This window comes from Gopherus evgoodei, chromosome 15, assembly GCF_007399415.2.
Source record: "Gopherus evgoodei ecotype Sinaloan lineage chromosome 15, rGopEvg1_v1.p, whole genome shotgun sequence".
Classification (NCBI taxonomy): Eukaryota; Metazoa; Chordata; order Testudines; family Testudinidae; genus Gopherus; species Gopherus evgoodei.
The window spans coordinates 2,305,286-2,421,526 of NC_044336.1; the positions used below are offsets into that span (position 1 = coordinate 2,305,286).

At 46.6% G+C, this 116,241-nt stretch overlaps 1 protein-coding gene across 9 annotated transcripts; it reads left to right on the forward strand.

The window, feature by feature from the left end:
* The first annotated feature begins 46,318 nt into the window (after positions 1-46,318).
* Positions 46,319-113,773, forward strand: LOC115635673 (butyrophilin subfamily 1 member A1-like). 9 transcript variants are annotated; one of them, XM_030534779.1, is made up of 12 exons: positions 46,319-46,376; positions 70,547-70,640; positions 71,648-71,758; positions 79,010-79,357; positions 92,434-92,715; positions 93,595-93,711; positions 96,444-96,464; positions 102,395-102,415; positions 104,116-104,136; positions 104,249-104,275; positions 109,657-109,754; positions 112,903-112,995. In XM_030534779.1, exons 3-12 carry the CDS (start codon positions 71,659-71,661, stop codon positions 112,909-112,911), a joined length of 1,044 nt encoding a protein of 347 aa, XP_030390639.1. In that variant the 5' UTR covers positions 46,319-46,376; positions 70,547-70,640; positions 71,648-71,658; the 3' UTR covers positions 112,912-112,995. The 9 variants fall into 9 exon arrangements, with proteins under 9 accessions (XP_030390639.1, XP_030390631.1, XP_030390640.1 ...); XM_030534771.1 differs by lacking the exon at positions 109,657-109,754 and having other exon boundaries at positions 112,903-113,773; XM_030534780.1 differs by lacking the exon at positions 104,116-104,136.
* Positions 113,774-116,241: the final 2,468 nt, after the last annotated feature.

A 116,241-nucleotide genomic window follows, 5' to 3' on the forward strand; every position in this document is an offset into this window, starting at 1 on the left:
ACAGTCCTCAGTACACCACCACTACCTCAGCTTTGGAAAAGTCACCGAGTGCAAAAGGAAAAAGTGATGGGAAAAACCGAGCCCTGGAAATTATTAATTGTATTGCACTGTGTTGTATTGTTATCCAGTGATTCTCAGGAGAGTTAAAATCCACACTGCACAGTGCCCTGAGGCTTAGAGATCCTGAGCGTTGGCTCAGGTTCTGCTGCTCACTTTCCCGTGGGCGAAGGGGAATTCAGCAGATACTTGCGGCATGCAGGGATGCAGATCAGAGGTGGAAAAGGAGGCCCCGATTCTGGTGGATCTAACTAGTAAATACCATGAGAAAACTTCAGATAATCTTCTACCTAACACTAGGGATGTGACCCCATCACCCTGCCATTCCCACACCCTGCTCAACTCCCACTGAGCCTCACTGCAGGGGCTGGATCCACAAACAAACTGGACCACAATTCTCAGAACCCATTTTTCTCCCCATGCACCCAACTTGCCGCAGCAGCAAGGACCGCTGAATTGGGGACAGGGCCTGCTTAATGACAGGTGCTCAGCTCTGGAACCTCCTTACTCCCCCACCCCACACAATAGCCTTGGAGAATGTGCACAGACCTAACCATTGTCAGAGCAAACTGCCTGGCCCAGCTCTGCACAGCAGCTCCCCACAGCGACCCCTGAAGGAAAGGGCAGGCTGTGTGCACTAGTGGATAGGACACAAACCTGACAATCAGGTGGTCCTGGGCTCTATTCCCAGCCCTGGCTCTGACAGGTGCTGTGACTTTGGGTAAGTCACTATCCCTCCATCTGCTCCCATATGGAAATTGGGGCTACAGCACCTACCACAGTGGGGTGCTGGTCTGTGGGTGCTACTGTAATACAGTAATAATGGAGGAGAGGGAGGGGGAGGTTAGTGCTCACACTTGTCAGCATGTGATGGGACAAGGGGACAGACTGAGCTATTGCTTTGTAACGTCAGTCGAGATACTGCAGTGATGGGCACTGGGTTCTGTAGCTAGACAGACACAGGAGGTGTGTGCAGGGATAGCCAGATGCGTGGGAGATGTAATGCTAACATACACAATTGTTCCCTGTATAGCATCTTCGCTGAGACTGGCTGGAGCTGAGGAGAGACCAAGCTGCAGGAACTGGCTGACATGAGGATGGCCATGGCTCCTTGTCACAATGACTATTCCCAACTCACCTGCAGCAGGAGGCAGTTGGCAGCAGGGAAATGCCCGGTTGCTGTTAGGGCAGCACTTTTATGGGAACAAGAAAATGAAATTAAACCTGTCATTCCTGGTTCACAATGGGGCAAGCAGGAGAATCAGGCCAAGCGAACGTGAGGAAGCTGCCAATTGGCCTGTGTGATCTGACAAGTCTGCACAGCAGCTGCCCCGTGCAGAGCGGTGGGGGGGGGGAGAGGACACACCCTGGCAGGGCCGAGCTGTTGTGGTGGAGGGTGGTTCTCTCCCTAGGCCCAGTGGTCGGTGATGTCTGTGGGTGGAGAGGACACAGGGCTGCTCACTCCAGAGCGGCACCGAGATTGAGGGAAGCACAGGGGGCCTGGTAGTCCCCAGAGATAGACAGAGCTGGGAAGACATTGAGTCCAGAGACAGATGGTAAGTACTGACTGGCCCCATCCCCACCATCTCTTCATTTGGGCCCTGGGGTGTCTGCACAGAGGGACTGGAGACCTCCCCTCCCATCCCCCATCACATTGCCTGAGGAGCCAGGTAGAGCTGGGAACCTCCCTCCCCACTTCATTCCGCTCCTTCCCTTTTAAGTCTCCATCTCGCCTTGTCCTTCCTTCCCCCTCTCCCCTCCCCTCGGGCTGGGAGACTCAGTCCCTGGCCCACCCCTGGGCCTTTGCTCTCCCAGAGCTGGATCGGCTCCTGCAGGTACTCGGGAGCAGGGCCGGGGGGGCAGGGAGGGCAGCAGCTCTGGGACTTGCAGACCCCCAAGAGCAGAGGTGGGGTGAGGAGGGGCCGTTTCTGCAGAGTCACTTTCCTGGGGGCTCCGGCTCAGGAAGGTCTGTAGGGATCCAGGGATCTTCCTGTGCCTGAAACACCAGGAGCAGGAACAGCAAAGCCTAGACCACACATGTCAAATGTACAGTGATAGATGTTGTAGGAGCAGCAGTGATCTGTATGCTCTGTATGACAGTGCTCTGTATAACCTGTAAGTTCTAAAGGTCTGGTACACCTTCCCCTTCTCCCCCGTTTTGTCTCCTCTTCCTCTTTGAATTCCTGTGAAGTGACTTTCCCCCTCCATCCTGGAATGCTTGTGGGATAAATGAGCTGCTTGAGCAGCTGGAAGATCAGAAGAGCTCCCAGGTAGACAAAGTGTCTGGGACTCTGATTAGGCAGTGATCATATGCCCAATGCATGGACACTGCCTGAGGTGGAGTGTGACCAACCAGACGCGGCCAGGTCATCTCTAGTCTCAGGCCATGAGGAGCAGGTCCTTAAAAGAGGAAGGGGCCATGTGCTCAGGAGTGTACTCACAAGATGGTACATCCCGTGCAGGCTCTTCACCCGGACTGCCTGGCCAGTGGTTCACCACGCTGCATTTCATCGTGCCTCAGGAAGACTTACCTCCAGTGCACCATCCATCACTGCAGTGTGGGACACTTACCTTGAAGTGTCCCACTTACTTTTGGGGGGAGTGATAGCTCAGTGGTTTGAGTAGTGGCTTGCTAAACCTAGGGTTGTAAGTTCAATCCTTGAGGGAGCCATTTAGGGAACTGTAGCTAAAATCTGTCTGGGGATTGGCCCTGCTTTAAGCAGGGGATTGGACTAGATGACTACCTGAGGTTCCTTCCAACCCTGGTAGTCTATGATTCTAAGGATCCTGACATCCCCAGTGTTGTGCCTGTCATGCAAGTGAGAACCTCACCTCCTCTTTTGAGCTTAGCTATCAGCATAGTAAACATGCTGCTTTCTGCCAAACTCTGGTGGGTCATTAGTCCTCCCTAGGCTTACTAGCTGGCCCAGTTTCAGGTAACATTACACACATGTCACAGCAGGGACAGGAAAACACACAGGACTTGTGTAAATCAGGAGTTAGTCACTGGGGCTGATTCCCCAGATTGCAGAGGCAGCAGTCCAGGATTCTCTCCCTCCTTCCCAGGAGCCAGTGATCGGGGATGCAGCCCCAGGCACTCAAAGAGTGGGGCCAGGGTTAGTGCCAGCCCAAGGAGAGACAGATGCTCTCAAATGGCACTGGGTTCAGCAGAACTCTATTAAGGGTCAGGCTACAGATAAGTGATACTCAGAAAAGTTATGATTTTTTGTTGAAGTTGGTTTTCCTGGGACTGGCCCATTGTGAGTAAAGCTGAATGGATTCAGAGTGACCAGCCTGAGTCTTCAGATGTGGGGAGGAGTTCACAACCCCCTTTTCTGTCCCAGCACCTCAGAGGTGAAGAGAGGCCCCAGCTCCCATTGAAACCAAGGTGAACTGCAGGTTCTTGTCCCAGGGGTGATGGAAGTTCCTTAAAAGTGGGGGGACCCTCAGCACCCAAATGTGGCTCCACTCCCCACTGCCCATTCCCATCAAGGCCCTGCCCCTGCATCATCCCTTCTCCATGATCCCCCACCCTCATGCTGCCGATTCCCCCCAAAGCCCTGCCCCTAGGGGTTACAGTGGACAAGAAGCTGGATATGAGTAGACAGTTTGCCCTTGTTGCCAAGAAGGCTAATGACATTTTGGGCTGTATAAGTAGGGGCATTGCCAGCAGATCGAGGGATGTGATCATTTCCCTCTATTCAACATTGGTGAGGCCTCATCTGGAGTACTGTGTCCAGTTTTGGGCCCTACACTACAAGAAGGACGTGGAAAAATTGGAAAGAGTTCAGGAGATGGCAAGAAAAATGATTAGGGGGCTGGAGCACATGACTTATGAGGAAAGGCTGAGGGCAGGAGTGGCGCCAAGGTTTCTGGCGCCCTAGGCAGAATTCGGGGGGCAGCATTTTGTGTGCTCTACACGGGGCGCATTGGAGCTTCTGGTTCCACTCCCATTGCGCCGCCGAAGAAAGACCCTCCGCCGAAATGCCGCAGGTGACAGCGGCAGTCATTGAGCTGCTCAATTGCCTGTTGCTGTTTTCCGTGGCACGTCGGCAGAAGGTCCTTCTTCGGCGGCATGATGGGAGCAGAAGCAGAAGCTCCCATGCGCCCCATGGGGAGCAGGGGGCAGCATTTGTGCTCTACACGGGGCGCACAGGAGCTTCCGGTTACACTCCCATCGTGCTGCCGAAGAAAGACCCTCTGCCGAAATGCCGCAGGCGACAGTGGCAGTCATTGAGCTGCTCAATTGCCTGTTGCTGTTTTCCGTGGCACGTCGGCAGAAGGTCCTTCTTCGGCGGCATGACGGGAGCAGAAGCAGAAGCTCCCATGCGCCCCATGGGGAGCACACAAAATGCTGCCTCCCGAATCCTGGTGCCCTAGGCAACCGCGTAGGGTCGCCTAATGGAAGCGCCTGCCCTTGCTGAGGGAAATGGGATTGTTTAGTCTGGAGAAGAGATGAGTGAGGGGAGATTTGATAGCAGCCTTCAACTACCTGTCGGAGAAAAACTCAGTTCTCGCTTTTTGTTTGGGTGCAGCAGAGTCAGATACTTTATTCTGTTTAGCAGCTACAACAGGGAGAGAGTGCACTAGGACACAGGGTCTCCCCTTCCTAGACAGGTCTCTCAACAGGTAAACAATTACAGCAAGCATTTATACTTTTGTTATAGACAATAATAAGCAACAGCTGCATTTGTTTATACATAGGTCATCCTGATATCTTGTTTTTCTCACTTAAGAGACACCAAGTCTACATGTTGTATTATCTACACAAGGTTGAAAAACAACTTCTCACACAGTTCTTTTCCACTCGCCTCACACAATCCTTGCTTTTACAAATCTCAGGTTATTAGGGTTACAGCTAGCTTAACTCTGGCTAACAGAGACTGTCATGCATTAAGATTCCCTACAAATCCATGTCAGTTCTTTCTGTACTTCCACATGGGACGTGACGGGAGTGGACACAGAAGCTCCGATGCGCCCCGTGGGGAGCACACAAAATGCTGCCTCCCGAATCCTGGCACCCTAGGCGACTGCCTAGGGTCGCCTAATGGAAGCGCCGGCCCTGGCTGAGGGAACTGGGATTGTTTAGTCTGGAGAAGAGAAGAGTGAGGGGAGATTTGATAGCAGCCTTCAACTACCTGAAATGGGGTTCCAAAGAGGATGGAGCTCGGCTGTTCTCAGTGGTGGCAGATGACAAAACAAGGAGTAATGGTCTCAAGTTGCAGTGGGGGAGGTTTAGGTTGGATATTAGGACAAACTTTTTCACTAGGAGGGTGGTGAAACGCTGAACACTTACCTATGAAGTGTTTGAGAAATTCCATTTGAGATAACAGGATTTGTGCTTTATCATTTTCTAGTAATAAAAGGATGGACTTTATATTTGCATGTATTGTCCAGGAGAGAGCTGGGCAATCCAAGACTCAAATTTCTGGGGAAAGTCTGGGACTGGGTGTTTGCTGGTGTTACTCTGCAGTGTAATTCAAGGGTGGCTGTCTATAGCACTGATATAATACAGCTGGGAGTAGTTTACATGCTGGAGGCTGTGTGTGAGCAGACCAGGAGTGGTGGCTGTCACATCAAAACAGTGTAAAAGGCACCCCAGGTTGGAGAACTGAGGGGACACAGCTGTTCATCAGTCCATATTGTACCTTGGGTAATGTCACAATTTCCATTTAAGAATATTATATGATGTGAGGTGATGAGGAATATCTGTGGAATTATATATTGACATGGATGGCCACAATGGATACTGATAAATGAAGATCCTGAATTCATTAATGAGGTAATTGTTTACATTTGATATTCCTTTCACTATTTGTTCAACTACATAGTCATGTTGTAGATATCTGAAAATGAACATCATCTCCATTGTCTTCATGAAATTTAATACAGTATATTATTAGTGACTTGCAACGTATTCACATGGCAAAATGTCTTTACCTATTTATCACAATATTTTTAATGTATGGATACAATAAGATTGAACAACAAATCATAACAAGTACACATAATTTTAATAAGAAATAGGAAAAGAAACAATAAATACATTTTTAATGAAACATTATGGAAAAAAATCTATTTTCAGTTTGGCCATCCCCTGTATCATGCACTGAAGATAAATTGTAGTTTCATCACTTTACACCATCAGCAAAACATGGGATTGGATGGCACCCCCTATTCCCTCACTTCCCACACAAATCCACTAAAAAGTAATTTTAGCAACAATTTCAAATATTCAAGCTAAGTGGAGGACAGTATGTGAATAAACATCCAACTTTAAAACATGAAGTAGTTATAGGAATGCAATGTCATGTGCTTCCCTTCATACTTAGCAGAGTCTAGCCTACAGAAATGATCTCACTCAAGATCACGTTTAACAAATCCTTATTTGTTTACAGAGCATTAATGGAACTGGTGAATAATAAGCAGGATGATTTTGATAGTGATAAATTTATTAAAAGAACTTTATTTCCTTCATCATCTAAATCTGACACAATGACAAAAATATCAGCCTTCACCAGACATATGGCTGTGAAGCAAGGGTGCCAGATGAACTTTCACCAGAGAAAATTTTAGCAAATGACAAGCCTCTCTCCTTGATATTCTGTACACATCTCACAGGGTGAAGGGTGAGAGAATTCAGAAGTGAGCTGAGCACTAGGGGGTTAAGCTGAAGAGGGTTTACCCCAAGTTACTGGTTATATGGTGGGAACTGGGTAACCCTACACTGGACCCAGTTAAATGCCTGATATATGATTGGGGTTCAGCAGATAGTGCTCCTCATTGAGGTGAAACGGTTACTTGCCTTGTCTGCATTATGTTTTACAAAGAACAAGAGAGAGAAAACCTGCCTCCTCTTGTAGACAAACCCTCAGAGAGAGTCTCTTGGAGCAGGTCCCATCCCATGAACACTCCTGTACCTACCACAGCAATTGCTGATGGGCAGAATAAATGTGAACAACAAATTTCATGTGTTTGTAGTGTTGTACAGACAAAACTACACAGGATTGTTTACTAGCAAATACCTTAATACTTATACACATACACTCACACACACACACACACACATCCCCCAAATGTTCTGCAGCTGCTGGATAGTTACCAGTCCCCATTGTAGCTTGAGTTCATGGCTTGAGTTTGCAGCTGGGGATCGTAGCTCATGGCAGCTAGCTGGCCAGGAAAGCTGAGCACGAGAAGGAGCCGGGTCTCTGTTGTGTGCTCACCGATACCCCTTGATGTTGATAGCAGAACGCTACTCAAAGTCTCTCATATCTCCCATCTTTTTTATAGGCTTTTAGTTTGGATTCAAAGTCTATAGGTCTTGCTGCGTCATGCTGCCTCCGGGTTTGGATTGATCACCAGTCAACTGCAGGCGTGACTTTCAGCCTTGAACCTGGCTTTGATCTTCCTTCTGTTGTTTCTTTTGTCCTTTTCTTTTTAGGGTGGATGCTTCTTACTTTGTTTAGGGCTGTTGTCTGCCTCTTCAGCCATTGGTATTTGAATTTTATCTCATCACGACAGGCTGGCACTGGAGATTGATTCTATCACCCATACATACCTCATTCACACATCTCAACTAAACTAATAAATTTACAGCATGGCTCGCAAAAATGAAAGCTGCAGCACAAGCCTTCCACAAAATGGAGTAAGCATTTTAAAATGGGTTTTGAATTACAATAGTGAACAGAAGTTACTATGTAGGCAAAATGGCAAGTGTAATGAAATGGTGAACAGGAGTTACATTGTAAGTAAAATGGCAAGTGTAATGAAATGGTGAACAGAAGTTATAATGATAGAGTGAATTACTAAAAACAATTTAATTCACATCAGTTCTACAGTAGCCACCTTTAAATATACTTCAGAGCACCTGGTGCATTCACCCAAGAGTTCTGAAAGAACTCAAATGTGAAGTTGCGGAACTATTAACTAAGGTTTGTAACCTGTCCTTTAAATCGGCTTCGATACCCAATGACTGGAAAATAGCTAATGTAAGTCCAATATTTAAAAAGGGCTCTAGAGGTGATCCCAGCAATTACAGACCAGTAAGTCTAACGTCGGTACCAGGCAAATTAGTGGAAACAATAGTTAAGAATAAAATTGTCAGACACATAGAAAAACATAAGCTATTGAGCAATAGTCAACATGGTTTCTGTAAAGGGAAATCGTGTCTTACTAATCTGTTAGAGTTCTTTGAAGGGGTCAACAAACATATGGACAAGGGGGATCCAGTGGACATAGTGTATTTAGATTTCCAGAAAGCTTTTGACAAGGTCCCTCACCAAAGGCACTAACGTAAATTAAGCTGTCATGGGATAAAAGGGAAGGTCCTTTCATGGATTGAGAACTGGCTAAAAGACAGGGAACAAAGGGTAGGAATTAATGGTAAATTCTCAGAATGGAGAGGGGTAACTAGTGGTGTTCCCCAAGGGTCAGTTCTAGGACCGATCCTATTCAATTTATTCATAAATGATCTGGAGAAAGGGGTAAACAGTGAGGTGGCAAAGTTTGCAGATGATACTAAACTACTCAAGATAGTTAAGACCAAAGCAGATTGTGAAGAACTTCAAAAAGATCTCACAAAACTAAGTGATTGGGCAACAAAATGGCAAATGAAATTTAATGCGGATAAATGTAAAGTAATGCACATTGGAAAAAATAACCCCAACTATACATACAATGTGATGGGGGCTAATTTAGCTACAGCGAGTCAGGAAAAAGATCTTGGTGTCATCATGGATAGTTCTCTGAAGATGTCCACGCAGTGTGCAGAGGTGGTCAAAAAAGCAAACAGGATGTTAGGAATCATTAAAAAGGAGATAAATAATAAGACTGAGAATATATTATTGCCCTTATATAAATCCATGGTATGCCCACATCTCAAATACTGTGTATAGATGTGGTCTCCTCACCTCAAAAAAGATATTCTAGCACTAGAAAAGGTTCAGAAAAGGGCAACTAAAATGATTAGGGGTTTGGAGAGGATCCCATAAGAGGAAAGATTAAAGAGGCTAGGTCTCTTCAGCTTGGAAAAGAGGAGACTAAGAGGGGATATGATAGAGGTATATAAAATCATGAGTGATGTGGAGAAAGTGGATAAGGAAAAGTTATTTACTTATTCCCATAATACAAGAACTAGGGGTCACCAAATGAAATTAATAGGTAGCAGGTTTAAAACAAATAAAAGGAAGTTCTTCTTCACACAGCGCACAGTCAACTTGTGGAACTCCTTATGTAAGGAGGTTGTGAAGGCTGGGACTATCACAATGTTTAAAAGGGAACTGGATAAATTCATGGTGGTGAAGTCCATAAATGGCTATTAGCCAGGAAAGGTCAAGACTGGTGTCCCTAGCCTCTGTTCATCAGAGGATGGAGATGGATGAAGGCGAGAGTTCACTTGATCATTGCCTGTTAGCTTCACTCCCTCTGGGGCACCTGGTGTTGGCCACTGTCGGTAGACTGATACTGGGCTAGATGGACTTTTGGTCTGACCCAGTATGGCCGTTCTTATGTTCTTATGCTCTTAAACAACAAGGAGAGTCAGCACTCTGTGACCAACCACTCTATACAGAGCACAGCTGAGAAATTCCTGATTTACATGGTTATATAAAACACAAGAGACAGAGCTCAGGCTGCATATCACAACATATGGAAAATAAATCCACAGATTTTGACAAGAGTTTTCTTAATGGCACTATCAACGATCACCAATGTCCAGAAACCAGAATATGGAATTAATGTTACATTTTCACTTTCGGTAACATTTTATAATCTCTCTCTCGGATCTTCCCTTTTCTTCCATTCTGTCACTTTTACTCAGCCTTCTTTTCTAGCACTCATTTCCAATTCTTGTTTATTTATTTGTCTCCCCCACTTTCCACTACTCCCTGTCACAGAACATTGCCCTCAGATTCTCCACTTTCCCCTGAGTTTACCCCTTCCTTTCCCTCTTGCTGCCCCTTCACTGTTTCCCCACTCAGGACTGTTTTCCTGTCATTATTTTCATTTCTATTTTTCACTCTTTTCCCAGGATTCTCCATTTCTTCTTGATTTACTTTCATTCATCTTTTCTTCTTGCTTATTTAATTCCTCTGGTTATATTCACCCTGCCTTTGCCATGCCCAGTAGACAACCTCAAAAATAAAAATGTCAGATCCCCACAAAATCATGAGTTTAAAATATATAAACACAACTGATTTTTGAAACACTCCCCCCGCCCATCCCCTGGATGTGTGACTATTACAGTGTTGCTGGCTCGCCCATGACCTCTATTAAGGGAAGTGACTTTGGCCCTTGCAGCAAGAGCTCTGGCAGAAAGACCACAATGAGATTTAATGACACAGACTTGTACAAAACACGCCCTACTGCTGCGGAGATTCCAGCTTCTCCCCAAACCTTAAATAATTGATTCTGCGTCCCTGCCGCCCCCACATCTGCCTGTCCCCAGCCTGTCTGTTAATTCTACCTCCTGCCCATCCCACACATCTGCCCCTCAGGGACCCTCTGCTCCTGTTGCCAGGACCTGCTTTAGCCAGTGCGGGGCCCGATTCGTGGGGCATGTACTCTCCAGGCTGCACTTCGGATTTACGTGCTCAGGCAGTGGTAGCTGGGCTGTGTGGTAGCAGGGCTCCGGCTGCTGGAGCAGGGCAGTCGCACTTGCCAGTCTCAGGCCAGGGGACCAGGACCGTGGGGTTGTGGGGCTCCGGCTGAAGGAGTGGGGATGTGGGGTTACGGGGCTCCGGCCTCGGTAGCGGGGCCATGGGACTTGCCGCGCTTGGCCGGGGAAGTGGGACAGCGGGGTTATGGGGCTCCGGCTGGGAGAGTGGAACTGTGGGGTTGTGGGGATCCAGCTGGGAAAGCAGAATCGCGGAGTTGCAGGGCTCAGGCCAGGGGAGTGGGGTTATGGGGCTCCGGTCACGATAGCGGGGCCACGGGACTTGCCGTGCTCGGCCGGGGGAGCAGGACTGTGGGGCTCTAGCCAGGGGAGCTGGGCCACGTGGCTCCTGCCAAAAGATCGGGGAGGCGGAGTTATGGGGCTAAGGCTGCGGTAGAGGGCCACAGGACTTGCTGGACTTGGCTGGGGGAGCGAGACCGTGGGATTGCGGGGCTCCAGCCGAGGGAGTGGGATCGCAGGGTTGCGGGGCTCTGGCCAGGAGAGCGGGGCCAAAAGGCAAAAGCTGACATTAACATTGTTTCAGTCTGTGTGTTACCTGACCGTGTATTCAGTGTCACCATAGAAGGGAAGGGCTCTGCATAGATGGAAATTTGCCTGGGCATAAGTAGAAAAAGTTCAGTAAAATTTATTTTAAAAATTAAGCGTGCGGCTTTGTCATCTTGTGTCATCATTTTTATTTCTTAGCTTTCAGCTATTTAAGTAAACTCTGAAACTTTCATACTGACTGTTTACTATCAGACGTATCTCTCTAATCTCCTTCATAATCATCATTGACTTTTTTCCATTTTAATACAATCCCATAGTATCAGGGCTTGGCTACACTGGAGAGTTGCAGCGCTGGTGGTGGCTTTACGGCACTGCAACTAACTCACCGTCCACACTTGCAAGGCACATCCAGCGCTGTATCTCCCTGGATACAGCACTGGCTGTACTTTACCTCTGTCCGGGGAATAACAACTGCCGCGCTGGTGATGCAGCGCTGCTCTGCCAGTGTGGCCGCCAAAAGCACTGTTATTGGCCTCCAGAGGTATTCGGAAGAATCCCAGAATGCCTGTTCAGCCACTCTGCTCATCAGTTCAAACTCTACTGCCCTGGCCTCTGGTGACCCACCCTTTAAATGCCCCGGGAATTTTAAAAATCCCCTTCCTGTTTGCTCAGCCAGGTGTGGAGTGCAATCAGTGAATCTTTCCAGGTGACCATGCCTCCACATGCCAAACAAGCCCCAGCTTGGAGCGATGGCGAGTTGCTGGACCTCATTGGTGTTTCGGGGGAGGAAGCTGTGCAGTCCCAGCTGCGCTCCAGCTGTAGGAATTATGATATCTATGGGCAGATATCAAGGGATATGATGGAAAGGGGCCATGACTGGGACGCGCTGTAGTGCAGGGTTAAAGTGAAGGAGCTGCGGAGTGCCTATTGCAAAGCCCGTGAGGGAAACCGCCGCTCTGGTACTGCTCCCACAACCTGCCTTTTTTACAAAGAGCTGGACGCAATACTTGGAGGTGACTCCACCACCAATCCGAGGACCACGATGGACACTTCAGAGCGGGGAGTGGGGGGGAAGGCAGAGGAGGAGGGGGAGGAGGAAACTGAGATTGAGGGTACTGGGATGCGGGGAGACACCCCGGAGTCCCAGGAAGAATGCAGCCAGGAGCTCTTCTCAAGCCAGGAGGAAGGTAGCCAGTCACAGCAGCTGGTACTTGGTGAAGGACAAGCAGAGGAGCAGGTTCCTGGTAAGCAGCTTGTATTTTCAGGATGGAAATGTTTTGGGAGAGGAGGGAGGGTTAGGGCTGCATGCATGCATGCCTAGATGTGGAATAGCCCATTGATGTGGTCTATCACATCGCAGTAATCGGCGTCGGTAATCTCTTCAAAAGTTTCTGCCAGAGCGTGGGCAATGCGCTTGCGCAAGTTTATTGAGAGAGCCACTGTGGACCTAGTCCCAGTCAGGATAACGTTTCCACGCCACTGTGTCGTGAGGGGTGGGAGGACCATTGCTGCACACAGGCAAGCTGCATAGGGGCCAGGGTGGAATCCGCATTGCTATAGAAGACCCTCCCACTCTTCCCAGGTGACCCGCAGCAGTGAGATATCTTGCAGGATCAACTCCTGTGGAAAATGTTGGGAGACAGTTCAGTGTAGGTGCCCTCTGCAGCTTTTTGCTTTCCCCAATGCACAAAAACCCCAGTACAGCCCAGAAGCAAGCAATCAGTCCCCCCTTACTCACCATTTCGGGGCTCCTGTGGGTTATGTGCGCTCTCTTTGGCATGGGAAAATTATGCTATTGTGAAGACGGTAAACTCTTTCACTGTGTGGGAATAACTGTCTGAGATATAAACAATGATGCCTCTGTTAACTGCTGCCATTTTTGTCTTTCTACAAGCAACCTTGACTTCTTGGATGCCCGTGTTATCAACAGCTGAAAGACTCCAAAACCTCCGGAAGAAGCCGCGAAAAAGCAAAGATTACCTGCTGCAAGCAGTTATGGATCACTCTGCCAGAGAGAATCAAAAACTGCAGGACTGGAAGAAAAAGGAAAGCAGGATCCACCAGAGAAACGCAGCGGCCAGGAAGAAAAGCGCAAAGCAGCTGATAAGCATCCTGGCACGGCAAGTGGACTCTATCCAGGTGCTCGTAGACATTCAGGCAGACCACTACCGTGCCACCGCCCCCTCTCCCCCCGTGCCAAAGCTCTTTCACTTGTGCCCCAATGTCAGCTCAAAACCCCCTTCCCCAGCATCCAGGTTCTTACCACCACCACCAGCTGCCTCCAACACCTGTACATTCACCAACCAGCCCTGAGAATTACGACCCTTACCCTCTGCACTCAGCCCCCATCACCATGCAGTATAGGCATCCTGAAGTGCAGCAGTCATTGCACAGCACTCCAGACAGGACATATTCAAACCTGTGACTGTACAGTTCCCCACCGCACCCCCCTGCCCTTTCTGATTCCAAAAAAGCTGTGTGTCTGTCAATAAAGTTATTTTCTTTTCAATAAATGAATTCTTGGCTTTGAAAACAGTCTTTATTATTGCAGAAAGTAAAAAGATACCTTAGCCCAGGAAAGAAACAGGCACTGCAAATCAGCTTAGGAAAAACAGATTCCTGCTAACATTGTAACCACTGCACTTCACTCCCATGCAAGGCACCAAACATTACTATTGGTTTTCAGCCTCAAATTCCTCCCTCAAGACATCCCTAATCCTTGAAGCTCTGTGCTGGGCATCTCTAGTAGCCCTGCTTTCTGGCTTGCAAATTCAGCCTCCAGGCGTTGAACCTCAAAGGTCCATGCCTGACTGAATGTTTCACCTTTCTCTTCACAAGTATTATGGAGGTACAGCACGTGGATATAACTGCAGGGATGCTGCTTTCCCCCAAGTCTATCTTCCCATACAGAGATCTCCAGCGCCCTTTTAAACAGCCAAAAGCACACTCCAAAGTCCCTGCCTGCAGCTTCCTGAATTGGCCCGTGTTCCAAAAGATGCGTGCATCATGCACCCTTCCAGGCTAGCCTGTGTTAATGTCAATGATACGCCCACAGTGATCCACAAGCACCTGGAGAACCATAGAGAAATACCCCTTCCGATTAACGCACTCGGATGCTAGGTGGGGTGGTGCCAGAATAGGAATATGCGTCCTATCTATCGCCCCTCCACAGTTAGGGAAACCCATTTGTGCAAAGCCATCCACAATGTCCTGCACATTCCCCAGAGTCATGGTTCTTCTTAGCAGGATGCGATTAATGGCCCTGCAAACTTGTATTAAAACGATCCCAGGGGTCGACTTTCCCACTCCAAACTGGTTCCTGACTGATCGGTAGCTGTCTGGCGTTGCCAGCTTCCAGATTGCAATAGCTACCTGCTTCTCCACCAGCAGGGCAGCTCTCAATCTCGTGTCCTTGAGCCGCAGGGTGGGGGCGAGCTCAGCACACAGTCCCATGAAAGTGGCTTTTTTCATTCGAAAGTTCTGCAGCCATTGTTCATCATCCCAGACTTCCATGACAATGTGATCCCACCACTCAGTGCTTGTTTCCCAAGCCCAAAAGCAACGTTCCACGGTGCTGAGCATTTCCATGAATGCCACAAGCAATTTTGTGTCGTACGCGTCAGGCGACTCACTATCATCATTGGACTCCTCATTACTTTGGATCATAAGAAATAGCTCAACTGCTAAATGTGATGTGCTGGTGAGACTCATCAGCATACTACTCAGCAGTTTGGGCTCCATTTCCCACAGAAATCACGCTGCACAGAAACCGTTGAGAGAATCAAGATGGTGCCAAACGTGGATGGAAAAACAGGGATTACTGGGATGTGAAGCGATGCATCACGGGGCGTTGGGACAGGAAGCAGAATGACCCACACCCTCCGCCCCCTTCCCACAACCCACCGCGCCAAAATGGGATGAGGTGCTCTGTGGGATAGCTGCCCATAATGCACCACTCCCAACAGCGCTGCAAATGCTGCAAATGTGGTCACACTGCAGCGCTGGTAGCTGTCAGTGTGGCCACACTGCAGTGCTTTCCCTACACAGCTGTATGAAGACAGCTGTAACTCCCAGCACTGCACACCTGCAAGTGTAGCCAAGCCCTCAGAGACAGTGAGAAAAATAGCAAATAAAGGTACATGACTATCTCTCTATCTCTATAGAGAATGATAGATATACATGCAACCATCTCACATAGAGAGAAATGATGTATTCCCTGCTGTTGCGGCTCCAGGGGTTCTTCACTCTCCTTCTGCCCCCCATCCCTGGAGAGGGAAGAGATTCTAGAAGTCATAGAGGACTGGTCTACACTACGCGTTTAAACCGATTTTAGCAGCGTTAAACTGATTTAATGCTGCACCAGTCCACACAACGAGGCCCTTTATATCAATATAAAGGGCTCTTTAAACAGATTTCTGTACTCCTTCCCGATGAGAGGAGTAGCGCTGAAATCGGTATTACCATATCGGATTAGGGTTAGTGTGGTCACAAATCGACGGTATTGGCCTCTGGGTGGTATCCCACAGTGCACCATTGTGACTGTTCTGGAGAGCAATCCGAACTCGGATGCACTGACCAGGTAGACAGGAAAAGCCCCACGAACTTTTGAATTTCATTTCCCGTTTGCCTAGGATGGAGCTCTGATCATCACGGGTGGCGATGCAGTCCCAAATCCAAAAAGAGCTCCAGCATGGGCCGTACGGGAGATACTGGATCTGATCGCTGTATGGGGAGACAAATCTGTTCTATCATAGCTCCATTACAGAAGACGAAATGAGAAAGCATTTGAAAAAATCTCCAGGCTATGATAGACAGATACCACAGCACAGTGCTGTGTGACAAGTGTAACGGAAAGCCAAAGAATCAAATGGTTGCTCATGGAGGGAGGGAGGGGGTACTGAGGACTCCAGCTATCCCACAGTCCCCGCAGTCTCTGAAAAGTATTTGCATTCTTGGCTGAGCTCCCAATGCCTGTAGGGTCAAACACATTGTCTGGGGTGTTTCAGAGTATATGTTGTCAATTTACCTCCTCTCCCCCCCATGAAAGAAAAGGGAAAAAATCATTTCTTGACTTTTTTATATGTCACCCTATGTCTACTGCATGCTGCTGGTAGATGCAGTGCTGCGGCAATGAATAGCAGTATCCTCTCTCCTCCCTGGTGGTAGATGGTACAATATGATTGCTATCCATTGTCATCATCAGCCTGTGAGTACTCTTGGCTGGCTTCAGGTGAGGTCAGCAGGGGGCGCCTGGGTAAAAATAGAAATGACTCCTGGTCATTCCTGGTAGACAGTACAGAACGGTGGGTAACCGTCCTCATAATAGCAAGTGGGGCCTGAGTTCCATCAGCTCCCCTCCCCCTTTCATGTCTAAAGAAAAGATTCTGTACTGCTTGGACTATCATAGCAGCGGGATGCTGAGCTCCTCTCCTCCCCACCTTTTAATGTCCTGCCTGGACTATCATATCAGCTGGAGACTGCTTCCCCCTCATTTTATCTCACTAAAAAGTCAGTATTTCTTATTCCTGCATTCTTTATTACTTCATCACACAAATGGGGGACACTGCCATGGTAGCCCAGAAGGGTTGGGGGAGAAGGGAATTAATGGGTGGGGTTGTGGCAGGGGCACCCCCCGTGAATGGCATGCAGCTTATCATTTCTGTGGGATCTGACATGGCTGTGCTCTCTGGTTCTCTGATACACTGGTTCTCTAGTACACTTGAACCATATTCTAGGCAGGACTGACTCTATTTTTAGATAAACCAAAAGGGAGGGATTGACTCAGGGAGTCATTCCCATTTTTTTCTTTGCGCCTCCGGCCAACCTCAGCTAAGGCCAGCCAGGAGCACTCATGACAGCAGCAGGCAGTACAAAGTGACTGATAGCCGTCATTTCATTGCTAATTTACAATGGCACAGCAGATAATACAGAGCAACTGGTAACCATCTCTGCTACCTTGCAATAGTAAATGAATGCTGCTGTGTAGCACTGCAGTACCGTCTCTGTCAGCGGCATCCAGTACACATACGGTGACAGTGACAAAAGGCAAAACGGGCTGCATGGTTGCCATGCTATGGCGTCTGCCAGGGCAATCCAGGGAAAAAGGGTGTGAAATGATTATCTGCCATTGCTTTCACGGAGGAAGGAATGAGTGACAACATTTACCCAGAATCACCCATGACACTGTTTTTGCACCATCATGCATTGGGATCTCAACCCAGAATTCCAATGGGTGGGGGAGACTGCGGGAACTATGGGATAGCTACGGGATAGCTACCCACAGTGCAACGCTCCGGAAATTGACGCTAGCCTCGGTACATGGACGCACACCTCCGAATTAATGTACTTAGTGTGGCCACGTGCACTCAACTTAATACAATCTGTTATACAAAACCGGTTTATGTAAAATCGGAATAATCCCGTAGTGTAGACATGCCCAGAGATAAGGAACTAGAAGGTTGGTAGATGGGAGCAGTTCAGAGTCGCAGAGATTAGGAAGTTTGCAGCTAAAGAAGTGCTTTTTTTTTTTTTTTTTTTAATTCCCAGGAGGCTATTCCTGCCACATCTCAATGACACTTCCTGAGCTGGGATCCCCGAGTTCCCCTGGACAAACAGGCTATAAAATCCTTGGGACAATGAGATTGGCTACTCTACCTCAATCATTCCCTGCTGTCTATGGTTTGAGAGTCCAGAGAATGCAAAATACATCCAGGGTCATAGAGACTGCAGGGTATAGTCTTTAAGATGGCAGCAGTCATCCAGGGTGGTAGAGACAAGGGTGTCTGAGACTTCAGAGGCTGATTCCAGGGTCCCCAGTGGTATAGTCTCCCCACCCCATGCCTGAGGGACACAGTCTGAGCTGAGCTTCTGCCCCTACCCAGAGCTAGGGGTGGATTCTTTCACCAAGGACTGAGGCCGAAGGGAAAGTGAAGATCGGGGCCTCGTTACCAGCATCAAAAAATGTCACCTGCCCCCTTTTACAGTCCAGACAAACTTGAATCCTTTTGAGCTCCCGGCTCAGGGGCAGGGGGGTCACAGGGGAGGTGAGAGCCCAGAACTGACCCCACCAATACCACTCCACAGCCCAGATCAACCCCTCAGGATTAAGGCTGATCCATCCCTTCCTCCTCACAGACTCTCTGGCTACCCCCACAGACCAGGATCCCCTATCCCCCACCTCCACTTCCCAGCAATGTCTCCCCAAGGTGAAGCCCTCACAGCCCAGCTCACAGAGCTCAGTGTCAAATCTCTCAGGGTTGTTGAGCAGATCCTTCCGTGCATGTCCATATCTCACACTTTTCCGATCCTCTGACAGGACGAGGTTGGGATGAGCCGTGTCTGGATCCAGAGTCACATTTGCTGAGGAGAGAGAGAGAGACTCAGTGAGTTAGGGGCAGAGCTCAGCCCTGAGAGAGGCTGGGACGATTTCTCACACTACCCAGCAGCCCTGTTCTAGTTGGGATGCTCCAGGATTCCAGGGATTTGCCTTTGTCTTGGGCACCTGAGACTCAGCAGAGAGGTCTCTGCAGTTTCGCAGCCTGTTTAATGTGAACAACTTTATTAGCTTCTTATTTGCTTGCATAGGCTTCTGCTTCCTGCTCCCCCTGCTGGGGTTGGTCCATTCCCAGCTGCAGAGAAACAGCAAGGAAGTAAGCAGAAACTTACTGAGGAGGGAGCAGAAGAGGCAGGTAATAGCTTTAAATCCTTGAGGAAAGCTCCTTCTGCTAAATGCATCCACCACTCCCAGGCCAGGAAACAGAGAGGAAGATAGAGCACAGGAGAAAAGCTACTTAAGACCAGAGAGCAGGAGGTGGCATTCAGTGGGGTAGCTCCATTGGTAGAGAATGGAGGATGTGCCAGCATGAGAGGGAGAGCATCTCCCCAGTCAGTGAGCAGCTCTAATGAGAGAGCCCTGTCCTGCCCAAATGAAAGCTAAGAAGCTGGAGAAGAATGATAGAGGAGACCTCCCCATTGGGGTAAAGGAGAGGTATGTGTCAGCCATCAGGGAAGAGATCTCTTTAGTCATTCCTCTCAATTTAATATTAAAAAGGATTATGAATGTCTGACCCAAGGTCAAAGTTAAGTGTATTTGGATGCTAGTGCATGAGAGTGCTTCTGTTCACCATCATGGACACGAACTCAGCACTAATTTTGGTGTCCCATTGTTTGATTGCTTGGGATCGCCTTACTGTTTAATGTGTTTATTTTTAAGGCTGTGTGCATCATGCCCAGTGTTGCTTGGATTGGTAATTTAAGCAACAATTTCATGAAAAAATTTTCATGGATTTGTGTTATAATTTAAAGATAATCTACACCTGAAGTCTCACCTTGTATGTGTGCTCCCAGGGATCCCCCTCTTTTTGTCTTCAGTTCAGACAGCAGAGTGTCTGGAGGGGAAAAGAATAAAAGATGAGATTTTCTGCTTTCATATTGGTAACAGCATTCTCACTCTTAACTGCTGTGACAAGGTGTGCATACCTGCATTAGGCAGGAAAAGGATAATCCCACACTATGGGCAGAGGAAGTCCCACCCCGCAGACCCTTCTGGGCATGCTTTGATTGCTGTTCTAGTAGAAAGGAGAGCAGCCCAGCTCAGTCTTGGCTGATCACCAAAGAGGAAGGACTCTTGGTGGAGGCTCCAGCTCAGGAGCCATTACACCCCTCGCCCCTGCAGGAGACGCTGATCCCAAGACCCAGACAAGAGACCTGTTGCATACAGATAACTGACTGGAGTCGGCGTCCCAGCAATTGAAGAACCCAGAGACCCTAACATCACATGGACTACAGCCTCCAGAAGACTGATAGGAAGTGATCCAGGGAGGTGGAGTGAGTGGTATCTCCCACCCACGTAATGTCAGCATGCTGTGATTGGATTCACAGCTGACCCAGTGGCTGACTACTCTTCCACTGTTAGGACCCTGGGTCAGGACCTGGTGGGTTTGGGACCTGATGGAGTCAGGTGGCCCTAGGTCCCCTACCCTGGCCATCATCCTATTTTTGATGGTGGCCCCTGGATTTGGCCATTAGTCCATGCTGCCCTGCAGTCAAGGGCCAATATACTGACTCTGGCCACTAGGCCACACTGCCCTGCACCCAAGGGTCGCTGCATGGACTCTAGTCACTAGGCCATGCTGCCCAGCACTTGGGGGCTGCTATATAGATTCTGGTCACTGGGCCACTCTGCCTTGCATTCAAGGGTTGCCGCTTTGATTCTGGCCATTGGGCCACACTGTTGTGAGACCCACAACAGTCTGGTAGACTGTAACCGTGGTCTCAGTGCACCATGATACACCCTGAAAGGGGATGGGGTGTCCATACACCTCCACAACTGCTATAACTGAGTTTTTATTTTGACAGAGAAACAGACAGAAACTCAAGTCTTTAATATAAATATAAGATAATCTGAAACCTTCTATGTCCTCTTTCATTGAGGAAACTCTCAGCAGTGGAATCAACATCCACTAAGTCTCACAACAATCCTAGGTCATATGATCTGTAAGAGAGGTTTGTTTTTCCTTTGTCATTCCCTCCCCACTCCAGACCACAGCTGGTTTGTCTCATTCACCTACTGCATTTTGTCAGACCCTAGAGCCAGATGCTGCAAAGACTTTAGCTTGAACATAACTTTACTCACTTTGGTCCCTTCAACTTTAATGGGATGTTGAGAGTTTACAGGGTCACGGCTCTCAGCTGTAATCTCTTTGGGTCTATTTACTGAGCATCAGGGGGCTGGACTAGATGACCTCCTGAGGTCACTTCCAACCCTGATATTCTATGATTCTATGATCTCTACAGAGCTCAGAACAGTGAGGCCCTCGTCCTCCATAGACTGAAATACAAATAATAAATTATTCTTATCAATGTGGAAATCTGAGCTGGGAAAGAGTTGGCTCAATGGACCAGATTCACCCCTAACCAGACAAAGAGATAGAGAGGGGCAGGTTGTGACTCCTCTATTCAGTGGCTGCAGAGGCCTGTGCAGACTTTGGCACAGGCTAGGGATGCCCCAAAATCTATCTAGAATAGCAACCTTGTTTCTCTGACCCCCATGCAAGTTCTGTGGTATAGAGGGATACTCAGGGTCCCCAAATTAGGCCCTTTTGTTAAATTGGACCTCAATGTTTTGACTTTTGTAAATCATGAATTAATCTGAGATGTCCTGACCCTGGGCCCCTGTTACACCTGCTCAATTTCTTTACTTTCCACATCTCATAAAATAGATATGTCATCTAATTATGCACCAATTGACCAGAGCCCATCCCCTCCTACAGTCTTAGAGGCTCATCCCAATTTCCCCTCCTAGATTCCTACTCAGTACCTTTGAATTTCCTCAGAACCTCCATTAGAGCAATAGATTTCTGGGCGAAATTACTGGGTCTCTTTTCCAGTTCAGGAAAAATCTCCACTGGTTGCTGGAATTTCCCCTTCTTACACCTGGAGAGAAATAACTTCACATTTTTCTATTTCATATAGTGACTCATAATTTCTTGATAGTGAGGTGCTGCTCTAATGGGCCTGGAGTTAGAATTCTCCACTTCTCCCATTCTCAGAGCAGGTGCAGCACAGGCCATGGCTGTGCAACCCTCCGCCCAAAGATCTCATTAATATTCTTTAACTCTGGTCTGGCGAGAGCAGCTCTAGGGATAAAAGGGGAATTGCTTCTCCATGGTCAAGTCACTTGGTGGCCTCCATTTCCTGATGGGTAGGAAGTTCCCATATTAAGTGTTGTAGAAATCTGTTCATGAGCAGCTAGCTGAGACACCAACTCCCCCCCTCCCCAGCTCATTCCACACAGGTCTCCAAACAGTCCTCAGATGGGAAAGACTCTTAGTCACTGCTGGCTGAGGCTGAATGGTAACCAGGGCCCCAGTAGAGAAAGGCCTATTTTCCATTCCCACAATCTCTAGGCAGCCAGTGCCCCAGGGATGTAACATAACTAGGAAATACTTTAGGTCATTCTTTCCCACTGAATGGATCATCCCAAAGCCTTCAGGATGAAGTTCGATCTGAGATATTTGTATCCAAAATGTAACCTCCCCCACACATTTAGCTGTGTGGCCTTGGGGAGACGTGGCACTAACATGGTTTTCATAGGTGCTGACTTCCCCGCTAGCCGAGGGGTGCTCAACCTCCCGCTCCAGTCTGCCCCTGCCCTCACTCTAAACCTTCCCCCAAGTCCCCACCTCCACCTCACTTCTTCCCACCCCCACTCTGCCCCATCCCTCCTCTTCCCTGCTACTTTCTGTCCCCTCCCCCGAGCATGCCCCATCCCCACTCCTCTCCCTCCCTACTGGAGCCTGCTGAATGCCCCGAAACATTTGATCATGGCAGCTGGGAGGAGCTGGGGGGAGGATGAGAGAGGGGGGAGCATGGCTGCCGGTGGATGCTGAGCACCCACCAATTTTTCTGCCTGAGTGCTCCAGCCCTGGACCACCCATGGAGTCAGCACCTACAATGGTTTCCAAACCTTTTCCCAGCATTGTGAAGTGTGAGGGGGAGTGAAAAGGAGCCGCATACCTGCTCAAGGTGCTTCTGACATCCTAGAGGGGGGAGAGAGAGAAAGAATCTCAGTATCACCTGACACCCACCAGGGATCCAAGGGAAGGAGTACTGCAAATATGGGGACAAGAGAATGGGAAGAGACTGTCTAGAAAGGAGTATGGCAGAAAGAGATCTAGGGATCATAGTGGACCAAAGCTAAATATGAGTCAACAGTGTGATACTGTTGCAAAAAAAGCAAACGTGATTCTGGGATGCATTAACAGGTGTGTTGTAAACATGACACGAGAAGTCATTCTTCCACTCTACTCTGCACTGTTTAGGCCTCAACTGGAGTATTGTGTCCAGTTCTGGGCACCGCATTTCAAGAAAGATGTGGAGAAATTGGAGAGGGTCCAGAGAAGAGCAACAAGAATGATTAGAGGTCTTGAGAACATGACCTATGAAGGAAGGCTGAAAGAATTGGGTTTATTTAGTTTGGAAAAGAGAAGATTGAGAGGGGACATGATAGCAGTTTTCAGGTATCTAAAAGGGTGTCATCAGGAGGAGGGAGAAAACTTGTTCACCTTAGCCTCTAATGATAGAACAAGAAGCAATGGGCTTAAACTGCAGCAAGGGAGATTTAGGTTGGACATTAGGAAAAAGTTCCTAACTGTCAGAGTGGTTAAGCACTGGAATAAATTGTCTAAGGAGATTGTGGAATCTCCATCTCTGGAGATATTTAAGAGTAGGTTAGATAAATGTCTATCAGGGATGATCTAGACAGTATTCAGTCCTACCATGAGGGCAGGGGACTGGACTCGATGACCTCTCGAGGTCCCTTCCAGTCCTAGAGTTTATGAATCTATGAATCTATGAATCCCTGCCCTGTGGTTACGAGGGAGAGGATTTTCTCACATCTTCCCATTTGGCCTCAATATTTATTAAAGGGATATTTCCATGTCTGATGTGGTTAGGATATTGTATTATAATGGCCTCTGGGAATTCCAGAACAACAGGAGGCAGAACTTTACACTTCACTGACAAAGATGCCAGGGGAAAAAATGAATCAAATAATTACACAGGGCAAGAAATGACTGCAGATGCAGCAGACAGTGCTGCACAGGTGACATTCAGTTTGCTTTGGGAGGATTTTTGTGAAAGCTACAAGGGCTAGAAATTAACTGATAAACTGAAATGAAACCTTCAGTTCTTTACATGGATCTATCCCAGCAATCCATGATCATGGAGAAATTCACACAAGTCCACCTTCACCAAGGCCAGAGAGGACTCTTACTATTAACTGCAAGTCCTTGCAGGTTAATAACAATGGGCACCTACCAAATACTCCTGGCTCTTCCACTCTCCAGCCACTTTAAATCCCAGCAGCTTTTCTCTCTCTTCTCTCAGTGTCTTCAGATGGGCCTGAATTTTTTCCTGAAGAAACAGAAATGATTTGGCTGGTTTTATTTTGAGCTTAACAGTGCATTGTCTAGGGGTTGATTTTACACCCAAGCCCCAGGACTCTGTAGATCACTGCCAGTCCTACTAAGTTTATGGCACCTGGGACACCAAAGAAATGAGATCTTATTAATGCAGACTGGGAGTGTGTCATATTCAGACTTGTTATCAATTAAGGTTCAATCTTTTCAGGAATTAGAGAGAGACCTCAATTACCCAAACTTGATTGGTAGGTGTAACGGGATCCCCAGGATGAAGCCTGGTACTGTGGGACTGCAATGCCCCTTAACTCTCCAGTCTGGGATGTCTCTCACAATGCTTTGCTAATGACAAGCAGCAAATCCCTCCAGGTGCTGACATCACTCAGCACAACAGCATATGGAGCCCCACCCCCAGCTAGATTGCATGAATGCTACAGACACACTCATGAATCACACAGGGAAAGGCACCAGCCAAATCCTCCCAGCTCCCAGCACTAATCTTCAGGAATATATCATCTTCAACTGCTCAAGATAAGCAGTGCAAATGTTGGTTCACCACTTCATCATTGGAAAGTTGATATACAGTAGCCTTTGCAAACCTGAGCAATTTACCGGACACTTCAGGCAAACTTGCTGGTAAAGTTAAACAGTAAAACAAGTTTATTGACTACAAAATATAGATTTTAAGTGATAGGCAAAAAGTCAGAGTGGTTACCAAAAGAAAAGAAAATATAAGCAGCATAGCTTAGTGGTTAATGCTCTGGACTGGACATAAATTCTATTCCTAGTTCTGCCGTCTATATGATGGGGGACCAGGCAGGTCCCCTCTCAATGCTTCCAGTTCCCCTCCCACCCTTTTAGTGCCAGCTCTGCTATATTTAAGAGTAAGACAGTTTTCTGTTTAAAGCTGGACTCTTCTAAGGGTATGTCCAGACTACTTGCCTAGATGCGATATATCGATCCCCGAACGCGCTCCTGTTGACTCCGGAATTCCACCAGGGCAAGCGGCAGTAGTGGAGTCGATGGGGGAGCTGTGGCCATCGATCCCGCGCTGTGAGGATGGGAGGTAAGTCAAAATAAAATACATCAACCTCAGCTATGCTATTCCTGTAGCTGAAGTTGCGTATCTTACGTCAACCACCTCCTCCCCTGGTGTAGACCAAAGTGCTGTAAAATCTGCATGGTTACTCAGATTGCCTGGAGATTTGCTGTGCATTATGGGGATGTGATGCTCCTTCAGTGTTCCAAGTTTGGGGTCATATGTCCTAGCAGTTCCTGAGAATGGACCCCACTCCTCATATCTTCTCCAAAAGTTGCCATGGTTTAGAACTGTATATTTGTTCAGAACTGAGGATCAAACCACAGTTCTGACCCTGGCACAATGGTCTCTTTTTCTTGAGGGTTGCCCTTGGAGAGTGCATGGCACCCACTTGCCCTGTGGGGGAGCAAAATTCAGACTGTGATTAGCAAACAAGTTTGACTGTAGTGTTAGGTTCTTGACTAAGGGTCAGGCATCAAGGAACAACACTGAGTAGGTGCAGAGAGGCAGGCAGACAGAGAGAGGCAGGGTTAGGGAGTGGAAAGCTAGCTTGCTTGCAGCAAATCATGAACTTGAGAGGATCAAGGGGCAATTTTTCAGCCATTGAACCTAATACACAGGCAGCATGAGTTCAAATGCAGCCTTATGCAGAAATCATAATTTATTGTAGAAAGGGGCATAGTGGTACTCTCTGCCTCTTCAAAGGGGTATTTCTTATTTTTGGGAAAATGCAATCTGAGCACAGCAGAAAATTTGTGTATCATGCTGTTGCACGCTGTACCTCAAAGCAGCACCCTGGAATCCCCATCTTGACCTCATCATATAATTATGATATATTTCATACAACCCATGCAATGTAGGATATCATATGAAAGGTCATGATCTGCTGAAACCCCTTGTTCTGTCCAAATATGTATATTGCTAGTGTGTATGAAGATATGAAATTTTGCTGTATGGTTGTTACTGAAATATTTTTTAAGATTGAGCATCTCTAATGCTATTTCTCCAGTGACAATGACAAATAAGGTGACCAACACCCGGGCAGGCACTGAATGATCATCACCAGCCATTGACCAGCAAGGGAATAATAAACAAAAGATTTACCACTCCATGACTGTGACACGAGCATCACACAATGAGAGATTACTCAACTCCATGGCTCAGCAAAGCCCAGCAGGACATGTCTGGGCTAGTATTTTCCAGGCACATAGACTAAAAGAAAAAAATAAGGGACAACGGCATAATGCCTGGGTCTTCCTCCTCTCCCACCTATGCTGGAAGCAACAAGAATGCTGTGAATACAAAGACTTCAACTGAAGAGACTGGTCCCAGGCTTAAAAAGGTAAGCCTGTGTATTAAGAATTGTAACATCCAATGGGATGAGAAAACTGCTTGATCTAAATACTGCCTAGTGCACTAAAGTTTAAGTTTTAGACTATGAGCTTACCTTTTATTTCCTTTAGTAACTATCTCTGACCTTTTGTGCTTACCACTTATAATCACTTAAAATCTATCTTTCTGTAGTTAACAAATATGTTTTATATTTCAACTAAAACAGTGTGTTTTGGTTGATGTGGTTGGAAATCTCAACTCAGGTTACAAAGGCTAGTGTGTGTCCTCTCCACATCAAGGGAAAGGTGGATTGGGTAATAAATTTATATGGTCAGGCTTCTGACCAGGGCAAGGTGGTACAACTATGGGTTGCAAGGCTGGGGATCTGGGAGGAATTGGCTGGTGCCTTTCTCTGGGTGATTCGTGGGTGGCTCTGAGAGCATTCATGCAGTTTAGCTGGGTTTGGGGCTCCACATGCTGTTCTACTGAGTAATAACAGCACCTGGAGGGATTTGCTGCTTGACACTAGCAAAGCATTGTGTGAGACAGTCCATGTTGGAGATTTAAGGCAGCACAGCAGTACCCCAGTTCCAGATTGTACATTTTGGATCCTGTCACATGTGTATTTTCCTGTGGAAAGCTGGGCCCACAGCCTTCTTACCTGCCTGCTGCACACACAAGGTGCACAGCTGGGGAGAGGTGCATGAGGACCCCAGAACAGTAGATCTTGGAGGGAACACCCCATTCATAGAATATCAGGGTTGGAAGGGACCTCAGGAGATTATCTAGTCCAATTCCCTGCTCAAAGCTCTCTGCAGATGGTTTTTTTTTAACCCCAGTTCCCTATAATGGCCCCCTCAAAGACTGAACTCACAACTCTGGGTTTAGCAGGCCAATGCTCAAACCACTGAGCTATCCCTCCCCTGAGTTTCATTAGGCAGTTCCCTCCTCTCACAGCTATCAACCCAAGCTCTCTGCAGATTCAGGCACACGTCACTGTATCAGTTATGCTGGGGTCACATTTTCAAACTTTTCTTTCCAATCATATGGGCTGGAGCATTACTTTCGGGTTGCTGATTTTCTTTTTATGAAATCCAAGGATCTGTTTTAATCATCTGACTCAAGAGATGGGACCCTACGGAAAAGCCCATAGTATCTGTGATTAAACCCACTCCTGCATATATGTTTAGTGCAGCAGAGCGAAGGCTGCTACTTTCATGATTAACGCAAATGTTCTGCTGGCAGTGCCTGGGCTGTCAGGGGTGTGGTGGGAGCAGCTCATTCCCTCCATTCCTGGCCAGGCCTGGCATCAGCACAGACCCATCTTGCTTCAATCCTGTGTGCAAGAAAAGCTCACACAGAGCTCTAGTACCCACCTCCCCCTAATGAACAGTGCAAGGTGACAGGCTGGGGCAGCATCAGTAGCCAGGGCTCCCTGTACTTGCCAAGAGGAAGGAATCTGCAGGGGAGAGATTTAGGTGGAGCCAGAGATCAAGGGATAAAGTGTGGGAAACTGAGAGACTCTGTGGTTCTGAAAGATTTAGTCTGAAAATTAAAAGGATTGAATTAACCAGGATCTAGAGTGTTTCCTACTTTGTATTTCTGGGCAGCCTGCTCCATGAGAAGCACTGTATGAGACCTGTACTCAGGGGATCTCTCATAAACCAAACACACAGCTTCCCAGTCCTCTTCACAGAACAGGTTAAGTTTCTCCTGGTGTCTCACACACAGATTCCTATTTCCTGTTCCTAAAAGCAGTTGTTTTATTTTTTCCATTATATTTGCTAGCTGATAGTTATTCCGGAGAGCTCCTTTGTGGATCAGGGCTCTGCAACTGGGGCAGCACAAAGGGTCATAGTCCCCCTCTGTCCATGTCTCACAGTGCAGAGTGATGCAGCCTCGGCAGAAGTTGTGTCCACAATCTATGGTCACTGGGTCTGTCAGATATTCCAGGCAGATGGGACATTTGGTTTCCTCTTGGATTTCCTGTACAGGAGTCACTGAGGCCTGCTGGGATCTCTTGGCTTCTGTTCTCTCTGCATCAGAAATAGTTTTGCTGATAATGGGAGCTCCCTGCCAGCTGCACAGGTGCAGAATAAAGTGAAGAAAAAGGAGAGGTGGGGAGAAGGAGCAGGAGAAAGATAAGAAAAGAAGGAAGTAGGAACTACATAGATAAGGAACTGGAGCAGAAGGATGTAAAGAAACAAAAAGGCAATGAAAGGAAAAGGGGGGAAGGAAACAAACAAACAAGATGACAAATGCTTAAAGTCAGGGTATGTCTACACAGTATATGTCCAGGTGGGAGTCCGGCTGTATTGTCTTCTAGTGGCTACCCCAAACCATCATGGCTGCATTGCTATTGGCAGTGTACTAGCTCCAGCAGATTCAACATGTGGACGTCTACCCGGGGTGGGAATCACACCTCCCAGGTGCTGTGTAGATGTGCCCTCAATCGAACTAGGACATTCTTAATTCACGAGGGTGTCCACAGCCACATACAGACTTGCACTGAAACAAAACTAGGTGGGAACTAAACCCCATTGAGTCATTTCAGTGACAATGCATGTGCAGAGAAGCCTTGGCCTGACTGTGTCTTGCTGAACATCTAGCCACCTGCCTGGGACCAGCTGGGCTACAGGAGCTCCCGGAGTTAAGGTCAGAAGTAGCTGGTGTGTGCTAGTGACAAGCCATGAAAACGGCAGCAAGTCAGTAATCAGCAGCAACCCTTAAGATGAAGAGTGATATTATGGTAAATCCTCTAAGCTTTATGACTTTGCAGTCTAAAGGTTACAGCCCAGCCCCTTCAAAACACCAGCTAAGAGCTGGAAAGAAGATTTTAGGTTTAAACTTTGTAAAACACAGAAGGGAAACGAACAATCCTACCAACCCCACTACCACTCTATTCCAGCTGCCCCAGTCTCTTCCAATCATTTTTTCTTCTTTGGCCACTACTGAGCTCATAATCACTGTGTGGACTGGTTCTGAGGGGGGAAAATACAAGCCAGGTATCCTAGTTTTGGTTTTGCTGGATTCTAGGGAGAGAGTGTCAGCTTGGAGAGTAGGGACAATGGGGACTGCACACTATGCAAAGATGGATATGCTGAGTCCGCAGTTAGCAGCAATCTACTCCTCTGCACAGGCTCTTTGCTGCTAGAGCTCCCTGGAAATATTTCCCACCAACACATAGGTCTAGATTCTGACTCAGGTTGTACCATTGCTTCTTTGACCTCAGCTTCTAGCCAGTATTTGGGGACTTTTAGGTTCTTCCATTGGCAGGAGAAATTAATTATAGGAGTCAGGTATTTCTTTGATGCAGTCATTATTATTTACAATGTCCACACATTCCTGTGCCCCTGACACAGTAGAAACAAAAAACTGCAGGCAGTTTCCTTACTCAGAACTCCACATCTGCCTTTCTAGGGACTCCTGTGCCTGAAGCAAGCTCTGTCTCTCCTGCCAGGATCACACTAACGACTGCTTCTCTTTCTCTCTACCTCACACACACATAAAGCTGTCAGCCCTTCCCTCAGACCCTGTGTTTTCAGCTAGCTCCAGGGAAATCCCTCTTAGGCCTGGTCTACACTTAAAACATACATCAGCCCAGTTCTGTTCCTCAGGGTTGGGAGAAATTATGTGCCCTGAGTGCCACAGCTAGATTGACCTAACCCCCAATGTAGACAATGGAATTCTTCCATTGACCGGGCTATCACCTCTCAGAAAGGGTGATAAACTAGAGGAATGGAATAATCATTTCCATCAACGTAGGAAGCATGCGCAGTAAGGTGCTTCAGCCACACAGTAGTAGCACTCTAGCTGTGCCGCTGTAGTGTAGACATTCCCTTATTCTTCCTGAGGCCTGGCCTACACCTAAAACTTAGGTTGGCCTAGCTACATCGCTCAGAACAGTGAAATATTTCACACTTTGTGTGATGTAGTTATGTCTATCTAACCCCTGATGTAGACACAGCTAGGTCAATAGGAGAATTCTTTGTTGCCCTAACTAGTGCCCCTCCCAGACATTGACTAACTGCACTGATGGAAAAACCCCTTCTATCGATGTAGGAAGTGTCTACACTACAGTGCTACAGCATCTTAGACACACCCTTAGACTGCGATCCCCAAAAACCAGCACTCTAGTTGGGAAGTCACCTAAACTAACCAATGGGAGATGTCAATGAGAGGGGTATGTGCTAAGGCCTCCATGCATGGAGTTAGGCACCTGCTTAGCTGCACACACAATGGCTGGAGGAGGTGGTGGGGGTGCTTTCACTTCACCTCCCTTATTGTAGGGACCACCTGGATGAGTAGAGTCACAGTTGAGATCAGCTTTTTGTTTAAAACTTGACTATTTTAAGTGCTCTAAAATCTACACAGTTCCTCCGATTGCCTTGACATTTGCAATGGCTTGTGGAGAAGCAGGGTCGGGCTAGTGGTCCAAATTTGAGGCCAGTTGATGAAGGGTTCCCAAGGTACAGCTCCCTGAGTAAAACAGCTTTTCTAAAAGTGGAGGCTTCTACCAATGTTTTCCTGCTCCCTGGTAGGGAAAAGTTCAGGACTGAGAACTTTGCATCAGCAGCTCACTCACTGGAGTGTTACCCCCATGGGACCCACTTGCCCCTTCTGGGAAGCAGACATCACAGCACTATTCTGGTCACTGGTGCCTTCGCCTGAAAAGACCAGCTCTGAGACTCCCATGGCTGCCACACCAAAGGGTTCACACTGAGCATGTGCAGAGAGAGCCCTAGAGTGTTGAAAGCCAGCTGTGCCTCATAGGCTCTGGGTGCCTCTGAGGGGCTGCACTGGCCACTGACATCCCGAGCACAAATTTGAAATTAAAAAGGGGATGGATCTTGTTCCAAACTGCTATGATAGGTTTGTTTATTTTGAAGGGAAGACATGTAATCTGAGTAGAGGGGTATTGGGGAGGCAAAATCCATCCCCATCCTTGGGCCAGGACATAGGACTCCAGCACAGCACGACCCGTCCACCCAAACCAGTGCCTCCACCAGCCTGTGCACTGGAGCGCTGGCTGCAGCCCTCTGCACCACTTTGTGCTACTGGATTCCCGCACTGGGGCTGCTTCCCCACCTTGCAGCCCCAGTTTTGGGATTAAGGCAGGGTGGGGGTTGCACTCAGCCCTCTCACCTGCCCCTCACCATCACTCCTCTTGTCCACTGAGAAGGAGAGGAGCAAGCAGAGGGCAGAGGAGGCATAGGGGGAAGTGGCGGAGCTGCTCGGCCATCTTCCCACTCAGCCCCTCTTCCCACTGCTCGCTGTCACCATTCATGCCTCTCTCCCTACTCAGTGAGCAGTTTATGGTGGGGGCATCAGGGGAAGGGGCAGAGCAGAGACAGGAAGGGGTGGAGCAAGGGAAGGCCTCAGGGGAAAGAATGGGGGCTCAGGGTAGAGTGCAGGTGTGGCCATGGCCCAGGCATCGGTGCTCAGATATGGTGGGTCAGCAGTTTTGGGAGGCTTAGCCTCTCCTGGCCTATGATACCTGCTGCCCATGTATGGAAAGCCTTCTTCATGGAACTGTGTGCAGAGCTTGCCTCAGCACAAGGACACCAAAATGAAAATTGCCCTCTTGGTGGAGAAGAACATGATGGAACTCTGTGGAAGATGGTGACTCCAGACTGTTACTGGTTGGGCATAAATTAGTTTGGAGTCAGGAAGTCCACCATTGGGACCACATCAATGCAAGTTTTCAGTGCCATTAATTGCATCCTGCTATGAAGGACTCTTGGCACTGTACATGAAATAGTGGATGGCTTTGTGACAATGGGATTCCCTAAGAGCAGCAGGGCAACAGATGGCACACATACTCCCATTTTGGCCCTGGATCATCTTGTGATGTAGTACATCAATAGAAAGGGGTATTTCTCTATGATATTGCAGCTGCATGTGGATCACCCTGGACGTTTCACTGGCACCAATGTGTAGTGGTCTGGAAAGGTGCATGACACATGCATTTGCAGGGCAGGAACTCTGGCCTGTACAGAAAGCTCCAATCAGGGACTTTCTTTCCAGACCAGAAGATTCCAGTGAGGGATGTTGAAATGCCCATAGTGATCCTGGGAGACCCAACATATCCCTTCCTCCCATGGCTCAGGAAGCCTTACATGGAAAACCTGGACAGCAGGGAGGAGTGCTCAACAATAGGCTGAGCAGATACAGAATGACTGTAGAAAATGCCACTGGCACTGCCTTTATGGCACGTTACACCTGAATGAGGAAAATATTCCCAGGGTCATAGCAGTCTGTGTTGCGCTCCATAATATTTGTGAGGCTAAGGGTGAAAAGTTTCCCCTAGGATGGAGCACTGAGGTGGATCACCTGGCAGCTGATTTTGGGAAGACAGATGCCAGGGCTATTAGATGGCACAATGGGGGCCTATTCAAATAAGGGAGGCTTTGAAGCAACGTTTTGACAATGAGCTCCAGTAATGTGTCTTCATATACAGCACTCTGCCAGGCTTTGTTAACTTGCTGCCTTGCATGAAAATTGTCATGATCCCTGACTGGGATTTCTAATCAGCAAAGGATCCAATTGGCACTATGCATTATTACTAGCAGCAGAAGACAAATAAAGATTGGTTATGTTTAACAGAGTTTTGTTTTTAATTTTCATTTAATAAAAACAAACACAGAAGTCTTGGTTGGAAGGGTAATAAGAGTGTAGGGCAGTGTAGGCTCTCAACTGGACATACACACAGCTATCATTTTGGAAGCTGTCTGAGGGGGTGGAGTGAATGGGGTACTACTTAGGGACTTTCCCTTCACCCCATTCCATGGTTCTTGTCATGCAGATAGAAAACAGAAGACCAGAAGTCTGAAGTTCAGGCAACAAAATGTTTATTGGGGTTAGTTTCAAGCAAGCATATCCATAGCTCTGACGCTGCAGAGCCTTGTTTCCCACTGTCCCGTCCACTCACCTCCATAGGAGGTATAAATATAGCTGTAATACATGTCCCTAGTCCCACCCTTACAATTTTGGTCATATTCCATTTTGAAGGGTCATGAGTCTGGGGGCTTGATTCCACCTCTTTTGTATCCCATGGGAGGGGTAGAGAGTGAGGTTGTGTCCTGGCCAAGGTCACATCTGTCTTTGTCTTTTAGTGGGTCTTATGCCTGCCCCACATCCCACCTTGCCCCTCCTAACTGGTTACTTGATCTTGGCTTGAGAGATGAGGCAGGCAGCCTTCCAGTGTATGCTCATATTACACTCCCACTCTGCCCAGGAACACTTTTAACTCTGTCCCTTATCTTTTCTCATTATACTGTAAGCCTCATCTGGATATGAGAAATGCAACACACCATGTCTTTGTTCTTTTTTTCACACATATTAATAAGAACAAAAAAGTATCAAAAGTCAAACTCATAATTCTATCTCAGGCTAACAAACAGGCCTATATACTAACAGTACTGAGACATGTTGGGAAGTTGCAAGGAATGTGTGGGAGGAATTTGGGGAGGGCATGGAAAGCAATGATATATTGGCTGGGGGGTGGGGGGGAGGCAAACGAGCATACATGTGTTCTACCTGGAGCGTGATTAGGGACTTCAACATCTCTCTTTGCTCCTCCATCACTTTTAACATCTTCTTAGTTCTGGCCCAATACAATGTGCTCCTCGCTCTTTTCTGTCCTACGTTTCTATTTGAAATTTCTCCCTCAGGATCTCTCTCCACTCCTAGCATTCTTTTTTTTTTTGGCCTCTGAGGATTGGACCACCTTGCAGAACATATCTTCCTTGCTCCACATTGGTCACTTCCTTATCTGGCGGAGACACTCCGCTGGTCTGTAGCTGGTTCTCCTGAAGACAACATCTGCAGGGGCCCAAGTAAAGAGTAAACAGAAGCATGATTGTTAGTTCACACATAGCACTGAATCTTTTCAGTAAACTACTCTTCTTTTTACATATGAATCACTTCCTCACTGTCCCTACACAAGCACATATCTTGGCGAATGCCAGAAAAATGGTGAGTTCAGCCCAGGAGGGAAGGGGGTGGGGTAGGTGTTTTTTTAGGGGGATAACTGCAGGTGCTGGGGGACCATGTTTTAAATTCTGTCACCATACTCCTCAGGCAGGGGTCATTGAAGCCCACATCTCACTCCTAAGAGTAAGTAAGGATGTGAGGGAGCATCTGTTGCACACATCTGGCTTCAGACTCAGTCCCTATGCTGCTCGCCTGTGTGTTGCTTTGGTTGCTGCACAAGTCATTGCTGATTGGCGCGGAAGAATTTCCTACAAGGGGGAAGGAACAAATCAGCTCTTCCAAGGAACCACCAGCAAAGGAGGGGCAACTACCTCCAGGAAAGTTTCCTAGAGCTCTCTCTGGAAGACTCCAGTGAAATGTTGGTGTGCATTAACATACTGTTCCGCTGCACTGGAGAATGCGCAACACATGCAACTACAGTTAGTCTTGCACATTTCTACCCCTTCTCCCACTTCTAGAATATACAGAGGAAAGTACAGCTCTACCTTATATAACTGAGTAGCATAATGTTAAAAAGATCCCTTACCAGAACTTTCCTCTCCTGCATCATGAGCTCCAGAGCCAGACTGCTGGGACTGGCTAGACCCCTAAGGAGTGAAAAAGAGGTCCTGACTCACCATGCCACCAGACGACCCTGCCATATGGTCCATATCATCTTTCAATTCAACCTCCTCATCCACGACTTTGTCCTCAGGGTTGCCCACTGTGCCCTGTCTCCAGCCCCGCCAAAGAGTCCACAAGGTTCTTGGCAGTGGAAGTGGGGTCATCGTCAAGGATCGCATTCAGCTCCTTATGGAAGTGGCAGACGTTACGCACAGCACCAGAGCAATGGGTTGCCTCCATTGCCTTATGGTACACCTGCCTCAGCTCCTTTATCTTCACATGGCACTGCTGTGTGTCCCATTTGTAGCTCTTATCCAAAAAGCTATGAGAAATTTGCCCCTAGGTATTGCAATTCTTATGGCTGGAGCAGAGCTGGAACTGCACAGCCTCCTCTCCCCATATATTCAGCAGATGCAACAGCTCTGGTGTGCTTCAAGTGGGAGAACATCTGCTGAATGGAGACACCAAGGTCAGTTGGTAAGATGGTATTTATTTTGAATAATCAAGGTAAAGAGAGGGTGTCCTGCCATAAATAGAATATTGTGAATAAATCTTCAAAATTGAATTACACTGAAAATGTTCATACTGCACCAAGTTTAAAATAAAAAGTAGTCCTAGCAATGTCATGTGATATGCCTCCTATCTCTTCAAGAAAATTAGATTCAATCACTGATTTTAAGAAATTAGACCATTCAGGCATTTCTTACAGAGCATTCCAGAAGATGGTGGAAAAAACTCAGAACAAATGGAATGAATTTCTTGGAGAAACTTTTATTTTCTTTGTGCTGTAAACCTCACACAACAACAAAAATGTCACCCTTTCAACTGATGTATGACCAAGAAGGAAGGTTTTCCAATGAATTTTCATCAAATTGCATGGTAAGTGTCCAAGTGCCAGCAGCTGTAATACAATGAAGTTAATCTCTGATTATTCACTTAATAAATACAACCTCTTCTCCATTGATTTACCAAACAACATTTTTTGTGTCCTGAAGACCAAAAACACAAAGAGCCCTGCAGCACATTGAAATCAACAGTGGATATTGACAGTACATTGTGTTTCTTTAGAAATATTGTCTATTGCTGAACACAAAAAAATATGGTAGAAGAGATTTCTTTATACAGGAAAATAGCATTTGAGGTTAGGGGCTATTTTTGTAATCAAGTTGAGAAAGACAACAAAAAAGGGAGGGTCATATCTTGATTACTGATTATATGTGTGATGTTGCACCCCATAATGCAGGGGCTAAGGAGGGGTAGGGAGAGGGGCAGGAACTGCAGGGGCGATTGGGGATGGTGAGGAGGAGGACATTAGGCAGAAGATAGGGTGAGGAGAGGGATGGGCACCAGGAGGCTGAGGAGGGAGAGGGGATGAGCGGGCACCAGAGGGCAAAGGAGGGTGAGGATAGGGTCAGTTCCAGGAGGTAGAGGGGGGATGAGAAGGGAGGGCACAAGGGAGGCAGAGGAGAGAGGCAGGAATCAGTGGAGTAGAGGGGGTGAGGAGAGGGCAGGGAGTAGAGGAGGTAAGGGAGAAGGGAAGGCATCTGGGGGCAGAGGTGGGATGATGAGAGATGAAGGTGGGAGTGGACTAGGGCGTGACAAGTGGGGCAGGAGCCAGGGTGCCAAGGGGAACTGAGTGGAAGGGTTGACACCAAGTGGGCAGAGGAGAGTCAGGATAGGGGCACCAGGGAGGACAGAGGGGATATGTGGGGGGTAGGCATGTGCTCTGGAGGCCACCCCTTTCTGGCAAGGCTGGGAGCCAGGCTGCTTCACTACACAAATCTGGTGAGCTGGCAAATTAGCCTGGTGAGGCAGGAAACAGACAAGGGCTCAGGCCTCCCCAGCAGGGGTCAAGCAAATAGTTCAGTACTAAGCCCAGGCCCTGGATCAGGGCAGGGCAGGGCAGCAAACAAACAGTTCAGGGCTCAGACCCTCAGGCAGGGGTTGAGCAAACAGTTCAGTATTAAGCCTAGGCCCTAGGTCAGGCCAGGGCCACAAACAACAGTTCAAGAGCAAAGCCCAGGCCCCTGGTCCTGAGCGTCAGGGCGAGGGGGAGACTGCCACCCGGGAGTGGGGTAGCAGGGGGAACACAGGCCCACTCACTCTTCTGCATCCCAGCCCGGGGCCATGACAGCGGCAGCGGCCTGCTGCTGTGTCAGTGGGGATCCTGGCCACAACACACTGACATTGGCTCTGGGTGAGCTGCAACCAGACTAGGGTCAACTGCCCCCAGGCTATTTCCAACCTCCCCCTCTACCAGTACCTGCGTCTCAGCGGCATCTTCCCCAGCATCTAGCACCATGGGCTCTTCTGGATACTCAGCAAGCAGTAAGCTGGGCAGCTCCTCTGGGTCCCATTGCACCAATAGGCTTACTGGCTCTTCTGGCATCTGGTCAGCGTCTGGCCTCCATGGGTATGGCCAGGCCTCGAGTAGGTCACAGGCGGCAGGAGTCTTCCCAGCAGGAGCTAAAGCATCAGCATCTGGCCTCTCCGGCAGCTTCAGAGCCCTGGGATTTGGCTTTTATACTTCCTGCCCTGTGCCTTGACCTCTGGGGGGTGGGCGCAGGCTCCAGTGATTCCGCCCACTTTGGCATCCGGAGGGGCTCATCCCTCTCTGGGGCGGCTGGGAGCCAGGCTGCCTCACTACAGGGGAACACCAGGGGGACAGAGGGGATTAGGAGAGAGGCATGTGCCAAGGGGGCAGAGGGGGAATGCGGAGGGAGAAAGGCACAAGTGGGGCAGGGAATAAGCAATGAGAGGACCAGGAGCCTGGGAGGTGGGAGCGGGGTTTAAGTGGAAGGATGAATGTCATGGGGCAGAAGCCAAATGAGAACAGGGGAGGGCACCAGGGACTGAAGGGTGGTGAGGCTATGGATGGGCACTGGGGGACTGAGCATGGTGAGAAGGGGGGACCAGGGGACAGAGGAGGGGAGGGGAGGTACAGAATGCTGGGAATCTCTGTTGTTTTGGGGCTGGGTGCGGCTGTTTCATTACTAAAAGCAGGTTGGTGCCGTCCCCACACACACTGGGCAGGCAGTCCTGTCTCAGGGGTGAAACTGGGACTCTCCACGCCAGCCCCACAGGCACCACCTTCAGGGTCATTGCTAATGAGGCCTGGGCAGTGGGGAGGGGAGGGGGCATTTCTCCACTTACTGCCCCTTCCATTTGGGATAAGCTGAAGCAGGTGCCAGTCCCAGTTCACACCTGTGCAGTGTGTCTACACTAGGGGTTTGCACCGAGGCAGCTGCACTAGTGTAAGGAAACCCTGGCAGACACAGCCTGAGACACTGTTGTGCCAGAGACTGTAACCTCTTCTGTCACTGAGGTTATGGATCAATAATTACAGGGACATTGGAGCAGGACTCTGGGCTCCCAGGTTGGGGCCCAACCCACTGGGCTGCAGAGTCATTCTCACTCCCATGCTCTGGCCCAGTGCCCATGGCAGTGTTTAGACAAAGGGGGACGTATTCAGCAGGAGAGACTGAGGGAGCCCCACATCAGACACCCAGAGCCCGGAAGTTCCAGCCTTCACCTGAGGGGGGAGAAACACATTCCAATTCCTTCCTCACTTCATGTGGGGGGGGGAAATGAACCTGGGTCTCCCAGCTGAGGGCCCAGCCTCTTGGCTAAAGGTTAGAAAGGAAGCAGTGGCACCTTCTCCTGTTCATTGAAACTATTCAGCAAACTCAACATGGATTCACAAATAATTTTAGTCAACCTGAAAAACAATTTTTCTACCAACAAACTATTTGTCCAAAACATTTCACTCAGATCCACTTCAAACGTGTCTAACCAACATAGGAGCCCGAATCCCAGTGACTTACAGCGAGTGACTGTCAACATCTCCAGAAACGCGCAGTTATGAGCTGGCCAGGTTCAAGACATCAGCTATGAAACACTCCAGAGCTGCTGTTAAATTTGCCCTTGCCAGGAAAATTCTCCCCCATTCAGTCAGGCTGAAAATGGAGACTTGGTTCCAGCTTGAACTCTGGGTCCAGAATGATTTTTTTCCGTGGACTCTGCGAGTGGCACAGACCCTCTGCAGCTGCCCTGGGTATCTCCCAGAGCAGATAATGGTCACAGAGACCATATCAGAGCCCCAGGTGCTCAAGTGTCTCCAGCTAATGACTTCACTAGCCACCCCCTCACTCTCATTAACCAGCCCTGGTCAGACACTCTGGGAACTTTCAGACCAAGTCTCTGGAGACAAATTGGATCCATCTACACAGCCCACGGCAGCAAGTCTCAGACCCAGGTGGACAGACTGAGGCTTGTAGGGCTCCTGCTAAAGCAGTAAATGTAGCTGTGCAGATGTTCAGCTGAAACTGGACCTTGGGCTCTTAAGCCCAGAGAGCAGGGGGGAATCAAGCCCAAGCTCCAGTACAAGACAAAACATCTACACAGCTACTTTTTATGCCATAGCACAAATCCCACGAGCCCACGTCTGTTGCCCCGGCTCTGGGACTCACTGCAGTGGACTGTGCAGACAAACTTAAAACATGAGGCTTTTCCCAGACCCAAACACTCAATTTTCTCCCCGTGCCCAGATCGGCCTGAAATATCCAGAGTCTTCTCCCCAGGCTGGAGAGCCCTAAGGGGACATGGTAGGGAAAGCAGTTTAATGTCACAGGCAGAGGGGGGATGATCATGGTTAATATGGGTAGCGTCTCCTGGCCTTACCTCTGGAATCACAACCAGGCTCCATAACAACCCTCATTGCTCTTTCTCTGGGATCTAGATGCCCTGACTTGGCAAAAAGAGTGTGTGAGTCCCCTCCATGGAGATCTCTGGCCCATGGCACTGACACGCTGCTTGGTGAGTCTACAAGACTCGTGCTCTCCTCAAACACCTGCTTCAGGCTGGAGCTGCCCAGATGCTCCCCACAGAGTTTACAGGCTGCGCAGGCCCCAATGAGAAGAGATTTCTCTGGGCCCCTGACCCAGGAGTGACAGAAGCTCCCTAAAAGAGTGGAGGAGGGGCACTGGCACCCAAACCGTGGTCCTGCCCCCACATGCTGTCCCTTCCCCCCATGATCCCACTCTCATGACTCCCCTTTCCCTGAAGCCACACCCCTATGTCATCTCTTCCCTCTGAGACCCCAACCCTCTCTGCCTCCTCTACTCCGTCACTTAGCTTTACAGTAGATATAGGCAAGCTTCCTGTTTTTCTAAATACGTATATCAGCAATTTCAACATTCTTAGCAGGAAGGGTGCGGGGTTAAGCTGCCTTGATGATATTAAGGCTGTTGCATGGGCATTTTACGGCCTGCTGGCTTGGCTACTGTTAGCAATAAGCAATAGTGGTTCAGCCATTGTTACAGTTTGTCAAGGTTTCCCCGTACAGTTCCCCTCTTAAATGTCATCTTTCACACAAGGGGGCCTTTACATGGTTGCTATTACACCTTTTCTGGATGCACCTGAGTGGAGGTCCAACAAAAGCTCAAGGCTCTTAGCTGAGACTGAGCAAATGATCTTCTTGTTGGCATCCCATACTTATATACCAGCACAGCAACTAACAAGCGGTCATGTTAGCCCACTCTCCCATTTAAGGGAGGAACTACAAGTTCGATATGTTCCTTTCCCTGGGGTACGAGTGCCAGTGGCAGTAATCACTGACTCATATGTCAGGGGACTTGCAATTACCGGATTTTGTGCCAGGTCCAACATGTCATTAGGCTGGTAACAAAAACCACTACTACTTGGCACCCCAAGATTACAATGATGGAGTGTAAGGACTATGACTAGGATTTCTGCATCCATTTTACCACATTTTATTTTATTCTTGGCCCACACCTCCCGGTAGTTCTCTGCAATTACTAAAATCTCTGGGGGCCAAGCAGACCATTCCAATTCCTTAGATGCCTTAAGGGCTGCTATTAGGTAGCTGGCTAGAATCTCCACAGGTGCCCACGGGGTGCCAGGAGACATTTCCCACAAAACCCGATTAAAGCAATCAATCAGCACCCTCAACTCCCTCAACACATCTATTCCTAGAATACCTTCTCCCCCCAAATCCATCAAGCCAAATTGCCCTTGACACTTCTTTGTCCTCACATTATATGAGATTTTTTTACAGAAGGGGAAAATGCTCTGTGCCTCATTAAATCCCTGTAAGGTTTTGACTCCAGCCAGAGGTCCAAACAGGTGCTTATTTTTGGTACTAATTAGGGAGTTGGTGGCACCTGAGTCTACTAGTAAATTTTGTTTGAATGCCCTTTCTGCAAACTTCACATAAACCGTGAACCTCCCCTACTCATTAGTGTTTAATTATGCCACAATAGGGGGATCCTGGGTAGCCCAGTGTCCCTAAAGGGCAGCAATCAGTGGTGCACTGACACTTTTTCCTCAATGCTTGGCCAGTTCATGTTCTGCCAATTTCGCTAATTGTTCGGCAGTAGGCAGCTGGTCTATCATTTCCTCTTGCTCATATTTTAAAAGCTGCTTCCAAATTTCCCCTGCCATAGGTGGGGGATTCTGCCTTGACCCTTATGGGGTCTGTCTCCTCTTTCCTTTTCCTGGTGTTACTTGGAGGGGCTATAGCAGCCACCTTATCAGGTTTCCTTTTAGGAGGATGGATACCCTTTTGGATCTCATAGGCCTGCTTTGCTCTAGCCTCAATATCTCTTGTTAGAACTACTGCCAGATCCATACCCACTAAGGCCATACAAATTAAAGGGAGAAATCCTTGGATTAAAGCTTGTTTGAAAGAGAGGGCTGCAAAGTCTGTGTTAATGACATTTGTCAGCCCAGAATGTCTCCATGCCAATCCCTTTCTGGCTATATAACTCTCTACTCTCTCCCCAGCCTGATGCTTCTCTTGATGAAATATAACTGTGGGGCTTTCCCCCAGGAAGAGGGTGTGTATTATTCCCTTTGCACATTTATGTGCTTCTCTGTCTCATCTGCCCCAGGGAGAGGGGGGCATCTGGATATCTTAAGGGAGCCCTGTAAAGTCCTTGGGGGACATACACTCCCTGCATATAGCTGTCACAACAGCTGGAGTGAATCCAGCCATGCCAGATATTCTTACCATCCACCCCAAGGCTGTACTCCTATTCAGCAGGTCAACTGATTTCCCTGCTGCACTAACCTGGTCAGGGGTGAAGGGTCTAGTCTCTACTCACTCCTCTGTTCCTACCTGACCTGCCTGAGGTCCCCTTTTGTGACAGAGGTACTGACTATGGGCAGGGGCGGCTCCAGGCCCCAGCACGCCAAGCGCGTGCTTGGAGCGGCATACCGCAGGGGGCGCTCTGCCTGTCACCAGGAGGGCAGCAGGCAGCTCCGGTGGACCTCCCACAGGCGTGCCTGTGGAGGGTCCGCTGGTCCCGCAGCTCCAGTGGACCTCCCGCAGGTGTGCCTGCGGGCGGTCCACCCAAACCACGGGACCTGTGGACCGCGGGACCAATGGACCCTCCACAGGCACGCCTGCGGGAGGTTCACCGGAGCCACCTACCGCCCTCCTTGCAACTGGCAGAGTGCCCCCGAGGCATGCCGCCGTGCTTGGGGCAGCAAAATGTCTAGAGCCACCCCTGACTATGGGGGCCATTGGAGGAGGCCTTTACGGCTCTTCCAGTGATTCCTGTAGGGGATTATATGGGGACTGCTCAAAGGGATCCAGGGTGAACTCACAAGAGTCCTTCAGCTCATAATTACAATAAGGGGGGTATGTATTGGGATCCTCCTCTGATTCTATGTCTTCCTCCCAGCTACAATTCCCTCTGATCGCTGCCACAATCCCCCTTTGCTCTCCCAACTGAGCCTTAAGGGCACAAATCTGTCTTCCGCATTCCTCATGATCTATCTGGGTTCTGCTTTGTGAATCTTTCAAAAGGGCTTTGACTGCAGCTGTGCTCTTTGTGATCTGCTTTTTCAAATCAGAAACTTCCTCCTGCAACTTGCCACTGACCCTGTCACATATCTGCTTCTGCATTCCTGCAATCTGTGCTGCTTGTGTCAGAGATGTAGCTTTGAGAGCATCAGATTCTGCTTTCAGATTAATCACTTCACTTTCCTTTTTAGCTCTGATTCTTTCCAATTTCTGCACCTGTTCTTTTAGCCAAAGAGGGGCCCCTGGGGCCACCAGCACAGATGTGGACAGGGGAGCTGGGTTGGGCAGAGGGAAGGTATTGGAGGGATTTACTGAGCTCTCAGGGACAGAAACATCCAGCTCAGCATATCGTGGGGAACAGGAGAGGCAGGGAGCCATTAGCTCAGTTGTAAATAGGGCAGAGATCTCCTGTTCTAACCACTGGGCATGCTGCCTTTGCCTAGCCCCTTTCTAGAAAGGTCCCAGAGAAAATGCCACCCACTCCAGCTGCCTCCCACCTCCTTCCCCAGACTCTGCTCTGCCTTGTTCCTATTGAACGTGCCAGCTGTGTTATAGGCACACAAGTTACATCTCAGCAATAATGCACCATTCCTGAGGTGGGGGTGCTTTATCAACAGCAGAATATTATTTTTTTCAATTTTAGTGGTGAACTCTCTGAGTTTCACCCAAGGCTGGTTTACTATGGGATGGGGGTTGATCAGATCCCAGGCCTATATCCTGGTCCATGTCCCTGCCCCACATGGTACGCTGCCCAGGCAGGTACAGGGTTTGGGGTTCCCTACAGTAGCCCAGCTTCTGACCTGGCCTGGAGAGGGGACCTCAGGGGGAGAGGAGGAGCATGGGGCAGGTCCTTGTAGTGGGGCCCACCTCAGCCCACCCACCCCTGGGAAGAGGCTGGTGCCACCCCTGAGCCTCGGGCAGGCACACAGCAGTGCCATAGGGAATCCAGTACAATTAATGTCCCGGAGTCATTCAGCTCGAGACTGGGACTTGAACTCTGTAAGTCAGGACTATCCTATCCAGTTTCAGATGGGTGGTCACCCTACTTTATTAGTCAATGTTCTTTGAATGTTACTGCAAATGCTGGCTGAGATGCCTTAATCCCTGAAGAGTGGACAAGTCTCCATCAGAAGTCTATCTCAACTAGAATTGCTGAACAGGGCTTCTGGTGTGAAGCAGAAGTGCTGAAGGTCCATAGTTCCAGTCTCAGGAGGCAGTGAAGCCACATGTCTTACCCTGGGGGAAGAGTGAGACCTCTAGGAGTCTGGCACGTCAAAGGGATTCCTCCGAGAGACTGTTCCAAAGGTGGAGCATGGCACCAATCTTCAGGATCCATAAGAGTATGTGAGGGGACATTAGGGCAGCTCTATGCAATGATACCTGCTTGCTGTAACAGGAGGGACTCTGGGGGATCTGTCCATATAGTTCCAGCCCTGGGTCCTCTGCCAGGGTCTAGCTGGCCCCTTGACTCCTCTCCTCCCCAAGGAGCCACTGAAATTGGTTTCTTCCATAGGCATTGAGGAGAAGACAAAGAGCCATTGCCCTCCCCCCACTTTTGAGAGGGGAGCAAGAGAGTGTTGGTGTCACTAAGCATAACCCTAAGTAACTTGGAAAGGTGGAAGGCAACAAGGATATGGAGTCTCCCTGTTTTAGGCCTCAGGCAGGCAAGAGTCCCTCCATGTTTGAACTCTAATCGACCTAAAAGGCCAGTAGATAAGAAGGGCCAGGTGTAACATCCATTATCAGTTGCAGAACTAATGAGGCCTGCATGCCTTTGGCTAAGGGAGTAAGATAACGGTTCACAAGAAGAAAGGACAAGATCGTAATTCAAAGGAATGGGCCTAACGAGCTAGACTTGTAGTCGCCAACTCTAATTAACTGTTTAGTGTAACTGCTTGATGTACTGCTTGATGTAACTACAAAGGGAGGGGGGGGCAAAGGGGAGGGAGGGAAGAAGGAAATAACTTAGCTAGAATAGGGTGTAAAAAAGGTAAACTGCTTGTATTAGGTGTGCTGGATCTGAGGTGTGTCAAGTCTCCCAGCACTGCTTTGAGATCTCAAATAAAACTTTGCTTGCTTCTCCACCCTGGTGTGTCTATTGGCGCTAAGCACTCCGGGCACAAACCACTGTTGCTTGCCTTGGGCAGCCTCTGTGCCTGCAACAGGAGTCTCCTTGGGGGAGTTCAATCTCCTGGGCAGGCTGGCTGAGTAATGGGACACTTCTGGCTGGGGGGAGATGAGGTAGCTGTTAAAATAACTGGCAATTCTGATACCTTCCCTAGAGGAAAACATGCAAGATCAGTTCTGTTATTTACTATTAACCTTTCTTTGGAGTAATATACCAATAAAGTATCAGAGGGGTAGCCGTGTTAGTCTGGATCTGTAAAAGCAGCAAAGAATCCTGTGGCACCTTATAGACTAACAGACGTTTTGGAGCATGAGCTTTCGTGGGTGAATACCCACTTCTTCAGATGCCCACTTCTTTATACCAATAAAATACTTCTCCATAATGCTCTGGGTGCCTGAACAATTCATAAGGGTCACAACAGCTCATGATGCCAACCCAGCAGGAAAACATAATCCCACACAAATGATGAATGAACTCAGCCAGCCAATAATTCAGAGGAGCCTTATTAGTCCCCCAGGAACAACCCTCAGCCTTCCCTCATAAGTCTATCAAATAAAGAAGGGCTTGTTAGGCTCAGCTGAAGGGGCTGGTCCCTTCTCATGTATTCTGGAGATAGGGCTTTTCTGCTTAGAATTGGTTGGGTTACAGCACATTCAGGGGGAGCATGCCAGCTTCTGCACCCCTTTGCAGGGCTTCCTTGCCCTAGTCTTATCAGCACAGGGTGTGGTGACTTTATGTTGGTCGTGCAAGGAGGGAGGGAAAGCCTCACTGTGTCCTCTGAGCTCACACTAAACACCTGCATGAAGGCCAGGCAGAATATGGCTCTTGGTGTTTATTGTTCCACTGTGAAAATATGTGGCCTATTTCTCAGAGAGTTTTTTATTTGTGCCAGAAAACTTCTGAATTACTTGGAACCCCAGGGAGGCCTTTCCTGTCTTGGCCAAGGACTACTACTGAGGTCTGATTATTTGCTCTGCACCCTGGTGCACTGCTTCAGTCAGAATAAAAGTGTAGTGCTTGTGGGGGCAGAAAGCCTTGGCATGTGTGTATGACAGAAATACAATTGATTGTTATGACAATGACTCTCTGAGGGAGCAGGGAAAAGCCTTAAAAATTAAAACCGTCACTTTCCAAACCAGGGAAAATTTGCATCTGCTCTCCCTGCAATTGTCACCTTCTTGAGACTGTGTGTGTGTGTGTGTGTGTTTCTTTAAGTCTTTTATCTCTGCGTACCATAAATGGGATTCCTGTAACTTTGGTTTCACTTTCATTTGGAAGCTGCTGGACGCATGGAGAATGTTTCGGATAAAATTGCAGTAAGTTAACCAGCAATAGCTATATGAATAGACGAGTGTGTGCCTGTGTAGTGGGAAATGCTGCGGTAAATACAGAGAAATTGACCTGTAATGCAGACCTGGCAGTTCTGAAACTGGGAGCCCTTCCTCTGCCACTAGCCTGAGCACTTCCCTGTAAGATCCAGCAGGCCGGTGATTGTCAGCCCTCAATTGCTCCGGGTGAGGCTCTATTATTCTTCTCTGGAACTATTCCTATGGCAAGGAGTCTGTCCAAGACTCTCACTTTCCTACTTTAAATATTGCTGAGAAATGTCTTAAATGCTCAGAGATCTGCAGCCCTTTTCAATTACCCTGTAACACAGGCTGAAATAGCATCTGTTTATTCACTCTTCTGCATGATATCGTGGAATTAAATTTACACTCCAGCACTTCTGCTCTGGTGACTTCCCTGCAACCTGTCATCAGAGGAGTTTGCGCTCTCCCGTTCTCCGTACACAGTCAATGGAGATTTGTCATCAGCTCTTGCTACTGAAGTTCTGCTCTAAGAGATTAGAAAAAGAGAAATGGCATACGCCAGATTAAATAAGGCTGCTATAGAGAGGGGTTAATTTGAGCATGATGGGCCACGAGGATGTTTCTATGCCAGGGAGAGGAGGGAGTTATCCAAAGAGAAGGCTGATAATGTTACTTCTGCTGCTGTCCTAAGGGCTTTCCCAGGAGAGGGTTCAGCTTTACCACTTGCCCCATCAGCAGGAATCACTGAGTGCAGGGGCTGAGCCAGTGCATTCCCTGGCAGTCCTGGTCGTACCCACTTCCCTGGGCTGCACTGACCCTCAATGGCTGCCTGAGCATGGGAGAAGTTAGAGATCCTCAGTTCTGAGGTCCAACTGTGTTGGAATTTCCAGCTATTGCTTTAAGGGCTGTGGAGGAGGGGTGGGAGGAATTCCATAGTCCCACTTGCAGGCTAGAGAGCTTTGCAGCAAAGCATGTGACTGTGCTGGCAGTCACTTTGGAGACAGCCAGCTTAATGTAAGGTGGGGAGAATTGTAGCTCTCAGTTTTAGGGAGCAGACTGCTTTGTTTCTTTTCTTAGTGTTGGGTTCTCGTGTGTTCTGAATTCTAAGAAAAAAAGTTAAGTTTATTTAACTTCTGTGTGTGTGCTGTGAACACAAGAAGTGCCACTGAAACCTGGATTCCTGGTAAACCCTCCACCATCAGAAGCCCTTAATAGGATATCAGCTGGCATAAATCAGCATGAGTCCTGGAGGAGAGCTGGAGCCATAGGCAGTTGTTTAAAACCAACTTTTGCATCCTCTCTAAATTCCAAAAGATAAGTCAGCTCAGCCTGATTTGGGGGGGGTGGGGGGAAGGAAGGAGGGAAGTGGATTGAGTTTGTAGGAAAATCTGGAGTTATTTAAACTAGGGCATTTTACAAGTGAGCTGATTTCAACAACTCACAAGTCTTTGAATGCTTTTTTTTACCTACATTGTAGGAAAAAATGTAGACCTCTCCTGGGACTCCCCTGATTCCTCCTGCTTTGGGGGCTCAGTGACTCAAACTAAGACCGATGGGCCCTGAGTTCTTTACATGTGGTGCCTCCATCTTGTGTCAAGGTGCATGCCGGCCAATATTGTTTTGTTTCCTAGTGCTCCCCCATTTGTTTGTCTGGCAAGTGTACTACGTGCCAGACGAGATGAGACGTAAACTCACATCCCTGGACTCTCACTGCTGAGGTCTACCCTGTGGTTGTGAGGCAATGCACCCTGTGTTCACAGCCTACACACTACTGTAATGATCTTTGTACAAAATATGCTTTGTGAGGTATCATTTGAAAACAACTCACTGGTCAATAATATAATGGTGAAATGTATGTAGTAGCACCCCTGTTTCATGCTGTGAGCTTTCCATAGTGAGTTCGCCTGGGGAAGCCTTACATTCCCACCGAAGGGGCCCTGCCCCCAATTCTGCAGTCAGCAGTAACTCTGAGCCAGTGTTGTAAAACAGAAGGTTTGTTAGTTGTCAAGAACACAGCATAGAACAGTTCTTGTTAGCATAGAAAATAGGAAGATTCAGCAAAGTCCATCTTGGGGGGATCCAGAGCTCAGAGCCCTGAACTCTTTCCTTGAGTCCCAAACCAAGAGACTGTCCAGCTTCCAGCAGCCCACCTTCAGTCATGCCCTGTTGCCCCTCCTCTATCCTTTGTCTCTTTCCTGGACAAACTGGTCACCTAGCCTTCACCTCTCGCTTTGTTTTCCAACTCCTTTGGCCGGCTCCTTGCAAAATATGGGGCCTGGCCATCAGCTGCTGGGATACAGAGTGTCTGGCTATTGCCTGGGCTCAGGGAGCAAGAGAGAAGCCACACCTGCCCTCTACATTCTCTGCAATGATCACACACACTTATTACACCACCTAGATACTTGTGCAACACATAGAAGAAACTGAGGCACACACAAAGTATTCAAACAAAACATTAAGAGAATCCCACTTAATCACTCATGTATCATTCTATTGGGTTTCAGACTAAGAAACCATCTTTGGCAAGAGTCCCAGAAAAATATGTTGTAATGTCATTTCTATACATTTTCATTTTATCTGATTTATGTGTGAAAGCCTGATTATTTACATCAGAGGGGACTAACAATTCTTCAAGATAACATCTCTCAGGGGGTCCTTCTTACCCTGCTAGTGATTCTCAGCTGAGGGAAGATAAGTGCTTCTCTGCCTAACTTGGGTGTGGGGCCCAATCTGGGCTCAGAGGCTGCCTAGTGCCACACAAAACAATCATTAGCCCAGGAGCTAGGGAGACTCACCTGGAATGTGGGAAATTCCTGGTTTACATCCCCCTCTCTGCTGGAGGAAGAGCAGGGATTGAATGTGGCTCTGCTGTCTCTCAGGGCATGCACTAAATCACCATAGAGTGACTATCACACTTTCCCCTGGCCTAATTAATATTAAAGTGGAACAACTTAAACTAGAATATCCCATAGACTGGGACAGTTATCTGAGACTTGGTCAAATCCGTACTCTTCTGGCAGAGGGGTGTCAGAAAAAAAACAGAGTTTTCACTTTCTTTTTGGGTGCACCAAAGTTAGATACTTTATTTTTAGCAATTGGGTGGAGGGAGAGAGCTGAACAGGTCTTTTCCTGACAAACAATTACAGCAGCATTTATACTTTTTGTTACAAACAATAATGTGCAACAGCTGCATTTGGTTTATACATAGGTTATTTTGATTTTCTTTTTTACCTTTTCTTTCTCTACTTTCACATTCCCCTCCTTTTGTGCTTCTAGCACAACTAACATTCTTAAACCTCTATTTGCATTAAGCCTTTGATTTTAGATTAAATGCTTTAAATTAAGGGGCTTTGATTGGATGCAATGACAATGCATGATTAGCCTGGACATGAGGTATTACTTTATCATATCCTTTACAACAACATAATTTTAAACAACAACAACAACAATACAAGCAGTAACATTTTTATGGTAATAATATGATGGGGTTGTTGTACAATTTTAATTACAAAGCACAATACATTATACTTACTACATAAAGTAGACACTCTATAAGCTTAATGAAAGGCTTTTTTTTAACTTGATATATATTTTGAAGCATATGAATTTGCCCTTGTAATTCAGAGATTCTTTGAATCTCTGGTAACAATGAAAGCACATTTTGAAACCGATTTAAGTACTAAACTAGTCTGGTTGAAAGGTATTTGAAACCTAAGGGCTACTTGTAAAATTTTTATTTGCAGGCCAGTAAATAAAATGCCTGCAGTAGTGGTGAGATTAAAATAAATATTTTGTAACATAGTGGCCTTAATATGTACACAGCTATTATTAGCTTGGAAGAGTAGGTGTCCTGTCAGGGTAGTTCCTTGTCCCCTACCCTTTCAGCAAACATTACCCAATCCCACAGGTAACCCTCCCCATGGACCCAGCAGGATTCAGTATGTGGGAGCTCACCGCCCAACCGGTCCATATGCTTGGAAGGAGCACTGTGAACGTCCGCACTTTCACCCAGAAAATCTACAAGTATGTCTTTATGGCCACAGATCAAATGGTACTCCTGATGTGTCTGTAAGGGCAGTGGGCCAAGCCTGGTGCTTTTGATTACTCCGAATGGCCATTAGCTGGTCATTCAAGAAATTTTGAATTTCTGAACATGCTAGATCCCACTGCAATACCTTTTCCAGCATTAGTGATATTCAGTACTATTTTTGCCAATAGCTTTTGGGTTATTTTAGTACAAGTAAAATTTCCAGTGGGAGAACACACTCTTTAAGTATGAGTCTGATTATTTACTACTTGGGTAACCAAAACAATAAGGATCCCTTTTTCCTGACATATGACAGACCCCTGGAATGAGCATTATATTAATTCTATTATAAAACCTTAATTTTAAATTTTTGAAGCTTAATGGTAATGATGTCACTTTTTTTTTACCATTTTTTTTTTACTTAACTGTTTGCTTATATGGAATATTCTGAACCTTAAATATTTTTTTCAAACAATATTTAAATAAATCACTAAAGTGTGAAGGCCTTGGCCATTGGACTTTGTTAGATATATGGCATTGTTTGTATTTGGATGTGTTACAGGGGTAATAGTGTAATGGAGGAAATGGCAAGGTAGTGACAAACAAGGTGCCTTTGGTATTTGTTATTTAAAATTCAGTTAGGGAGGGCAATACATGCTGAAGATACTTATTTAAAAACACAGGGCGCAACCTGTAGAATAAACCCCAAAATCCAATTAATACTACATTTTAGCATGGGTTCCACATGTTTTTTTCTGCTAGTGTATAATTTTTATTTATTTATTTATTTATTTTACCAGAGTTAGTTTTAATGTTTTTTGTAGTTAGGAATTCCTGGACTTTGGCAATCTCAGCGGAACGAATATTTTTTTTTTAAGCAATTGTGGCTTAGCATTATACAGGGAAGCGGTTACTAGCACATTACTCTGTAGTGCTTTGGTTTTTGTAGAAAATACTGAATGCAGGTTAGCTCTGTCAGTGGACAAGGAAGAGGTTACCAGCACATCACCTTGTTCTTTTCTTTTGCTGTCCAGAAGGAGGAAAAGAAATACCAAAAGAAAAAAGACAGGCTGATCAATAGTAGGAGTGGAATTATCTCGAGGAGGAGGGGCTTTTTTGCAGTGAGAAGCATGGGTCCAGGCAGTCAGTCCTTGACACTTTACAGCGGTGTTGGTAGTTAGCAGGATTTGGTAAGGGCCTTTTCAGTGTGGAGCCAGAGCAGTCTTTTTTTGATGGATCTTACGTAGACTTAGTCTTCTGGTTTTAATAAATGGCAGGCTGCTAAGGTCTTTAGGTAACACTTTTTTTTACCTGTGAGAAAAGACACATTTCATTAATGCCTGGCAGCGCTGGCAGATTTTACAGCTGCTTGGGCACATTCAAGACCCACCTCTTTTGTTGCCTCGAGCCAAGTCCCAGCTGTGAGCAGTGTCCTTGAACGGGGCACGCGTCTTATCTCTGGACGTTCTGTTTGGGCTTTTTTAATTTACAAAGAAAACTTCCACTTTTTACTTACATGCCTTTTTTCTACAATGAACACATACATATTGCAATTATACAGTACTTTAGTTTTATTATTTAATGTATGCCACATACACCCTTCCAGGAAAATGACTTTAAAAAGCTGTGGAGCAACAAGCCAGGACAAGCACACCCACTTTTGAGGAGATCACTTGGTACAGCCTCTGGTGTCCAATAGCTTCCTCCCTTCTCAGCCCTCCGGCTAGAAATCTGAGGTAGCCAGAAAGATTCCATGTGCAATATGGGGAGTGGGTTAACCTTTCGTGTTCTTGCTTCCAAAGACTGTTCGTATGCAAAATTTTAACAATAATTTTTCAATTAAAAGAAAAAATAACTTCATTGGCCAAATCTTTCTTAAGCAAATGTATTAGATTTTAGTATATTACATTTTTGGATATTATTCAAACACTTTGTATTTCAAATTGAATAAAACAATTATATGCATTTTGATTTAACCCTTTTATTTAATTTTGAACTAGACTGTCCTATGAAAATGTTAAACACCACTCTGGCCACAAGACAAATACTACAAGACAGGACATAGAACACAGAACATAATTTTTATTCTGCCTGTAAATGAATGGTATTTTGATTGCTTTTTAGCTGGCATTAGTTTTCTTTGTAAGACAAAAAGAACATAGGTCTACCCCTTTTGGGGCAGTCAGTTATTGCTTAAAATACACATGAATTACCCATATTTTTTTTGTATTTGTTTTATAGGCAGCCCAGGTTTCAATGGCTTTTATTTTTATTATTTAGGTAATTTCATTAACAGACATTTTTGGCTTGCTTTTGCATTTAAGTTATTAGCCGCTTGGAGACTTTGTCTCAAAAGGACACAATAAATGTTTAACTCCTGTTTTTAAACACTTCCTTTGGAGTTCTAATATGATTTTAATTAAATAGCATGGTAGGTTTGCATTTCTTTTACCTCTGCTATAATATACACTGCACATGTTCTGGGGAAAATGCACATTTCCTCCATAATACAACTTTCACAACACTAGTCACATTAATTTCTACACAAGGTGTAACTTTCTTTTGTGCTTACAAAATCTTCATGCACCCCTAGTAAAGTGACAGCTCAATCACACAGAGCAAGAGGTACTGTCCTTTTTTTTTTCTTAACCAAACTTTTTATTTGCTATTTTGTTACTCAGAAAACAAATTTAAATCTTATTTTTTTGGCTTTGACTACCTTGCTGCAGCCACAACCTTTGGTCTTTATTTATGTAACCCTTCTGCCCCTCTGAATTGGCAGCAACAAGGGCCAGGTTCAGTATCCAGGGGTTCGGTTTCAATAACACCATGCATATCTGGCTAGAGCCCCCACCCAGTGACCTGGGACACTTACATACCACACCCCCAGGGCACCTCTAGGGGGCAATACTTCCCCTCTCGCAAGCACGGAGTCTGAGTGTAGCAAAATCTTTTTAATAAAGAAAGGAAACAATGTGGCATCCCATTGGAGAAACACCACAAAAAAGATTAAAAGTTTATTAGAGAATGTTTAAATAAAAAATGATACAAAGAGTTCAAAGCGTCAGTTGTTGTTCATTGGGGGCAGTATACAGAGTATAGGGGGACGCTGGTATGTGGGAATTGGTTAGCACATAACATATACAGTCTGCAAGGTCCTCCAATGTGGGGTGTATGGTGGGTGGGATCAAGAAGCAGTAAGGAAGCAGTGAGGGTACATCGCTCATACAGTGGGTTACACGCAGTCATGGGTATAAGTAAGCGGGCCGGGTAATGGGGACAGGATGATCCTCGCATGGTGGAATCTAGTTCGGTGGCTTTAGGGCTTAGGGGATATGGTTCGGTGGGGGGGGTTATAGGCCTCCTCCCCCCGTGGGTGCACAGAGCCACGCCAGCTCACTCTTGGTATTGGCGGTGGCCGGTGATGTGCTCTATGTAAATGTCCCTATTCCACCGGATAGCGTCAGAGACCATCAAACGTCTCATGAGCCGTGCATAGCGACGGCCCACCCCACAGGCCCTAAGTACACGTTCATTACAGGGATCCCAGGCACCCAGGGCCCTGACAATCAGGGCATCGGTGTAAACCTCGTAGCCCTTTGCCCGCAGGGTGTCCGCCAAGGGGACATATTTTTCGAGTTTACGGGCTCGGGCTTCACAGAAGGCTGGGGTCCTGTTCTCAAACGGGATCGTCACGTCGACGAGGATGATCTTTTTCCGCTCCTCATCCGTGATGACGATGTCCGGGCGCAGCAGGCTGTCGGTGTCGGGGATGGTGTGGTTGACTGCGACCTCACCCAGGTGTGGGGCAATGGCCTTCACCAGCTGGTCCTGGACGGTGTTGTGGCACAGCTGCCAGGCTCTGGCATGGGGCTTGCAGCTGCACAGGACGTGGGGCAAAGTCTCCAGGGCGTACCCACACTTCCTGCAGCGCTTGTCTCGGTTCCCGTGGTGGATGGTTCCATTGAGCGGGACGCAGTTCAGGCGGGCGCGGTGTATGAACCGCCAGTCGGCAAAACGGGTGAAACTGCCTGCGGGGAGAAAGTGGTTGCTGGAGTCCCACTTGCTGGTCACCTCAAAGGCCTTGCCCTGGTTGGGTTTTTTCCTCAGGGTGTCCATGTAGAGCGCATGGACAGCGGCCTTCAGTGACTTCTCCAGCAAGCCTCTGGCTCCGGGGCTGACGATGGTGTTGCCCTCTGTCTCGATCCGTGGCACCAAGACTCCCAGCTCCTGTCGTTCCTTGCTCCATATCCAGTGGCAGCCCAGTCGTTTTCCCAGCCGGCACGTGGCGTTGAGGGCGCGGGACCACAGTGAAGTAATGTCGCCCCCGTCCCGGGCGAATTCACCTCCAGGGAGCCGCTCAGGAAAGTGGCTACATCCGGGCCGGAGGGAGGCCTGCCAATTCGCTTCTCGATGACGGTGCGTAGGGCAGCCGCTGCGACGTTCTTTACCATGGCATCCGGGCACGTCAGGAGGCGGAAGGCGTGCGTGACGACCGCAATGTCGCAGAGGTTACCCATGCGGGGGACGTTGGCACCACCGTGCCTGTGGGCAATGTATATGAGCTCATTGCTGGCTCTCTGGGGCAGGGACAGCCACTGCTTAACCAGCTGCCAGATGGTGCTGTCTGCCTTGTTGAAGGGCACCTTTGCCACGGCAGAACCTCTTAAGATGAAGGTGATGCGGGGGATCAGGAAAGTGTTGAGGGCGTTGATCTTCTGCCATGGCGCCAGCAGGGATGCGTCGATCTTGGCAGCGTCCTGTAGGATCTCCCGGATGGTGTCCTCAGGGGTCTGCCGGACGCGGACACTAGTCGGCGTGCCGAGGTGTTGGTACGCCTGTCCTTCTGCCAGGGGAATGACAGACTCGCCCTGGATCTGGAACTCCGTCGTCTGCACCGAGTCTCTCTTGCTCCCGTCGACATGGAGGGACGCGCACTTCTTTGCGTTAAAGCGGAGTCCCGTCCAGTCCGCGACTCCCCCGATAGTGTTGAGCATGCTCTGGAGCCTCTCAGGGTCATCCGTGATTAGGACCAGGTCATCCGCATAGGCCAAGATGCTCACCCTCTCGCCATGCAGGTCGAGGCCGTCAGCACAGTCCAAGATCGCCCGCAAAAGCGGCTCCATGGCAAGGTTGAAGATGATTGGGCTGAGGGGGCAGCCTTGCTTCACGCCGCTGTGGATCGGGATCTCGGCGGTTTCTCCTTCTACCGAGCGGATGGTGGTGCTGCAATCCTCGTAGAGTTCCCGGATCAGGCCAAGGAAGGTCTCCGGCATCCCAAACTCCTGTAGCGTGCTGAAGATGTGGTGGTGGGGGATGGACCCGAAGGCATTGGACAGGTCGAGCCACGCTATCGCACACTGCTTCCGCACCCTCTTGGTCATCTGGAGAACGGTCTGGAGCAGGAAGTTGTGCTCGTAGCACCCCTCTGATGGCATGAAGCCCTTCTGTGCTGGGCTGATGGCTCCCCCGGCCGTTGCCCACTCCGTGATCCTGGCTGCCAGGCAGCTGGTGTACAGTTTGTACATCGTGGAACGGAGGGAGATGGGTCTCCAGTTGCTGGGGTCATCTCGTTCGCCCTTTTTGTGAATCAGGACAGTCATGGCCCTCTTCCAGGAGGTGGGAGACCTGCCAAAGCGCCGGCACAGGTTAAAGATGCCAGAGAGCACGAAGCAGCCAGGGTCTCGCTTCTTGAGCAGGCTGTAGGGGATGCCGTCCTTTCCGGGTGCCGTGTTCTTTGTTCTGGAAAGCCTGGCTGCCACCTCTTTAGGCGTGAAGTCAGTCTCTAGGTCGCCTGTATTGGTGATGTGTGGCAGGGGGCGGAGGCACTCCAGGCGCTGTGCGTCGTTTCTGGGTTTGTCACCAAATACTCCAAGGAAGTAGCTGTAGAGGCGCTCGGGCGGGATCGTGCAGTAGGACGGGGGGCTGTCAAGGACCGCTCTTACAGCCTTGAGGAGGTTCGTTCTGTACAGCTTCTGGATCTTGGAGGCTGCTGCCGGGTTGTAGCGACAGTTGGTGTTCCTTCTTCTAGCTCCTCTGGAGGTGGTGCCATGATTCGGGATGGGCCGTCTGAAGGCAGGCCGGGTGGTCACTTGGTTTGGTGCCCTCTTTGAGGCAGCCTCTGTAGTTAGCTCGCAGGTGAGCCTGTCGATGAGCAAGTCAAAGTCCTCGAAGGAAGCTACCGCTTGGAGCTCCTCAATCCAGGCGGCCTGCCAAGGTGTGGCTGGCCTATCCTTCAGCCTCTGTTGCTCGGGTTCTTCGACCGGTGTGGGCAGTGGGTTTGCCATGTGATCGATGGGTTGCCTCACTTGCGGCTCAGGAGGCCTTTCGGTTGGTTCCTGAGGCAGAGTCACCGGTGGGGTAGCACCGTTGTTGGTTGCTGGTGGGACTTGGTTCGGGTTGGTGGGTGTGGAGGTGACACCTGGTCTTTCGTGTGTGGTTGTCATCTGGTGGGTATCTGTGGGATCACGTGACCTTCTGGTGGCGGGGACCGGCCTGGCATCTTTTGGGGCTGTGTCGGTCCGTCTGATGATGGGGGACTGGTGGTGCAGTCTGGTTGTGGCAGTGGGCCCTGCGACAGTAGTAGTGTGCAGAGCGGTCTGGGGGGTGATTCTCGTTCTCCCAGTGGGCATGGCTCATAGTGCAGGTGGAGGAGTTGCGTCGGCTCCCCTTGTGGCTAGTGTTCGTGGGGTGGTCCGAGGGTCCGCGGTGGTGCCTCCAGGGGCAGGTTTTTGGGCGGCCACGTGTGGTGGAGCACTGACCCGTCTTGAGGTCGTGTGGTGTAGCACTCCCTGAATCAGTTTTAGTTTGGTCCATTCTCTCAATAGTAGTTTGCCCTCTGGGGTAGGTGGGACAACCGCAGCTGGACCTCACCCCTCCCTTTTGGCAAATAGTGTATCACGAATGTCAATATCTTGCAGCTGGGTTTCCTGCCAGTCAGCTGCATTGAGAATGGGCAAGGGAGATTGGTCCAAAGCAATATAGTTCACTGAAGCAGAAGGCACGCATTCAGGGGATAGGCCCAGAGTTTCAGCAACACATCCATGAAGGCTCTCATGGGCCTCCGGCTCTAGGCGACTCACACTGCAAATAGCTCTCACTCCATCCGTGGATATCACAGCAGCTCCTGGTGCCTGTGGACGCCTGGACAAATCTGCATCTACATTGCTTCTCCCTGATCGGTAATGAATGCTGAAGTCATAGCTAGCCAAAGGGGCCACCCATCTTTGCCCTGTAGCATCCAGTTTAGCACTTGTTAACACATAAGTCAGTGGGTTGTTGTCTGTCCACACCTGGAACTGAGCCCCATACAAGTAGTCTCGAAATTTCTCAGTGATGGCCCATTTTAAGGCCAAGAACTCCAGCTTGTGGGTGGGATAGCGGGTTTCACTATCAGACAGTCCTCGGCTGGCAAAGGCTACAGGTTTACGCTTGCCTTCCACCTCCTGGTACAGTACTGCCCCCAGACCCTCCAAACTGGCATCAGTATGCAGGATAAATGGCTTGCTTGGACTAGGACTGGGGCATGAGTTAGGCAAGTAATGATTTCTCAAAAAGCCCTTTCACATCTCTCATCCCACCGTGGCCCAAAGGGTTCGAAGGGGCCATAGTGTCTCTGCATGGAAGGCCCTTTATTCTTGGTCTTAGATTTGTTCTTGCTGGACTGATATCCCCTGGTAAGATCATTGAGGGGTTTTACAATTGTAGCATAGTTTTTCACAAATCTGCGGTAGTAGCCACTAAACCCAAGGAAAGTCTTGAGTTCTCTAGTTGCTTGGACGTGGCCATGTAGTGAGTGCTTCTATTTAATCAGGATCAGTACTCACACCGTCTTGGGACACGATGTGACCCACATACTTCACCGAGGTCCTGCAGAACTGGCATTTGTCAATTGAAAGCTTCAAACCATAATCCTCCAACCTATCAAGCACTTTATGAAGTCTTTCTTCATGCTCCTCCAAAGTTCTTCCAAACACAATCAGGTCATCCAAATAAACTAACACTTGCAGTAAATTCATGTCTCCCACAACTTTCTCCATAAGACGCTGAAATGTAGCAGGTGCCCCAGAAATCCCTTGGGGCATGCGTTCGAACTGATAAAACCCTAATGGGCAGATAAAGGCTGTCTTCTCCTTATCTTCTTCATCCAGGGGGATCTGGTAGTATCCACTCTGAAGATCCAACACAGAGAACCACTGGCTTCCCAGCAAACAGTCTAAGGCATCTTGGACTCGAGGCATTGTGTACTGGTCAACCACAGTACGGTGGTTTAGGGTGCGGTAGTCAGTATACATCCGGATTTTCCCATTCTTTTTATGGACCAGCACAATGGGTGAGGCATATGAGCTGTGGGACTCTGTAATGATGCCATTTGCAGCCAGCTCTTGAAGATGTTGTCGCACATCTTCCATCTCAGAGAGAGCAAGCCTTCTAGATCTCTCTCTGAAAGGTCGAGAGTCATGTAGTCTACTCCTTTTGCACATCCCACTCATGCAATGAGAACACCTTGGCTCTTTCACAGAGTTTCCTTCTTAGGCGATCTTTCCACTCCTCGGACAATGGTGAATCTCCAAAATCAGACTTTGCTGGGTCTACTGTTGGCACTTGAGTCTCACACTGGGGTTTTACAATTGATTCAGGCTCAAAGAGGTCTGCTATCTTTTGTCCTTGCCTCACAACAACATCTTTACTTGTTTAATTAGCAATCAATATAGTCACCTTTTCTTGGGCTTCAGCAGGTAGGGTTATGACTCCACTGGGGACCATGAGCTCTCCTTCAACCGGCTGCTCTATCATTGCTAATGCCCTTTACTGCCTTTCAGCTTGGTACTCATTACAAGTACTTCTTGCTCCATCCTTGCAGGCACTACTAAGGGAGTTGTACCCATGTACTTCAGTGCCCCAATTGGTAGCTCAGATGTCTCCTTTTTAGCACTCTCAATCTTCCTATAGGCTTCAGCACAAAGCGTATGGATCATCACGGTACTCAGGTACTGGTCCCCAGCCTGTCGTCTGCAGTAATCCGCAAGCACCTTGAAGAGACTGGAGTTTGTCCCTATCAGCACAGACACATCAGAGGTCCCTTTCGGGTCAGGGCATATTAAGGCAGCCGTGTCTACCTCTTGCTTTACGCAAGCAACCTCCTCTGGTATTCCAGGTGCACTATGACATACCCTTGATAGGGGTATTCATCCATGCTGAGGCCACACAGACCAATGCCAGTCAGTTACTGTATAGGCAGGTGCCTAAGCATCTGTTGGTAGAATGACTGAAATATAATAGTCACTTGAGATCCAGTATCAAGCACGGCTTTACACTCCGCCCCTTTGATCCTCACCATGACCTCTGCTCGAGGCCCTATCAGTCCTGCAGGGATCCCAGCTGGACGGCCTCTTCTGAGGGAATCTTCAAATCCTGTAGGCCTAGGTGGTCTCCGTCCCCAGACCTTCTGGCAGCTACTGGATCTCTTCCAACTGATCCTCAGCTTTTCATACACTAAGGAGGGGTTCTCTTCCTTATGGCAGTTAGCAGCACTGTGCCCATCCTGACCACACCAGTAGCAAAAGAATTGTCCTTTCCCCCTTCGCCGGGGTGGGACAGTGGCTCTAGATACTGACTTCTCCCTCATCACAGTCTGAGGCGCCTTATTCCTGGAAATCTTAGCTCGGTCAATGATGCTTTGCAGCTCAGCTATCCGTTCCGTCAGGACCTGCATTTGTTGGGCAAGTTCCTCTGTGGTGCTCACCATCAGTACACTGGCCATTGGCAGTGGTGTTGTGCTGGCTGGTTCCAATGTTTGGGCTTCCCAACACTCGATGGCCACCTGCCTTTCTTCCTCTTCCTTGACCTCCTTTATCAGCTGGGAGTAACTTGGGGGATGTTCCTGCCGTTCTCTTAGTCGGAGATGATGTAGGATCGGGTTCTGATACTGAGTCCCTCTTACAACTTGAGCCAGTCTGGTCTGATCCATCTGCTCAGCAGTCACTGCTCCCCTCATAACAGCTCTCTGAAGCAGTCTCTCCAGCCTCTGTGTATAGGCTGAAATTTTCTCACCCCTTTGCTGCCGGGAATTAAGGAATTACGCTCCCAAAGGTATTATCAAGGGCCTCTAGGCAGTCCTTCATACTGACCCCAGGGTCAATGAGCTTCAGGGTGCAAATTATATCTAATGCTGGGCCACTAAGGCTCTCTATTAGACATCGCCCACTCCTGCAGCATTTCAGTGGTATGCTTTAACTAGAGTTCAAACTCCTCTTCCCCAGCAAATAACCTTAACTTACGACAAGAGTTTGACGTAGCATAGGCCAACACAATCTTTTCCAATATATGCCCCAGTGCTTTTGCCCAATCATAGGCTGCGTCTGCCGCCCCTGAGCTAGAGGCTGCAGGACTGGGGCCGAACAAACCTGACATATTAGCCATTATACAAACAGCAATTTCCTCAAAATATAAACACAATTATTTCCCAATACAGTGGAACACTCAACAGGTGCTTGCAAGAGGTACTGACCCAGGGATCCCGGACGAGCCCCCCCAAATGTAACCTTTCTGCCCCTCTGAATTGGCAGCAACAAGGGCCAGGTTCAGTATCCAGGGGTTCCGTTTCAATAACACTATGCATAATCGGCTCAAGCCCCCACCCAGTGACCTGGGACACTTACATACCACACCCCCCTGGGCACCTCTAGGGGGCAATACTTCCCCTCTCGCAAGCACAGAGTCTGAGTGTAGCAAAATCTTTTTTATAAAGGAAGGAAACAATGTGGCATCCCACTGGAGAAACACCACAAACAGGATTATAACACAAACCATAAACAAAAAAAAAACCCACCCCCAAGTATGTTTGGCAATGTCCTTTTCCCCTTAGGGTCTTAAATCCAATCACCCCAAAGTCCAACAACCCAAAAGTCTCTGGTCAGTCAAGAGTTTATCTGCAGAGTTTTACACCCCCCAGCCTGGGTCGAAAGGGGGGGGGGAGTCTACACAGGGTGTTAAGGGGCATCTTACATGGGCCAGGGCCAACTGCTCCACCTCTCCGTGGAGTTCTGCTACAGCCTTCACCATGACCCACTCCACCACACCAGCTGTCCCTGCAAACCACTTCACTCCACTCACTGTTCTATGGGCTGCTCCAACACACTGCAAACTGCTCTGCCAACCACTTAACAATAGGTCTTTAGGCTCCCCCACTAGTTAACACAGCACTCCATGATCTCAGGTCAGCTCTTAGCAGTAGAGCCCTAGTGCCCTATTAGCCCAACACATGAATTCAGCTCAGCACTCTCTAGAGGGACTCTTAATAGAATCAAAAATTAGTTCTACTCTTTAACATTGGAGAGAGAAGAATGTGCAATTGGTATTCCAGGCCCTCAAAAGGCACCCATACCCTCCATTGAGTAAACATACCAATCCCCAATCTTTCTCAATTCATGGGGCTTTGGAACCCATGTCCCATGTTTAGCAAGTACCACCCAACTGAGGTTGAGTCATTTCTGTCACAAAGCAGTCCCACAGCTCCCCATTCACACAATCAGGGCAACAAACTTTTTTTTTCTCCTGCCCCAATAACAAAGAAATTGGGGATCCCAGAGCTGTTAAAATAACCATCCCAGGCTGCTGTGTGGTTATGCTAAGTGGGGGAGGGCTAATGCAAATTCTTGAAATTCTTTCCACACTCTCTACAATTCACCACCAGATGTCAGGGTAGCGCTCATCCTGACTCTGCTTACATTTAAAACATTTTAAATCTTGTAAAGCATTAAGTCACCTTAAGGATTAAATGCTAAATACCATATTAAATAACACTAGTTTCCTGTGTCTGGCAAAAGTATTCTTAGTTTTGCAACTTTAACACAATACCAATTCATCTTAAACTTATAAAACACAGATTGTACACAGCAGGAGTGTTTTTTAGCAAATTTGACTAACTTATTCATATTTGAATGATTTCATTTAAATAACCTATTACCTGGATTACTTAAAGACATTTCTACCAAGTTTTACTGCTTGATTTCCTTTAGCAACTGCAGAGTTAACTTCTTTCCCTGTTGCTTGCCTGCTTTCCGGGCCCAATCCTTATTTTTTTTTTTTTTTTTTTTTTTAGTTGAACGGTTTCTTCCCATGGGCTTAGGCTTGTTTCATTACCAGTTTAGCAAGAAGGGTGGGCTTTTTGACTAGCCCCTATTCTTCCTGGTCATTTTTTAAAAACAATATTACTTACACAGGTCCCCCAAATTATTCCCCATCAGGCTTGCCACCTGGACAGAACACACAGCCAATTGCCTTTTTTTAGCTGTTAGTTACATGTTTTTTCCCTTATTCCCATCTTTTTTATTTCCCAATCCTGTGGAGAGAGGACTGCTAAACCCCTCTCCAGTTTCCAGACCTACTGCAGCTGAGAGAGAACACACCTTTAATCATGCAATTCTTAACACAGAATACCAACAATACTTAGCAAAGCAAACAAAACAACAAGGGCAAAACAAATAGATAGTGTGCGTTTTGCAGGGCTTTCCCCTTTCTTAATTTTCCATTAAACTGTGACAGATTTTTGTTACCAATCTATCCCTCACGTCAGGTCATCAGGCTGACACTACAGGATTGTTGGGGAAGATGAAGAAAACACACCATATAACTGATTTTTAAAGCTTTATTAATAAAATAATAAAACAGAGTGTTGGGAACGTTCCCACATCACTCAGGGGAAAAAATGTTAATGCCCCAAGCCACTTTCATACTTACGCATGTATCTGGAATACTGTGTGCAGTTCTGGTGTCCCATGTACAAGAAGGATGAATTCAAACTGGAACAGGTTCAGAGACGGGCTACAAGGATGATCCGAGGAATGGAAAAACTGCCTTATGAAAGGAGACTCAAAGAGCTTGGCTTGTTTAGCCTGGCCAAAAGAAGGCTGCGGGGGGATATGCTTGCTCTATATAAATATATCAGGGGGATTAACGTTAGGGAGGGAGAGGAATTATTTAAGTTTAGTACTAATGTAGGCACGAGGACGAATGGGTATAAACTGGACATTAGGAAGTTTAGACTTGAAATTAGACGAAGGTTTCTAACCATTAGGGGAGTGAAGTTCTGGAACAGCCTTCCGAGGGAAGTAGTCGGGGCAAAAGACTTTCCTGGCTTTAAGACAAAGCTTGATAAGTATATGGAGGGGATGTTATGATAGGATTGTTAATTTGGGCAATTGATCTTGGATTACCACCAGATAGGTCTGCTCAATGATCTGCGGGGAGATGTTGGATGACATGGGAACTGAGTTACTGCAGAGAATTCCTTCTTGGGCGCTGGCTGGTGAGTCTTGCCCACATGCTCAGGGTTTAGCTGATCGCCATATTTGGGGTCGGGAAGGAATTTTCCTCCAGGGCGGATTGGCAGGGGCCCTGGAGGTTTTTCGCCTTCCCCTGCAGCGTGGGGCACGGGACGCTTGCTGGTGGTTTCTCTGCAGCTTGAGGTCTTCAAACCAGTTTTGAAGATTTCAATAACTCGATCCTGGGATAGGGGTTGTTATAAAATTGGATGGGTGGGGTTCTGTGGCCTGCCTTGTGCAGGAGGTCAGACTAGATGATCAGATTGGTCCCTTCTGACCTATTAGTCTATGAGTCTATGTCCTGACTGACCATGTCTGTGTATAACACCTGTGTATAACGGGTAGTGATCAACAGCTCCATGTCTAGTTGGCAGCCAGTTTCAAGTGGAGTGCCCCAAGGGTCAGTCCTGGGGCCGGTTTTGTTCAATATCTTCATTAATGATCTAGAGGATGGCGTGGACTGCACTCTCAGCAAGTTTGCAGTTGACACTAAACTGGGAGGAGTGGTAGATACGCTGGAGGGTAGGGATAGGATACAGAGGGGCCTAGACAAGTTAGAGAACTGGGTCAAAAGAAACCTGATGAAGTTCAGCAAGGACAAGTGCAGAGTCCTGCACTTAGGACTGAAGAATCCCATTCACTGCTACAGACTAGGGACTGAATGGCTAGGAAGCAGTTCTGCAGAAAAGGACCTGAGGGTTACAGTGGACGAAAAGCTGGATGTGAGTCAACAGTGTGCCCTTGTTGCCAAGAAGGCTAACGGCATTTTGGGCTGTATAAGTAGGGGCATTGCCAGTAGATCGAGGGATGTGATCATTCCCCTCTATTTGACATTGGCCGGGCCTCATCTGAAGTACTGTATCCAGTTTTGGGCCCCACACTACAAGAAGGATGTGGAAAACTTGGAAAGAGTCCAGCAGAGGGCAACAAAAATGATTAGGGGGCTGGAGCACATGACTTATGAGGAGAGGCTGAGGGAACTGGGATTGTTTAGTCTGCAGAAGAGAAGAATGAAGGGAGATTTGATAGCTGCTTTCAACTACCTGAAAGGGGGTTCCAAAGAGGATGGATCTAGACTGTTCTAGTGGTACCCGATGACAGAACAAGGAGTAATGGTCTCAAGTTGCAGTGGAGGAGATTTAGGTTGGATATTAGGAAAAACTTTTTCAGTAGGAAGGTGGTGAAGCACTGGAATGGGTTACCTAGGGAGGTGGTGGAATCTCCTTCCTTAGAGGTTTTTAAGGTCAGACTTGACAAAGCCCTGGCTGGGATGATTTAGTTGGGGATTGGTCCTGCTTTGAGCAGGAGATTGGACTAGATGACCTCCTGAGGTCCCTTCCAACCCTGATATTCTATGATTCAGAGAAGGTGCTGTGCAATCTCCAACTCACTTCCGCTTTTGGGAGGGCTGTTCTTTTACGCCCTGGGGTCTCCTGGGGCATCTCTTTCAGAGACCCTTAGCTCAGTATTTTAGTCCAGGCTGGCTGACTGTGGCTTCTTCAGGATCACCAAACCACATTCGCTCCAAGGTCACAAAGCAAGACTGTTGGGTTTTCTTTGTACTTGGCATGGTCTGTGTTGATTCTTGAGCAGCTCTTTTTTTGTTTTTGGGCCAAGCTGAATTTTTAAATTAACCTCCTTTTTATTTTTTTGTTTGCTTTTAGCTTTACCTTACTTGGGGATATAAAGAAGTCGAGGGAGTTAATAAAATGGTTTGGGTAGGGAGACATCCGAATGCTATAGACAAATTGTTCCCACTGCGTGTTAGAGGCTTTTGGTGATGTAAGGGTTCCTCTGAGGTATGTGAGTTCATTTAAATCAAAGGTACAGTCTAGTGAGAATTGTTTAAATGGATTATCATGCATGCAAAAATTCCAATTCTTAAATATTTGCAGGTTTTGGGACCATAATGTACATACATGTAATATGCTGGGCTTCCCTTAGGGGTTGAGAGGGAATGCTTAGACTGTCCCTCACCCATTTCCAATCACACAGGGAGGGCATCCTGTCCACTAGCGGCTCATAAACAAAGGGTCTCGCCCCACAGGATACTCACACAGGAAAGACGAATGAGGATGGCCACAACCTTCCTACACCTCCCTTTAGCAAAGAATCATAGAATATCAGGGTTGGAAGGGACCTCAGGAGGTCATCCAGTCCAACCCCCTGCTCAAAGCAGGACCAATTCTCAACTAAATCATCCCAGCCAGGGCTTTGTCAAGTCTGTATCCTATTCATACCCTTCGGCGTATCTACCACTCCTCCCAGTTTAGTGTCATCTGCAAACTTGCTGAGAGTGCAGTCCATGCCATCCTCCAGATCATTAATGAAGATATTGAATAAAACCGGCCCCCCAGCCCCACTTGATGCCCCCCCTGAGTGTACCCTGGGCCCCCTTTGCTGCCCCCATGCACCTCCCTGGATCCCAGAGCAAAGCGTTTGTCTCTCCCTGTCCCCTGCAGCTCCATGCTGCCTGCCTGCATTAACTGCCGCCACAGGGTCCTAGTGCCGCCATCCACTATTGCCAGGGCAGGCTGCCCTTCCCCCTTGGACCCTTTCATTTTTCCAGTGGGACCCTCCACCAGTACAGCCATCTCCCTGCCCACAGTCACTGCTCTTGCCCCACGCTGGGCAAGGGGCAGTCCCAGTGAGGCTACAGTGAGGGGTAGGGGAGGAGGCACACATGTGATGGCAGCCCCCCCCCCCGGCATGGCACTCACTACAGGGGAGGTGAGGGGGATTCCTAGACCTGAGAGGGACCCTAGGAGCACGTGCAATGACAGTGGGGGGTGAGTGCACTGCCGGGGGGGGGGGGGGGAGAAGGGAGTCCCTATCCCAGAACTTGCTGCTGCCAGCAGGGAGAGGGCTGGGGGGAGTCCTCTCTGGCTCCAACCCCAAGGCAGCCTGCCTGCACCCCAAATTCAAACCCCAGCCCTGCCCCACCCCAGAACCCACCTCCCCCAGCCAGAGCCCTCATTCCCCTGCACCCCAACCCTGTCCTAGCCCTGAGCCTCTCCAACACCCCAAACCCCTCATCCCCATGCACCCTAACCCTCTGCCTCAGCCCCGAGTCCCCTCCCACACCCCAAACCCCTCATCCCCAGCCACTCCCCAAATCCACTCCAGCCTCACCCCACAGCCCTCACCCCTGCACCCCCTCCCTTCCCACCCCCTCTTATCCCCAAACTCCCTCCCAGAACCTGCTCCCCCTCCCTCCACACTCCCTCCCATCCCTAAACTTCTTCCCAGAGCCTGCACCCTACACACCTCCTGCACCCCAGTTCCCTGCCCCAGCCCAGGGCCTGCACCCCAGACCTCCTCCTCCACCCAAACTTCCTCCCAGAGCCTTGGACAGGTGGGGGGTGGAGTTTGGGGAGGCAGAGTTTGGGCAGGGGCAGAGTTTTGGCACCACCAAAATTTCAACAAACCTGCCATCCCTGCCGGCAAGAGCTGGTGCACAATACTGGGGTGGACCAGCTTCCTGAGGCAGCAATTTAAAGGGTGGAGCCCAGGGCCCTTTAAATTGCCGCCAGAGCCCTGGGGTAGCAGCTGCGGGGCTTAGGTGGTGATTTAATGAGCCCAGGGCTCCTGCCGCCGCTACCGCCCCAGGCCCTTTAAATTGCCGTTGGAGCCCCACTGCCGCTACCCCAGGGCTCCGGGGACAATTTAAAGGGCCTGGGCCCTTTAAATAGCCCCCGGAGCCTGCTGGAGCCCTGAGGTAGCAGCGGCAGGGCTCTGGTGGCTATTGAAAGGGTTCAGGGCTCCCGCTGCCTCTACCACCCCAGGCCCTTTAAAATAGCCACTGGAGCCATCCCGCCACTACCCCAGGGCTCCACCAGCAGGGCTCCAGAGATGATTTAAAGGGCTCTAAAGGTTAGCAGCAGCTGGAGCCCCAGACCCTGCTGCTGGAGCCCTGGGGCTCCATCGGCAATTTAAAGGGCCATGGGCTCTAGCTGCTGCTACTGCAGTGCAGCCCCAGGCCCTTTAAATCGCCCCCTTTAAATCACCCCCGAACCCCAGGGCTCCCAGCCACCTCTGCAGCTGAGAGCTCAGAGGGTGGTTTAAAAGGCTTGGGGCTCCCAGCTGCTGGTACCACAGCCCTAGCCCCGAGCCCTTTAAATCCTGATTTAAAGGGCCTGGGGATTTAAAGGCTCTGCCTCTTCCGGTGGAGGCCATGCCCCTCCTCAGGTTTCCAGAGTACTGGCAAGTCCTTTAAGTTACTTTCCCCCGTGAACCTGAGGGTGTCACCACAACTCCTTTGCTGGGACTGAACACACCTGTGTTCTTTTCTGAGGGGGTTACCACAACCCCCCAGCAGCAGTGCATATCAAATGCATTTCCCTTATGCATTAACCTTGTTGGGGGCACCCAAACTATAGTCTTCAGTACTGCATACAATTACCTTATTGAGGGTGGCAGACTAAGTCCTCAATACCACTTCAAGCTAACCTTATTGGGGGTGGCAAAACAGTTCCCCAGTACCGCTCTGCATCTGATCTTGCTGCACAGTTAATAAGTTTGGATGGTGTAAGCCCAACAGGGACAAATGGCCCAACGGACAGTCCTCCTCTGATTTCAAAAGGTCTTTTATCTCTATTATGGTGCCATGGGGTTCGATGGGGAACGATTCACAGCAGCTGCTTGTCTCAGTAGGAGCTGCCATCCTGAATAAGCCCCCAAATTGTTGGAGAAAAACAGAGTTTTCACTCTCTTTTCGGGTGCAGCAAAGTCAGGTACTTTATTATTTTTAGCAATTATGTGGAGGGAGAGAGCTAAACAGGTCCTTTCTGGGCAAATAATTACAGCAAGCGTTTATACTTTTTGTTACAAACAATGTGCAACAGCTGCATTTATACATAGATTATTTTGATTTTTACCACTTTAAGCTATAGTTTACATACCACACTTATTTAACTTAAGGTTGCAACACCTTCTTACACAGTTGTTTCACTTGCCTTACACAATCCTTGCTTTTACAAATTTTGCATTATTAGGGTTACAGCTTAGTCACCTCTATGAGCAATTGTCAGGCTGTTTCCATTGAAATTCCCTTCAAATCCCTGTCAGTTCTTTCTCTAGTTTCACAGGGGGGATGTGAATTGGACGTCTCCCATACCGATGATATATGCCCTAACTATGGGGCTAAACACTGTGAAGGAAATGAGCTGCCCCCTCCCCCATAACTGCTTTGTGTGAAGCTAGGCAGCCTCTCAGCATGCCTCCCAGATCAGGTCTATCCCCAAGTTGTGGACTGTTTTGGAAGTTAGCCAGGAGATAGGCATCTGGAAACCTCAAGAGAGGCAGCAGTGCACATGAATGGAGACAGAAACTTAGGCACCTGCGGAATTTGTGCTGCAAAAACTTAGGTGCTGAACAGCCAAGTGAGTTAAGACACCTACAGGGTAGGCAGCATCCAAGCAGCGGTTTCATGGGTCACAGCACTGCCTAAAAATGGGATTCAGGTACCCAAGTAACTTTGTGAATATCACCCTGTGTCCTTATCCTCAGATGCCAACAAATATCATTCTCCCCTTTCTAATAGAGGCAGTTACTGAGGACCTGAGATATTACCAGAGGTCAGTTCTAGCAGAGTTAGGAAGAGAACACAGGTGTCTCCTGGGGCAGACCCAAGTCACTCCCACTTAGCCACACTACCTTTTGCAATGAGTGTGCTAAATCTGTGGTTAGGACTTACTTCTGCCCAACCATGTGAAAGAGGCAAGAGGCTGCAGGAAGAGCCAAACATTGGGCAAGTCTTGTAAACCAGAATGTCACAGGGTTAGAGTAATGGGGGGAGGTTTGGTGCTGTGCCAGTGATGGGGGATGTGGGGCAGCCCCTGAACCTCTGCTGTTGAGGGTAGGGGGGAGCAGAGGGGCTAGACAGCCATAAGGAAATGGGGTTTGTGTTTGTTTTTCATGCTATAAAGCAGCAAAAAAGGATGTTTTTAAAACTCTGGTGTACCCTCTTTTCCAGGTTGTTATAATTCAGCAACCACTTGTAAACTATTTCTACCAAATTTCATGTGAATTGGACCTCAGCCCCAGACCTAATGTTCCAGTTTTGAGGCTGATAGGATCTTCCTGTAGTTTATAGATGTAGGGTCAGAAACCAGGGTTATAAAGGAAACGATTATAATGATTATAGTCTTAACTATGGAGTGACTACCATCACTCCATCCTACTGGAGTGGAGCAGCCTCTTCCACAGTGGGAATGACTCTGCTCAGATGAGGATGTGCATGATGCTAAACCTGCTGGGTTTAAGAGAATAAGCACATTCTTGTGTGCAGATTTCCATAAGGCTCTTTAATTTCGTCTCACCATCTAAATGGCACATGTTCAGGGTTTAACTGATCACCATATTTGGGGTCAGGAAGGAATTTTCCTCCAGGGCAGATTGGCAGAGGCCCTGGAGGTTTTTCGCCTTCCTTTGCAGCGTGGGGCACAGGTCACTTGCGGGAGGATTCTCTGCAGCTTGAGGTCTTCAAATTACAATTTGAGGACTTCAATAACTCAGACATAGGTTAGGGGTTTGTTATTGAAGTGGATGGGTGAGATTCTGTGGCCTGCATTGTGCAGGAGGTCAGACTAGATTATCATAATGGTCCCTTCTGACCTTAAGTTTATGAGTCTATAATGGTGGCTTTCTGCTCTACAATTTCACTTGCATCTTTAACCTTGCTACATGCAGGAGAAAAGAGTAAATTCTGCTGCTGTTTAAAAAGCATTATCATAAAATTGCACAAGGACAGACGATACTGAACTCATTCTCTTTTCCTAAATAATTTTTGCTTTATGCCATAACTTGAATTCTTTCATTGTAAGGCACCTCCTGGACTGCGGGTCCATTTCACTGACTGTACAGAAGCTGGAAATGTCCCAGCTGTAACTCCCGAGAAGTTTCTCCTGGGCTCATGAGGTAGGTGGTAGGAAGTTCTCATCCTTTAATTTGTTTTTAAAATGCTAATTTTTCTACTTGAAAGAGTGCATTTAGATGATCTGTATTTATCCAAATGACACAGACCCAGAAATTGCAATGCCCTTTCTCACTGTGAGGGTTCACACCCCTCATTGCAGGACAACAAGACCTAGTGGCCAGAGTCCATAGAATTGCCTCTAACAGCACCGTAGGACCTTGCCACGGGCTCAGCAGGGGGGTCCTACCAAAACACGCTGAGGCTTACCAGGGGCCAGGTACCAGTCCATCACTCCCCCCAGGTTGCTTCCTACTGAGTCGAGCATTGGGGTCTCCCACAGGTCTCCAGGTTCTCCAGCTCCATTGCCTCCTCAGTTTTCTCCTGCAGCAGGGCTTCATGTTGGCCAGGGGAAGCTTCAGGCCTCAGAAAGTTCAGGGGCAGTGGCTGGTCCTTCCCCTACAGCCACCAGTCCAGACTGAGCTGAATTCCCTCTTTTTATACTCCCAGAACACTTGGAGCATGCCCAGTATGACCGGGGCGGGACTTCCTCCATCAGAGCTACTGGTCTGATGCTGCTGGGGCTAGTGTGGGATGGGGCTGCCCCATCACACTCACACTGCAGTATAAAAATAGACACAAAATATGTTAAGGGTTTTTTTTCCCCTTCTTGGTGACTTTCTCTTTGTAATTTTACAATCAGACTGTTACTCTTCAAAAGTGATTTTTGTGATAATATTTTTCAGTAAATTTTGCAAATGCTACTATTAAGGTTTTTTTGCCCAGAATATTGGACTGTAATTTGAGATGGTGAACAGGGAAGCCCAAGTTTTGCTTTGCCTTGTAACATGTCTTATGACAAAAACAGTAGCAAACATGCACATTTTGATGCAATTATGAACTAGCACATGTCCTAGGATTCATATTGTGCTCAATGAATTTTGCCCAAATTACAGCACGTTGGCTCACTTGGAATTTGTTTTTTCTTTTCCTTTCTGATGTCTGGATCAAGTTACAATCAAGATGAGGATTTCCTTCCACTCTCACTGCGCAATGGGCAACCTCTGTCTGTGCAGTTACATCATTTTCTTTTTTATGCTCCATGTTCCTACACTGGAATCAGGTAGGAAGCCTCTTGTCACAGAGTGTATTCTACTGTTTCTCAACAGTTTTAATACCATTGATCTTTTGTTATTTTTAAACAATTCATAATAAGAGCATTTTATGTAAATTTGAGAAATAAAATCCTTTTTTTGGAGGGGAGGCAGGGGAAAGATACTGATTTTTCTCCCTTTTTACTCCCCTTTGTCTCACTGTAACCTGTACTCAGTGGACTTTTACATCATGTTTCACCTTAAACTTTCTTCCTGCCTCATCTTAAACTTCTGCAACTTTGCCTATCACTATTCAATATTTTCATTAATGGCTTGGATAACTGACTGGAGAGTATGCTGATAAAATTTGCAGATGACACCAAGCTGGGAGAGGTTGCTAGCACTTTGGAAGACAGGATTAGAATTCCAAATGACCTGCACAAATTGGAGAATTGGTCCAAAATCAACAGAATGTAATTCAATAAAGACAAGTGCAAAGCACTTCACTAAGGAAGGAAAAATCAAGTGCACAACTACAAAATGGTGAATAAATGACTAGGTGGTAATGCTAGTAAAGGATTGGGGGCTGAAAAGGATCTGGGCTTATGGTGGATCATCGATTGAATATGAGTAAGGCTATGAATCAGCCATGGAGGTAATAGCTTCCATGATTTTACAAGACCTCCATGACTTCCTGAAAATTATGATTCAGCTCAGGTAGAGCTAAGCCTTCAGCCCTGGAAAGTGGACCTCAGGCTCCAGCCCAACATGGTGGGGCTTGGGCTTCCATGATTTATTGTTTATTGCTCATGTCCTGCCCATGACTTTTATTAAAAATACCTATATCAAAATCTTAGTCTTAAGTATGAGTCAACAATGTGATGGAAATGCAAAAAAAGGCTAATATCAGTCTTGGGTGTATCAGCAGGAGTGTTGCATGTAAGACACAAGATGTAATTGTCCTGCTCTGCTTGGCACTGGTGAGGGCTCGGCCTGAGTACTGTGTCCAGTTCTGGGTGCCACATTGGAAAAAGTCCAGAGGAGAGCAACAAAAATGATGCATGGTTTAGAAACCCTTACCTGTGAGGAAAGGTTAAAAAAACTGGGCATTTTTCATCATGAAAAAGAAGACTGAGGGAGACGTGATAGTCTACAAATATGTTAAGTTCTGTTATAAAAGGACTGTGATAAATTTTTCTCGATATCCAAAGTAGGTGTGACATACCAGGGTACCATCCAGACCAATGACTAGCAGTGTGACCCCTGCCCTGTAACCTGGGGTGCCTTTACAATGCTTTGCTGCTGTAGCCTCCAACCTGGACTGCTCACAAACAGCCTCCAGCATGTAGGTCACTCCCAGCTAAGTCTGAGTGTGCAGACTTAAAGGTTGGCCCCTTACCAGCCTTAAAGATTGCCACAAGGTGACCCCAACACACTCCCAGTCCCAGATTTTCCTTCAGAAATGTATGTCCTAAAATATTGTTTGTTATTCATTAAAGAGAATAATATACACACAACTTGTTTCTCCACATAGAATTACCCAGACACTTCAACTCAATCACACTAGGTTAGATAACACAAGAAAAGAAGTTTATTAACTACAAAGAGATAGCTCTTAATTGAGTATAATTACTGAGGCATAAAGGTCAGAAATGGTTGCAAGAAAAATAAAGAGAAAGCACTTAGCAGTGCCTAATTTATCAAACTACATTAGATTCAAAGCTAAGTTTTTTCATCATATGCTTTCGGCAGTCTTAACGACCAAACTTTTCAGGTCAGGACCCATTCCCTAGAGTCTACGGGCTGCTTCCTTTGCCTTTTCAGATGTAGAGAATGTCATGGGCAGGGAGAGAGATAGGGGTCTCTTGGGGTGTCTGCCCTCCCCCACTTTGAGATGTATTTCCAGCTAGGAGCAAAGCAACAGGCAGTCTAATGAAGAAAGGAAACTCCACAATGTTTCTTTGCTAAGATGTAGATTTTTGTCCTGCCCCCTTTCCTGTCAAAGAATGGTCACTTCGCAGGTAATGGTCCATCAGCCTTGTTTTCTCCTGACTGAGGCATCAGCTTTCTCTTTGTCTCTGAGGAACTGGCTTAGTCACTCCCCAGACTTACCTGGAAGTTCTGATTTCAGCTTATGTGTATAACATCACATGTAATGCTCCCAAATGTATTTTGCCATGATATTGATCAGCAAATTATGAGTCTTTAAACGATACCTCACAAGGCATACCCTGCTCCAAGATTATTACAATAGTGTGCAGGGTTTAAATACAGAGATGTATTCCGTTAGAGCAGGACAAGAAGTAATAGTCTCAATCTTCAGCAATGGTGATTTAGGTTATGTATTAGGAAAAACATCCCAGCCAGGGCTTTGTCAAGCCTGACCTTAAAAACCTCTAAGGAAGGAGATTCCACCTCCCTCCGCCCCCAGGTAACATATTTCAGTGCTTCACCATTCTCTGAGTGAAAAAGTTTTTCCTAATATCCAACCTAAACCTCCCCTAAAGTTTTCTTCCCCAAAGTGATTTTGACCGAAATAGACTGGTTTATCCATTCTGTCACTTCTAATTTCTTTACAATCTCATCATTAATATTGATGAAACTCACCCACCTTTGCCTTTTTTTCTGTCTTTCCTGAACAGCACCTGCACTCTAGTCATGACTACTGTTCCATCATGTTTCTGTTATCCCTATAATATCTGGTTTCACTTACTGCACTGGTAGTTCTAGTTCCTCTGTTTCGTTACACAGGCTTCTTGCATTGGTGTACAAACATCTTAACTGTTGCTGCTTGGCTTCACTCAGATTCTTCACCTGATTGAGTACAGTTATTTTACTTACAGTATTGCCTACCTGACTATTAGCTTCCTTGGTATTGGCACTATCTTTCCTCCTTCTGTACATTCTCCTACCTACTGCTCTTCCTTTCTCAATTGGTGTATTCTCTCTTGATTTTCTTCCTGGTCAATATTAGGATAACGTGTGGGGATTACTTTAGCATCTCCCAGCTGTCTACCTCCAAGTTCCTAGTTTAAAACTCTGTTAATTAGTTGTGCCATCTTCCATCCCAGAAATCTATTTTCCTCCCTACTCAGGTGGAGTCCATCCCATGAGAACAGTCCTCTGTCTATGAATGTCTCTCAGTCATGAAATATCACAAAGCCCTTCTTATGGCACCACTGCCTGAGGCATCTGTTGATCATCATAATCTTGTCTTGCCTTCCCTCTTCTCCTCTAGGGACAGGTAGAATCTCACTGAAGATCATCTGAGCCTCTATTTCTTTAAGCATCTTCCTTAGCTTGGCATAGTCTCCTTTGATGCGTTCCAGTGAGAATCCAGCTGTGTCATTTGTTCCCATATGAAGGACAATCAGTGAATTCTTTCCTGCTCCCATTAGAATCCTCTTCAGCCTGAGATCCACATACTCTATTTTAGCTCCTGGCAGACAGCATACCCTTCTGTTCTCTGGATCAGCTTTGGTGATAGACTGTTAAATGGATCTTTAATGGCTCACAGATGGGCAGATTGTTACCAGCACCAGTAGAAATTCAGAAAACAATATGCTTAATGCATAGTAATTTATTTGAGAAAGAATCACACAAGCAGTAAAGCAGTTACATAATGCACATCTCCTTAATAAGCTTCAATTCCCCAAGCATAAACCCTCAGTAACTATGTTGGCCTTACACAGTATCTTGATTAGCAAACAAAGCAGGTATAGCTACTGATTCTAGATGGAGACTTCTTTTCTTCTGTTCTTTCCCCTGTCAGGTACTTGGTCTGTCAAATGTGCCCTGGAAGCAGGGTCTTGGTTACTCCGAGGTCCTCTGGTTCAAAAGTCCCACAAAAGTCCCTTAAAGCAGCATCTTGGTTACCATGTGGCCTTCTGTCTCACAGCATCATGAACCTCTTCAGAAGTTAATTGAGGAACTTACTTAACTAATTTACTTTGCTTAGCATTTATAACTTGTTCTCAAAGGAGTCACATGTCCCAGAAATATGCTCTGTGGTTTTCTCTAATTAATATTTTAGAAGGGACTGCAAAATAGGCACAGGCCAATCAATTTCTACCCTCTCATCAATCATTCATTTAAGCTTTTAGCATGATGCCATCCAAAAAAGGGTCATTTTGACCCTGGGTCAGCCTGTACCAAACCCACTGATTGCATGATTTTATGTCTTCTTTACTTTGGTGAGCTGGTTTCCCCGGCTGATATATTCCGAAGTTTGATGTTGAAACATAAATGAAGCTAGAATTTTTATTAACTATCTAAGTACAATTTCAGCACTTCCAGTACATTTTCCACACCATCTATATAATGCTACGTGAATGCTGCTCCCAGAATCCTCTAGCAAATTGAGATATACCAAGCCATACCAAACTCATGCTTGCAATATTTATTTATATCAGTCACAGAATTTCATAATAATTCAGCACCGTCTCAACTCAGGCCTGTCTGTTCTTCTTAGTAGGGAGTCCCCAATCACATAGACCTGCCTTTTCCTGGTGTTGGTGTGATTTTGCAGCCTTCATCCTGTTCCTTCTGGCTGCAATTCCTCTTGTCTTTTGTTCTCCCTTGCAATCTTAGCACTTCTTAGGAATGTGTATTTTTGCAATATTGAAGGACATAAATCCACACCGTGTAGAGGTCAAGCATAGGAATTTATTACACACAGCACTGGCGGAGTGTCACCTGGCTTATTAGGCTCAGGGACACTGTCAATTAATTGATTATGTAACCCTTCTGCCCCTCTGAGTTGGCAGCAACAAGGGCCGGGTTCAGTATCCAGGGGTTCCGTTTCAATAACACAATGCAAAACCAGCTCGAGCCCCCACCCAGTGACCTTGGAAAATCTTACACACACCGCTGGGTGCCTCGAAGAGGCAATACTTCCCCTCTCGCAAGCGCAGAGTCTCGGTGTAGCAGAAAAGATTTAATTACATGAGATAAACAACAAGCATTAAATTGGGAAAACACCTCAACTAGAGTTCATAGACCAAACTATGAGCAAAGAGCCACCCCAGGAAACTGGGCCGTGTCCTTTTCCCTGGGCTCTTGAGTCCAGCAACCTCCCAAATCACCCACAGTCCCCAAAGTCCACAATCCAAAAGTCTCTGTCCTGGGTCAGTGCAGCCCCATAGTTCGACAGTCTATCTGCAAAGGTTCCCACCACCACCCCCAGCCAGCCTGGGTAGAAAGGGGCACCTTACGTGGTTCAGGGCCAACTGCCCTGCCTCTCCATGGGGTTCTGCTTCCGCCTTCTCCACGAACTGCTCCGCTCTTTCAGCTACTCCACTCTGCTCCTCCAGCCGTCCTCACAAACTGCTCCACTCCGCTCCACCAGCCGCTCTGCTCCACCAGTGTCCCATGATCCGCTCCAGCTGTCCCCACAAACTGCTCGGCTCTGCTCGCTCCATGGGCCGCTCCATCCATCCGCTCTGCCAGCTGCTCTGCTCCACCAGCCGTCCCCACAAACTGCTCCACGCCACTCTGCCAGGTGCTCTGTTCCGCAGTATAGCTTCAGACTCCCCCATTAGTTAGCACAGTACTCGGTGCTCTCAGTTTAGTAATTCCAGCTCTTTAGTGATGTCAACTCGTAGTAGGGGAACCCCAGTGCTAGTGCACCATTAGACCAAAGTGAGTTCAGCTCAGTAACCTGCGTCTAGATTCTTAAGGGAATAAAAAAAATCAACTCTGATATTCCACAGTGGAGAGAGGAGTGGGTGGAACTGGTGCTTCTAGCTCACACAAGGCACCTACACCACCAGGCACAGATATCTGTCCCCAGCTTCTCTCAATTCATTGGGTTTTGGAACCCATGTCCCTTGTCTAGCAAGTGTCACTTAATTTATATTGAGAAATATCTGTCATAAAGCAATCTCGTAGTTCCTCATTCACATAATTGAGTGACAACACTTTATTCCTCTTGCCCCAGTAAGAAAGAAATTGGGGATCCCAGAGCTGTCAAAATAACCATCCCAGGCTGCCATGGGCTATGCTAGATGGGGTGGGTGTGCCAATGCAAATACCTAAAATTCCTTTCCACACTCCCCATAATTCACCACCAGATGTCAGGGTAGGGCTCATCCTGACTCTGCTTACAATTACAATAGACTATATAGATTTTTCATGGGTGGGGAAAGTGATGGGGTAGGCAGTTCCACACCCCGGGATAGGTTCTGCAGCAAAACAAGATAGCACATTAGCCAATGGTTAAAAGGTTACATAATGTCTCTGCCCATGGTCTCAAGTTAGCAAGTTAACATTTAATTAATACTTTGATAAAATGTTATTAGTATAAAATATATATGTTGAATTCTGATTTGGGGTCCATAGGGATGGAGCAACTCCTTTGATTGTCCAACAGGTACATTCCTAGGGGTTAAAGCGAAGAAACAGTGAAAGTATATGGCAATAAAGATTGTCACCTTTATGTCTTAAGGCAGGGCATTGGTCCCTGGGAAGGGAGGTGGAAGGATGCAGTATCTTATACTAACATGTGCCAACTTTTCATAAACTCAAGGTTGGATCTGTGGGAAGAACGTTCCCTACAGAAGAGACTGACACAATAGGAACAAGGATCCTTTGTTCAATTTGCAACTCTGAATAAGACACAATTATTTAGTTCTTAGCTCCAACACCTGGCAATTTGCTGACCAGGCCTATTTTAACAAAAACAAGATTATCTATTTACCCTAGCTTTCTCTTAGCTAATTACTATTTGCTAAGCCTCTGGTCTCTTGACCAAACTCTGGACTTTGGGTCTGAGAAAGAGCTGACACAATCCATATACCAGGTTGTTATGTAAAATGCACATGGATTTTAACCCTTCAAATATTAGCCCTGTTCTCACCAGATTCTGTGAGCAGGTCCTGCTTCATACCAGGCCTCTGATACAAGGGCTTATGTCTCAGGCTCTCTTCCTACTACAGGTTCTTGTCTAGCAAACAGTTTTCCACAGGTTAATTGTTCTGGTTGCAGGCATTAGCCAGCTCACAAAATTTAGAGACAGAGCTCACCCATTTTTTAATCCTCTCTGGATTAGTCTTGACTAAGAAAAGTGTCTGAGTTTAGTGCAGGGTCAGCTAACACATGCTAGCTAAGCCTGTCCTAACTTGACCCCTTTTCCAGTGCACATACAGTGAGACCCCGTTAGCTCAGTTTTAGCTGGTCAAGTTGCAGTTGAGGCGGTTGTGAGAGATTAGCATGCATTACTTATGAAAGCAATCCAGCTCCCCTCTGGTCTAACTTCCAGTGTGTCTTGGTTCCTTTAACAGTGAATTTCAAGGTGATTGGACCAGATCATCCCATCACAGTCTCTGCAGGGGAAGATGCCCTGTTACCTTGTCACCTCTCCCCCAGCATGAATGCTCAGGAGATGGAAGTGCGCTGGTTCCAATCCAATACCTCTGAACTTGTCCATCTGTATCAGCAAGGAAAAGATCAGACTGAGCTGCAATTATCAAAATATCGGGACAGAACAGAGCTGCTGAAGGACGGTATCATGGATGGAAGAGTTGCCCTGCATATACGCAACATCACCCCCTCTGACCAAGGACAGTTTATCTGTTTCTTCCGATCACCCAGCTTTTATGGGGAAGCCACTCTGGAACTGAAGGTGACAGGTCAGTAACTTGGCTGCTAATTTGAGTTCCCAGAAGAAGAAGAATTTATTTTGAGGTGTAACTTAATGTGTCTCATTTTCATGCCAGTGTCCAGAATTCCCTTCTATCTGTCTAGCAGAGAAAGGTGTAATACACACTAATGGCTGGAAGTTGAAGCTAGAGAAATTCAGACTGGAAATAAGGCATAATTTTTTAATAGTGAGAGTAATTAACCACTGGAACAATTTACCAAGAGTTGTGGTGGATTCTCCATCCTTTTAAAAATCAAGATTGGCTGTTTTTCTAAAAAACCTGCTCTCAGAATCATTTTGGGGGCAGTTCTCTGTTCTGTGTTATGCAGGAGGTCAGACCAGATGATCACAGTGCTCCCTTCTGGCCTTGGAATCTATGAATCTGTGAATGAACCTATGAAAGCTTTTTTAAAGACTAGTAAAATATATACAATCATTTATATATATAAAAAAAAACTGTCAGGGACAGTACTTGGTCCTGCTAGTGAAGGCAATGGACTGCACTCGATGACCTTTCAAGGTCCCTTCCAGTTCTATAAGATAGGCATATCTCCATATAGATAAAAAGGTGAATAAAAATACTTTAAAATCAGCTCTTGTTTCTTTCTGCACAACTTCTAAGGGCATATGTAGGAGTAGGATGGCTGATACTCACCGCTTATCCAGGTGCAGTGCATCACAAGAGGAGCGAGGCTCAGTGGTATCAACCATCAGCAAGGCTATGTTTTAGTCACAGATATTTTTATTAAAAGTCACGGACAAGTCACAGGCAATAAACAAAAATTCACGGGCCCCTGACTTGTCGGTGACTTTTACTAAAAATAGCTCTGAAACTGGCAGGGGACTCGGGAGCACCGCAGGTGTTGGGAGGGAGGATGTAGTCCGGAGAAGTGCAGTCGGTGCTGGGGAAGAGGGCTCAGCTCGGGGAAGTGCCACGGGTTCTGAAGGGGGATGCAGCCTGGGGAGGCACCGTGGTGCTGGGGAGGGGGGGTAAAGGTACAGAGGGGTGAATCACAGCACCAGTCCTACACTACGCTCGGATGTATCTGTGGATACCACAAATGGTTGGTTGAAGTCCGTGGCCCTCAGTACAGGGTCAGACGTAAGGGCTGCCTTAAGCTGGTTAAAGGCTTTCTGACACTTCTTAGTCCACTGAACTGCATTTAGCTGTTTTTTCCTGGTCAGTGGGGTGGCAATTTGGCTGTAGTGTGATACAAATAATCTGTAATACCCAGCCAAGCCCAGGAAGGTTTGGACCTGCTTTTTTTACTTAGGGACAGGCCAATTTTGGATAGTATTTATCTTAGCCTGTAGGGGGTTGATAGTACCTTGACCCATCTGGTGTCCAAGGTAACCTGTTTAGGCCTATTTGACACTTTTCGGCCTTAACGGTTAGTCCTGCCTCCCTTATGCGCTGGAAGACAGCTTGGAGGTGTTCCAGGCGTTCTGCTCGTGAATCTGAGAATATAGCCACATTGTCAAGGCAGGTGACTGCAAATTCCCCAAATCCAGCCAGAAGGTTATCTACCAGTCTCTGGAAGATGGTGGGTGCATTTTGCAGTCCAAAAGGAAGCACATTACATTCATAAAGCCCCATATGGGTGATGAAGGCTGACCTTTCCTTTTCTGGGTCATCTAACAGCACTTACCAGTACCCCTTAGTTAAGTCTAAGGTGGAGATGAAGTGGGCATGTCCCAGTTTCTCCAGTAGTTCATCTGTGCATAACATTGGATAGTTTTCTGGGCAAGTTAGAGCATTTAGCTTATGGTAGTCTGCACAAAAGCGAATTTCTCCGTCTGATTTGGGAACCAGAACCACTGGAGAAGCCCATTGCACTCTCAGAGGGGCGGATTACACCCATCTGTAACATGTCCTTGATCTCCCTTTCTATTGCGCTTTTGGCTTGAGGAGACATCCAGTACGGTTGGGCTCTAATTGGGCGAGCATCACCTGTGTCAATGGAATGGTACACCCGTTCTGTCCATGCTGGGGTCACTGAAAACATTGGCGCAAAGCTGGTACACAGCTCCTGGATTTGCTGTCGCTGCTTACACCCAAGGGTCATGGAAAGACTCACCTCTTTCACCTCACAGTTGCTTTTTTCTTCAAAGTATACTCCTTCAGGCCACTTAGTGTTGTCTCTCTCCTGGGCAGTAAACTGGAGAATCTTGATTTCTCAGGAATAAAAGGGCTTTAGAGAATTAACATGGTATACTTTAGGTTTTAGGGTAGGGTCTGGGAATGCTATGATGTAATTAACAGCTCCCAGATGTTCTTGGACCATAAATGGACCCTCCCACGATGCTTCCATTTTATTGGCCTGGAGCGCTTTCAGTACCATGACTTGGTCACTTACTTTGAAGGAACACTCTCTGGCATGTTTATCATACCAAGTCTTTTGCTCTTGTTGAGCATTTTGTAGGTTTTCTCGAGCAAGGGCTAGAGAGTCTTTGAGGGTGTATTACAGCTTGGTTATAAAGTCCAAAATGTTAGTTCCTGGAGAAGATGTAACCCCCTCCCACTGCTGCTTCACCAACTGTAATGGCCCCTTAACTTCATGGTCATAAACGAGTTCAGATTGGGATGTGGTACAGCCCTGTAGGCAAAGAGCAACTGCTGCAACACTAACTCCTAATAATTGGAGTGTTCATTCACAAATTTATGTATCATGGCCCCCAAAGTCCATTAAACTTCTCCACTAGGCCATTCGTTTGATGGTGGTAAGGTGTGGCCACCAAGTGGTTCAGCCCATGAGCTTCCCAAAGACGTTTCATGGTACCTGCCAGGAAGTTAGTTCCTGAATCTGTAAGGATGTCAGAGGGCCAATTTACCCTGGCAAAAATGTCTGCAAATGCCTGGCTTACACTTTTAGCCCTGGTGTTGCTTAGAGCTACTGCTTCTGGCCATCGGGTAGCAAAATCCATGAAAGTCAGTATGTACAGCTTTCCTCTGGGTGTCTTCTTAGGGAAAGGACCCAGAATATTCTCAGCTACTCACTTAAATGGAACCTTAGTTATGGGGAGAGGTGCCTTGACTTGATCTTGGAATTTTCCCACCCTCTGGCACAACTCCCAAGACCAGACATAGGTAAAAATGTCCTTGCCCATTACTTCTCAGTGGAATGACTTCCCCAAATGTTCCTTGATCCTGTTCACCCCAGCATGGCCACTAGGGTGATCATGGGCTAAGCTCAAGAGCTTTCCCCATACTTAGTTGGAACTACCAACTGTCTCTGAGGATGCCAGTCCTCCTTGTGACCACCAGAAAGAGTCTCCTTGTATAAGAGTCCTCCTTCTATAACAAACCTGGAACTGTTAGAAGAGCTGAGAGGCAGTGGGTCAATCCGTGCTGCCATCCAAGTTCCCTTGAGTCTCTCATCCACTTGCTGCTCTGCCTGGAACTGCTCCCTTGATGCTGGAGACATTAGTTCCTCGCTGGGTTGTGGACTTGGGCTTGGTCCCACTGGAAGCGATGCAGGTGATGGAGTTGTTTCCATTAACTGTGAACTGCTCTCTGCTATAAGAACATAAGAACGGCCGTACCGGGTCAGGCCAAAGGTCCATCTAGCCCAGTATCTGTCTACCAACAGTGGCCAATGCCAGGTGCTCCAGAGGGAGTGAAGCTAACAGGCAATGATCAAGTGATCTCTCTCCTGCCATCCATCTCCATCTTCTGATGAACAGAGGCTAGAGACACCATTCTTTACCGTTCCTGGCTAATAGCCATTTATGGACTTCACCACCATGAATGTATCCAGTTCCCTTTTAAACAATGTTATAGTCTCAGCCTTCACAACCTCCTCAGGTAAGGAGTTCCACAAGTTGGCTGTGCGCTGTGTGAAGAAGAACTTCCTTCTATTTGTTTTAAACCTGCTGCCTATTAATTCCATTTGGTGACCTCTAGTTCTTGTATTATGGGAATAAGTAAATAACTTTTCCTTATCCACTTCCTCCACATCACTCATGATTTTATATACCTCTATCATATCCCCCGTTAGTCTCCTCTTTTCCAAGCTGAAGAGGCCTAGCCTGTTTAATCTTTCCTCGTATGGGACCCTCTCCAAACCCCTAATCATTTTAGTTGCCCTTTTCTGGTTGCTGGTGTACTAGGTGGTATTTCAGGCTCCAGTGGAGCCTCTTGTGCCGGTTTAACTGCTGCTGCAAGTGCAGGCTCTGTGGTGCCCTTTGGTGCTGGCTCGTTTGACTCTGGTGGAGTTGCAAGCACGGGATCTGGTGCTGACTGCTCTGCCAGTTCTGATCCTTGGGATAGTTCTGGCTGGGTTCCAGGAACTGGATCTACAACTGCTGCTATAGACTCTGGTTTGGGGCTTGGTTCCACCACCTCTGGCTGGCTTCCTGTAGGAGGCTCAGGAGTGGAGTTAGGTCTGGAGGCCTGTTTAGCCTGGCTACGGGTGATCATCCCCATCGTTTTTGTTAGACTACATGGTTGGCTAAAGTCTTCTCCCAGCAGCATGGGAATGGGATAATCATCATAGACTACAAAAGTCCATATGTACTGGACAGGCAACCTTGTACTGGACAGGCAATTTGGCTATAGGCAAGTTAAAAGAGTTGGCCTTAAAGGGTTGCACTGTCACTCGGGCCTCTGGGTCAATGAATTTGGGGTCCACCAAGGACTGGTGGATCACTGACACTTGTGCGCCAGTGTCTCTTCATGCAGTAATCTTCCTCCCACCCACACTCACAGTTTCCCTTTGCTCTGGGGATATTTGTGAGGCATCTGGGCCTGAAGGCTGTCAATGGGACTCAAGGGTGATGAGTTGCAGTTGGCTGGTGCTCTTGGGCACTTGGCCTTCACATGCCCCAGCTCATTACATTTAAAGCATCTCCCAACTGACTGTGAGCTGGGGCGAGGTGGGTGATTGGAGAGTGGGGTAATGGGACGAGAGGGCATCTGGGGTTTCCCTGGCTGTGTGGAGGGACTTGCGTTGGGATGACCTCGATGGTGGGGTGTCGTCTCGGGTTGCCCCTTCTGGTATCCTCTCCAACTGCTACTAGCTTTCTACTTCTCCGGCACCTCCACACATTTGTTTAAGATCTCCCCTGTCTCGATTACAGTTTGGGGCTTCTCATCTAGGACGTACTTTTTTATTTCCTCAGGAACACTCTCTAAGAGCTGCTCCATTTGTTTTAGGAGAGACGGATCTTCCAGAGAATTAACACTTGCTCCTGATATCCAGGCATCCCAATTTTTTACAATGTGGTAGGCATGTCGGGAAAATGCCATGTCTGGTTTCCGTCTTAGGGTTCTGAACCGCCGATAGGCATGCTTGGGTGTTAGCCCCTTTCTAATTCTGGCCTTTTGTTTAACAAGTTCATACTCGGTCATGTGTTCTTTAGGCATTTCAGCTGCCACCTCTGCTAAGAGTCCACTGAGTTGTGGCCTCAGCTCCACCATATACTGGTCTGTCGGGGTGTTGTACCCAAGGCAGGCCCTTTCAAAATTTTCTAAGAAGCCCTCTATATCAACGCCTACCTTGTATGTGGGGAATTTCTTAGAATGGGGAGCAGTACCTGGAGAAGGACTGTTAAGGTTGGTTCAGCTTAGCCTTTTCCAGCTCTAAGTGCTTCATCTCCATTTCCAAGCACTTTGCCTCTGCTTCTGCCTCCAAGCGCTTCATTTCCAAGCGCTTCTCCTCTCTTCCACCTCCGCTTCCAAGCACTTCATCTCTAGGAAGAAATTCCTGTCTTCCTCAATTAGAACTCGGTCTGGGTTAAGGGCATCCCTCCAGCTTGGCACCGGGATCTGGGACTGGGGAGGGCTGACCCTTCCCCCTAGGAAGTCTCCGGTCCCCCATCCCCTCCCTGCATTTCTGTCATGGAGCTGGATGTCTGGGCTTGATCTGGGTCTGTCTTCTCTGCGGCGTGCCACTTTGGGAAGACTGGTGTCTCTAGAGTTTTGGTGCCTGACCTCAACCTCATGCACAGGCTGCCCTACGCTAGCCTAACTATTTCGTTACCAGAAAGCTAGAAAAGAAAAAAAGAAAAATATAAACTGCTTATTGGACTCCCTGACTTCGCAGGCTAATTCCCCTGGTGTGGCCTCATGCAGGTGAGTCATTGCATTGTAACTCCCTTGCTGGACAATGGCTGTTGATGGGTTGTTTGATACGGCTCGGGTTTTGGTTGATTTCCTTGCTGTTGCCTCTGGGGAGTTAATACTGGCTGAATCCCCTAACTTACAGCATGTTTTAGTGACAACCATGCTACACAATTCTCATAACTTCATATGCATTGATGATATACATATTTGGATTGAGAAATGACTTTCAGCAGATCATAACCTTTTCCCTGATACCTTACAAGGCACACTTTATATGTAAGATCATAATTATATGAAAATGAGGAATATGGGGGTTACAGCACGCTCCCCCAAGGTATAGAATGTCACAGTGTGTGCATGTCATGTTGGGACCAGGCGTTGCTGCAGCAACAGTTTCTGAAGTCAATTGATTGTTGTCTTAATAAAGCTTGTTGGATTTCACCCTTTTGATCTCCGCTTCCACTGCTCAACACAGAGTGAGATAATATTCAGTGAGGCAATAAATACACCATGAGCCTCCCAGGCAGATCTGCCAAGCAGCTCATGGTGCTTCTTCACAACAAGGCTGACAGAATGTGACTTACAGCTTTCCTACACTATGGGGGCTACAGTGGCACAGCCACGGCACTCTAGCTACACCGCTGTAACCCCATAGTGCAGACACAGACTAAAGTGATGGAAGGGTTTTTCCATTGCTGTAGATAATCCACCTTCCCAAGCAACAGTAGCTAGGTCAACTTCACCTGCGTGGGTCTGAGATTGTTAACACTTAACCTGCTGGCACTCAATCTTTACCATTTGCTCAATCTGCTTCTGCATGTTGTCTCTGTAGACAATTGTCATACAAGTCCTGGTATCATACTGGTGTGAGCACCTGCAATCCATTTCTTGTGAATTTATTTTTTGATGGTTCTGATGCAATCTGTGTCTCAGAAGATGTGGTGTCAATTCTGATCTGCATGCTGCTCATTGGTTCTTCTGATTTAGGTATCTGTTGCATATTTGTTGTTGGCATTGTACGGCCAAGTCTTAGGTGCCTTCTATTACATAGAATCATAGAATATTATGGCTGGAAGAGACCTCAGGAGGTCATCTAGACAAACCCTCTGCTCAAACCAGTACCAACACCAACTAAATCATCCCAGCTAGGGCTTTGTCAAGCTGGGCCTTAAAAACATCTGTCCCTTTTTCCTGTAGGTGTTTCAATGTAATATGACTATAGCTCCTGTAGTTATTTCCCATGCTGGTGACCAAACCTTGTGTTGTTTCCATGCATGTAGATCTCAGTGATGGAACACAGATAGAGGCTTAGCTGTCCAATCATAGTATTTCTTCTGTCATTCTTGTAGCTGTTTTAATCTGGTGTGAGCACTCTGCAGTATTTTGGGTTGTAGCAATGTATATGAAGATGGAAGAGTTGTTCTTAACATCTTTCCTTTCAGCAACCTTGCGAGACAGTATTCCATACCTCTCAGTGGGTGTTTCACACGTCAGAAAAACTAAGTAGGAATCTCTATCCAAAGCAGCCATTTTGTGAAACATTGATTTTATCATCTGAATGGTTCTCTCAGTTATTCCATTAGATTGTTGCTATCCAGGACTGAGTGAGTGTGTTTCACACCCCAAGATCTCCAAGTTATGCATTTCTATGCTTGGAAACAGAATTTTGTCAATCGCTAACTTTTTTCAGATTCCATGTCTTGAAAATACAGCTGTCAGTTTAGCAATAACGGAATGTGCTGATTTTTCTGACCAATGCAAAACTTCTAGAAATTTGAAAAAGTAGCCCTCTAGGAGTAGATATGAGTGTTTGCCAAAGTAAAAACTGTTTGCAGATATCTTTTATCATGGGATATCAGGAATCTTATAAGACCATAGTAGTTCTTTTTGGTTACTCACCTACATTCCTGATACACCCTGCATCCTTGTATAAGTTATTCTATGTATTGGGATGTACCAGGCCAGTACATTATCTACCTTGATCTTGCTTTAGCTCTCTGAATGCCTGGGTGAGACTCATGCAAGTATTTCCTACCTTGTATGGTTAGCAATAACGATATTGTCACCAGCCATTAATAAATCTTGTTGTAATGAAATAGTGCTTTGCACAGCCCAGTATGGCTGCACTCTGTCATTCACTTTTCTTCTATGTGGCCAGCCTTCGTGTACTGTATTGTGTAAGGCTTGCAATACAGGGTATTCCTGTGTGTCATCCTTCAGTTTGTTTAACAAATATGTGCCGAGTGTAAAGGTGGCCTCAACTGCATAGATGACCTTTTCATCAGTGATTTCATCATTTGGGTCTGTAGTGCGTTCCACTGCAGCGCTTGACAGTTTGGCTGGCATTAACATTTCTTTACAAGATGTATGTGTGACTTTTAGATCATAATTCTGTAACTGAAGTAGCACATGGTATAGATTTGCGGCTCCTTTTACAACGGGTTTGGAGAATACCAACTTCATTGGCTCATGATCAAACTGTACCTCAGTCTTGTTACAGTTCAGGGCAATTGCACCTGTATTTCCCCTTAGTGGTCACATAAGGGCACTCACAATCAAGCTTCCGGTTCCCCAGCCATTGCCTTTCTTGAGTTGAAACCTGTGTGGCTCTCCTTCCTGACCAGAGTATTTCCAGGCTGAACATGCCTGCCTTCACAGTGTATTTCTCAGTCTGCTGAAGCAGGCCTGCTTCACTTCTCCCCTTAGTGATGGTACCCAGTGTAATTGCTACAGTTATAAGCTACCACACAACACTTCCTATTCAAGCCTAGTTTATTACTAAATGTGACCGGGGTCCCAGTGGGGAGCCAACTGTGGTCACTCAATTAGGGTGAACTGCAAAGAATGGGGAAGACAATCCCCATAACGCTGGTGAATATTTCCATACTTAAATTTACCAAGCCAGCATAAACAGCTTCTTTATTGCCTTACTGGTTACTCAGAAGTCAATAACACAGTTCCCTTAAAGTGATCCAGCCTCAAGCCTCCATCCAGGTACCCATGTCAAATATGATGAAAATTTCTGTAAATCTTGTTTCGTAATCTAGAAGAAAAGGTTCTACCAATCCCAAAGGATTGGACACATTACCTCCCAGGTTAATGAATGTTTCAGATCTTACCCAAATATACGCTACAGCCAATTCTTATTAACTAAACTGAAATTTATTAAAAAACAAGAGAGAGAGAATATGGTTAAAAGATCAATATACGTACAGACATGAGTTCAATTCATTGAGGTGCAGATTCATAGCAGAGATGGTGAGCTTTGTAGTTGCAGAGTTCCTTTAGAATTCAGTTCATACGTCATAGTCCAATGTCCAAATCTCATATTCAGGGCATATCAGCATAACTGGGACCTCAGCCTTGCGACTCAAACTTCCCCTGATGAAGTCTAAGCAGATCTGAGATGACAGAATCAGGGCTTAAGGATCCTTTATACAATTTCATGTCCTCTTTGACAAGCTGAGATTTCTTTCGGGAACAAAAGGGAATTAGGATGACTTTGAAGGAGGTCCATCACTGGTACTTAGCTATAAGAATTAACATAAGGCCATTTGCCTTTTCCTCCACCATTCACAGTACATTTCAAAGAGAGATGAATACCGGGATAGCCCGTGTTTACAATTCATTTAAATGATATCAGAGAACAGCATAGACAGGGACTGTTGATTATATTGTGGTGCTCATACATATGTAAATACACAAAAACACAAACGTTATCTCAATACATCTTTTGAGGGTTATTTATTTTGCAGGATGTTTTACTCTTTCTAGCCATGCATCACACTAAGGTAAAAGCATTACAGAAAAAACATATTAACAACAATAGAAGAACTTCTATGCATGCTAATATGCTTACCAAAGGTCACCACTCCATTTATGCAAAGGCTCTTAGTGACAGTCATTCCAACCCTTCCCTAAGGATCAGTCCCTCTGAATCTATCTGTCACTGCAAAGGAGATATCTCTGCGATCACGTATGACAAGTATCAGAGGGGTAGCCGTGTTAGTCTGGATCTGTAAAAGCAGTAAAGAGTCCTGTGGCACCTTGTAGACTAACAGACATATTGGAGCATGAGCTTTCGTGGGTGAATACCCACTTTGTCGGATGCATGTAGTGGAAATTTCCAGGGGATGGATTTCCACTCCATTCGGCTAAATGCAGTGCCTTGCATGGTGTCAAGAATCAAAGGGGTAGTCGTGTTAGTCTGGATCTGTAAAAGCAGCAAAGAGTCCTGTGGCACCTTATAGAAATTTCCACTACATGCATCCGACGAAGTGGGTATTCACTCATGAAAGCTCAAAAGCCCTCGTCCCCAGCCCCACCCCAGAATCTGCACATTCAGCCAGAGTCCTCACCCCCCTACACCCCAACCCCCTGCCTCAACCCTGGCTCCACACCAGAGCCTGCATCCCCAGCTGGAGCCCTCACCCTCCCCACCCCTCCTGCCCCAGCCTGGAGCCCCTTCCCGCAACCTGAACCCCTCTGTAACAATGTGGGACTCACCCCTGCGATGCCTCCTGCTGATTGTCTCAGGAATTAGCTCTCCAGCCATCAGAGCGCCCTCTTCAGGTCGGTGATCTGTCTTACAGCTGTGTCACTCCCAGGACCCTTGTTTCCCTTTCTCTGAGGTGCTGCCCCTCTGGTAGTAACCCTCAGTCACAGGGTCTTCCCTCCCAGGGGAACTCCCATCCCCAATCCCCACCTCGCCTCAGTGTAAGGCTACTGCCAGTCACCAACTAGCCCCCGTTCCCTGGGGCAGACTGCGATATAAGCCACTCATCACTAGAGAAGGAGGATTTGGACCTGCTGCCTTTCTCTGCAACTCGGTACCTCTATGGCAGGGGTCTCCAATGCGGTGCCCGCACCCTGGCCAGCGGTCAAGCATCTGCTGAAATGCCGCTGAATTTCAGTGGCATTTCAGTGGCGACGCCTCTCGATGATGCTGCTTGCCGCCAACAAGCGGCACCATCGAGTGGTGTCGCCGCTGAATTTCTGCGGCATTTCAGCGGCGACGCCTCTCGATGACGCCACTTGCTGCTGACAAGCGACGTCATTGAGAGGCGTCACCACTGAAATGCTGCAGAAATTGAGTGGCATTTTGGCGGATGCTCGACTGCCACCACAGTCCTTCGTCTGGCACCTGCCAGACGAAAAGGTTGGGAACCACTGCTCTATGGGGCCTTGGACAAGGCCCTGCAGCCTGAGGAGTTGCTAGCCTGGAGCTCCCCAGCCCCTTTGGCCTTTCCCCAGCCCTGTCTTACTCTAGGTACCCTGAGCTTCCCAGCAACCAGGCCCCTCTCTCTCTCTAAAAGCAGAAATAGACTCTCTGGGCTCCTGGCTTGCAGCCTCTTATAGGGGCCAGCTGTGCTCTGTTTGGGGTGTGACTGCAGCTCTGCCTGCTTCCCCCAATCAGCCCATGACTGCCTTCTCCTCCCACAGCCCTTTCCTAGGGCTGTATTAAGCCTTTTAGGGAAGGAACGGGTGTCCACCCTGCTACACCCTCATTACTGGCCCAGAACCTGCACCCCTAGCCCAGAGCCCATACCCCCTCCCACACCCCAACCTCCTACCTTAGCCCAGAGTCCCCTCCCATACTCTGAACCCGTCAGCTTCACCCCCCAGCCCAGAGCCCCCTCCTGAACCACAAAACCCTCATCCCTGGTCCCACCCCAGAACCCACACCCCAAGCCAGAGCCCTCACCCCCTCCCACACCCCAACCCCCCTGAGCCAGCCCGGTGAAAATGAGTTAGTGAGGGTGGGGAGAGCAAGTGACGGGGGGGGGGTGTGGATTGAGCAGGGGCAGAGCCTCAGAGAACGGGCGGGGTATGGGCAGGGACTCAGAGGAGTGGTGGGGCAGGGGGCAAGCCAAGGGTGTTCAGGTTCGTGTGAGTAGAAAGTTGGCAACCCCAGGGTTTGTTCATACTATGCTTGATATGGGGTGTTGTGGTACCACCCTTCTGGAATGTGTTTGTGTGAGTGTCCTGTGCCTAGCACTTCTTAGGAATATCTGTGTTTCTCCAATATCATCCCTGTTCTTGCCAGATTCTGTAAACTTAGAAGCAGGTGTGTTTTATAGCAGGGCCTGCCTTCTGCTCACAGCCTGACTTTCGCTAACTTTGCTTTAGATCAGCAAAGCTTGCCCACTACTTTAGTTCAGGCCTCTGATACAAGGTGCGTCTCAGACTCTCTCTTTCTACTACAGCCCATATGTTGACACACAACAGATCCACTGTCCGCAAATGTGTGTGTGAGAGAGAGCTGGCAGGAGGCAGCAGGCCACATGTGCTCCTCTCCCTTACTTTGTAGTAGGGCTGTGGAATAACTGCTCACCTGCTACTGCAGCTTGGCACTTGTGGTTTCTAATCCTCAGCCCCTCATACATTCCATAGAGTCATAGATGTTAGGGCCAGAAGGGACTTCTATGATCATCTAATCTGACATTCTGTCTGACACAGGCCAGAGAATTTCACGTAGTGATTCCTGCATCCAGCCCAGTAATTTATGGGTGAGAGAGAGCAATTCTTAAATTTATTTTAGGAAGAGGCTTACAATTCTGATTTAAGGACTACAGGAAATGGAGAATCCACCATGTCCCTTGTTCCAGTGATTAAGTACACACACTTTGAAAAATTTGCACCATATTTTGTCTGTCTTCAGCTTCCTGCCCCTGGAATTATTTCCTGGAGCTTACAGCCAGTTTAGTTGGACTGCTCTCTCTGTTCAATGATACAGTCTATCATTTTATTCTTGATCTGAAATATGCTGTTCATGCTGAAATGGGCTTCCAGCTTTAGGGCTCAGGCAATAGTGAAACACTTCTTATAACCAGAGCTCAGCAGTGACACAGTGAAAAGCTCCTGCATTTATGCATAATCTCTGCAGAAGGGACAACGATCCACTTCTCTCTTCTCCTGAAGGATTAAACGCTTGCCTTCCAGGCTAAAGAGATCCCTGTAGCTTGTGTAGGGTTCACATGTGTCACTCCATTCCCCTCCAGGTCTGGGCTCTACTCCCCGCATCTCTATTGACAACTACCAGAGCAGAGGGATCCACATGGTGTGCGAATCTGCTGGATGGTACCCGGAGCCCCAGGTGCAATGGAGAGACTTGAGGGGGCAGCACTTACCATCCCTGACAGAAAAAATAACTCAACATGATAACGGCCTGTTTGAAGCACAAATTTCCATTATTGTAACAGAAACTTCCAGTCAGGATCTGTCCTGCTCTGTCAGCAACTCCCACCTCAACCAAGGGAAAGAATCCATGGTCTACATCGCAGGTTGGTGTCCATGAAAGCCACACAGATCAGCAACTCAGCAAAAATGTGATATGTTTAATTTAATTTAAGTATTGGATTTACAACGTGCATGTGCATAGAGCTGCTCTGAGGCTGTTCATTAAACACAGCGTGGGTTGAATTTAGGGAAGGTTAGACTTCGTGAACCTGCCTTCCAAACTGCAGTTGGAGTATAATGAAACATGACTAATTTTGGTAGGGAGTATTCAGTAGTGTGTTTTATTGCTAACAGTTGCTAACACTGTTAACATGCCTGGAGTTGAATTGGCATTCACAATGGAGAGGGAGCCTTGAAAAAATTCTGTAGTGTAGAAAAGGCCCCTTTGTGCAGCCAGAATGGGCTCTCCAAACTGGAGCTGGGAGGGAAATAGTCTGCTGTCCTATTAAGATTTTCAAATTTTCAAAACATTTCCTTTTCCCCATGGGGAAAAAACTGACACATTTCGCAAGTTTTCATTAAAACAAGAAAGAGAGACCCTCCCCACTTCACAATAGCCTGCTGGTCAGGGCTCTTACCTGGGATTGGGGGTCAAATCCCTGCTCCAAATCAGGCAGAGCAGGAATTTTACTCTGGATATCCCCTGTGAGTGTCCTAGCCACTGGGCTAGTGGCTATTCAGGGGTTTTGCTCCGCTGGTTGTGACTAGAAATTCCATCTTGGACCCAAGAACCCTTTCCTGTAAAATATTTGGTTATGATGAATTGGTGTTTTCTGATAAAACAAAACAAAAACAAAAAGTTTAATTGAAAAATTCCTGATAATTTCTACTTCCAACCAGTGGCACATGGTCAGCACAAAAGTCCTACTAGTGATACAGCTGTTCTATCAATGTTTTCAAGTTCATGAGACTTTGTCTTGCAGATTCTTTCTTCCTGGGGGCCTACCCCTGGAATGTGGCTGTGTACATACTCCTGATTGCTTTGGGTTTGCTCACTTTCATGGCCAGCTACTTCTTCTGGAAGCAACACAAGGCAAAAGGTAAAGTTATAAGGGGAGAGTACAATGTACTCAGAGATTTCCTTTAAAATATAAATTAGTCTAGAGTGGAGGTGGCTTCTCCATAGTTAAAGATGCAGCTACATTTTTATTTGAAGCCACATTTTGCATCATCTCTAAATTTCCCAAGAAAAGTCAGATTATCATAAATTGACAAGGAGTCTGGTGGCACCTTAAAGACTAACAGGTTTATTTGGGCATAAGCTTTTGTGGGTAAAAACCCCACTTCTTCAGATTTTTTACTCACTAAAGCTTATGCCCAAATAAACCTGTTAGTCTTTAAGGTGCCACCGGACTCCTCATTCTTTTTGTGGATACAGACTAACACGGCTACCTCCTGATACTTGGTACCATAAATTGGAAGTTCTGTACAGACCCTGGGTGTAATTTGTGAAGGAAATCTGAAGTCTTCCATTACTTTTTGGCCATATCTTGGGAAATAAATGAAGGACCTAGGAGCCACATGAAACATATCACTTGATTCCCATTGCTAATGTCTAGTGTGGATGAAACCAAATGACAAAGCCAATGTCGGTAATTTACAATATGAAATGATTAGATCGTCACTTGAGAAATACAGAGTGCTAATAGAACACCTGCGCAGTACAGTGAGAAAGTCTCTTTCCCATCAAAATGCCCTTAGCCTAAACAAGCTACACTGGACTTGGGAATAAGAGTTCTGGGCTCATATATGCCACTGATTGGTTTTATACACTTCACAGCCCTGATCAGAGAGCACAACCAGATATTCTTCACTAGCAGGGTTAAAACAGCAAATCTTTTAAGTGAAGACAAGCCCTTGATGTCTTGTACTAACTCACACAGAAGGTCTGTGGTAGACCCTGGAATTGAACCATGGTCACTGAAGTCCCAGGCTAGGGTTCTAACCCCTACCTCTCTGAGGCCTGTCTGCAAAGGTTGCCACCTCCTTTCTTAACTCATCAAACTTTAAGGCAGAGGACCAATGATTAGCTAAATAGAGACCACTTTAAAAGTAACACCTGCAATTATTATTTCCATTTCCCTTCCTGCAGCCTGGCATTATTAACTGTCACCACCCAAACCCTACTCTGCATAGGGAGCTATTCATTTCTTCATGGGACTTCCCATGATGCTCATCACTGCAGTGTCTGAGCCTCACAAATTGCCAGCTAGCTCTGGTAGTGTCAGTCCCATTTCCTCTTCTGTATCCCATTTTTTCAAAGAATCTTTTACCCTGCATAAGGGTCAAGCAATGGTGCCCGATCCTATGGGGCTGCTGATGGTCCCTTCCTGAACTGTCAGACAACATGCCAATCTATCTCTGTCACTATTCTAGCAATTCTGTAGTCCTTTCTAGCAATTCTGTATTTTTCTGTACTACCAAGTTCAGCGTGGATAGCCATTCTCAGGGGCTGGCTCCCAGTCAGTCACAGGAGGCTGTTCTCCACACGAGTATTGAAATGGCTGTGACTGAAGTCTGGGTAACTGAGGAGATTTGGTTGTTTTCATGCTGTTGGGCCTAGCTCAGAACTAGTCCAATACAGCCAAGCTGACCTTTATTCCCCAAGTCAGTTGAGGAGAATGCACAAATAATTCAGGGTTTGGGTTCCAATTTTGTTTTAAAAAGTTATTAAGATTCATAGTGAACAGGAGAACTTTAACCACAGGTGGGAGGAGTGCTATGACAGGCAAGTGCAGGCCCCTCTGTTACACAGGGCAATGGGAGTGGTTGTATGGAAGCCTGTTGATACAGTTCATTGCCAGCCAACCTGTGCTCTGTAGAATGTGCAGCATTTGTACTGGACTCTCCCCCTTTCTAACAAGTCTCTCCTCTTCTCTCATAGCGGCACATGTGGCAGAGAGAGTTAAGGATCTTCTATGGGAATTGCAGTGGGGGGGAATCTCAATCTTTGGAACAATTTGCTGGTGCCTCCAGGCAGCTATTAGGGGATCTGACGAATGAATGCTCAACTCGGTGGTTATTACATGCAAAGCACTTCCTGCCCCCCTCCTACCCTACAGTGTACCCCAGAGAGCCCCAAGGATTGCAGGAGTTTGCCCCACATGAACAGGCATAGGCTGTAAGCAAGTGCATGTTACAGTCACCCTTCATTCTGTCACTGACTGGGATGTCAATGATATGAAGATGTTCTCACTTCCTACTAGGTTTATAACATAACTTTTATGTAGATGGTGGCCGGGGCAGAGTGGCTTGGAAAAGGTCAGTCTTAAGGCTTTGTATAAACTAGACTTTCATCAGCAAAACTTTTGTCGTTCAAGGGTGTGAAACCCTCCCCCTCCAAACGACAAATATTTGCCGACAAAGCTACTGCCGCTTGTTGGGGATGGAAGTTTTTTGAAGGCAGGAGAGCTCTCTCCTGACAATAAACAGTGGCTACACTGCACTCCTTTTAGTGACATGCCTGTAGCGACACACTATGTCACTAAAAGGTGTGTAGTGTAGACATAGCCTCAGAACCAGAACTGTGAATTTTCAGCCTTTCTGACATCTTAAACTTGTGTTTTGGTAAATTTTGTCACTGGAACATTATTTTATTGTTTGTTTTAACCACAGCCTCAAGTTCTTAAAGTTAATGGTGTTTTCCATTTGGGATTATTATCTTTCAATTGACTTTTATGGGACAAGAGCAGGCCCTAATCCAAACTCTTATGGGATTTTTTATGTAATATGCTATTTATAAACCTACACTATATTCTGTTTTTGATTTTAGGGAAACTTGTTGCGGACCTTGGTAAGTGTCATAACCCTCTCCCTGTTATAAACCTTGTTCCTTGTTACACCAGGGGATGGAGCTTCCCTGATCCATGCACCCTCCTGACCCGACACTCTGCACTCCCTCTGCCCTTCAACTTTCTGATGGTCACCATTAGCTGACTGACTCTGCCTATACTCTTGCTCATGAGTCCCACCCTGACCCATTACTCTTATTTGCCTATCCCCATTTCCATGGCCATAACATTCATTTCCAACAGCCGCCACAACATTGACTCTTGCCATCTCCATTCACACCTACTCTCCCTACACTTAAACAGAACAAGGACATTCCAACACAAAACCATTCATTTCCAGTTAAGCTTGAGCATTTATATATAAACTCCAAGGCTAAGATCAGAGCATGCTGGTACTGAGACAGAATGAGGCCAATGTCATGTTGAAGGATCACACTTAGTATCAGAGACAAGTATGCTTTAAAACCAATACCAAGAATTCAGTTCTCCACTCATGAACTTTACTCCAGTACTGACTTCTTCAAATTTAAAGCTAGAAGGGAAGAGAGAAATGCAATCATGCCACTGTGTTAGAGTTCTGTTTGTTTGGGTGACTTAAAAAAGAAAACAACTGCAAACCATACTTCACATTTTTTAAAGTGGAACCTTAAGTTTTAATTTCCATGATTTTAAAAGTTTGAGAGTTTAAAAGAGTTTCTTGTCAGTGTTTTCTGGAGGAGGTTGGTGACACATCTGCTCAGCCTGAACTCCAGAATTTCGGGTGGTTATGTGTGCATTGTAATGTTCCTTGAAATGTGCCCAACAGAATGGTATGCAAGATACAAGGAAGGGCATATATGCATTTTTTGACAAATTGGCGAAAAACAAGCTGTTAGGCTGAGGCTCTCGTAATAATTGAAATTACAAATCAAAGTACATCTACTTACAAAGACATAAAGTAAAGCAAAAACTAAATCTAAGATATTCTGGATTCTGACTGATTGTATTGTGGCCCCCATAGAAAGGTCTATCTGTGTCACACTGTCAGTCAGTCTCTTGTAGCAAGGCACCTCCTCTACCTTGGGGGGGAGCCTGGAGTAAGTCATCCCCGCTCTGGACGGTGCTCATTTTCCCACTTGGGGGGTTATTTCCCAATCTTTTCCTGGGAGGTCTCAGGGCAGGCCTCAGACGTGCTCCTCCGCCAAACAAACAAACAAACAAACAAACAAACAAACAAACAAACAAACAAACAAACAAACAAACCAATGCCAACACAAAAACGAAGGTGATACTTTTCCTAACCCCAACTCGGAGGGCAGGTGGCCTTGTTATTGGCCTGGGGTGCCAGGCCTTCCCCTAGAGAGGCAGTCAGTTATGTAGCCTCCCCTGTATAAGGAGAGCAGCCATCCCTCCCCACCCCACCCCTCCTCTCCTCTCCTCTCCTCTGCTTCCCCAGGCAAAGCCTTTCTCCAGGCTACCACTAGCCTTGCAGTAGCTTGTCTCACCTTCTGCCTCCTCACCAGAGGAGGACTTTTTAAAGATCTCAGGCAGCTCTTAATTGGATTCAGGTGTTCCTAGTCGACATGAGGTAGCTCCTCCTCAGCTTATAGGGAAAAGGGCCTCTATCATTATGGCTAACACACTTGCCTTCCCCTACCCTCTTACAGCTGTCCAGCCTGACTTTGTCATACTCCATAATAATCATAGCGCAGTTACATTAAATTACAGTCAGAATTATCCCCAGGTACCTGGCAGCATGAGATCTCATCTTTTGCCCTTTTCTTTCTCTAGAGCAGGGGTTCTCAAAACAAAATTTTTGGTGTCCTGAGTACGGCCACCAACTCTTGCTGGTGGCCGCTATGACAATTTCTCCTAAAATACTTAGTTAACTTTAGGAAAAACATATAAATATGAACATATACACATCCAAATCATAGTAATTTATTTATCTAAGGGTTTTTTTGCAGACTAAATAATAAAAATAATGTACAGTTGTCTCTATTCTTTACTAGCCCTAAACAGATTAGAAACACAGATAAGGTACTTGGCATTCTTGTCTTGTTTCTTTTGCTTTTTCGGTTGCATTTTTGTTTTAGACTTGCTAGCTAGTAAGTCTGCTTCTGTGAAAAATGATATTTGTATATTTGTTAATATCTCTTTTCACAGCAGACTTCTTAGCTAGCTGGGAGGCAGTGAAAAGATATATTAACAAACATATAAATATCACTTTTCAAAGAAGACTTACTCAGCCCTGGCAATCTGGGGGATAAATTAAGTTTTGGATGAGGAGATAGGTAGAGAGGCAGTGGGGGCCAGTGGTGATGGGGTGGATGGGTCAGGGAATGGACCCTGCCAGGTCCTGCTGGTGGGAGGCCAGAGCCTGTGACCAGAGCCCAGCGCCGCGCAGTTGGAACCTTCCTGGAGCCTGCTGCCTGCCAACCCAAGGCTGCAGCCAAAAGTCAGAGCCCCACTGCCCCTGGGAAGTGGGGAACTCACACCGGCTGTCTGCTCCTCCGGTGTCGTGGCTCCAGAGGGAGGCAGTGCCAAACCTATCCTGGTGGTCCCAGGGGAAGGGTCGCAGTTTTCCCCCACCCCTCCAATCACTGCCTAGAAGGCTGTGGCCACAAGAAAAGACCCTAGTGGCCTCATTTGAGAAACACTGCTCTAGAGACTGTTCAATCTGAAATGGAGAGCGAAAGAGGTAAATGTCTCAGTCATGACAATGTGTTAGCATTTTCATGTAATGTCTCCAAAGAAGGGGGAAAATGAGAGTTTGTATCTTTATCTCTGGATCATGTGGTTAAGGGGACGAGGGCTCATGGAAGATCCCTGCTACTGCTGCAACAACCTCATGATCCTGCCTAGGAGCTATAGCAGCAGACCCCACTGCCGTGCTGCAGCCACTGCAAACCTTGCTGCTGACAGAGCTGGAACAGTTCATGGGCTGGCAGCAGGAGGTGCAACTGGCCCAGCAAGAAAGAACTCACCAGCAGAGAGAAGGTCTTCTGTGACAGTTCATAGATCTGCCCAGGGTGGAAATTTGAAGACCACTGGGGAAGTGTCCTGGGTGTTGGAACCTCAACCTGTCCAGCCTGGCCTGAGAGATGATATGGAGGATTTTCCAAACACCCAAGAAGGCTGCAAACCCCCCTGATTGGAAGGAGGGGGGCTGGATCAGCTTGGTAATGCTTTCTCCATGATTGAGGATCAAATTCCCTCTAAGGCTTTAAGTGAGAAAGAGGCCAAGTCATGCCCCTCTCTGACTCTGTCAGCAAAGGCACCATGAATGGTCTGAGCCAAACCCTTTCTTCATGGGGTTTTCCCACAGACAGTAACGCAATGATTCCTGGACAAAGCTATTCCCTAAGTTAAACCTTGAGTTTAGAACAATGAACGAGAGTGTGAATGCATAGTCTTGCAATAGTTAGGGCTGGTCAAAAATTCCAATGGAACAGTTTTCCATCAAAAAATTCAGCTCCATCTGAATGTTTTGTGGGAACGTTGATTTTGATGAATTTTTTATGGGAAAAAGTTGAAATGTCACATTCAAAAATTTCAAGATGTTTTGATTTGGCATCATCATTTTGACTCATTTTGTTTTTACTTTAATATTAATATGGATATTTTATATGTTATAGTACTGTATTTCCATAATATATGTAGTATTATGTCTCCAATCCATATTATATTTCATATTTTAATATAATATACATGTTTAAATGAAACATTTTAACACTATAAAAACAAAGCATATCTATACTTTTGCAACAAAATGTTTTGATGGACCTGAATTCAATATTTTTTGAATGTTCATAGGAAATTTCAAAATGTGAGGGTTTTATTCTGATTCTGAGCATTTTTCTTCCTGCAATGTTGGAATTTCCCACGGAAGAGAAATTCCTTTTTTGATCAGCTCTAGGAACAAAACGTGAGGGTCTAGCCACCAGAAGCTCAGAGCTGAAAACAGTTCTTCCAGCTGAGCTCAGTAAATGCAGTGCTGGAAAGAGACAGGGACCCAGCTGCACCTCTTGTACTGTGGCATCTCTGACATTATAACTAGGGATTGAAAAACACTGTCACTCTATGAAGTTCCACCCACAAACCAAGCTCAGCACATTTGACCACTTGGGATGCTGTGACAAAGTGGGGATTTTCACTTGTTATGTTGTATGTAAGTCTTACTGTTGAGCCTATGTGAGTTTTACTGTTTTGCATGAATACTGTGTGTGCCTCAGTTTCCCTGTGTGCTGCACCAGTACGTCAGTGGTGGGAATAGGAGTGTGTGACTTTGGTTGAGACCTCTGGGGCAGCTTGCACGTATGCTATGACCGGTGCCCTTTGTAACTTGAGACGCGGGAGGGGGATGCAACTAGGTGATGGCCAGGTAACTCTTTTTGCCTGGGAAGCGAGACCAAGACAAGGAGGAGGAGCAACAGGGGTGTCTGAGGTCGGGTCGCTCGAAGCTGGCAGTCTGCTTGGGGGGACTGGAAGAGGGGGAGTCCAGGGCTTCTGGCCTGGGACTCCCCAAGATGGACTTGGCTGAAAGTCACTGACTTCTGTGCTAACGAGTTCTGTTCTACACTGTGTACCTGTCAACTAATAAACCTTCCATTTACACTGGCTTAAAGTCACGTTTGACTGAGGAATGGAGGTGCAGGGCTGTCTGGCTTCCCCAGGAGCCCCGGCCGGGTGGGCTCGCTGTGTGAAGCACATGGTGTGGAAGAGGATGCTGAATGCTCCAAGGTCAGATGCAGGAAGGTTGAAGCTATCTAAGCTTCTTGCCCTAGAGACAGTATGCTCAGAGAGAGGAGACATGCTCCCCCAGAGTCCCGACTGGCTTCATATGGAGTAGTGCCAGACTCCGTGACAGATCCTAAAAGAAGATGTCACTCACAGTAGCTTGTGCTGTCAGATGGATTCCTCCAGAGAGCACATGTACCAATATGACCATGAACACTCTTCAGGGCTATTATTATAGTGGGAGCTGATAGCAACATCCTTCTGTGTAAGATGCCTAAGGCTTTCCATTATAAAAGATTCTTTCAAACTTTTTCAAAAGTTTATAATTCAGCCGAACCTGAATGGAATATCATGAGACAAGTGAAAAGCACTTCTCTAGCCCCAGGGCTTTGTTCCAGCGAAATAGCAAAGTCTACTGCAAACAATGGAAGTGTTAGACTTTCTCCAAAAGAAGATACATGGATACTGTGCTTTGACTTCGGTTGGTGAATAAAGTTTTTGTTTCATGTTAGAGTCTCTCTGTAGGGGCATTCATAAATGTTGAGGACAGAAAATACCATTCTGAGCATCCATCCTGACCTACTGCTTAACACAGGCCAGAGAACCTCATACAGGGACTGCTGCCTCAAGATCATACCTTCTGGTTGAGCTAGAGCAAATGTTTTAGACAGATCTTGATTTGTGTGGTCTTGAATTGTGTGGATGGTTTCTTCTTGAATAGTCAGACAATAGACCAGGCATTATCAGTCACAGTCTTAAAATTCCCTTCCTTCCTAATAATTCCATATTTTTCAATATTGCCAAATCCCGCTCAGCTCTGATCTCACAGCAGACAGTCGCTAATCCACCCAGCATTTTCATGCCACTACGAACATGAGTCGCTAACTGTGAAGACTGGTTTGCTGTACACAGCGTCAATGTTATTGACCATGCCTAAATATTTGATATCCCGGAGAACTACAATCTGTAGAGCTCAGCTTAGAAGGAAGCTAGTATATTTCAGATAATATTTATTTATCTTGCTTCATGGCATTTTGTAAAGATGGGATTTGGGTTAAAAAACAAGACAAAACTGAGGCCCTTTTGGCTATATAGTAACTATAGTCAATGGGAGTAGATCTAAAGAAAGGTTGCTGATAGAATTAATTGTTTAATAAAAAATGCAACATTTAAGAAACATTCTTCTCTTTATTACTTTCCTATTTTCTTTTAGAGATATATCTTGCAGAGAAAGGTAAGGTTTCTTTGTTCATTTTAATGGGAGAAAAAGTTTACAACAAGTTGCCTATATCATTATTATTTAATATTTGTATTGTGGAAGCACTGAAGGAGTCAGCTGGTGCTAGGTGCTGTACAAACATATAACAAAGAGCTGGTCCATGCCCCAGAGACCTTACAATCCCAAATATAAGAAGCGAGACAACAGGTGGATATAGACAGACTGACGGGGCTCACCAGGGAACAGAGGGACGATTGTGATCAGGGTGATAAGCACCTGTCACAGCTCCTCAGCTGTCAAGTGATTCATAGGCTTTCTTGCAGAGGTGAGTTTTAAGAAGTCTCAAGGTAGCAGCCTCCTACTTCCCTGCTGGCTACTAAGATTTTCATATAGACCAATTACAGTTGCATAAAGGCAAAACCTGCCCACACAAGCCCTTAACAGTAAGCAAACAACAAGTGCAGAGAACTCTCTGAACACTGATGAATCATGGTACCCATTCTTTCTAGTAGCCCCCTGTCCCCTCTAACGAACAGGGAAACACCTTGTATGTGACACAGTCCCCTGACTGACTCTCACTAACCCTTAACCCTGCCCTCAGCAGCGTTAGCAGGTGCTTGCTCTGGCCCAGTGTCTGCTGGGGAAAGGGTGAGGCAGGAGTTAAGCTTTTGACACTTTAATGCAGAGTGGATTAATGGGGTGTGTGGTTCCTTGCCTGGGGAAGGGAGCTCCCAGCCTGAGCCCAAGGAAGCACTGAGAGATGTGCCAGTTCTGTCTCCACAGCCTCACCCCTTCTTTGCTTATGCCCCCTGCCCTTACTATCTCCCCCAGCCAGCCTCCCTATCCCTGCTCTGGCCATCTCCCCACACAGCATGGGCCATGTCAGGGGAGCCAGCCCTGTCCCCCAACCTATGCTCCCCTTGCATGTTTCCCCACATATCCCTTTCATCCCAAGCAAGGGTGGAGAGGCCTAGGCAGCACTGTCACAGGAGCAGACAGGCATGGAGGGAGGGAGCTGCAGTTGGAGGTGGTGCCAGGGCAGAATCTCCCAACTCAGCAGCAGAGGCCTCTTCTCCCTTAGAGGAAGGAGCTGGGCTCCCCAGTTTTGCTGTGCCAGCAATCCTGTCTGCTAAGACTCCTCCCCATGTCCATGGGGGACTCCAGGGGACACCCCACCACCCATCCATTCCCCATCCCTGGTGATTTCCACCCAATCAATAGCATCATCTCTTCCTGCCCACAGCACTGGTCTAAGCAGCCTCCCTTAGCTTGTATGAGGAAGGGTATGTGTAGGAGGAGGAAGGGTAGGTGTAGATTTTGCTCTGTCCTTTAATCACTACTGTGAGAATGTTCGTCACTTGTAGTAATAGTTATAAAATTCCTATGTGGTTCACATTGGCCAGGGATAGAGTAACTGGAAAAATTCATAGATTCCAAGGCCAGAAGGGACCACTCTGATCATCTAGTCTGACCTGCATAACACTGGCCGGAGAACTGCTCAAGTAATTCCTAGTGCAGGAAAAACATATCAACTTGATTTAAAAATTTTCATTGATGGAGAATGCACCACAATCCTTAGTAAATTGTTCCAGTAGTTAATTATTCTCACTATTAAGTTTATGGAAATCAGGCATAATTTTTTTTATTTCATTAATTTTATGTTTGTTTCAATAAAATTTCTTACTATATATCTATTTCTATTGATTTGTTTTTAGAGAAGCTCCAGAATGAACTTCGTAAGTGCCATTCCCACCTTCACCCAATATAAACTTTATTGTAAACTATTTCCTCTTCTGAGGGTCTGGTGCACAGGGCAGCTCTCATCTCTTTGTATCTACTTTTTTTCAGAGTTGAGAAGAGATCAAATATATCAAGGTAAATTCAGCTGATATTTTATTCATGTCAAAACTGGGGAGATCTTTGCCCCTTTTCCTTTTGCAGTGAACAGGCTCATAGCAAGAGTGACAGAATTCAAGGAGTATTTTCAGAGAGATGGGACAGATGTTCTCCTTTGGGTAAAGTGGTGATTAGTGAGAGGGGATTTTCAACCTTTCCGGGCTTACACTGTTCTGACAGGATCATTTCCATTACACTGCTCAATATGTTCTGCTGAAGAGCAGTTTTCCACACTCCCCAATTTAACTCTCCATTCCCTTCTAATGGAATATGAGGAAACAAGGAGCATGTTGGTCATCCATGGTGCTGGGGAGTTGTGCTCTCTAAGGGATGCTGTGGGTCCCAGGGAGTATGGTCATCTATTTTACCTTATATTTAAAGATTTGCAATGTACAATGGATGGGGGATTGCTAATCAGATGTGGAGCCTTTCACTGGTAGGCCATTAGTCTCAATGTCACCATGTGAGTCTGATTTTAGGGATCATAGCGCAATGAATAGCTGGTGACAGTTCAGTTACAAACAATTAATGGCTGTGCTCTTATCCTGAAAGACTCATTCACGGCTGAATGCACCACAGAGACTCACCTGCCCATTACCCTTGGAAATGAATTTTGCATGTGTCAGGTTTGAAGCAGATTGGCAGGATAGTGTAGGAGACTCTTGCACTACCATCACCTGTACTGTACCTGGACAATAAATATGGAAGAGCTTTAGCAGCCAGTGTTTAAATGCTTCTCTCCTTTCCAGAACTACATTCATGCAGCACTCTGACTCAGTATCTGTCAGCAGAGTGTCAAGTGTGCTCAGAAGAGCGGGAGAGTGAAGGGAAGGAGAGTGGGATGAGGCTTTCAGGTGCAGTTTAAGTTGTTACCATCACAGAAAGTTAGGGTTAATTTTAAATCATAATTCTGGAAAAGGAAACCTGGCAGGCGTAAATTAAAATGACACATGGTGGAAAACCCAAAGAGAGAGAGAGAGAGATGAAATGGAGATATAGAGAAAATATATACCTGAGGCTTCTGAAATGACACCTCACAAGATGCCTCAGCCTCCAGTCAAGACTCCATCCACACAGTCATGGAAATGGAAGGACTCAACAATCTGCACACGAGAGGGGGTGTCTTGGGAGAGGGAAAGGAAAATGTTAATCTTGATGGAAAGTGTCTAGTGGTTATGAAATAAAAATAAGTAAGGAAAAAATGACAGGTCAGAAAAAGGCAGTGAAGGATGATATTTTTTAAAAACTGAAACCATGTGGTGTTGATTTTAATTTTTAAAGAAATAAAAATGTGATCAATAATAGCCAGATCACTGCCAACACCTCTAGCCAAGGTTGCCAAAGTGTTTCTATTCCAGCATCGGATTTCAGTTCCTTAAGAAATGTTCACCTCTCGGACTGAGATTTTCCATTCCTGTCTCTGCCCTAAGGTGATACGTTTTTATTTAAAAAAAAAAAAGTTTCAGCAAAATGGTCCAGCCTGTTTTTAGTAAGAAAAGAATCAGTAAGAAATTCATTTTCCTGTCCCATGAAACTTAAGTCTTGGTGCCTCAGTCACTCACTCACACACACATCCACTGCACATGTTCCCTAGCAATACTACTACATTAACAACTTTTGTAACTTCACATTAATTCACTAAATGTTGGTCATTCTCAGAGGAGTCCAGTAGATGAGGTTTTGTCTTCTTTCATTTTATGGTACAAAGTGATCAATAAATGTCAGAAGACTTTTAGGATTCTGTTTGACAGCCCTGACACAATTAAACAACCCTTGTTGGATTCACTACAAATTTTCTAGAATTAATCTATTGCGCTTTTGGACCTTGCCTATCAGTGATGAGGCCAATATGACTTTGAGTCCTGGCCCAGCGGTGGTCCGGGTCTTTGACAGCATTTTGGTGATGGGGGGCCCTTCAGTGCTGCCGAAGATGCAGAGTGACTGAAAGGCCCCCCGCCACTGAAATGCCACCGAAGACCTGAACTGCCAGCGGGTGAGTACAAGAGCTACAGGTCCCTCGCTTTGCCCCAGGATCCATGAATCCTCTGGACAGCGCTGCATGTGATGCACCCACGTCACTCACTCATGACAGACTACAGACTATCATCCCTATTCCCATGCCAGGTACCTGGGAACCCTGGACACAACCCACCAGACTTCCCCTCAACCTGGAGCCCAGAAGGGCCTGGCTCTCCCAGGAATGCAGTGAGAGGCAGTGGCAGCCAGAGCAGCAGTGGGTTGGGGGAGTTTCACCTTCAGCAGCTTGGGGCCCTTTAACATGGAGCCACCAGCCAAACTTGAAGCTGAATGAAAGGGGAAAGTAGCAGAGCAGTGTGTGAGAGTAGTGGGGAAGGTTTTAGCTGCTTTTCTGGGGTTAAAATTTCCCTTAGAGGGAGATGCAGGGAAGAATGAGACAATGAGGATGATAGAAGCCATAAATGGTGATAAGTAGATAGAACCGGATATGCCCATGCTGGCAGGGAGAGTGGGGAACTGCAGTGAATCTCTGCTTGACCCCAGCAGAGCTCCCTGGGTCCCAGGACTGAGAGCCAGGAAATCAGGGAGTGCTCCAGCTGGGATGGAGTCGGTGGCTTAGAATAAGTATGAAGACCCAGTATCCACATGAGTGAGGGGCTCTAAGAACAACTGCTGCTGTCGATTGGGTGGTTCTGAGCTCTTTATTGGTTTAAGAACACTTGGTGACCAGGGCAGGTGTAGGGTATAGTCCAGGAGTTGGCAACCTATGGCACTGAAATCCCTGGTATAGGCCATTGGGGCCCCCTGACTCTGGGCACCTTCCACAAGTGTGGAATGCCAGAGAAGGAGTTTGTGAGTGACACTAGTTATGAGTGGAGGTCTTGGCTATATGAGGCATCTGTACTAGTAAACCCCCTTAAAGACTTCAGGAATGATGTGAGCCAGGTGACCTTGAGAGTCTCACCACAGGATGTCCCTAGCAGTTATTACAGCAAGGCCTCTGTAATTACTTCCCTATTTCAGAGTGCCCCAGAGCAATGTGAGGGGTTACATTGTGCACGTCCCATCAGAGCGATGAACTGTTACATGGAATAGACTCATAGACTCATAGACTTTAAGGTCAGAAGGGACCATTATGATCATCTAATCTGACCTGCACAATGCAGGCCACGAATGAGTAGAGCACGAACTGACAATCAGGGCATTATAAGGTGCCTGATGACTGGCAGTTACATGACCCTAGTTTATTACTGACCACTAATATGTCTGTTTTATGGACAAGGCTGCCGGAAGACTCCAGTAAAGTGAAAGGAATTACAGCTGCATGTACCCTGGCTGTTCTAGACTGAATTCACTGTTAACCCTAGTGCTGTGCTGAATGGAGAGTAGTTTCAGAGTCAGGAGGTGTGCAGGCCATTCCCAATTGTTCACTGAGCATTGCCACTGGTATCACCGATATGTTTGCCCCTGTGTTGTACTAAAGCCTGGTGCAAGATGGGGGCAGGCAGCAGGATTCATTTATTACTTTTATTTTTGTGCAAGAAGTTCTTTTTTTTGTTTGATGACAAATCAGCATGCGCTGTTGGCCAAAATGGCCCAACTCCTTTTGATGCCTACTCCTGCCTACTCCTTCTTCTTGCTCAGCTGCACCCAGAGCTCATGGGATGTCCCTGCCTTCTGCCTCACCCTGTCCCCACAACTTGCTCAGTGCCCCTAGAACTCATGGGGTGTCCCTGCCTCCTGCCTTACACTGTCTCCCCCGCACACACACACCTGCTCAGCTGCATTTAAAACTCCCAAGGCACAGTTAAGAATTATGGGTCAAATCCATAGCTGTGTCTATTGACATAACTCCACTGCAGTCAATGGCATTAATGCTGATTTACACCAGCCGAGCATCGATCACTGCCATGATGACTACTACTGGGATTGGGCCGGAAACAGCCTATAGGCCTAGATAATGTAGGACTATTTAATGCAACTGTCCTATACATTTAGAAACCTGTGTGTGCCAGAAGTGTAATATCAAACCAATACATTCCCTTTACATATTTCCTTTGAGATGCCGTAAGGTATGATCCAAAGCCCATTGAAATCACTGGAACTCTTTCTATTGACTTCAGTGGACTTTGGATCATGCCCATAGTGAATAAAGAGGGACTAGATGACTTGGTTTACTTGGACCTTCAAAAATCCCTTACAAGAAGGTATTAAGGAAACTGAGTAGCCATGTGGAGAGATGTAAAGTTCTGGCACTGGATCAAACTGGCTAACAGATAGAAAGTAAAATGTGAGACAAAAATCAATTTTGAGACAAGCTAGAATCTGAGTGTATATTACAATGTTCCATACTAATACTAGAGTTATTTACTTGTATCAATTCGAGAAAGGGTACTGGGCATCATTGTGTGCAGCTCAATGGAAACCTCTGCTTAAAGTGCAGCAATAGTGAAAAAGCAAACAAAGTCCACATGCATATATATGCAATGGAGAATAATATGAAAAATATTACACCACTATATAAATCATTTAAATGCTCTTGTAACACCAATAGACAGGGGGAACTGAACCTGGGATCTCTGGACCTTAGTGCGTGAGCTACTATTGCATGAGCTAACAGACATTTGGCTGTTAGCTAAGGCAGTAGAGCAGACTCATAATCTCTCTCTCTAAGTGGTCTCAGTGCCACTAGATGGGACAGAACACCACACTCAGGAGGTGTGTGGGTTGCACTCTCACCTGGATACTGTTCAAATGAAAAGTTTTATTTGGGGATTGTTTTCTTAAACTCCAAGGTGGAATTGTATTTTGAGTTGAGTTTTAGTTTTGCAGCAAACCACACTGAATTTCATTCATCAAAGCATTAACCTACCAAATACTCTTTTCCCCTGTCCTTCTGTCCACCAAAATAGACCCCGATATTTACTCAGAAAATTATTAGTAGTTTTTTCCACTAATTTTCACTTGTTTTTGTTTTTGTTTTACTAAACACTGAAAAATTCCTGGGAAAAATTAAATAAAATAAAAACCAAAAATGAAGGGCCCTTTCACAGTTTCTTGTTGTAGACTTAGAGCTATTAGCCTATAAATATTTACGTTTAATAATTGGGCCACACCATTTGCAGCACATACACTCAACTTCATCCTTTCCTCCTGTTTTTGTTTTTTAAAACTTTTGAATACTTCCTTGTGTTCTGAAACGTACTCTGATACAGATTTTTGTTTTCTTCCCATTTTAGTGTGTCAAATCTTTAAATTATTATCTGCTAATGGCTTGAAATGTGTATGTGGTTGGCATGAGATTCAGCAGTATGTTCAGATGTGCATGCACTTCAGAGCTTGCATATGTGCCTGTTTGTTTATTGGGTGTATCTTTAGACTAGTAAGTAGCTGTGTGACTCATGCCTCACTTGGGGTGCTCTTTACACTGCTTTGCTGCTGTGTCCTCCAGTCTGGACAACCCACAAGTGGTCTCCAGCATGTAAGTCACTTCCACCTATGTCTGTGTTCACTTGCAAACTGTCAGTCACACTCGGACTCTCACTAGCCCAGATGTGGACAAACTGTGGTTCACGAGCCACATGCAGTTCTTTTACTGTTAAAGTGCAGCTTGCAGAGCCCCTCATGCGCCCTTACCCCCTTCTCCACCTACCAGACTATCACAGCACCTTTGCCTTGCAGCAGGGTGGTGGGGTAAGGGCTTCAGCCCAGAAGGGAGGAGGGTCTCTGGGTTTCTGCCCAGTGGGGTGCACCTGCCTGGGCTTGGGCTTCAATAGGAGCAGGGCTGAAGCCCTGAGCCCAGGCCCCAGCAGGTGCGCCCCAGCTTTTGAACTTCTGAAGATTGTTGTATGTGGCTTAGAGGGCCAGTAAGTTTGGGCGTCCCTGCACTAGCCTTAATTTACAGTGCAGGGTGATCCCAGCCTACTGCCAGTCCCAAACTTTCCCAAGAAATATACCTTTTATACTGTCCAGCTCTCTCCTGGACAATGCAAGCTTATATAAAATCCATAATTTTATTAATAGAAATGAGATACATAACTCCTGTTATTCCAAATGGAGTTCCCAAACACTTCAAATCAAACACACTGATTTAGATAAAACAAGTTTGTTAACTACAAAGAGTTAGATTTTAAGTGAGTACAAGTAATGAGGCATAAAGTCAGAAATGGTTACAAGAAAAATAAAGATAAAATGCAACGAATGCCTAACTTAAACTGTGTTACATTCACAGCGAAGTTTCTCTCACCATATACTCTCAGTATTCTTACTGCCAAACTTTTTGGGCGTGAGCCCTTTTTCTGTATAGTGGCTGCTTCCTCTGTTCCTTCTGGTGCAGTCAACTGATGGACAGATAGTGAGAGAGAAAGAAGAGGGGTGGGTCTTGGGGTGTTTGTCCCCCTATTATAGTGTCAGTCCCTCCCTTGGAAAACATTCCCAGCTGAGATTCAGGAGACAGAGAGTCCATAAGAGAGGATGTTTCCTGCTCATTTTTCCTCATCTGTTTGAGGTTTCTTTGTCTACCCTTCCTGCTTGATGACTCTGTTTACTGCTTAAATGCAAATTAAGCAGATCACACATTGCTTAGTTTAGGACAGACCTGTTTGCCAACTTCTGTTTGGTCAGGACTATGGTTTGGAACACGTGTTAATAACACCATAAAGTGGAACTTTTATCTTTACATACTATGTTGCCCCACAAATTTTATCAGGACAATATTGACTAGAAATTTGTGAGTTTTCAGAAAATACCTCATAAGGCACACTGTGTACAAAGATTATTTCAATAGTGTGCAAGTGAGAAATACAGTGGTACAGACTATCACAGCATCTACTATATATTATCTAATATGATTTTAATTAAACTCACTTTATAGGTAACCATTTACATTTATGACATAACAGAATTTGGAATTAGAAAATAGAATCCACTAGAACATAAACCCCACCTTTATGCATTCCTTTTTCATTTTTTCAATTTTCAGCCTCTGTAAGCCCAGAGTTTGGAGGAAAATTTCTTAGGATGTTTAGTTAACTCTTGAGCAATCCTCTTGTGCAGTCTTTGTTTACTGTTTTGAGTTCCAGCTTAAATATCTATATATATTCCTTGGTGTGATGTGTTACCTTCTTGATTGAACAGTTACCCCTCTGCTCCTTTCTGGCTTACTGTTCACTTGCTCTCTGACAATTTTTCTATTCCCTTTGCTTCATCTTATATACCTCAGGATGCTGTCCAGATGTTTTATTTTATTAATACTGTTTTTTCATATTCACTACATCGCTTTTCCTCCTTATTTCTTTAGTCTTTAATGATAGTTTATCTTTTATTGTAGCTTATTTCATTTTCATTTCATTCTTGCTTTACTTAATAGTTTTCTAACAATGTTTTTCTAATAATTTCTTAGATTACATCGAGATTCTAGTTATTTTTCCTCTTGTTTAATTGTACTATTCTTCCTTTAGCGTTCCCACTTTTCCTCTTCTAACACTGCCTTTTTTCTTTCAAAGTACTGTCCCATTTGTCACTGTTCCTTCTATTTCTGTCTGTCCTGTCCCTCCTGCACTGGATTTTCTCCCTTCTAGCTCTGTTCCTGGAAACCCCCTGATGACACAACTCACCCACTGGGGTCTGTATCCACTGGCTGTCCACTTACTATGTCCCTTCTTTTCTGGTGTTGGTTGCTGCCTCTTTTGCTACTGGCCTGTCTGTCTCCCAGTACTGGTAAACTTCCTCCAGACTCCACTAGCAGCCAGGGAAGATAGTGTTGCCAGTTTTTGCCAGCTGATCAAGAGTCACAGGATTTTGGCATCTGCAGTGAGAGCTGTCAGGATGACACAAGAAGCTCCTCTCATCCTGTGACTTTCAGGGCAGGCACACAGCTAGAGCTCTGTGCGAGAGCCTCCGGGCTGAGGACACATATCTGCCTTGCCATACAGGAAAGTGGGGAGTGGGGAGTCAGGGAAGTGGTGCTGCTGGTCCCTGGACGGAGAAGTCCCAGGGTAGATGAGTGGGGAACTCAGAGAAGTGGTGTAGCTGAGTTCCAATCCTAGGACAGTGGGAGACAGAAGTGTTGCTGCTGGGTCATGATAGCACAACAGTAAAAAACACCCAACCCTAGACTAAAAAACATTATTTGATTTTAAGAAAGCCTCTTGAGTTGAGGGTCTGGCTCCTGACTTTTGATGTCTTGAGGCTGGCAATACTGCTAGCATGTTTGTACATTCTCTAACAGTGACTGATTTAGTAGGGAAGTCAAGCCCTTGCAAGGCATGGCAAGAGGCGTTTCTCTGCAGTCGCATTCTCTTCCTTTGTTCCCTATTATCACTTTCTATATAATTTAATGGGGAAACATAATAAAGCTGGTTCATTTCTCTGGAGAGGTTGACAGACAGATCAGGAAGGTTTTGAATCTCAGGCCTGAATCAGTTGATGCTTTTACTCTGCCAGTGGAATAAATCATTCTGGCACTTTCCTGAGCTCTTTGATCTACTCCCTATTCAGAGCTGAGTAAACTGGAAGAAGAAGAGTCTCTAATTTGCTGAAAGCTCAGACAGATTATGTCACAGAATTGAATACAAGCTTGCCTAGAGCCAAGATCTGCCTCTAAAACTCTGATTTTTCTCTCTCTGCAGCCAGCATGACTCTGGATCCAATCACTGCTCATCCTGATCTCATCCTGTCTGAGGATCAGACATGTTTAACAAAAGGAGATACAGCACAGAATGTGCCAGACAATCCTGAGAGATTTGATTCTTCTGTGTGTGTCCTGGGTTCTGAAGGTTTCACATCAGGGATACATTACTGGGAGGTGGAAGTGGGGAATAGTGGTGACTGGTGGGCTGTAAGGGTTGCCAGAGAGTCTATAAGGAGGAAAGGATGGCTCAATTTTAGCCCACTGGAGAAGATCTGGGCTGTGGAGTGTGACTGGGGTAAATACCAGGCTCTTGACTTCTCTGTGATCCATTTGCCTCTGAATGAGCGACTTGAGAAAATTGGGATTTCTCTGAACTTTAAAGAGCACCGTATAGCCTTTTATGATACTGATAACTTGGTGCCAATATATACTTTCAAAGAGGTCTCTTTCTCTGATGAGAAAATCTTCCCTTTCTTCTGTGTCTGGAGAACACCAGGAAAATATATCAAACTATGTAACCGAGAAAAGAGCTAGCCTTACATTTTTCAAGTGTTCATTATTTTTTTGTGCCAGCACTCAAAATTAGTGGGCACTTATGAAAATTTAGAGCAAATTACTTCACTGTGCCCAGAATTTTATACCTTTCAAAACTACGGAAAACATGAATGATCAGAAGAAAATGTCAATGGCACAGCATTTACCCAAGCTATTTTTCTAACCTTTAGTATTCTGGAGGCCAAATATGACTCCAAACGTTTCAAATATTGCCCAAAGTCACTAAATATGCCAGTGGCAAGGGGGGAAGGAGGGGAAGGGAGCTCCCTTTTATGAATACACAGCCAGCCAGTTAGCTGTAAAATCCCTCTTGGTAGCTGTTCTCTGCTTGCTTTTCCTGTAAAGGGTTAAAAAGTCCCCCAGGTTAAAAAAAAGAAAAGAAAAGGAGTGGGCCCCTGACCAAAAGAGCCAGTGGGAAGGCTAGAACTTCTTAAAATTGGGAAAGAACTTTCCCTTTGTCTGTTGTTCTCTGGGCTGCAGGGACATGGAGCAGCAATGTTTAGTCTGCAGATGAGAAGAATGAGGTGAGATTTGATAGCTGCTTTCAACTACCTGAAAGGGGGTTCCAAAGAGGATGGATCTAGACTGTTCTCAGTGGTACCAGATGACAGAACAAGGAGTAATGGTTTCAAGTTGCAGTGGGGGAGGTTTAGGTTGGATATTAGGAAAAACTTTTTCACTCAGAAAGTGGTGAACCACTGGAATGGTTACCTAGGGAGGCAGTGGAATCTCCTTCCTTAGAGGTTTTTTAAGGCCTGGCTTGACAAAGCCCTGGCTGGGATGATTTAGTTGGTGTTGGTCCTGCTTTGAGCAGGGGGTTGGACTAGATGACCTCCTGAGGTCCCTTCCAACCCTGATATTCTATGATTCTATAAGCAGAAATGCTGTGTAAGGTTTGAACCAGGTATGAAGAATTATCTTCCATACCTAGAAGGAATTATTTGCATAGGGAATTTTTAGATAAACACAATCAGGTTTATTTCTTCATTTTGGCTTGTGGATCTCCTCTGTGCTAACCCCAGATGCTTTTGTTTTGTTGTAACCTTTAAGCTGAACCCTGTTTTGGGTGCTTAATTTTTGTAATTGCTCTTAAAATCTAGCAAAAGCCTAAATTCCAGGTGTATTTTCTTTCTTTTTGTTTTTAATAAAATTTACTCTTTTTAAGAACAGGATTTGGAATGTTGGGTCCTAAGAACTTTGTGATTAGCTAGTGGCAACAGCTAATTTCCTTTGTTTTCTTCACAGCTCTTCCCAGAGATGTGGTAAAAGGGCTTGAGGGTACTCCACAGGAAGGAATTCCCAAGTGCTCCATCCTGTCTCCAAGGAATTTTTTTTTTTTGCGTTTGAGTGGTGGCAGCATTTACCAAGCCAAGGTCAGAGAAAAACTGTAACCTTTGGAATTTAATACAAGCCTGGAGTGGCCAGTATTAACTCTTAGAATCCTTGTGGGTCCCCACCTTCGGCACTCAATGTGCCAGACTGGGGAATCAGCCTTGACACCAAGTCTACACAGAGTCTGAATGAGCTCTCCCCTGTGCTATTGATGAGCTGGGGGAAAAGACTTCAGGAGCAGACCATGTTTGCATAGACACACCTACTCTACCTAGGTGCACACTATGATTGAATTTCTTTGCCAAAATGATCAATTATGGCTGGTTGGGGGTTACAAATCACTTTAGGGGTAATGAAATGTTATTATCCTGATTGTATGGGTAAAGAGCAGCAGAACTGTTCTTAGCATGCCCTGATTGAGGTTTCATTTAGGGTGACCTCCCTCACTAACTAAGCAGGGGTAAGGATGCCAAATCCCAGTGAAAGGGGAAAGGGTGGAGACAGGTGATTGTATGGGTGTTGCCTAAAGAGCCCCAGACACCATTTAATTTTCACTACAGAGCTCATTAGACTCAATTAAAGACTGGAGAGGTAATCCCAAAGGAAAGGGGAAATAACGTAGGATAGTAAAATGGAGTGTAGATTGGTCCTGGAGAGAGGAATCCGGGAAAGGGAGAAGGTAGGGATTAACTTTTTTTTGCATAAATGTTGATAACTACAAAGTAATGCACATTGAAAAACATAATCCCAGCTATGCAAAATGGTGGAATCTGAATGAGCTTTTTCCTTGTGATGCTATATGATTGGAATATGACCATTTATATCATTAATATTGCCACTATTATATAATTCCAACAAATCTTTTACAAAATATTTCACGTATGGTATCAGGGGAAAAGTTACAATTTATCAAATATCACTATCCTGTTTGTATGCCTGGATCATTTCTGTATCTGAAGTTATGAATATTGACTATATACCTGTATTTCAAATGTATTTGTTCCTGGGGAAACACCTACAAGTTAGTTTGCATCAAGTCTAGTCAACACTAAACTCTTGGGTTTAGAAGAGCTCTTTATTTGATTAAATTGTTTTTAAATAACCACTCATCATTAAAAGCAGCAAAGAATCCTGTGGCACCTTATAGACTAACAGACGTTTTGGAGCATGAGCTTTCGTGGGTGAATACCCACTTCCTCAGATGCATGTAATGGAAATATCCAGGGGCAGGTATATATATGTGTGCTAGCAAGCAAGCTAGAGATAACAAGGTCAGTTCAATCAGGGAGGATGAGGCCCTGTTCTAGCAGTTGAGGTGTGAAAACCAAGAGAGGAGAAACTGGTTCTGTAATTGGCAAGCCATTCACAGTCTTTGTTCAATCCTGAGCTGATGGTGTCAAATTTGCAGATGAACTGAAGCTCAGCAGTTTCTCTTTGAAGTCTGGTCCTG

Bases quoted from the DNA above. Each gene is read 5' to 3' on its own strand.
- LOC115635673 (XM_030534771.1), top strand. From the start codon at position 71,659: ATGAGGATTTCCTTCCACTCTCACTGCGCAATGGGCAACCTCTGTCTG. The intron at 93,712-96,443 runs GTAAAGTTATAA...TTTTGATTTTAG, and splicing joins GAAGCAACACAAGGCAAAAG to GGAAACTTGTTGCGGACCTT. The intron at 104,276-112,902 runs GTAAATTCAGCT...CTCTCTCTGCAG, and splicing joins AAGAGATCAAATATATCAAG to CCAGCATGACTCTGGATCCA.